This window comes from Lepidochelys kempii, chromosome 1, assembly GCF_965140285.1.
Source record: "Lepidochelys kempii isolate rLepKem1 chromosome 1, rLepKem1.hap1, whole genome shotgun sequence".
Lineage (NCBI taxonomy): Eukaryota > Metazoa > Chordata > Testudines > Cheloniidae > Lepidochelys > Lepidochelys kempii.
In genome coordinates this window covers 331,273,251-331,417,429 of record NC_136380.1, presented here as the reverse complement: position 1 = coordinate 331,417,429, position 144,179 = coordinate 331,273,251, and the positions used below count along the sequence as shown (strand labels likewise).

At 42.5% G+C, this 144,179-nt stretch overlaps 1 protein-coding gene and 1 long non-coding RNA gene across 3 annotated transcripts; one reads left to right on the top strand and one right to left on the bottom strand.

Moving 5' to 3' along the window:
- Window positions 1-34,530: 34,530 nt before the first annotated feature.
- Window positions 34,531-104,518, bottom strand: GNAI1 (G protein subunit alpha i1). Its single transcript, XM_073328619.2, has 9 exons — window positions 104,050-104,518; window positions 79,595-79,637; window positions 79,371-79,512; window positions 65,183-65,340; window positions 56,212-56,340; window positions 40,384-40,513; window positions 38,864-39,017; window positions 36,763-36,969; window positions 34,531-36,641 (listed from the first exon to the last, which is right to left on the bottom strand). The coding sequence occupies exons 1-8, from the start codon at window positions 104,165-104,167 to the stop codon at window positions 36,779-36,781; spliced, it is 1,065 nt and encodes a 354-aa protein (XP_073184720.1). The 5' UTR covers window positions 104,168-104,518; the 3' UTR covers window positions 34,531-36,641; window positions 36,763-36,778.
- Window positions 103,681-119,074, top strand: LOC140905382 (uncharacterized). Of its 2 annotated transcripts, none has more exons than XR_012156839.1 (3): window positions 103,681-104,178; window positions 107,136-107,237; window positions 117,324-119,074. It is a non-coding gene; the product is annotated as an uncharacterized LOC140905382 (long non-coding RNA). The 2 variants fall into 2 exon arrangements; XR_012156840.1 differs by lacking the exon at window positions 103,681-104,178 and adding an exon at window positions 104,602-104,827.
- The last annotated feature ends 25,105 nt before the right edge of the window (window positions 119,075-144,179 follow it).

The window sequence follows — 144,179 nt, the reverse complement described above, 5'->3', positions numbered from 1 at the left end:
GCTGCTGGATTAATACACTGAGAAGGTCCTACACATATTCATTCAGCTGTTTAAACAAACGTGCTTTTCACTCCTTTTTATGTTCACTTTCCAGGACTACTCTACAAACTAGCTGGCTAGCAAGAAGGTTGCCAGAAACAGTGAATTTTAAATGAATTCTGGAGAATATTCACTGAAAACAAATTTTGAATTCTTAAAGGTGAGTATTCTCATCCCAGCCCTGTGGCTGAGACCTACTCTCATCCAATCAGAGAGCAGAAACTGACCACATTACCTCTGTGACCAAAGCTAGCCAATGAAACTTGAATTTCAAATATCCAGTGTGCAATCAGTCAATGGATCGTGAACCACTTGAAGAAATTACTGAGAAAATAATTATAAAGAGTGAATAAACTTGCAAAAATTGCAATCATCATATGGACAATTTGTGAAAAGAAAAAGAGGCAAAATTTATTTAATAAATTATTCATTATGAACTAGTCACTGAACTCTACTCATAATAACTCTTACTTATTATTTGCATTGCAGTAATGTGTAACACTCCAAAAGGAGACTGGGGCCCCATCTTATAAGATTTTCTGCAAACACAGAGTGAGAGCCAATCCCTTCTCCAAACAACTCACAATCTAAAGAGACAAAGGATGGGAGGAGCAACACAAGTACTGTGAGGTGAAGGGACTTGCCCATGGTCACAGAGCAGGTCAGTGACAGAGCTGGGAAATGGGAATAATCCCCAAATGTCCTGACTCCCACTCCAGTGCCCTATTCACTGGACCACACTGATTCACTGGGCCAATACACTGATTGCTCAATCCTATAAAGTTCCAAATATATTCTGTGAGGTGCTGAGGGCCCTCAACTCCTGCTGTTGTTTTACCAATAAAATAAAAACCAGCAGGATCTTATTAAAGGGGAAAAGGCAAAATACCACATTTATTGTGAATATAGACAGAATCATAGTAAGCAGTTAATTATAGCTATAACATTCCATTCAATCTCATATTTATTCACACATTCATTCATACAAACACACACACACAGGTTCTGCAAGGTTGTTATCACAGTTACCAGCCTTAGAGTTGCTCATGCCAAGCCACTGGCCAGGTGGCCTGGACATGAGGAGGGAGCAGGGCCTTGTCAGATGCTCATCTGATGCTCCTGGAAGTTGGTTTGCAGAATCAGACCCCAAAGTTCTCACTTTCCAGAGTCCATTTTTATAGGAATTTCTTCCTATGTCAGTCTATGGGAATTGCTTCATCCTGCTGTTGCTGAATCAATCAGCAGATAGCACATTCCTGCCAGCTCCGTGCTGCCAGATGTTATCTTGTTCTTTGGTTCTCCCATTCTTGAGGCTGTTGGGTGAATTCCAGTCTGCCCTCTGGGGGTCCTCTGGTTATTTCCACTTGACGCTGTCTTCAGCCGATGGACACTGGAATCTTAGGCTGGCACCTCCCTGATCATTCAGTTATTATCCACAACAAGCATCCATCCACATACATCTTCTGTCTCTATTTTAATCACAATTGTTAACAAAGCGAGATGAATACAACAAAGGGCGGGGAGTCTCTGGGTGCTGTTTCTGTTGTTATAGAGTATTGCTTTGAGTCTCTCTCTGTGTGAGTAGTTGTTGTTACAAAGAATTGCTTTGAGAACAGACTCTGTCTTAGAATGTACTAACACAATTAGCAGCTTGCAAGTTTCACACATAGAGGGAGAGAAACAGTACCAAAAACCAAGAGACCTCTTAATTAGTAATACCCTGGAATTTAAACTATGGGGAATCAAACTCATTTGTGATTTTAATACAGAACTTCTTTAATATGATCCAACACTGTCAATGGCAGAAGAGGGTCTTCAGCACTTCTCAGCTGGTCAGAAAAATTAGAACTGGTCAGAAAAATTCCAGGGTTTTTTTTGTCAGAATTTGCCAATTTGTCAAAACCTGTCTGCTTTCCTGCCAGCTCGCCTGCCCAGCTCCTCATCAGCCTGTCTGGTGGACTAATGACGAGCCGAGAACCTGGAAGCCCTTGGAAGCTTCTGGTTTCCCCAGCAGCCCAGACATCTAGCTCCTCAGAGGCCTGGGCTTCCAGGGATCACAGCAGCTCACTATACAGACTGCCCCAGAGTCAGGGTCTTCAAGCTTCTGGGGTCCGTTGCTGAGGGCAGCCTGCCAGGTAGACTGCTGTGGAGTTGGAGCTCTGTTCCCTTTCTGAATCCCCTGTTCCAGATCAGACTAAAACAATATATCAAAATCTTCTGCAAAATGAAGTTACCATTCTCTGCCCAGCTCTAGGAAATGCAGTGGTAAATACATCACTCATGGAATATCCCTTTAGCCATGTTAATTTGCCTTCCCTCAAATGCTTATCTTCTTCAGCCTCTTCTTTTGTTTTCAGAGTTTTTATGAAAAAAATGAAAATTAAAAGCACCCCATCTTCAACACACATTGCCAATTTCAATTTTGGCTTAGAGACCAATTTAAGCTTTTATTATAAGTCCTTTAATATGCGGTTGTTTTTATCTTAACAGAATTGCTGATAGACCCTGAGGATCAAGTTGCAAACAGTGCTGTATAATGTTTACTACTTTGCAACTGGGTTTGACAAATGTACATAATGTTAAAATGTTGCCATGGAATATATTTCCAAGAAGTATTGTTAGAGCCTATTGGAAAACACGTGTTGTTCTAACAGGAGGGGAAAACATGATAAAATATGGATTAACACAAGATAAAATTCCTATAATAATACACCTGACAAGAGCAATAACCATGAATTTTCTGAGAAAAAGGATACATATTGAGCCACTTCCAAGAAAGAGTTTTAATCTGTTTCCCTGGAACAGCAACTTACGCCAGAGCTGACTGTTCAAAGATTGGGCTATTTTTCCACTGACTGTGTCTGGAGAAGAAGGCTGTTTCAGTGGAATGATAACCTGTGACTCAGTTAAATTCCTTGCTCCGCCCTAGACGTCTTGTGTAACATTGGGCAACTCACAGTCTCTTTGTGGCTCAATTTTCCATCTTTAAAATGGGGATGAGTACATTCAAGATTGTGACTTGTTCAGAAATTATATTGATGGAGGCCATATAGGTAACTAGAACTGAGCAAAAAGTTTTCCACACAACAGTGCAAGGAGTGGAAGTCCATTGGCAGGGGTGTTCTCAGCTGTCTGGTATTCTCTAGAAATAACTGACATGTGCATATATGTTCACACAGAATTCTGAGTTAAAATAATGTTAAGGTCTGTGTGCCTTAACGTTCCCTGCTAAACAACACAGGGCAGAAAATAGGTGATTTCATATACTGAACTGTATTGATGCTATGTATACACTCAAAGTTTAAATACATAAAATTGAGCTCAGATTAGGACTACTGATATTAAACCTTGTGGCCAAGATATAGTCTTACTGGAACATGATTTTATAATGTGAAGTCCGACATAACCTTAACTATTATTACGGTGTCACTGGACACAAGCATAGTCTGAAGGGAAATGATAGAACATGTCCTCTGTAACCCATGAAGGTCTGGTTCTAGATTTGGCAGGTTCAGGATCCTGTGTGAAGCATAATAGCTGGCATCCATAACTTACATTGTACATTTGGTCATGGGAGGGTTGGACAGCTCAGCGAGTCACAGACAATTGCTTAGCCCCTCAGAAGAAGAATCAAGGTGGTTTTCAATAGTGGGGAGGAGGTTTTCATTATCTAGAAGGAGGTTGAAACATTTTCAGCAACCCAGATAATAAAGCTTGGGCTCCATCGGTCCAACATACAAGGTGCACAGAGTGTGGGAGAGGAGGTAGAGTCCATTGGCTGGGGTGTACTCAGCTGCATTCTGAGAGCATGTGTTGACAAAGCAAAGTCCTGTGCAGTTGCATACTTGGCATATACTGCCCCTATCACCTGGATCGATCGGTCTTCAGCTGTCATTAAGACTGTGCCGATCACAATACATCTGCCATTCTTCTCGCATGCTTGCCTTTCTTCTCCACGTTCGTCAGAAACATTTAACAATGTCATCTTCCCATCTTCTTGGAGGCCAACCGGGTGGTCTTTTCTGTTCTCATGGGTTCCACTCAGCAATGATTGTGGTCCACCTATTGTCCATGAGCCATGCTGTGTGGCCTGCCCATCGCATCTTGTGATGTCTGCTTTCTACGACAATATTTTTCACACTGCTGAGTTTTCTGATCATTTCATTTGGGATGCGATACAGAAGGGAAATTCCCAACATAGCTCATTCCATTGCCCTTTCAGCTACCAACAGCCGCTGTTCTTCTCTCTTCGTCAGTGCCCACATTTCACTGCCATACAGCATGACTGGCAGCAAGGTTGAATTGAAGCTATTTGTACATGTGGTCTTGTCGATTTTTCCTTTGAGGACGTCCTTGATGGAATTAAATGCACACCATCCTGCCCGAATCCTTCACAAGAGTTCTCCATTCAGGTCTTGGTGCATATTAACTTCTTGGTCCAAATATATGTACTGTTCCACTTCTTCAATTTCTTCTCCTGTTACTGTTATTTTGTTTTGCAGCGGTTCATTTTCAGGCCAACCTGACTGCTTTTCTTGTTGAGTCTTCAGAGCATACTCTACAGTTGGTTGGTGCTTTCGGCAATTAGTACAATGTTGTCCGCGAATCTGAGATGGGATAATTGTTCTCCATTTTTGTTGACACCACTCCTCTAATTGTTCATAACCATTTTGAGGCAGGCAGTGAATAGTTTCGGTGAAATCGTATGTCCAATAGCCATCAGTATATTGGTTCCTTTTACACACATTCCAGACATTGTTTTATATTCATATAATAAAAATAATTTTACAAGTTAACAAGCCTTGCTAGAGCCTGACTGTGATGGCTGGCATTTGTATGGAAAGAGAGCTTGTTTAAATTTTTATCTTATAAACAAAAGTTAGCATTGGAAAAGGCCAAATATAGCATAGATAGGTGCTTTGCAAGGCACCATTAAAATATACCATTAAGCATCCAAGGGTATGTCTTCATTAGAAACGTTGTCCTGTGTGACTACTACTGTGAAAAGTTGAGTCAGCTGACACCACGGTGACCATGACTTTGTGGTCAGTGTGGACAAGTCATGCTCAGCATCACGACAATTAGTTCTGCTTATACCCTGTTCCCTAAAAAAAGAACAGGAGGACTTGTGGCGCCTTAGAGACTAACAAATTTATTTGAGCATAAGCTTTCATGAGCTACAGCTCACTTCATTGGATGCATTCAGTGGAAAATACAGTGGGGAGATTTTATATACACAGAGAACATGAAACAATGGGTGTTACCATACACTCTGTAACGAGAGTGATCAGGTAAGGTGAGCTATTACCAGCAGGAGAGGTGCGGGGGGAGAGGGGGGACCATTTTGTAGTGATAATCAAGGTGGGCTATTTCCAGCAGTTGACAAGACCCTGTTCTCTGTTCGGTTAGGCCATGACTATCTGACACAATGCTGAACACAGCCAGCCCTTTTCTAAACTGACTGCAAAGTCATACTCAGCATTGTATCAGCTTATTTGACACTTCTCCCACTGAGTTCGAACAGGGTAACATTTCCTCACCTATCCAAAGACACAGTGTCAGATATAGCTGCCTTGTCTCTCATATTGCAAGGAAGTACATATTTTAAAGTCTGGAAAACTTTTTAAGAGCGGGATAAATTGTGTCAAATGTTGTGATGTGTTCTAAAAAGTGGATTCATGTCCCACCAGGGACTAGAGTGAGGCTACCTGTCACGAAGTGTGATCCTCCAGTTACAGACCATGACAACACCAGATGACCGAGACTACCGCTCTCTTTGCAGAAAAAAACTTCCATATCTGGCATGAATGCCTTAGGAACTGAACCTGACATGATGTGACTAAACCCATTACTCCACCTCCCAGGTTGTCAAGTCCAAGAGAGGTTCTGCCACAGCATCCCAGGCTCTATTCTTCCTGGGCCCTTCCCTGCTTAAGAAGGTAAAAGTGCCCTTCGGAGACACTGGGTACATCTACACCAGTGGTTCCCAAACTTGTTCCGCCGCTTGTTCAGCGGCGAGTCGCTGAACAAACCTGGCGAGTCGGGCCGGTTTGTTTACCTGCCGCGTCCGCAGGTTCAGCCAATCGCAACTCCCAGTGGCCACGGTTCGCTGCTCCAGGCCAATGGGAGCCGCTGGAAGCGGCGGCCAGTACATCCCTCAGCCCGCGCCGCTTCCAGCGGCTCCCATTGGCCTGGAGCAGTGAACCGCGGCCACTGGGAGCCGCGATCGGCTGAACCTGCGGACGCGGCAAGCAAACAAACCGGCTCAGCCCAGCAGGGGCTTTCCCTGCACAAGCAGCGGAACAAGTTTGGGAACCACTGATCTACACCATAAAATGATGAGTGACTGTAGCGTGGGCAGGGATATATACCCACACTAGCTCTAATTGAGCTAGCATAGATAACCCTAGTGAAGACATGGCAGCATGGATTTCAGCACCAGCTAGCAGCCCGAATTCATACACAGGATCCCTCGCAGGCTTCTAATGGGGCACACAGCCCATGCTGAAGTGTGTGCTGCTGCACCTTCACTCCTATTATTAGCCATACTGGCTAGATTAATGCTAGCATGGGCATGCCTCCCATGCTACAATCACACCTTAATTTGTGATGTGGATGTATCCTGTGGTGTCAGAAGCCTACAGCTAAAGAGGATATAGCTTCCTGTGGGCCTCATTCTCAATCCAGCACTCAGAGGCTAATCTGGTTTAGAATGGAGTCCAGTCTGGATGACTGGTACTTAGTAGAGAAATGCCTTGACATGGACCTGAAGTCAAAACCAGACATATCTATGTGAAAGGACAGCTATTCTAGCTGGAAGCATCCTACTCTCCTATCAGAAACCTAAGATGCTCAGCTCTTCAGCAGATCACCTGACTTTCTCAGTAGCCCCTAATTCTTCATGGATAATCACAATATTGTGCCTGATTCTCTTTTCGCTTCCAGTTGTTTCACACCGCTGTGAGTTAATGGAGTTATTCCTGACTTACACTGCTTTAAGTAGGAGCACAATCAGCCCCTGTGGAGGAAACTGAAAGTGAATCAAGCATCCAGAGATGAAAGACTAGAGCGTATTATATCAAATTGTCACTTAATCAACTAAAAATCTTCCTTGACACAGCATTTAACCACTCTGCAAAGGAAATTTCTAGACTCAGGATGACAACTCAGGCAGATATTTTTGCATCAAATATTATCTTGTTTTGTATATCCCCTCTCATCTACCCCTCCTAAAAGAAAATCCAGAGAAATATTTTAAATACCTGCTTACTTACACTTATAAACAGGGGAATATTGAGTAGGATTACCAAGGTTATATATCACCTCTGGATTTGTCAATGGCGTAGCCGGTACTAGAGTACTGTGCCCTTGTTCTGGTGTCCACAATGCAAGAAGGATGTTGAAAAATTAGAGACGATGCAGAGAAGAGCCACAAAAATGATTAAATAATTGGAAAAAATATCCATTATAGTGATAGACTGAAGAAGTTCAATCTGTTTAAGGTTATCAAAGAGATGGTTAAGTCGTGGCTTCCTCAATCTATAAGAAGCTACATAGAGAACAGGAATTAGATAACAGAGGGCTGTTCAATCTAGCAGACAAAGACATAGCAACATTCAGTGTCTCGAATTTGGAGCTGGACAGTTTTAGTCTAGACATAAACTACAAATGTTTAACAGTGAGGGCAGAGGCAGATTGAGATTATTGTGGCCCTGGGCACAAAGAACTGTGGGGGGAGGCAAAGAGGGGCCACGCCCTCCCAGTTTTTAACATGGGCAGAGTAGCCTTGAGCAGGCACAGAGCAGCAGTGATAGGTGTTGTGCTTCATGGTGGAGGAACTGATACGGTGATCAGATCCCACACCGCAAAGCACAGCCCCTGCTAGAGGTGCGTGCCGCTTCCAAGTAGAGGGCTCAGGGGGCCCTGAGCCCCCCTTGCAATGGGGCTCTGTCCCCTGTTCTTCCCCTTCCCTCCAGGCCCCCACTTGCTGGCCAGGCCAGAAGCCGGAGCTGGGCCATGATAAGAGCCGCTCAGGGAGACTGGGCTGCTGTGGGGAGCCCAGTTCCTCCACTCACTCTGGCTGGTGCACCCCAGGGGGCAGGGAAATGGGCTGGCGGCTGCCTGTGGGCACCCTGCCAAGGGCAGGTGGAGGGTACGGGGCTCCCCACAGCAACCTGGGCTTCTTGGGCGGCTCTTACCACTGCCTAGTTATGGCTTCTGGCTTCGCCGGGGGGCGGGGCCTTGGGGGTATAAGAGGAGGAGGAGTGGGATCCAGGGGGGAAGAGGAAGAGCACCAGTCCCCCACACACTTCTATACAAGTTTTAGTGCCCCTGTGGGGGCCCCCAAATTGGCCAGGGCCCCTGGGCATGGGTTCTGTGGCCCCATGCATTAATCCACCACTGAGTGGGGGTAAATAATCTTTGGAACAATTTACCAAGGACTGTGGTGGATTTTCCATCTGGCAATTTTAAAATCAAGATTGGATGTTTTTCTAAAAGATATAGTCTAGTTTAACAGAAAATGATTCAAGGAATTGCTATGGCCTGTGTTATGCTAGAGGTCAGACTAGATGATCACATTGTACAACTGTCTGCCCTCCGCAGAAAGATCTGGCAGCTGCTGATCTTACAGCTGACTTGAGATTGCTGTTGCCTTGGCACTTCACCTCAGCCTTCTGCCATGGTCAGGACACAAGGGTGGGGCTTAGGGACACAAAAGATCCTGTAGGACTGAGTGTAGGTGGCACATTGGAAATATGTGTGGATGTACATTTTGAATGTTGCTTTATTCTTTCCAGTCTTCTTTCCACAAGCAAAACTTGCCGAAGATGGATGCTATAGTATCTTCCAATGAAGTTTTGACTGAGCAGTGTTACAAAATTTAGAACTAAAAGGAGCATTTTGCAAACCAATCTGTGGAACATTCTTGGGGGCATAAAGTTTCATGTCAAGCAAAATTCAGAGGGCTCAAAAGTGGGTGGGATTTTTCAAGTTTTTCCCACCATCTCACTCAGTCCTAATATTATTATCCCCCTTGCGGAAACCAAGCCAGAGAGGTTAAAGCTACCATTTTAAAAAATGATCTCTGAGTTTGGGTGCCTAAAGACACCTTGGCCCAGAGCCTCAAATGTATTTAGGCACCTAACTCCCAGTGGGCTTTATTTTCTGAAGTATCACAACTCCAACTGAAGTCAAGGGGAGGTCCAGGTGCTCAACATCTCTGAAAATCAGGCCCTTGAGATGTTTCAAGTTGTGCACCCAAAAACAGGCTATCAAAAGATAGAAAATCAGACACAAATCCCTTATTGCAAATTAAAGAATATCTAAACTGCAATAGCGTAAAGTTTAAATGATTCTAAGCAGTGTGATTTGCTACAGATGGCCAAATCGCTGACAGCAGTTCTTAACTTATACATTATGTTTTACATAGGAAAATTACCGTTAACAAACCCATACACATACTCATACTATACTAAAACTGTACTATGCTATAATATAACTATACAGTACATATAATTTAACATTATTTGATAAACTCACTCTTTCCACTGGCTATGTTAGTGATACTGTCTCTTTCTGTGTTTGCTCCTTCTGCTGTGTCTGCTGCTGCTTTTTCATTCTGTTACGGTTGTAGCTTTGGGTCTGTTGTTCTCTTTTCTCCAGCAGCTCTTCCTGCTGGCTCCTAACTGTCTAACTGCCTGTCAGCACACTGCCTTTTATACTGTCAGACCTTCATTGAGCATGTTCACTATTAAACATTACCTCATCCCTCTTTACTGGGCATGCTTACTACTACCAAAAAAAGCAGCCCCAAACCAGCCCAGACTGGAACTGTCTGACCTATCCCTACCCTTCTAAACATTATCTCTCAATTCTGCACATGCTCACGTACCTAGGACCAACATTCAATTTGGGCATCCCTGGACATGTCCAGACATGCTCAGACTTATTCAATACTAATAACCCAGAAACACTCTGTGGCCCTTCCTTATGTTACTCTACATTCTACTGGGCATGCTCAGTCCAGGAATCTCTCAGCTCTGATTATGTGACCCACGTTGTCCAATGGTAAGCGACCTGCAGTTTTCTGTTGTTGCAGTGACTTGTGCTTTTCAAAAGGGAAGTCAGAGCAGTGGCGGATTAGCCACTGGGTTGAGAGGGCCCGTGTTCAGGGGCCCCAACCAATTGGGGGCCCCCAGAAAAATGGGCACTCCCATGCCCCAACCCCGCTCCCCAACAGAAGTGCCAGGCAGCAGGGGAAGCCCCTGGGCCCAAGACTGGAGGAGCTCTAGCACCCTGACACAGCCTCAGGGCTGGGGGAGCTCTCACTCCCTGCTGCGGCCATGGGGCTGTGGCAGGGAGGGGGCACAGAGCTTCTCCAGACTTGGGGCCACAGTGGGGGAAGCAGAAAGGAGCAAATAGGGTGCAGGCCACAGTGGGGGTGGGGAGAGGTGTCAGAATGGGGCAAAAGCATGGGTGGAATGGGGTGGGGCTATGGGGGAAGGGGCAGAATGGGGTTGGATTGTGGGTGGGGCCACAGGCGGAAGGGGTTGAGAGGGGGCCCCCCTTGCTCTGACCCAGGGCCTCACAAAACCTTAATCTGCCTCTGAGCCAAAATGGAGGTTATGAACACAAAACGGAATTAGAGGAATTTCTTCCGTTTCACAGAGATTTTTCCTCACTAAGTATGCAATGGCACTTCTAACAGAACCATTCACTGTTCTCTTAAGTCCATTCATGCTGATGAAGCAGCAAACTCATAGTCAGAATGGAATAAGCTTTCATGTGGAAACCAGTTGAAGGAAATGTCATTTTAGGGGATGAGCCCTCTGCAGCCTTCTCAGCATAGGCTGATCTCAAGGGATAGTGACCTCACATAAGCACTGACACTGTTATCTTCAGAGTCACTTCTCAGGTCTATTGCTATAGTTCATCTTCCCTCTTCATCAAACTTGCAAACAGTCATATGTCTAGAGCAGCACAGCCTAATCAGGAAGTGCCACTGACTCTTACTGGCTCTTCCGTGGAAGTTATAAATCATAAAAATGTAGAGTTAGAAGGGACCTCAAGAGGTCACTTAGTCCAGCTGCCTGAGCTGAGGTAGATCCAAGTATATTTAGACCTTCCCTGACTGGTGTTTGTTTAACCTGTTCTTAAAAACCTCCAATGATGGGAATTCCACAACCTCCCTTGGAAACCTATTCCAGTGCTTAACTATCCTTATAGTTAGAAATCTATTAACAGTGTTAAAATACAGAAGTAGTGTTAATTATTTGATAGTGGTGTCTCCCACTATAAATGCTATTGAATGTTTCATTTCAAATGCAAACATACTTTTACAAAATTAACCCATTTCTAATCAACTTTCTTTGAAAATCTGAGATTATGAAAGACTTTATAATTTTTGGTTCAAACAAGCAGAAAATTAATCTGCAGCCACATCATCTTTTCAACCTTGGCTTGTAGCTTAAAGGGAAACACACATGAGGGGTTGGGATCAGGTTTGAAGGTCAAGTATGAGCATTCCCAGGGACATATATTCAACTGATCTTTGTCTTCTAGACCATAGCTAAATATGTATTTTCTTCTTGTGAATTTGTATTTACTGATTTTCACTGAGGTCTACGGTTAACTACAATACAACCATTAAAAGAGAAGGTTATGGACAATCTCTCATTTGACCTGATCCAACCTTAGGCTAAACATGCCCAACTCCCATGAAAGTCATGGGAGTTGTGTGTCTTCCCTGGAATAGCCTCCCTCTCTTGAATATTAAAAACAACCCCTTTCTCTTCCTTTATAGCCATACCCTTATGCAGTAGCACTTTACTCCTGGTGTAGACCCACTGACCTTTGCTATCATAGGGGTTGACAGGGCTGTAAGGGAGAGTACGGTCTCCTAAGTTCTGGCTGCAGTGGGGATAGCTGTCCAATTCCTTCCTGCATGCAAGTTGAAGGAGGTAGAGAGAAGTGGGACTACCACAGACTCTGTCCCTTGCCCCTGATAGCCAGAATAGCTGGCTAGCTGCACAACGAGACGTAAGTTTTTCCATGAAAAGGAAGAATTATCTTACTCCCTCCTTAGAGCGACAGTGAGCAGTAAAGGAATAGCACGTGATTCACAGTCTGATTTATTTTGGGGGCAGTGCGACCCCCTATTCCAGGCAGATTGTAAAGTTACAACCTCCAACCCAGCTGAATGGGACTATTCATGGAGTATGGTACTATTCAAGGTAAGTAATGGCAACAAAGTCTGGCCCTTAATTATTACTATTCAACCTTTATATTATGGCAGTGCCCAAATGCCCCAAATCAATATCGAGACCACCAAGCCTTCCTGCGATCATCAGCACCTCGCTAACAGCAACTCCACACTTCCACCATTGTCCCATGGGTTGTATTTGCCCAGTTTTCGCTACATGCTCTTCAGGATAGGGACTTTGCCTTATAAAAGCTCAATTACGGCACTACTGTCTGTAAGCAATTAAATCAGAGTAAAACCACTCATGACAAAAAGACCAGAAGATATTGGGGAAAGAAATTCAGATTAATTATTTACGAGTAACATTACAGTTATATTGCATTTAGTCAGTTGTCAGTTCAGTCCATTTACAGTACTTAGTTCAAACTGTCCTCAATAATGATGTCTTTCCTCTTAGCTGATACAGAACATGCTTTGGTGGCATGCAAATTGTGTTTCCCCTCTACTCCCGGTGTGTTTTATTATTTAAACTCAGCGGGAACTCTGACACACAGTTTCTTTCCCCAGATTTTAGAGCATAAACATGATATTTTATATGGTCTTGCCTCTAGGGAAAGGTCTTTGTCCTGGAGTGTTTGTATTCAAACAAATAGTTAACAAAGAGCAAAACTAATTTATTTTGAGAACCAAGTCTAATTGCAAACAAGTTAATTCTACAAAATTGGGACTCAAAACACATTACCATCACTGAGCAGGACTAAGTGATCTAGCCAGTCTAGGAAATAGGACAGACTATTTGGAAGTATTTAATCAAATGTGTCTAAAGAGTAAATGAGACTTTGTTTGATAAAACCATAGTTTGCTGATTCCGTTTCTCTCGACTCTAAACGTGTGTGTGCATACACACACATACACCCTACATAGACACATATATGCTGTCCCAGTTGTTCTGTCAGGTTCTTTCCTGTGTGTCACTCAGCCTTATTAAAAAAAAAAAATCACTTGGGGCCAAATTTTGCCAGCCTTACTCATGTTGAGCTGTATCTTACTCCATGATTAGTTTCGTTAAAATCAATGAATGTTCATAAAGCATTTTGACATCAAAGGCTCTATTTAAATACAACGCATTGGGTATGTTTTCACTTCACAATTAATCTGGGTGATTGGCACCTACCTCTGAGCACCTGGATTAGTCTAGCCTAGGTGTGAGAGTCCCCACAGCAAAGCCCTCCCTGCATTACTATGTTCTCTCTGTTTCTTCACTCACCTGTAGTGTAGATATGGCCTATGCTATGCTGGTATAAGAACATTCATACCAGGATAGCTGCATCCACACTAAGGGGTTGTACTTCTTTAACTATACTGGTGTATTTAAAGCTGTACAGCTCTTGCATGTAGACAAGCCCTTCCAAATGTGTTTGATCAATATTTTACCCTAATTTATGTCCCTCTCTCCATCTTCCTGTGGAATAATGGGTATGTCTTCACTGCAGAGATAACCCCACTTTACCCAGATTTTAGCCTAACCCCCCACCCCACCATCTGATCTGGATTTGGAGGTGCTTTAAGCCTGGGCTAGCTGGGAGCATGGGTTTAAGTCCAGGCTCCATTTTAATTTAGGTTGGAACACACCCACTTTGCAGTGAGGAGGCAGGTAAAATCACTTGAGTGCTGATAGTCCTCTAATGCCCTTCCCACAAGTCCCCCTGAAGGACAGACAAGTTCTCCCTCAGCTTACTGGGAAAGAATCCTAAAGTGTCTCAGCATGAAGAATCATGGGCTATGCCCCCAGACACGCACAGGTGAGCATTTTTGCCAGCGTGGCTGATTCCATCCTTGCCCCCAGGCAAAATAAGCTATACCAGCAAAGGCACAGTTTTGCCAGTATAACTGCATCTACACTAGGGACTTTTCGTAGCACATCAGCCATCAGTGCTGTCCCTTATTAGTGGTTTTCAAAAGTCTTTTAAAACTTTGGCCCAGATTCAATATATGAATTTAGAAAGGTCTATTCAAGTAAAACTTGTGCAACTCATTGCAATATATATTTCAGTTTTCTAGAGGTAATCAAAAGCAGAAATAACCAGCACTTTAAGTAAAAATTCACAGAACATGGTTCAAAGGAAGTCCCATCTAAAGTGAATCCTCTCTTTTCTCTCTTAGGAATACTGACCGTGTTAAATGAAAATAGGTGTGTACGGAGAATATGCATCTGGATTCAAAAAGAAACACTGCCTACATTCTTCACATGGGTATGCAATATGTATATAGTTAACTATTTTAGGTATTTAAAAGTTATGTATTTTCTTCAACTCTATTAAAAACAATAAAGAGTGGGGCAGCGTGGTCCAATGGATTGGGAACTAGAGTGGGAGTCAGGGGACCTAGGTTGTATTCCTAGCTCTGCCAGTGATGCATTTTTACCTTAGGCACCTTTGTCACCTCTGTTTCCCCATCTGTGAAGCAAGGAGAATGATAATTACCTTGAAAAACCATTTTGATGTCTACAGATTATCATTGCTTAATTATGTATAGATTGCTGTTGGAAATATAAGTGTTTGATATGAGACTCGATTCATAAAAAATTAAAGAAGGAAAATACAATTAATGCCACTCCACATGGGTCTATGGCAAATATAACCTATCGGACTAATTGGATATCTTTTTTTTTTTAAATGAGATTACACATTTTTTGATACAAGTAATCATGTTGAGTAATATACTTACACTTTCCTAAGGTGTTTGACTTGGTACCACATGACATTTTGATTAAAAAATCTAGAAAGATATAAAATTAACATGCCACACATTATGTGGATTAAAAGTTGGCTAACTGATAGGTCTAAAAATGTAATTCTAAACAGGGAATGATTACTGAGCAGGTGTATTTCTAGTAGAATCCCAGAGGGATTGGTTCTTGGCTCTACAATTCAACATTTTTATCGGTGACTAGGAATAAAACACAGAATTATCACTGAAAAAGTTTGCAGATGACACAATAATTGGAGGAGTGATAAATAATTTGGAGGACAGGTCACTGGTACAGAGCAATCAGGATCTCTCGGTAAGATGGGCTCAAGAAAACAATGTGTGTTTTAATACAGCTAAATGTAAATGTACACATCTGGGACAAAGAATGTAGGCCATACTTACATAATGGGGGACTCTACCCGGCAAGCAGTGACTTAAAAAAAGATATGGGGGTTGTGGTGAATATTCAGCTGAACATGAGCTCCCAGTGTGATGCTGTGGCCAAAAGGGCTAATGCTATCCTTGGATGCATGAACTGGGGAATCTCAAGTAAGAGTAGGGAGGTTATTTTACCTCTGTATTTGGCATTGGTGCAACTACGGCTGGAATATTGGGTCCAGTTCTCCTGCCCACAATTCAAGAAGGTTGTTGATAAATTGGAGATGGTTCAGAGAAGAGCCACAAGGTTGCCGTTTTAGTCTGTATCCACAAAAACAACGAGGGGTCTGGTGGCACCTTCAAGACTAACAGATTTATTTGGGCATAAGCTTTTGTGGGTGAAAAACCCACTTCTTCAGATGCATGGAGTGAAAATTACAGAGGCAGGCATAAATATATATTGGCACAAGAAGAGAAGGGAGCTACCTTATAAGTGGAGAATCAATGTTGAAGGCCAGTTTAGTCAGGGTGGATGTAGTTCACTCACAATAATTTATGAGGAAGTGTCAATACCAAGAGGGAGAATTGCTTTTGTAGTGAGCCAACCACTCCCAGTCCCTATTCAAGCCCAAACTGATGGTGTTAAGTTTGCAAATGAATTGTAGCTCAGCAGTTTCTCTTTGAAGTCTGTTTTTGAAGTTTTTTTTGTTGAAAGATGGCTACTTTTAAATCTGTTATTGAGTGTCCAGGGAGATTGAAGTGTTCTCCTGCTGGCTTTTGTATGTTACCATTCCTGATGTCTGATTTGTGTCCATTTATCCTTTTACGTAGAGACTGTCCAGTTTGGCCAGTGAACATGGCAGAGGGCATTGCTGGCACATGATGGCATATATTACATTGTTAAGCTTATAAGCACACAGGATATTTATAGGGAAGAAGGCAGCACGCCGCATTTATTGAGAATACAACAGTTAGCATATGCTTTTCAATCTCTCTCTCTCTCTCACACACACACACACACACACAGAGTCCTGCCAGTTGATATTTATAGTTACTGGTCCAGAGTCTGGATCAATCTAGTGGCCAGCCAGATTGGTCGCAGAGGGGAGCAGGGCTCTGTCGGTCGCGATCCGATGCTCCTGGAGTGTGGCAAGACGAACCCAAAGTCCCAGGGCCAAGCACCCTGTTCTTAGAGTCTTTTTTCTCTGTTGAAGTCTATGGATTTTGCTGTGTCAGTTTGTGACCGGTTACTTCTTAATTGGTGTATCTTTTGATGTAAACATTCCAGTACACCTCCAAGAGGGTTATCCTGTCCTGGTTCCGATTTAACCAATTGTCCTGTCTTTAGGGGTGCCAGCCTTCACCTCAGGGTCGTCAATTTGCCCTTCCTTCATTATGGATGCGCATGGATGATTTTCTGATGTCGTTAAGTCTCTTTACTCCTTTTTCCTTGACCATCTGGCTATAACAATGGCCTTCACACCTTATCTTTTCCTGATGCATAAATTCCTCATTCACACAGTCTTTTTACAGAGATCTTTGAGAATACAAACAGTGTCAGTTTATTTTGAATCTCCTTAACATAGACACAATACAAGATCCTGTCTTTTACTTACTAAACCTTAAAACAAAGAAATTTATATTTAACTAGAGTGCCTAATTTGTAATACATATAGGAAATCATACTAGACGTTATAATTTATCCTAAAACAAAAGGGTGACCATAATCAGCTATAATGATTGTTCTGGTCTGTCCCTGCCTTAAAATCAGTCCAGACACGGGCAGCCTGTCAGATGCATTCCTACCAATGTCCCAGAGGGTCATTTCTTTCTGCTGTTCAAAAAGGGTGGCTGGTAAAATGAAATCAAGACTTACATTAATACCTCTATTCTTATAGTACAATTATAAAATCCTGCTCCTACAACATTAGTAGATGTGCAAGTGAATGAGCCTCTGATTATGTGGCTGGATCCTATGATGGTGTTGCTAGAGTAGATATGGGGACAGAGAAGGCAACGGGGTTTGTTACAGGGATTGGTTCCTGAGTTAGTGTTTCTGTGGTGTGGTGTGTAGTTGCTGGTGAGTATTTGCTTCAGGTTAGGAGGCTGTCTGTAAGCGAGGACTGGCCTGCCTCCCAAGGCTTGTGAGAGTGGGGGATTGTTTTCCAGGATAGCTTGTAGATCATTGATGATGCGCTGGAGAGGTTTTAGCCGGGGACTGTATGTGATGGCCAGTGGTGTTCTGTTATTTTCCTTGTTGGTCCTGTCCTGTAGTAGGTGACTTCTGGGTACCCATCTTGCTCTGTCAATTTGTTTCCTCACTTCCCCAGCTAGGTATTATAGTTTTAAGAATGCTTAATAGAGATCTTGTAGGTGTTTGTCTCTGTCTGAGGGATTGGAGCAAAAGGATAAATGGACACAAATCAGACATCAGGAATGGTAACATACAAAAGCCAGTAGGAGAACACTTCAAACTCCCTGGACACTAAACAACAAATTTAAAAGTAGCCATACTTCAACACAAAAACCTTCAAAAACAAACTTCAAGGAGAAACTGCTGAGGTACAATTCATTTGCAAACTTAACACCATCAATTTGGGCTTGAATAGGGACTGGGAGTGGCTAGCTCACTACAAAAGCAATTTTCCCTCTCTTGGTATTGACACCTCCTCATCAATTATTGGGAGTGAACTACATCCACCATAACTAAATTGGCCTTCAACATTGGTTCTCCACTTGTAAGGTAACTCCATTCACTTCTTGTGCCAATATATATTTGTGCCTGCCTCTGTAATTTTCACTCCATGCATCTGAAGAAATGTTTTTTTTACCCATGAAAGCTTATACCCAAATAAGAATGATCAAAGGATTAGAAAGCATGCCTCATGGTGATATGTTCAAGGAGCTTTGTTCTAGTTAGGTTAAAGAAAAGATTAAGGGGTGACTTGATTACAGTCTGTAAGTACCTTTATGGGGAACAAATGTTTAATAATGGACTCTTTAGTCTAGCAGAGAAAGGTATAATACTATCCAATGGCTGGAAGTTGAAGCTAGACAAATTCAAACTGGAAATTCAGGCAAAAACTTTTAATGGAGAGAGTAATTAAGCATTGGAACAATTTACCAAGGGTTATAGTAGATTCACCAACAGTGACAATTTTTAAATCAAGAAGGGAAGTTTTTTTCTAAAAGATCTGCTCTCAGAATTATTTTGGGGAAGTTCTATGGCTTGTGTTATACAGGAGGTCAGACAAGATAATCACAATGGTCCCCTCTGCCCTTAGAGTCTATACTACTATTATTACCTATGCCAGGTAGATTAAAATTAGCAGGGGTATGCCAACCTGTCCTACAAGCACACCTTTACTTGAGTGTAGACATACCCTGACAGCTTCAGGCAACCATGGTGTTTGCCAACACACACATGCGCACATTACTGATTGTGGGTTTAGTGACCCTGCAGGTAATGGGAAGTGACATGGCTTTTTCCTCATCATGTGAATATGGTAAAGTCTCACAAAAAGTCACCGTCTTCTAACATTGGACAAGGAACACCATTAGGATAATCAACCAGTATTTTTTCTAAAGCTTCTCTCTCTCTCTGTTTCATTAGAATCTCTCCTCATTTGCGTCACCGGCACAAATCATCCTGGATTTTGTCCCTTTTGCCCCTCTAAATGAAGGCAAGTGAGTGAGCCAGAAAAGTGCAATAACTAGAAGAACTGTAAGAGCCACTAACACAGAATCTAGAAAATAATATTATCCTGTTAATGATTAAAAGCCGTGTACTTTTATTTAGGACTGTAATAAGCTGGGGAGATTTTCAGTGGGAGTTGGGTGCCTAACTAGCTGTGGTGCCTTTACAAATCTGTCCCGTGGAGATATTAAATATAGAGCAACAATAATTTATCACAAGATCTGTCTTGCAATAAATATGTTCTTTCATATGTAAATTATTGAACAAGATTTGTGAAATCTAGTTATTGCTGTTTATCAACCTTGCACACACTTTAAATGTTATACATTAAATTCATTTTAAAATAAATCCGGCGCTGAATATAAACTGAAATCACCTTCTAACTTTATTTCCACAAATTGAAAATTAATAGTGTATTTTCTTTAACTGCAAAATCATCCTGGATAATACTTTTTATTTAATCACAAAGCCCTTAAATGTTAGATGCGAGCATTCTCTTGTTTCAATTCGGTAGCAGCCACACATTTTAATTAGAATAGCTGTACTTTCATTTTAATCTATATAGAATATCCTGCAATACATTTTACTGGGTTGTTTCCTATTAAACTTTTATACAATGTAATACAATATTTATCGGTCCAAATTGCTGAGTAAATTTTGGCTTGTGTTTTTATGATTATGTTTTCCTGGGTAGAGGCACCATAAAATCCCAAAATACTTTTCACTTTTGTTCTGTTTTTAATCTATTGCTTTACAAAAGAATTGCCATCCTGGAACAGACTAGTGGTCACTCTGACTATGGCCAAAGGCACATGCTTCCCTGAAAGGCACTGAAACAAATGTGTTTCTGTGAACTCATCTGTTAATCATCTTAGGACCTGAACAGGGGTATCACTGGGCAGGAAGAAGGGCTCTGGATGCTATAGCCACCCCAAAATTTGCCTTAGACCCCTGTAGCAATGGCCGGTCTCTCGCCGCCCAGATCTGAAGGCAGAGTGGAGAGCAGCAACTGCTGGTTGGGTGCCCAGTTCTAAAGGCAGCTCCACAGCAAGCAGCAATGCAGGAGTACGCTCAGGGCAGGTGGGGGGTCCCCACATCAGCCCAGACTGACCCGCTCTAAGCTGGGTTCCTGGACCCTGCCGCCCCCCGTGGTCACTGCTCCCTGAGGGCTTTGCTGGCCCAGGTCCCCCTGCCCAAGTGGCTGTTACCAGCTGTGAACAGTTGAAGGGCGGCAGGGAGTTGAGGAGGAGCCACAGCCCTGGGGCCCCAGCCCCAGCAGGAGGAGATCAGGAGCACCGCTGCTGCCTGCACCGTGGCACCAGCCAGTGCAGCAGTCACCCCTCCAACCTGGCCAGGCACTTAAGGGGGAGGAAGAGGAGGTGACAGGGCCAGCACTTACCAGAGGAGAAGCAGAGGGCAGCCCCCCAGTTTTCTGTCGAGAACATCACAGCGCCCCCCTCCCAACAAGAGGTTAGTGAAGCCGCTGATCCTGAATGTGTTCAGCATAAAGCCTATTTGTATTTATGGAACCAGACAACATTCAGTTTCTACAAAAAATGAGGATTACTCAGCTGTAACCAGAGTTTTTCCAAGTGTTTGCTACACCTGAAAGGAATGTAAAGTTTCATCAGTCTTTTCTGAATACAAAAAGTGACAGTCAAAAGGTAAGTCCTCTGTCCTGCTGACCATCAGGGGCTATGCCAAAATTCTGCAGCCACGAGGCCCTCCTTATGGTCACAGCTGATGCCATCACTCTGGATGAAGCATCCACCATGTCCAGACTGCAATAAAGTCTTGGGTACCAGATGGCCTGCTGCAATGAAAGCTGTAAACTCCCTGGAAGCTTCTGGCATCTCTTTGTGAATTTGGACACTGCATCCCAATTCACAAAGTCATATTTGGATAATAACACCTGCTGATTTGCAGTGTGCATCTGCCATGATGAATTCAGATAAATTTTCCTCTTCATCAAGTCCAGGCCTGGACTCTTTGTCCTTGGGGTGGACTTATATCTCCCCTGTCAAGACCTGTCATTTACTGCAGTCACCACAAGCGAGTTAGGAGCTGGATGGGAGTAAAAACACTCCAAGTCCTGCATGGGGACATACTATGGCTTTTCAGAACACTTATCTGTAGGCGGTAATGAATTTGGAGTATTGCAAAGAGATTCAAGCAGGCTCCAAAAGGGATTCATTTATCAGGGGAGCTGCTCTCCCTGGAGGTCAGGACAGGAGGCTATCCAGCAACTTATGAACATTCTCCTTCACAATTTCAGCCTGAATTCCCAAGGAGGAAGGTATATGCCTAAGATCCCAGTATAACCTAAAGTCCTCAGGCACTGGAGAGGAAGAGTCTGCTATAGCACAGTCATCTGGAGAGGAAGAATAAGGGTGAGGGGCCAATGGAGGCTGCTGGGAGGGAAGGCGGGGGGAACATGTTCTTGTAGGAGACAGTCTGTCTGGACTGGCTCAGGAAGAATAACCTCAGACCGCACCTGTAATAGAGGTGGCTCAGGAATAGAAACCACATTGGGAATCTGTGATTTTGCCCCAGACTGCATCAAAGAATGGGATTTCCAAGACTGAGGCACATCCCAAGGATTCAAGGAAGCCACTGCAAATAGGAGTAAGGCATTTGTGGCCAGAGGCCCCTATCCCTACTGCAGGAATGGTGCTAATCCCAGTACCAATGGTAACCTGAGGATCAATAATAGTATTTCAAAGGCCAGGGGAAAAAGGGGAAATCCCTGAACCAGATCTCCAGGAGCCCTAGAAGTCATCTAGTGGGAATGGAGGAGTCACCCCAAAGGAGCAAACAAATGGTCAGCCTCATCCAGAACCCAATATGAAGAAGGCATCAGTGCTGAGGCTGAATGGGAGGTCAACACCATCCGTACCAGAAGATGCATCGCACGTCTAATCGTCATCTAAGCAAATGACTGAGGCAAGACTGATGTCGGTGCCTGTCAAGGTTCCTCCCCCACTTTGAACTCTAGGGTACAGACGTGGGGACCTGCATGAAAACCTCCTTAGCTTACTTTTACCAGCTTAGGTTAAAACTTCCCCAAGGTACAAATTAATTTTATCTTTCGTCCTTGGAATAACCACTGCCACCACCAAACTCTAACTGGGTTTACTGGGAAACATAGTTTGGACACGTCTTTCCCCCCAAAATCCTCCCAACCCTTGCACCCCACTTCCCGGGAAAGGTTTGGTAAAAATCCTCACCAATTTGCATAGGTGAACACAGACCCAAACCCTTGGATCTGAGAACAATGAAAAAGCATTCAGTTTTCTTACAAGAAGACTTTTAATAGAAATAGAAGAAAATAGGAGTAAAGGAATCACCCCTGTAAAATCAGGATGGTAGGTACCTTACAGGGTAATTAGATTCAAAACATAGAGAACCCCTCTAGGCAAAACCTTAAGTTACAAAAAAAGACACACAGACAGAAATAGTCATTCTATTCAGCACAATTCTTTTCTCAGCCATTTAAAGAAATCATAATCTAACACATACCTAGCTAGATTACTTACTAAAAGTTCTAAGACTCCATTCCTGTTCTATCCCCGGCAAAGCAGCGTATAGACAGACACACAGACCCTTTGTTTCTCTCCCTCCTCCCAGCTTTTGAAAGTATCTTGTCTCCTCATTGGTCATTTTGGTCACGTGCCAGCAAGGTTACCTTTAGCTTCTTAACCCTTTACAGGTGAGAGGAGTTTTCCTCTGGCCAGGAGGGATTTTAAAGGGGTTTCCCTTCCCTTTATATTTATGACAGTGCCAAACCTGATGAATGTGTCTATAGTAAGGACATAGTGACAAAGATTGCAGTACTAAGGAGTTCACTGACACAGATGCTAAGGAGGTCGACTGTGACTCTGCCCCAGATGGTGAGGAATGTAGTGCCGACAAGCGAGACAGCTCGGTAACCCAGTCAGACAGCACCAGTGCCACAGCAGAAGAAGATGAGGTAGAAGCCACAGCAGCTGACAGCCCCTGAACTACCAGGGAATCTTCATCAGAATGGCAAAGCAGGTCTGACATCATCCTAGTGGTGTGGAGAGAATCCATGCCAATGCTATAGTCATTAGTACTGGACTCTACGGACAGCCCATGGCCAGTACTGGAGTTGACAATAGAGTCCAATTGATCTCAGCATAGTACCGTGGAGTGATTAGGTGGGCCTGCTCCATCGTGTATACTGAAGGACTCAGTGCCACTCAGCAGTCCTCTTAGAGGATGAAGAAAAGTCCCTCTGAGTCCTGGAACAGTCCCAGTGGGTCTTATAGGAGGCTCTTCCTTGGAGGACCTCTAAGGATGAAGATTCCACCACTTCCCTAGGTAACCCTTCCAGTGCTTCACCACCCTCCTAGTGAAATAGTTTTTCCTAATATCCAACCTAGACCTCCTGCACTGCAACTTAAGACCATTGCTCCCTGTTCAGTCATCTGCCACCACTGAGAACAGCCGAGCTCCATCCTCTTTGGAACCCCCCTTGAGATAGTTGAAGATTGCTATCAAATCCCCCCCTCACTCTTCTCTTCTGCAGACTAAATAAACCCAGTTCCCTCAGCCTCTCCTCATAAGTCATGTGCCCCAGCCCTCTAATCATTTCCTTTGCCCTCCGCTGGACTCTCCAATTTGTCCCCATCCTTTCTGTAGTGGGGGGCCTAAAACTGGATGCAGTACTCCAGATGTGGCCTCACCAGTGCCAAATAGAGGGGAATAATCACTTCCCTCAATCTGCTGGCAATGCTCCTACTAATGCAACCCAATATGCCATTAGCCTTCTTGGCAACAAGGGCACACTGTTGACTCATATCCAGCTTCTCGTCCACTGTAATCCCCAGGTCCTTTTCTGCAGAACTGCCACTTAGCCAGTCGGTCCCCAGCCTGTAGCAGTGCATGGGATTCTTCCGTCTTAAGTGCAGGACTCTGCATTTGTCCTATTGAACCTGATCAGGTTTCTTTTGGCCCAATCCTCCAATTTGTCTTGGTCACTCTGGACCCTATCCCTACCCTCCAGTGTTTCTACCTCTCCCCCCATGTTAGTGTCATCCACAAACTTGCTGAGGGTGCAATTCATCCCATCATCCAGATCATTAATGAAGATGTTGAACAAAACTGGCCCCGGACAGCCCCCTGGGACACTCCACTTGATACTGGCTGCCAACTTGACATCGAGCCATTGATCACTACCCGTTGAGTCCGACAATCTAGCTAGCTTTCTATCCACTTTATAATCCATTCATCCAATCTATACTTGTTTAACTTGTTGGCAAAAATACTGTGGGAGACCATATCAAAAGCTATGCTAAAGTCAAGATATGTCACATCCACTGCTTTCCCCTATCCCAGGGCCAGTTATCTCATCATAGAAGGCAACCAAGTTGGTCACGCATGACTTGCCCTTGGTGAATCCATGTTGACTGTTCCTGATCACATTCCTCTCCTCCAAGTTCCTCAAAATGGATTCCTTGAGAACCTGCTACATGATTTTTCCAGGGACTGAGGTGAGGCTGACTGGTCTGTAGCTCCCCAGATTCTCCTTCTGCCCTTTTTTTAAAGATGGGCACTATATTTGCCTTTTTCCAATCATCTGGGACCTCTCCTGATCACCACGAGTTTTCAAAGATAATGGCCAATGGCTCTGCAATCACATCAGCCAACTCCCTCAGCACCCTCAGATTCATTAGGTCTGGCCCTGTGGACTCGTGCATGTCCAGCTTTTCTAAATAGTCCTTAACCTGTTCTTTCACCACTGAGGGCTACTCACTTTCTCCCCATACTTTGCTGACTAGTGCAGCAGTCTGGGAGCTGACCTTGTCTGTGAAGACTGAGGCAAAAGAAGCATTGAGTACTTCGGCTTTTTCCACATCATCTGTCCCTAGGTTGCCTTTCCCAATCAGTAAGGGTCCCACACTTTTGCTGACCTTCTTGTTGCTAACATACCTCTAGAAACCCTTCTTCTTACCCTTTATATCCCTTGCTAGCTGCAACTCAGGTCTTCCTGATTACACCCCTGCATGCTTGAGCAATATTTTTATACTCCTCCCTAGTCATCTGTCCAAGTTTCCACTTCTTGTAAGCTTCCTTTTTGTGTTTAAGCTCACCGAAGATTTCTCTGTTAAGCCAAGCTGGTCGCCTGCCGTATTTGCTATTCTTTCTTCACATTGGGATGGTTTGTTCCTGCGCCCTCAATGAGGCTTCTTTAAAATACAGCCAGCTCTCCTGGACTCCTTTCCCCCTCATATTAGCCTCCCAGGGGATCCTGCCTATCACTTCCCTGAAGGAGTCAAAGTCTGCTTTTCTGAAGTCCAGGGTCCATATTCTGCTGCTCTCCTTTCTTCCTTTTGCCAGGATCCTGAACTTGACCCATAGGCGCCGATTCTGTGGGTGCTCCAGGGCTGGAGCACCCACAGGGAAAAATTAGTGGATGCTCTGCATCCACCGGCAGCCAAGCTCCTCTCCCTGCCCCACCTCACCTCCACCTCCTCTCCTGACTGCGCCGTGGCCCCGCTCCTCCGCCTACCTCCCAGCACTTGCTGCTGCCAAACAGCTCTTTGGCTTCATAGCAAGCTCCGTGAGGGAGGTGGGAGGAGCAGGAACGAGGCACGCTGAGGGGAGGCAGTAGGGCTGGAGTGGGGATTTGGGGAAGGAGTCGGAATAGGGGCAGGGCAGTGATTGGAGGGGCAGGGCCAGGGCCAGAAGGGGGTCGATCACCCACCGGCATGAGTAGAAGTCAGCACCTATGACTCAACCATCTCATGGTCACTGCTTCCCAGGTTGCCACCCACTTCTACTTCCCCTACCAATTCTTCCCTGTTTGTGAGCAGCAGGTCAAGAGGAGCATGGTCCCTAGTTGGTTCCTCCAGCACTTGCACTAGGAAGTTGTCCCCAACGCTCTCCAAAAACTTCCTGGATTGTCTGTGCACCGCTGTATTGCTCTCCCAGCAGATGTCAGGGTGATTGAAGTCCCCCATGAGAACCAGGGCCTGTGATCTGGAAATTTCTGTTAGTTGTCCAAAGAAAGCCTCGTCTACCTCATCCTCCTGGTCTGGTGGTCTATAGCAGAAGCCCACCAGGACATCGCCCTTGTTGCTCTGACCTCTAAACTTAACCCAAAGACTCTCAACAGCTTTTCTCCAGATCCATACTGGAGCTCTGAGCAGTCATACTGCTCCCTGACACACAGTGCAACTCCTCCACTTTTCTCCCCCGCGTGTCCTTCCTGAACAGTTTATACCCATACATGACAGCGCTCCAGGCATGTGAGTTACCCCACCAAGTCTGTTATTCCTGTTCCTTCAAGGAACATCATAGTTCCTTGACTGTGCCAGAGCTTCTAATTCTTCCTGCTTGTTTCCCAGGCTTCTTAAGTTCGTGTAAGTTAATTAGCCGATTGCCCTACTTTCTCAGGCCTCCCCTGTTGCACCTCCTCCTTGTGTTTCCTTCCTGTATCCCTCTTCCTGTTAGGGAAAGCACTGGATATCGAGCCAGGAGCCACACTGTGTTAGCTCCAAAAGACAGCGCAGGACTAGACAACCTGAAGAGGTCCCCAGTGCTGAAATAGGCTTCGTGACCTGCTCAAAGAGGTGCTGATTCAGACACAAAAATCTCTCACCACCTGTATCCTCCTCTTAAATGACTTTTTTTAATGTGCCCTTCTTCCAGGTACAACAAACACTGTGTGTGGGTCACTACTGGGTTTAGCCACCCCACACAACAGACAATATTTAAACCCTAATGAGGGCGTCACCCAGGCCAACTAACTATCCATCCTAACTACTGTAACTAAACTAAGGGTTCTACTAAGCTACACTAACCATGAACTATATACAACAAATTTCCAGAGAAACTGAGAAAAACAGCATGAGGTAAATCATCACACAAAGAAAGCTCCAACTCTAGCCACGGGCAGTGAGGAGAGTCAGGGTGGCACTGCCTTTAAATAGCCAGGGAAGGGCTAGAGCCACGGGATGCGAGTGCTGCCCCTATGGTACTACCAGGCAAAAGTCTCCAGTTTTGATGCACAGGATGTGCACACACAGGAGTGTAACACACATCTGCACCCACTCAAAGAACACGACATACAGGATTCCTAAAGTTATGGGATTGCAACTTGGTTTTTTGCAGTGTAAATTTTGCAGTGCAAAAGCCTGTCAAAACTTGAAGCAATATAAATCAAAGAAACCATCGAGTGATAAGATGTCCACAATGCAAGGTGCACTCCTTTTTGCAAGTCATTTTAATTAGCTAATTGCTTCCAGATGAAGACCTCTTCCAGAAAGCACTGTTTCTGAAAGTGATATTTTAGCATAGGTGAATCGAAGTAGCTGTATTGAAACAGCATTGCTACTTTAGTGGGAGTACTGCCCTTTCGAATTGCCAGCACTATACTTTTAAAGTCACAGGTGACGGAAAATGCTGGCTATGTTCTATCTACATAGTAACTGCCTGCACTAGAAACACTGTATCAAAGAAATCAGTGTCATCACTACAACAGAAAGACTTTGGGTGTGTCTACACAGCAGCTGGGAGGTGTGATTCTCAGCTCAAGTAGAGATACACACACTAGATCTGCTTCCGCTAGTGTGTTAAAAATAGCAGTGTGCCTGCAGTGGCATGGGTGCAGCACAGGCTAGACATCCCAAAATTGTACTCGAGCGGCTGGCCTGAGCCACTGCCACCACACTGATATCTCTAACACTAGCTCATGCAGAGCTAGTACATATATGTCTGCACATGCTGGCAAGCACAACTCCCAGCTGCTCTGCAGACATACCCTTAATATTCAGCCTCTTAGAAGAGTTGTTGAGACATACAAGCAAATATAAGTGGCAACATGCATTTAAAAGTCCAAAACAATCTAGCAAGGTACAGTCTTCGTTCAAGATGAAGGGATGATGTGGATGAAGGCAAAGCGGCGGACGTGTTATTCCTTGACTTTAGCAAAGCTTTTGACATGGTCTCCCATAGTATTCTTGTCAGCAAGTTAAAGAAGTATGGGCTGGATGGATGCACTACAAAGGTGGGTAGAAAGTTGGCTAGATTGTCGGGCTCAACAGGTAGTGATCAATGGCTCCATGTCTAGTTGGCAGCTGATATCTAGCGGAGTGCCCCAAGGGTCGGTCCTGGGGCCAGTTTTGTTCAATATCTTCATAAATGATCTGGAGGATGGTGTGGATTGCACCCTCAGCAAGTTTGCAGATGACACTAAACTGGGAGGAGTGGTAGATACGCTGGAGGGTAGGGATAGAATACAGAGGGACCTAGACAAATTGGAGGATTGGGCCAAAAGAAATCTGATGAGGTTCAACAAGGACAAGTGCAGAGTCCTGCACTTAGGACGGAAGAATCCAATGCATCGCTACAGACTAGGGACCGAATGGCTAGGCAGCAGTTCTGCAGAGAAGGACCTAGGGGTGACAGTGGACGAGAAGCTGGATATGAGTCAACAGTGTGCCGTTGTTGCCAAGAAGGCCAATGACATTTTGGGGTGTATAAGTAGGGGCATTGCCAACAGATCGAGGGACGTGATCGTTCCCCTCTATTCGACATTGGTGAGGCCTCATCTGGAGTACTGTGTCCAGTTTTGGGCCCCACACTACAAGAAGGATGTGGAGAAATTGGAGAGAGTCCAGCGAAGGGCAACAAAAATGATTAGGGGTCTGGAACACATGACTTATGAGGAGAGGCTGAGGGAACTGGGATTGTTTAGTCTACGGAAGAGGAGAATGAGGGGGGATTTGATAGCTCCTTTTAACTACCTGAAAGGTGGATCCAAAGACGATGGATCTAGACTATTCTCAGTGATAGCAGATGACAGGACAAGGAGTAATGGTCTCAAGTTGCAATGGGGGAGATTTAGGTTGGATATTAGGAAAAAGTTTTTCACTAGGAGGGTGGTGAAACACTGGCATGCATTACCTAGGGAGGTGGTGGAATCCCCTTCCTTAGAAGTTTTTAAGGTCAGGCTTGACAAAGCCCTGGCTAGGATGATTTAGTTGGGGATTGGTCCTGCTCTAGGCAGGGGGTTGGACTAGATGACCTCCAGAGGTCCCTTCCAACTCTGATATTCTATGATTCTAAGATGGTTTCTCACAGTCTCCTTGCGAGCCTTTTACTGGCTGGTCTGGCCAGGACCCATCACAGAGATCAAATCACTTGGTTTCTTTGTCTCCTGAGGTGAAGGATGAAAACAGAGCCCCTCTCTGTTCCTTATATTCCCAAAAGGGTTGTTTTTTTCTTACAAGTCTCCTTTGTCTCTCTGAGGTGAAGGAGCCTTGTTAATTCACTGTTTCTCAAGTTAAGGATCAGGATAACCCCCACTGGTTTAGCTTAATGGCTTTGTTTACCGCTAATATGTAAAATGGGGAAAACCCACATTCCTTTGTCCAGGACAGACCTGTTTCTTACTTTTACCTGGACAAGTCTGTCTTGTCTTAAACATGTTCTAGTAACATCATGCAAAGGGAAGTCGTAACTTCACATACAAGGTCAATACATGCATTTTACAATATTAATAACCAGTGTGTTTTTAGCTTTCACATTATACCTCATAAGGCATATTTGATACAAATCTTATTACAGTAATATGTAGGGTGTGAATACAGAGGTGCCTAGGGTCACAACAACATTAAAGGTTTTGTTCAGAGGGGGGTGCAGATTGAAAAAAGAAGGCCCAGCCCATAGATTATGGATAAAAAAGGCACATTCAACTTTCACTTTCAATTTTGTCTCAACTTTATTTAATACCACCTGTTCCCACACTTCGTTCTAGTTGTGTCACTGTATTTGGACTAACACATTTGTTCTCCATACTTCAGTGTATTGGTCTGAATTCATATTTTTCAACTTAGTGTGAAGCTTTACAGTCCTGTTACAATATCTAGGGGGAGGGAGAAAATGGGCTGATATAATACAACAAATGAATGTTTTAATGCAAGCTATTTTAATAAGGAAAAGATTAAATATTTAGATCATACTACTGGCATGCACTGTGCTTCACAGGGAAAAATGGATTCCTATTCCACACTGTTTACAATCTAAGGGTTGAATTTTATTTTTATCATACATCCTAAGTACGGGTCAGGACATAATTGCTCTGCCCCAAGAGTGGACCAAGCAACAAGACTCATCTACATGGGAAAACTGACCAGAATTGTTATTGCGGAATAAGCTATTCTGGAATAGTTCCCTGTATGGACACACTAAAGGCTTGTCTACACTGGCACTTTACAGTACTGCAACTTTCTCGCTCAGGGGTGTGAAAAAACACCCCCCTGAGTGCAGCAAGTTTCAGCGCTGTAAAGCGCCAGTGTAGACAGTGCCCCAGCGCCGGGAGCCGTGCTCCCAGCGCCAGTAGCTATGCCCCTCGTGGAGGTGGGTTTTTTAGAGCGCTGGGAGAGCTCTCTCCCAGTGCTCTGCTGAGGCTACACAAGCCATGTTAAAGCGCTGCCACGGCAGCGCTTTAACATTGCCAATGTAGACAAGCCCTGATTCTGGAAAAAGAATATCCACAGAGAGCTATTGCAGAATAACTTATCCCGCAATAGCTATTCCAGTCAATTTCCCTATGTAGAACAAGCCCTAAATCACAATCTGGTGTCTGGTCACTTTTTGCATTTGGGAAAATAACTTATACCAGTCCTACACCTTGTGCAGATTACTTTCCTCTCTGCATTGGTTCAAATGTGCTGACCGCCACATCTTTGTAGGGAAGGTAGGGCAGAAGCCCTTTACAGGCTGCTCTCCACCCTGAACCGTGACATGGGTATAGACCACACAGAGAATTAAATTAGTGACTTACACATTTTTACTCCTCTGTGTTGGCACATCATGTGGGCCACAACTGTACCCTAAATTAGGTAGATAAACTTGTGTGTCTGGTACAAGAGTGCATACTAAATTTTGTACATTTAAAATTAAGTTTCTAGTAAAAAAGAAATATGGTGGGAGTATGGAAGGGGGAAACAGGTAAACATTTGTGATCCAAAGTCTGTGATTCAAATTTGTCTTCTCAAAAAACTTGATCCATTTCTACTCCTGGGACAAATTCTCTGTACCATCCATCGCAAAGGCAAGAGTACATTCCCAGCATGAACAAATATTAGAGGCCAATTCAAGACACTGCAGAAACAAATTCAGCAACTGAGTTGAATCTTAATCTACTGCAGGTTATCAGTGCACAGCTATGAACTTTTTTTTGTTTTCTGAATGATCTCAACATGACACCAAATTCTTGCAACATTTATACTGTGGGTACAAGTAAACAACCTGCAGAATGTGCTCCCATGATAACTTGAAAAGTGTCATGGCACTCAGTGGGTTTAAAGAAATAAACAAACCTGTACAGACATAGTTCAAGAACAATAATGCACAGAAGTGATTCTAAAATACTACTGTGTCAGAACAGGAAGAGAGAAGTATGTGGAACATTAGGAAAATGGTTCATGTCATTACACACATCAGGAATTCAGAATACACAGATTGTCAAGGAAGTTTTTCTGCTTAATTTGTTGACCTTTTCTATAGTTACAGATACAAATAATCCATATTAAATATCCATATTGAAAGATGGCAGGTCAATCTCTCTAATGAGCAAAGATATGTGGTTTGGTCTGTTCCAACCTGACAGATTACTTAATTTACAGGAACATTCTTTGAGATACGATCTTAACCTGGGTCCCACTGTAGAAGTGTGCACACCATGCACATAAGACCAAAATATTTTAACCAGCAGGGTCTTTTGGGGCTATGCATGTGCTCTTCACATCCTTGTGCCCCGGTCCTCGGTGAAGTTATAAAGGGCAGAGTAGCCCCACTGCCCCTCAGTTTCTTTACTAACATATAATCCAAGTAAAGGGCTCCATATCAGTAGAGGAGGAGCACAGGTTGTGGGATTGGTGCGATTTCAAAAGAATCTTGAAGAATTCCAGTTACTATAAGGTAAGTAACCTCACTTTCTTCTTTGAGCATTTGTCCACATGCGGTACCAATGCCAATGATGCCAAGGGAGTAATGTCAGTCACCGAAGATAGAAGACACTTTGAAGCGTTTTTTGAAGCAGGAGCAGACTGCTTTTGAGGGGGAACCTCAGAATCTACACTACAAAATGTACTTTCCATTAGAAACAGTTAATTGGCATGAGGAGCCCTTTGTGGGAGCTCAGAAAAAATTACAAATGGCACACTCAGAGATATGAGACTCGCCTAAACAAAACATTTTCTATGTGCATCATTGGCAAGCATAGGGATCCTGCAAGCAGGGCATATTTTAAAGCCCTGAAACCTATTTTCAGCCATCAGACCTACTCTCCAGTACAAAGGTGATACTCAAAAGAAAAATAAAAGAAAAATCTTATCAAAACTAATTCTAAATGTAAGAACTATGGGGAAGCTGGGGGACAACATGGGCTCTGACTCACTACCATGGGCAATGAAAAGGACCTGTGTGGTGGTTGAGGCTGCTCTCTCCTTTTTACCCTTGCTGTAGGGTGTGTGAAGGTAAGCAGGATGCATGCGTAGCCCCAATAGACACTTCTGGCTAAAAGATTCTTGGCTAACACACCTACAGTGATAGCTGTGTGGACAAACGCTCAAAGAAGATACTTCCAAGTCATATACAATAGGTTTTTACCTGGCTGTGGAGCCTAACAGATTCACACCTTGCAAGTTTCTCCATGATACTTTGTACTCTTATCAAAAGACTCTGAACATTTCAAAAGTACAAAGATCTTATTTTAGTATTCTTGTAGATTTTAAATTGGCTAGATTAATTCATTTCTAGGCGCTATAGCCATAACTGATAAATCATACACAGGCAAACTCTGAACATGCTCACATAAGAGGTAGTTAATGTTGGGATAGAGTACCCCAAAGTATCACTAGGTTTAAGCATGTCTCTGGTTCCATTAAAAATCTTAATAAATTGGTCATTTATGGTGAAATGTAAAACACACACAAGATGGACGGAAGGTGTGCTGTTTCTTTAAAACTGTTGCAGGGAGCTGGACAAGAGGTGGACTGAGGAAGATTCTAGACTGTAGCGTTACAGTGAAGCAGAGAGAAAAAGGAAGACAGATCCAGTAACTTCAGGAAAAAGAAAAGGAGTACTTGTGGCACCTTAGAGACTAACCAATTTATTTGAGCATGAGCTTTCGTGAGCTACAGCTCACTTCATCGGATGCGTACCGTGGAAACTGCAGCAGACTTTAACTTCAGGGGTACCACTTTTCTGATCTAATCAAGTTCTTTGTTCCATGTTAGAGGGAAACTACAATTTCAGTTGTCAAAGGTGTTGGCGTCACAAGCTGATGTCATTTTGGTGGCTCACACACATTTTGGTATCGTTTTGACTCTATTCTGGAAAGCAGCAACTCTGAAAGTGTCCCTAGCCTCTGTTTGCCAGAAGCTAGGAATGGGCCACTTGATGATTACCTGTTCTGTTCATTCCCTCTGGGGTACCTGGCATTGGCCACTGTTGGAAGACAGGATACTGGGCTAGATGGACTTTTGATCTGACCCAGCATGGCCGTTTTTATGTTCTTATAAAGTGACAGATGTCACGATAGTTATCTGCATACACGCTTCCTGCAGGATGCTATTGCTACGAGGGCTAACACTGTCTTTGGATGCATGAGTAGGGAAATACCAAGAAGTGAGGTGACATTACCTGTGTATACAGCATTAACGAGATTATTATTGGAATACTATGCCCAGTTATGGTATCTACAATTCAGAATGGATGTTGGAAAACTGGAAGAGGACTCAGAAGAGCTGTAAGAGTGATTTCAAGATCTGGAAAACCTGTCTTACAGTGAGAACCCTTAGACATGCATTTAGCGTATGGAAGAGAAGGTTAAGAGATAATTTGATTATGGTCCATCAGTATCTACATACAGGGAGACAATTTGTCAGCAGATATGTCTTTGTCAGATATAAAGAACTAACACCCTCCAATAGGCTGGAAGATAAAGCTCAAGGGATGGTGGGATTCTCCATCATTTGAAGTCTTTCCAATTGGATGACTTTCTAAAAGATATGCTCTAGATCAACCAGAAGTTATGGACTTGATGCAGTAATTAGTGGATGAAATACCATGGCTTGTGTTATACAGATCAGGCTAGATCGTCATAATAGCCCCTTTAGGCCTTAAAATGCATGAAAAAGAACAGCTTATTTTGTATACACCATTCCATAAATGTAAGACACAGACTTGTGAGATTCCCACCACAGAACCAGTATCAGTTCCGTGGGGGAGATGGGGGGGGGGGGGGGGGCGCGGAGAGGAGGAGAAGTCTTCATGGAAATTTGTCCAGCTGCCAACCCAGCAAGTCAAAAGAGGAAAGTCCATCTGTCTGGAGTGGAAAAACTCATGAGGAGATATATTTTCAATGCACTTGTTTAGTATAGGACAAAAAATTGTGTACATATTTCAGGAAAGAATTATACTTTTTTTAAAAAAAAAAAATCTCAATTTTATTAGGATGTTAGTAAATTATACAGGATAAAGTTCAGGTCATCAATGTGTGCTCATTTTTATTTTACTTACATACACTCTGATGTGAATTTACTCACAATTTCATTTCTTTTCATTTGTATTCACTATCTTCACAAAGTGGATGCAGCAGGTCTTCCATCAGTAAATTTAATGAAAAACATTTCTCTTAGGCAAGGCACAAAGAATTTAGACAAATTTTCAGTAATTTTTGATTAATCCAATTTTTTTTTTACATTAAGTACAAAGACAACAAGTTAAATAGTCACAAAATATTTCAGTGATACAGAAAATCAGTTGTGAATGCAGCATGATAATGCACAATTCAAAGCAGTCCAAGATGTAAACCGTTTACCATAATTACTTACTAAAAGAGCTTGTTCTGTGTGAACATTTTCAACACCTCCATTAATAAATTAACATTACTGCTCCTTTGTTTTACTCTCATTTGAAAACATTTAGAAATTCCATAGCAAATAATGAAAAATTACAAGAATGAAAAGAGCTGAGATAAGAACTATTTCAAGGCCATTTCACAGCCTTAAAGAATACACAATAAAAAATGAGTTAATGCTTTAAATAACTCTAGTTAGACATTTAGAATGAACACTTCTAAGCATATGCATCTGTAAGAAAAAATGGAAAACTAGCAACAGTTTCAGAGGTGTTCTTGTCTTGGACAAAGTAATATGGTATATGGTAGTTACATACAATGTTCTAACAAGTGTAGAAAGTAATATTTCTAAATTTGTTGTGATTACAATTCTTAGGTGACCAAAATGCTCAGGACAACCATCTAAGAACTTATTTACAAAATAAAAGCTTATTTCAGTTTCAAATGTATAAAAATCAGTTTTGGCACTACCCATAAGGCAATGCATAATATACCCCTTACATAGTAAATGATACAATGAAAAGTAAAGTTAACTGAAAAGAAATTCTATGTAATATTATTTAAAGGGACACTGTCAGTTTAAAAATCACACAAGTGCACATCATTAAAAGTCAACATTAGCAAATAATTACCTCATATGGATATCGGAGATACTGAAGATTTTCTTTATATTTGAAACAGAAAATATCTGTACTATATTTGATACCACTGTGCATTGTTTTTGGTAGTGTCTGATATTTTCATGACTACCAATAATTTGTAGAACTAGTTTCCTTACCTACAATTAATAGCAACACCTTAGGAGCCTGATTCTAATTCCACGGAATGAAAAGAAAAAAAGGCTTCTTCCTCTCAAGTTTTGCCACTGGCTTTTACGAGAGCAAGGAAAGTTTTGCCACTCACAGGAGAAAGAAGATAAATAGACAAGATACATTTTAAAAAATGTAATCTCTGTTACTGATCCTAATAATTTCTTTTTACATTTCCATCAGCTTGGGCAATGAAAATTAACTAATCCGGTTTCAGTTTCTCAGTGTTGTAATGTTTGTGCTGAAAAGACTGCAAGAAAAGTTTATTTGTAATCAATTGTTTCCACTAGAATTTTAATAAATCAAAGAAACCTTTCATTAGCCTTGAAATTTTTAAGAGCTTTTTCAAAACCTAAGGTTAGGGACAAATTTGAATTCACAGTGTCCCTTTAAATCTGAGCAAGTGTAAGATTATTTTAGACTACCAAGAAACCTGTAACACTTGGTTTTGCAAACAAAACCTAATAAGTCAGCATGCATATTTAAGATGAAACAAAAATTAACTTTTACAAGATGTTTAAATAATCCAAAGGCGGGGAAAAAGAAAAAGAAAAAGAAAAAAAAAGAAGGTTTACCCACCTTAAGAGCATTCTCATAAAACGTGGAAACTTTGGAACGCAAATCAAGTTATTAAAATATTCTGTTCAATGGTCATACAAATAACATTCCTACAATTACAAGTATACATACAATTCAGATACTTTTCATTGTTACCTAATATTTAATTAATTAAATTTACAAGACAAACATAAATAAAGCTGTTAAAACAGGCAAGTACAGTACTGGTCTGTCATTCAGCACAAATTGTTTTATACTTCTTTCTTCTTAAAACCCCATCAGGTTAGAAGTTTGTGAAGTCATTCTTCAAATCTAAAAATAAAGATCAAAAGAATTAGATTCCTATGTACATGTACAAATGCTCTATATTGCTGAGGCATATACAAATTGATGAAAAGTCCTATTACTCATTCTGGTCAAGGAACACAATTACCATTGAATGCAAAGTCTTAGAAGAGGCCACAGTCTTTTAGATTATTTTTTATGATGACGTCAGTTACAGCATCAAAAACAAACTGCACATTCTTGGTATCTGTGGCACATGTGAAGTGAGTATAGATTTCCTTTGTGTCCTTTCTCTTGTTCAGATCTTCAAATTGACACTGGATGTATGCAGCTGCCTCTTCATAAGTGTTGGATCCTGAAGGAAGGGAAAAAGTTGTTCAATAAACACTAAATTTCAGGCTAAGTGTCTACACTTACCGGGGATTCAACGCACGGCGATCAACGCATCGGCAATCAATTTAGCAGGTCTAATGAAGAGCCACTAAATCGACTGTCGATTGCTCTCCCATCAACTCCTGTACTCCACCAGAACAAGACGTGTAAGGGGAGTCGACAGGAAAGTGTCTCCAGTCGACATGGCGTAGTGTGGACCCCATGGTAACTACATTATTCACATAGCTGAAGTTGCGTAACTTAGATCGATCTCCCCCCGTAGCGTAGATAAGGCCTAAGCAGCAATGAATATTATACACTTTGAAGGAAGTCATGAACTTTTTTAAAAACTGCTGGACAGTTTCTTTAAAAATGGAAGAATGGTGTGCAGTTTTAAGTAACTGCACAACTACTGTTTTAAGTTACAGTATAAAACTCTTGCTGGTGGTAAAACATACTGGATTATTAATGTTTTAAGTTATATATACAGACGGCCAAGGACTCAAATGAACTCTCACTTACATGGGAGTTTTACCCTTGACTTCAATGGGAAGTTGATCAGGTTATTAAAGAGCTCTAACTGCTCTGCAAATAGAAGTGATGTTTTGTTTCCATGGAACTGTTTGTTCATGTTTTCAGATTAAACACTAAGGAAATTAAATACTGAGGGAACAAAAACTTCCCTCATTCCATTTATTTTTGTTTCCACTCACTTTTCTTTTTCATGTAGCTTTCTTCCATCCCCACCTGCCCAAATTTGTATTTGGCCTATTCCCTCTTTTCTCCCAGTTTTAATTATATTTTTTCAAGTAAGTATTCTCTGCACAAGAGAATGATAGAATTTTATATAATTATGAAAATAAAATAAATCTACCAATAGGTAGTAGAAAACTAAATGCAGACCACTGCTGAATTACATCATCGTCTCTTCCTAAAGAATTCTTGCATACCATATTTTCCCTTCCAATGTGTTTAAAAAAAACCTAAATGCCCTAAATCTCTTTAGGAGAAAATCCTATGATTGTAAAGGTTTTGGAGCAAAATGGAGTACAAGAAGAGCCTAATCAGAATAAATTGGAAAGAATCTCATCACGAAGAATGTTTAAACACTTTAAATACTGAACAAACCAAATATTTGTGTGGGTTCTCCCCCAATGTTTCCAAATATTCCATGTATTTGAAAAGATGTTTGACATCAGCTTTCAATAAACCATGAAAGTAACAATACTTCTGATTACAGTTAAATATTTTAAATTGTTGTTTAAAGTTAGTAATGATCCTACTATGCTCTCAAACCACCACCTTAGAATACATCTCTGTTGGGAAGACTATCATCATTGGCATCGAGAGTTGCCATTTTGTAAGCTGTTACAAGTTTGGGACAGTTTTCTCACCTTATATGTACAGTTTTTCATATCTCTGAGCTGCAGTTAACTGTATTTTGGGATATTTTTAGACCTGGTTGTGGCTTTTCAGGCAGTCAATGCTCGCAGCCCAGAGATAGTGAATACTGGTCTATCAGGAACATTCCTGCTCTACAATGAGCAGTTATAAGGCTAAATTCTCTTAGCCTTACTCATATTCATAGTTCTATTGACTCTGCTGGGACTACTCATATAAGTAAGAAGAGCAGGATTTGGCACATACTTTAAAGTGACTAAAAGTGGCACAGTGAAGTTTCATGTTTATGTTACTCAACTTTCATATCAAATTGGCTCAGTTTACAACTAAAGAACCGTCTCCCCTAACTACTAGCGGAGGACACAACTTTGATTCCAGATTAAACTGTTTCTTACTGGTGGTTCATGCATCATAAAACCAGGAATAAGATTCCATAACTGGAAGTGACTTGACTTCTCACACAAGTAGCAGAATACCTGCATATTCAGGGTAGCAAATAGTGAGGGGACTCCTTTTGATTTTTTCTTCAAAGAGATCCTTCTTGTTTAGGAAAAGAATAATAGAAGTGTCTGTAAACCATTTATTGTTGCAGATGCTGTCAAACAATTTCATGCTTTCATGCATCCGATTCTGCAATTGAAAAGAAGATATTTCAGCCTACCCTCCATTATCCTTTTCAATAGCAATGAAATCAGGAAATGTATACCTGTTTGATACAGTGAAACTCTACCAATGGAGTAATAAAATCTCCTTTAAAAGTGTTTTTGTATACTGAATCCCCGAATCCTACCCCATGATGTATAAAACGGAGAACAAGATCATCAAAGCACGATTTCCTGTAATAATTTTGGCGGCGTTCAGGTGAGTAAATTCTTTATTTTTGTTTTATTTTTCATTTACTTATGACTGTAGTTTTGAATGTCTAACAATTGCACAGTTTAGTGTCTCTTTTCCGTACATAACTGCAAATGTTATAAAGAAAAAAGAGTCCAGGGAAGACAGCGACCTTTACGTGGAAATTGATTACTGCACAAATCCTCTAAAAGAAGTTAGAAAATCAAATATGGCAGCCCTGCCTGATAGTCAACTACTCCAGTGTTACCAGGAGACCAAATGAATAGTGTTTTTCCCCAAAAGCGATTTACTCAAACATTTTCCAGTCATGCGAATAGCCTCTGCCATGCTTCTAACTGTTTATGCCAGTAGACAACTACCCACCTGGGACACAATTTGCCTAAGCTTGATTTGAAGGCTACTTCCTTACTCCTCAAATTACAGTCTACAGGAAAGTCAGCACACAGAAAGTACTTCACTTATTAAGCCAGCTAGAGAGCAACACAGACTAGGATCACTCTTGTCAGCTCCATGAATAAAGAGTGGTGCTAGTTTGTGTCTGTTTCCGCTAGGGGAGTCTGATCCTGAAAGAAGAGAAAAGAAGAGTAGCCGGAAAGAAAAACCAAAGAAACGAAGAAATAGCTAGAGAAGACCAGCAAATGCAGGGAAAATGATCAGAGAAAGAGACATATAGAAAGGAAGACTGAAGAACTGGAAACTAGGTTAAAAAAAAAAAAAAGAAAAAGAAAAAGAAAAACACACGCAGGGAAAAGAAAGTTGTGGCTAAATAAGCCATATGGTTTTCCACTAAAAATTGTTTGAACCACCAAAATTTGTCATCGTAAGCCCCTACTATGCAATTAAAAAAAAGCGTTCACCCCATTACCTAATTTAAAAATAGAACGTCTTTTGGAACATGGAAAAGAGCTACCTGTAAACAAAAGTATCTAGTAAGATTTCTTTCTAGATATTTTCTTATGCCAGTAATATTCAAAGAGATGGCATTTTCTTCACCATTTCTACTGTCCACTGGGACATTTGTAAGTGGAAATTATTTTCTTGTGAAAACAGAAGACACTTTTCATAAAGGGTTTAACTTCCTTCAAGATCATTTAGTTTCTACTTTCTCTTCTCCCCCTTCCTTCAAGATTAGTTTACTTGCCATTTCCTCATCTTCTGCTAGGACCAAATCATAATCACTGAGCGCGACACAAAAGATTATTGCTGTAACTCCCTCAAAGCAATGAATCCACTTCTTCCGTTCTGATCTCTGGCCTCCCACATCAAACATTCTGCAAAACAGAAAAATAAGGTAGTGTTGAAATTCCAGCCTTCTGAATACTATACAAAAATTTGGGAGCAGACTGTACTAGTCTGATCACACAATTTTATGGCAAAAGAGTATTCAAGTTTTAGAGTAACACCCTAGTGTTGAAAATTAATTTTAATAAAGCCTTAAAAATCTCTTCAATACAATAATTTGCATTACTTCCTAGCAAAAATTACTTTGAAACTAAAGCAAATAAAATGCCCTGCAGAAGTAAATGTGATCTGTACTACACAGTTTATCTGCAACTGTTTATGGCTGCAAGATATCAAAACCCACTGCAAAATATGTACCTGGATTTAGTTTTACTACACACGTACTTGAATAAAGAGCTTTTCAACTTCTTTGGCTTATTGAAAAAAAAAATGCTAGCACTAAAAATACAATGGACCATGAAAACATTTCTTTTCTTACACAAATGCTCTGAGCTAGGGTGCAAAATCCTGTACATTCAGAAGCACAGAATAATTATGTGTTTCACTGCTTTGGGGGAAGTTTTGTAAAAACACTTGGATTAGACTCTGAAAATTGAGTAAAAGTTACATTTCCAGTTTTTATTTTCACTGTTTCAACATTTCTAAATCAAATTTACACTGTCTATCACTCAAACTATAATTTTTCTAACTTTCAGCTTTTCAAATTCAGCCTAGAAGTTAAGTTGGGTTTTGACTGGTGTACAGACATACAGCTGGGGTTTGGTAAACACAACAGTTGCTAATGTTTAAAACAGAAAAACCCAGTTCGCTTTCCTATAGCTGATCAGGTTTATCTTTAAAGACCTCTAGTATATAAGCTGAAGTAAGCAGTTCAGTACCCAAGAGATGTTCTTCAAGATGTTTTAGTCAACATGGATCCCTCTGTTGGTGCGCATGCTCGTTATGGGTGTGAGATCTGAGTCTTTTGAATAGCACTGTCCTTTGAGGTCATGAATTGAGGCCTAGTGCCTCCTGATACCACTGTACAAGGCATAAAGGGCAAAGTGGTCACAACTCTCCCTCAGTTTTCTCACAATTCAAAGCTTGTGTTAGCTGAGGACTCCTAAAAGCAATTGAAGTTGCAGCTCAGGCTGGAGCTTGGGCTCTGAAGCCTAGTGAGTGGAGTGGACTTCAAAGCCCAAGCTGCAACTTCAAAGCGCTATCTACATAGCTATTTTTAGACCACTAGTGCAAGCCCCATTACCTAAGTCTATTGACCTAGTATGGAAGGCTCTCTACGCTGTGGGCTGTGTAAACATGCTCTAAAGCAGAGGTTCTCAACCTTTTTCTTTCCGAGGCCCACCAACATGCTATAAAAACTCCACGGCCCACCTGTCCCACAATATCTGGTTTTTTGCATATAAAAGCCAGGGCAGGAATTAGGGGGTAGCAAGCAGGGCAATTGCCTGGGGCTCCATGCCACAGGGGGCCCACAGCTACATTGCTCAGGCTTCAACTTCAGCCCTGGGTGGCAGGGCTCAGGGACTTGGGCTTCAGCCCCATGCAGTGGGGCTTTGGCTTTTTGCCCTGGGCCCCAGCGAGTCTAATGCTGGCCCTTCTTAGAGGCCCCCCTGAAACTGGCTTGTGGGCCCCTACGGGGCCCCGGTCCCGTGGTTAAGAACCACTGCTCTAAAGGTCCTGAAAGTATTCAACACTGCAATTTAAATATTTATCATCACAATTTAATCCTTACTTTGAAAATTGTCTTTGCCATGTTTGATATACATGGAGTTATTTGCACCAAAAACAAAGCTTTACAATCAAGTTTGTTGATAAATTATAAAAGACCAATCAAAAACTCCATAGAAAGAAAATTGCTTTGATGTATTTCTGCAAAACTAAAAGGTAAGGTTTTAAACAGATAGGATAAGTAATAACCAAAAAGGACCATCTTAACTTCTGAGATACAGCTTATCAAAATGGGATAAAAAACTTGCTGCTACTACTTTAGATTTATTCAGTGCTCAGAAGCATGTTAGGTACTTTACAGACAACAAAGAAATGTTGCCTTACTTCAGAGAACTTTTTTTTAAATGTAGACATGACAAAACCAGGATGGATGGAAGGATAGATAAAGCTTACGATAAGCTAGAAGTCTACAATGTTATGTGGTTATTTAAATTACTTATGTATCCTGATATATTAAAATTTGTCTCTTCAAAACTTGTCCCTGTCCATTTGCATCTGAAAAGATTCTGCTCAGAAGCGAGTTATTTTTAGTACTGATTCAACAAATCTATAAAACCGCTACTGCTTCCTTTAAAACAAAACTAAACAAAAAAAACTAAAATCCTCATGACTTTCCACACTCCTGTTTAACTACTACTGTTTAACCCTTGTGATGCTCCACCCAAAAACTCTAAATTTTATAAAAACAACAAGGAGTCTGGTGGTACCCTAAAGACTAACAGATTTATTTGGGCATAAGCTTTCGTGGGTAAAACACCACTTTTTCAGATGTATCTTATGGAGTTCTGCTTCCTTTTTAAAAAAAGGCTAATCAGGCAACCAATTAGGCACAGCCTAGCTGCATGAGACATTTACATCCAAAGTAAAGGTCAAGAAGAGGAAAAACAAGTTAAAAAAAAATCTACAAAATGTATGAATAAGTAATCTAACAAGATGTCAGAAATTTGATAGCCAGATCTTCAGCCTCCTGAGGAACAAACAGAACTGATAATTAGGGGTCAATAACTCACAATTTGTACTACTGTCACTCCCAGAGGTTTCAAATTCCCTGGCTTTGCTAATCAGTTTGCAGATCACTCTACACCTGAGGCTAGATATTCAATAGTGTGGCTTTTTAAATGTTACTGCTGGAAATGTATTTTTCACAGAGTTCGGAAGACAGAGTGGGGAGGATTCATTTCCACCTGCCACAACAGCTACATTTTTTCATGGTTGAACAAAAACAATTCAGTATACTTATAACCTTCTAAAGTATAGAAATGAAATACATTTCCAATGTAGTAAAAGTCTTAAAACTTGGATTTGTCAAATCATACCATGCATTTCCATCAATATAAATACTGAAGGTTTTTTTAAAATGTGGGAACAGACACAATGGACTAGATATTTAGAACAGAAGTGCAGCTGCTGCACAAGAATCACAATTATCCAGGAAATATATTTATGTAACGAATGCTACTTTATAGTGAATTAATACTAAGTTTGTTGCTCTTCTCATTACAAGCCATTTCATTGTACATAAAGCAAGAAAAACACTTATCTCCAGTTCCAAAACAACTTATAAGCTTTAAAGCAAACTTAAAGAACTAATCTATGATTTCTTTTTTCAAAGTTCAAAAAAATGGAAACTAAATAGAACATATTATTTTAAGAGGAAAGTCAACTTAGAAACAAAACTCCCACACTTCTGCCAACATATTGTATCTACGATTGCTTCAATTAACACCTAAGATCACATAGCAGATTTATTTATTTCATTACACTTTATTGTGTGCTTTTTACAGTAGTCTAGTGTCAAGGTTCCTCCCCCACTCTGAACTCTAGGGTACAGATGTGGGGACCTGCATGAAAAACCTCCTAAGCTTATCTTTACCAGCTTAGGTCAAAACTTCCCCAAGGTACAAAATATTCCCCCCGTTGTCCTTGGACTGGCCGCTACCACCACCAAACTAATACTGGTTACTGGGGAAGAGCTGTTTGGACGCGTCCTTCCCCCCAAAATACTTCCCAAAACCTTGCACCCCACTTCCTGGACAAGGTTTGGTAAAAAGCCTCACCAATTTGCCTAGGTGACTACAGACCCAGACCCTTGGATCTTAAGAACAATGAACAATCCTCTCAACACTTGCACCCCCCCTTTCCTGGGAAATGTTGGATAAAAAGCCTCACCAATTTGCATAGGTGACCACAGACCCAAACCCTTGGATCTGAGAACAATGAAAAAGCATTCAGTGTTTTACAAGAAGACTTTTAATAAAAAATAGAAGTAAATAGAAATAAAGAAATCCCCCCTGTAAAATCAGGATGGTAGATATCTTACAGGGTAATTAGATTCAAAAACATAGAGAACCCCTCTAGGCAAAACCTTAAGTTACAAAAAAGATACACAGACAGAAATAGTTATTCTATTCAGCACAATTCTTTTCTCAGCCATTTAAAGAAATCATAATCTAACACATACCTAGCTAGATTACTTACTAAAAGTTCTAAGGCTCCATTCCTGGTCTATCCCTGGCAGAAACCAGCATACAGACAGACACAGACCCTTTGTTTCTCTCCCTCCTCCCAGCTTTTGAAAGTATCTTATCTTGTCTCCTCATTGGTCCTTTTGGTCAGGTGCCAGCGAGGTTACCTTTAGCTTCTTAACCCTTTACAGGTGAGAGGAGCTTTCCCCTGGCCAGGAGGGATTTCAAAGGGGTTTACCCTTCCCTTTATATTTATGACATCTAGTTAGTTTGTTTCCTCTGCAGAGTCAGTTAGCTAGTCATATTTCCCCCTTGTTTGTGTGAGCCTTTAATATAGCAAGAGAGGAGAAAAACGCTTTAAAAAAAGGGTGACTGTAAAACCACAAGAGTTTACAGGCTGGAATTAGGGGCAAGGTTAGTAATCTACTTGTAAAACACATTTTAAAAATAGTTTAGATTTTAAGTTAAAATTGATCTAAGAACTCTCCCACGGATTTTAAATGAAAAGTTACAATGCTTTGGTAAGCCATCCAATGAATAAGATTTGCATGTGACCTTAGCAAAGTCACAATCATCCAGACCAATTGAAAATTGATGTTCAAGGTCTATTTCTATGTTCAGATACACGTAGAATAACTTCACTGAATTCAATGGAGGTTGCAATCATTTATCCAAGGGCAAATGTGGTCCATAATTGTTAGTGATCCTCATTTTCAAAAGATTGGCTGGCCTAGCAGGGATTAAAAAAATGTTGGTTAAGGTATTAAGTTAAAGTGCAGCTGGACTCCATTCTTTTAAAAATATTTTTTACTAACTCATCAAGAGTGAATAAGAGCCCAATTTTGGTCTTTAAAACTGTAATTCTGGATGGCTAAAGGCCTCTGATTTGACCATTTCTTTCTCCCTGCATTTATACTGGAAGGAAGCCACATATTCCTACTAAGGTATATTTGTATGTCATCAGGGAATGAAGCAGATGGAGCGGCCAAAGTGCCTATTTATTTGTATTACCATAGGAGCCTTAGCGCAGCAAAAGCAGCAGCTATTTCTTCAAAGAGCAGCAGAAGCTTCACGAGACCTAGGATTGGGAAGAGAGAAAGAGTAGGCAGGGAGAAGGGAGGGGGAAGAAAAAAAAAAGTGCATGTGGCCCTTCCCTCAATCCACCTAAAGAATATAGGAGGGAAAAGGAAAGAAGGGAAAGAGAAACCACATCAAGCACCTCAAAGCCAGGTGAGAAAACTGAAGAAGCAACTGTGTCTCCTCATAAGAAGAGATTCATTAAAACAAGAAGCAACCATTATAACCATCTAATCTGACCAAGCCAAGAATTTCATCCAGAAATTCCTCCACGTTAATACCCTGTGCTTGAGCTGAAGTATATTATTTTACAAAGACATCTAGTCCTGATTTAAGACTTCAGGTGATGGAAAAGCCACAACCCTTGATAAGCTGTTCCAATTGTTAAGTACCCAAAGTTAAAAATGTGTGGTTTATCTCCAGCCTGAATTAATCTATTTTAGGATTCTTAGGAAGCCTCTGGTCTTGTCTGCTAGAATAAATAGCCCTTTACAGGTACTAACAAGTGATCAAGTCACCTCTTAACCTTCCCTTTGAAAAATTAAATAGATTGAGCTTCCTAAATCTTTCACTGTAAGGTGAGTTTTCCAGACCTTGACTCATTTTTGCAGCTCTCTTCTGAACCCTTTCCAATTTTTCAACATCCTTTTTGAAGTGTGGACACCAGAACTGGACAGACATTCCAATAATGATTTCACCAGTGCTGTTTAGAGGTAATATTAGCTCTCTATTCCTGCTCAATGTTTCCCGGCTTATACATCCAGGTACCCACCAGGGCCCTTAAATCCTCTTCAGAATCACTGCTTTTGAGGATACAGTTTGCCAGTATGCAACAGTCTGGGTTGCAAATTCACCAAGCAATGGGAGAGGAAGTAAGGGAATAAAGCAGGGGTAGCAGACACCCCTACCCAAGAAATGGCAGTCCGGAAAGAAGTGCCAGAGAATTGCAAGGAAAAACGGCCCGAGTAAAATTCTCTGCTCCATTCATTGGTGACTGAAATTCTGCCAACAAGCCCAGCTGGTACTTCCTTCCCACTGGCACCTTTTATCTGCTGCTTCAGTGCAGGGTGCACAAAAGGCCCATTTCAGAGAAGGCAAGGGGGACACAGGTCACTTGTCTTGTCCTTCCTCCAAACAGACTAAGGCCATGTCTACACTAGAGAGCCTACAGCAGCACAAATGTATCCTTGCAGCTGTGCTGCTGTAAGATCTCCCATGTAACTGCTCTATGCCAACGGGAGAGAGCTCTCCTGTCAACATAAACAAACCACACCCAACGAGTGACAGTCTCCCACTGACAAAGCACTGTCCACATCAACACTTCTGTCGGTGCAACTTATGTCATTCAGAGGTATGCTTTTTTCACACCCCTGAGCAACATAAGTTATACCTACAAAAGTGCTAGTGTAGACATAGCCTAAAACGACACCAAGAGGAAAATACCAAGACTTTTACTGAGAGAGATAAGGTGGGTAAGGTAATATCTTTTATTGGACCTACTTCTGTTGGTGAAAGAGAAGCTTTAAAGCTACACAGAGCTCTTCTTCAGGTCTGGGAAAGGTAATCAGAGTATCTCAGCTAAATACAAGGTGGAACAAATTGCTAAGCAAAAAGAGCTAACACATGTTGCAAAGGATCATTCAAGTTAAGTAGGCAATTAACACCTCTGCAGTCATAAGACAAAGGAGGGTTAGTAGGTTAGACTGTTGTAATGAGATCTAAAACCAGTGTCCCTACTGAATCCATGATTTTTACTGTCTAGCAAAGTTATGAATTTAAGCTGTGAGGCTTTGCAAGAAGCCTAGTGGCAGATCTCCAGACAACAGTGGGCAGAACTGAAGATCAGGGCTGCATTTCTCAGCAATGGGTCTGCTGAAACCTTGTCTAATACATCCCATATCACTTCTACCCGCAAAGTTCAGTGCTAACTCAGAGCAGGGGGTTCCATCTTGTCATCCCTTGCCTGCCATATTCTTGTGTGAATAAGGGTGCTTCTTCCCTCAAAAAATTGGAGAGGTAGCAAGGTGGGAAAGAGTGGATGGTTCTCTCACTCCACTGTGCCACATAATCTTGTGAGAACTTGAGATCAGTCTTCTCAATCTTAGAACTTTTTTTTTTTTTGTTAAACACACACACGCCCACCAGCTGCCACCTCCTATACAAACAATTCTGAAGTGTGGTTCAGGTGGTCTTTTCTCCTTACTCTCACCTCAGAGTCTCTTTGACTGCTGCTCATTGAAGTAACAGCTGCAGCATCTCCTGCCACAAAAGCTGCTGCTGCAGCTGGCTCCTGTCTAATGGGAATGTATGAACTTACATACCCAAAAAACCTTTCATGTCAAAGATATATGCTGGCCATATGTTCACACTGATCTTCACTGTTATAAGTGATATCTGTGAACAGATTTATGATTAAAAAATTAAATTACTTGTGGAATTTCCTGTAAAGATTGCATCCTACTTAGTCACACTTCATTCTGGTGGACTCTTGAGTAGCATAAGGAATGCTCAGAATATTTTAAAATTTCTGCAACTCTGTTGGGAGTTACTCATACAAGTACCAAGAGAAGCAAGAATGTTACAGCCTTCCATTCACCAAACCCTCTAAAGTACAGTTCTATTTTAAAAGATAACTATAAGTAAATAAAGTTGCACTTACTCAACAAACCTGATCTGTGTGCACATGCATGCGCAATCATAACTGCTGAGTGACGAAAAATAAGATTTTACTACTATTTATTCCTGCTTTGTTTTGCAGAACAAGCCCAGGTCTTGGAGAGCTAACTAGAGTTTTTTCCAGCTCATGTGTCAACAACATGTGTAACCAAGATCCCTTTGCAGCGCCACCAGAGCCTCCCCATTGACTTCAAATTATGTGCTCAGTTACATTGGTGAAAGTCATTGATAGCCCCCAAATATATAAACAACTGACTGAATTATCATATTCCTTTCCTGCATGGGTGCAGAAGAGAAATTTGGGGAAGGGGGTCCAAAAGTGGCAATAATAAAGGAAGGTTACTTACCCTTAACTGGAGCTGTTTCAGATATGTGGTCGCTATGGGATTCACTGTGAGTGCCCACATGTGCCAGGGAGCAAAAAATTTTCAATAGTCTGCATTGGTCTGTGCCTGTACCCGTGCCCTTCGTCTCCTCATGCTCTCAACTGATGGCATAAGGGGCAGTGTCGACTGATTGCCTCTGTAGCGTCTACTCTACTTCAAATCAGAAGATAATGCAAACTAAGGGGAAGGAGGGAGGACATGAATACCCATAGGGACCATACATCTCAAAGAAGAAACAGTTACTAACCTTTCAGTAACTACTGTTCTTCGATATGTGTTGCTCATGTCCATTCCAATGTAGATGTACATGCGCCATGTGCAGTGTTGCTGGAAGTTTTCCCCCAGTGTTATCTGTCGGGTCAACTCTGGCGCCATCAGGGTGCGGTATATAGGCACTCAACAACATGCTGCCCCTTCAGTTTCTTCTTGCCGGCAATTCCGACAGAGGGATAGGTGGGCAGGTTTTGGAATGGACATGAGTAATACATCTCGAAGAACAACCGACACAGAAAGGTTAGTAACAGTTTTTTCTTCAAGTGCTTGCTCATGTTTATTCCCATATAGGTGATTCCCAATCAATCAATTAGGTGCTGGGATCGGAGTTTTGCTGAGACAGACTGGAGGACCACTTGACTGAAGGCTGCATCATCTCTGGATTGTTGAGTGATAGAAGAGTGCGTGATGAATGTGTGAATGTATGAGATCGCTGCCTTGCAAGCATCCAGGATTGGGACCTGTGCCACGAATACCACTGAAGCAGCTTGCGATCTTGTGGAGTATGCTGTCAAGCAAGGAGGTGGCACCTCTGCCAAGTCGTAGTGTGTGTGGATGCAGGATGTGATCCCCAGGATAGATTCAGCCGATGGCAACATGCCCCTTGCTCTAATGGGGCCCCCCCGTCTTGACAACAGCAGATTGAGGTCCCAAAACTTTAAGCAGTTCCTTGATGTGTTGATGGGGAAGCCTTTCAGAACGTTTATGATTGACATGATGACTCTGAAATGGTCTTCCAGAAGGGAGGTTCTGGCCTAGTTCAAGTTGAGAACTGCTCCTATGAATTCTATCTTCTGAACCAGCAAGAGAGTTGACCTTTTTGCATTTATCAGAAGACCCAGATCCTGGAAGGTGGACAGTATGAGTTCTGTGTGTGCTTTTACCAGGTCCCTGGACCAGCCTTTGCTCAGCCAGCCGTCCAGGTATGGGTAAACCTGCACACCTCCTCCGGAGGAAGGCCACCACGACTACCAGGCACTTCTTGAATACTCATGGGTTTTAGACAGTCCAACAAGTAACACCATGAACTGATAATCATAGTTATTTACCATGAATCGGAGGTAAGCCCTTTTTCAAGGAAACAGGAAAATGTGGAAATATGCGTCCTTCAAGTCGAGGGCAGCATACCAATCCCCTGGATCTAGAGAGTGGATGATAAAGGCCAGGGAGACCACGCGGAACTTCAGCTTCTTCATAAACTTGTTCAGGCTTCCGAGATCCCCATTGGCCTTCGGGATCAGGAAGTGATGTGAGTAAAACCCTTTGCCTCTTAATTTCATAGGAACCTCCTCCATGGCTCCTGTCCTGAGGAGCGATTGCACCTCCTGGGCCAGAAGTCTCTTGTGAGAAGGGTCCCTGAAGGTTGGGGAGGGAGGGTGGGACGGAGTGGAAAAAATTAATTGCAGGGTGTACCCCACTTCCACTGGGCAAACGGTTCACAAACATAGGGGCAAGATCCAGACTTTGGTCTGGTACGCCGTCCTCTGGTGTACCGTCAAAAGATCTGCTTAGAACCCATCAATTGTTTCCCAGGCGCAGATGTAGAGGCTGCTGAGGTGTGCGGCGTATGCCTCCTCCGGAAGCCCTTGCTCCTCCACTGGCTGATGTCCTGCCTCTGCTGGTGTTGCAGCGGGTAAAACTGGACCACAGGTTGGGACTTGTACTGTTTGCGCATTGGGGCTGAGGTGTGAAGGCCCAACAACTCTAGAGTGGCCCTTGAATTTTTTAGACAGTGAAGCCAAGTGTCTGTTTGTTTGGAAAAGAGGGAATTCCCCTCGAATGGAAGGTCCTGAATTGTTTGTTGTACCTCGTGGGGCAGTGCAGAGAACTGAAGCCAAGAGCTCCACCTCATGACCATCTGTGTGGCCATGGTTCTAGCTGCAGCATCCTAGGCCTCCTGAAGGGATGCTTTGGCCACAGTCTTACTCTCCTCTACTAGGGCCACAAATTCAGATAAGAGTTCCTTAAATGTTATCGCTGACCAGGAATTAAAATCATAGCAGCCTAGGCCCTGGTGGTTTGATATCCTAAGCTGGAGGCCCTGTCAAGAAGGCTCCTCACCACCTCATTTGCCTCTGGTGTCGATGGCAGGGCCAGGGCTGTATCCCCTCTGTGGCTCACCCTAGGCTGGTACTCCATGAGCACCAGACTTGAAGACCCCTCTCTGGGGCCAGAGTCACTGGTACCGATTGTTCTGTAGATGTTTGGAGAGTGGCCCAGCACAGGTCTCAGTCACTCCATGGCCCCCTGTCGAGTATAACTTCCTGCCCAATAAATCCAGTTTCCTGGCCTCTCGCTTTCAGCGATGGGCCTTGCTGCCCTGGTCTCTCCCATTCGTTCGCAGCAGCAACGACTAGAGATCCTGGAGGGGGATGAGTGTATAGATACTCACCCCTTGGAGGATTACAAAGTACTTTCTTTCCACATACTTTGCTGTGAGCTGGAAGGCTGCGGGGGGTTGCCACAGAGCCCTCATAGATTGCAAGATGGCTTCATTTGAGGGCAGGGCCACTCTTGCCGGTCACAACAGTGCTAATATGTCCACCAGGGCAGGAGCTGACTCTGCGATCTCTACCTGTATGTCCAGGTTCTGGGCCACATGATGCAAAAGCTCTTGGTGAGCCTTATAATCATCTTGAATGGGTGCTATGGTCATCCCTGCCACTGCCTTATCCAGGGAAGACGACAATGAGGCTTGGACTGACACCAGGTCTTGCATGTCCTCTGTTGTTGGTGAGTCCCCCACAGGGTATACTGTGCTTCAGCCACCTCGGCACCCAGAACCGAACCCCTTTCTGAAGGGAATAGCAGGGGAGCTCTCACTTTTGGGGGCACTGAGTGAGAACCTTGGAATAGTTGAACCGTCCAAGGGGTCCACATCAGCCACAGGAGTGGCATTTGCCATTGGGTCGGTGGTCATGCTGATGGGATGAGCCCTTGTGCCATGGTTGTGGAATGCCCATAGTCGACTCAATGTGTGCTCCCTCAGGAGGCGTACAATTCAGCCTCTGACTTGGAGCTAGAGGACCCACTCCTGGGTGACTATGGCAGCACGGTGCCCATCAGTGCCAGGTAGCGGTGCTGCAATGTGAGCAGTCGAGCCCTGCGAGGAGGGACGTGATGGCAGGGTGTCGCGCCATCATTGCTGGCTTGCCCAGTACTAGCACTTGTCTCTGAGGCACTGGGTCCTGCGGTGCTAGGACTGTTCCTGGTAGTCCCTGACTAGGGGGAGATGGCAGTGCTGGGAGGGCAAGAAGGCTCCTCACCACCTCACTTGAAGACCCCTCTCTGGGGCCAGAGTCACTGGTACCGATTGTTCTGTAGAGAGTGCCCCAGCACCGGTCTCAGTCGCTCCATGGCCTTAAGGCTTTGTTGAGAACGCCCCCAGTCCGACTTATTCAGCTTCTTTTTAGGTACCAGTGATGGGGAGCAGTACTGCACAGCTGGTGCTGCCTTCTTACTAGCCAGAGAGGTATGTCAGTACCAGGTAGTAGAAGGTGACAGGGAACCCATACCATGCTGAGTCCTCTTAAAGAGGTCAGGGCACTCCCAACCGAGGAAGTACTCGCTGTCAAATTGGGCTGCCCTAACCCTCCCTCTTAAGTCACGAAGAACCTCCTCCCTGGCTTCCACTCAGAGAAAGGCTTGCATCTCCTGAGCCAGAAGTTGCTCATGAGAAGGAAAGCATGGGGGAGAGGGGTGGAAATAAACAGAAGCATATAACCCCTTTCCACAGAGTTCATCACAAAGTGGTCTGTGGTGATAAGAGACCATGCCATGTTAATGAGGGGCAAGTGGCCCGAAAACTAAAGAGGGACATGATCTAATGACATGGGAATTGGTATAATGCCCAAGGAATCCCATCGAAAGATCTGTTTGGCTGGCCCCGACCTGGGCAGCCCCCGTAGGGATAATGAGGCAGATGGGGGCAGCTGCCTACATCTAAAATCCGTTTCATTTCTTTTGCAGTGACGGAGTGATGTTTCTGGAGTGACGGAACTAAGAAACAGGTGGAGTGCTGGGGCCTGAAGTGTTTCCTCAAAGACCCAGGGACTTGAGGGTGGCTGTGGAGTCTTTCAGACCATGGAGCTTTGCATTTGTTTGCTCTGAGAAGTGCCAAGTGCCTTCAAACAGAAGGTCCTGAATGGACTGCTGGACCTCCACTGGCACTCCTGAAGAGTGGAGCCAAGAACATTTGCGCATGACCACCGCAGAAGCCACAGATCTAGTCGCCAAGTCTTTTGCGTCCAGGGCAACCTGCAGGGAAGTCCTTGCTACAGACTTACACTCTTCTACCAGAGCAGAGAACTCCTGCCTGGACTCCTGGGGAATTGAGTCCTTGAATTTTAACATTGAGTCCCAGACGTTAAAGTCACACCTCCCCAGCAACACCTGCTGGTTGGAACTGCGGAGCTGCAGACCCTATAGAATAAACACCTTTGTCCTGAAAAGGTCTAGTCTCTGAGTCTTTCACTTTGGGGGTTGTTGCTTGTTGCCCTTGTCTCTCTCTCTCGTTGGCCGCCGAGACCACCAGAGGCCTGAGAGAGGAATGGGAGTACAAATAATCATACCCTGGAGCGGGAACAAAATACTTCTTTTCAGCTCTGAGGTGGGAGGCAGGGAGGATGGGGTTTGCCACGGGGCTTTAAAACCGTCTCTGATGGCCTCACTGAAAGAAAGAGCCTCCTTCGATGGGGCTGCTGCGCTCAAAATATCAGCCAGGTTGTGGGAGGACCTCTAGCTATCTGCACTTTCAGTGCAAGATCCAAGGCCACTCTTTTCAACAGCTCCTGGTGAGCTTTGAAGTCATCGTGGGGAGGTGACACGCTCACCCGACACTACCTCATCCAGGGAGGATGATGAGGACGCCTGCACTGGCAGGTGGTCCTCCTCTTCTCCTTCTGCACCGATCCAATCCTGAGGGTCTAGGTTCTGAGGATCGGTACTAAACTTGGTATCAGAGTCCAGATTGGGTGTTTCTCGATGGGATGGAAATGCTTTCTCTCTCAGACCACCGAGCATGAGCGCCTGGAATCAGGGGAAAATCCCCTGGGTTCGAAAATGGCCATTGCATCTGCATAGGCCAGTGCCCACTGTGCCAAGGACTTCGGGGTAGCCCTACATCTGGATCCACAACCTGATAAGCTGACTGGGGTGGTACTGGGAACAGTTCCTTGGCTGGGAATACAATTCCACTCTGAGTCAAATGACTAGCCTTCCTTCAGGGCCCACAGAGGGGCAGTACTATTTGGTGCCTGGGAACGGTGCTGAGGCGAGGAGACCTGCGCTGATACCAGCAGGGACGGTTTCCCTCTTGATGGTACCAAACGGGAGCTTGGGGCAACTTGCTGCCTTCTGCTCACTGGCACCAACGTTGCCAATTCTTGTACTGCCAGCGACAGTGGTACCGAAAGTACCAACAAGTCCCTGGCTGCAACAAATGCCTCCGGGGTTGACAGCAACACGACTCTGCTGGTGCCACAATGTCCCTCTGGTGCAGAAGGTTGATCCGGGACTGGACTCAACAGAGAGGACTGGCCAGACTTAAGTCACACTCCACTGTGCTCCCCGTGGTTGGCTCTCTTCAGAGTCGGGGAACACCCCCTCTCAGCCACCTGCTTATGTTTTTTCTTCAGCATCGGCGATGGGAAATGGTGTCGAGAGACTCCCACAGTGGGAGAAGCACTCCACACCAACACCGAAATACTCAGTGCTGAGTCGACTAGCTCGTCTCCAATGAGGGTCAGCACACCGCCTCCACCAAGATCTTTTGGCCACAGCATCACACTGGGAGCTCATGTTCAGCTGATTATCCATCACCAGCAACAAATCTTTTTCAGAGAGTCTCTGCTTTCCAGGTAAGAGTCCTCCATCCTGTAATTGAGGCCTTTATTCTGTGTTTACATTCAACCACATTAAAATGCATATTGTTTGCTTGTGCCCAGTTTACCAAATGATTCCAATTGCTCTGAGTGACGTGTCTTCTTCATTATTTAACACTCCTCCTATTTTTGTGTCATCTGCAAGCTTCATCAGTTATGAGTTTATGTTTTCTTCCAGGTCATTGATAAAAATGGTAAATAGTGTAGGAACAAGAACCGATTCCTGTAGGACCCCATTAGAGAGACCCACTCGAGGCAATTCCCCATTTACAACTACAGTTTGAGACCTATCAGTTAGCCCATTTTAAATCCATTTAATATGTGCCATGTTAATTTGACATTGCTCTAGTTTTTAAATCAAAATATAGCGCGGTACCAAATTAAACACTTCACAAAGCCTAAGCATATTACATCAACACTATTCCTTTCATCAACCAAACTTATAATCGCATCGAAAAATAAAGATCTATTTTCCATAAACCCATGTTGATTTACATACTACACAGACAGTACATGTAACTCTTCCCCGGTATCCCTTTCATGCATTTGCTTGCTGAGAGAAGTAGAAGAGATTCCAAAATGTTTAGTTGCAAAACACCTAATGCACAGAGAGATAACATCTCTTAATAAGACTTGATGCAGAAACGTCTGCTCCTTAGAAGTTTCCTGAACTCTCTTTACAAAGTCTCATTTTTTCTTCATGAAGAAAAAAAACAGATTTGCAAAATTAGTCAGTAAACAAAGCATCATGTTGCAAACTGGGATAGAAATCAGCATTTAGATGTACTATAAAAGATATTTTGGTGGTTTCACTTCACAAATAGTGAATGTTCATAGTCCGTCAGCTCTTCAACTGATTTTCAAGTAGAAGAAAAGCTGATTTTTCAATCACTAGTTCTTCAACATTACACAAAAAGGATTATTTGAAAGAAGTTTATATATGCACATTATTCATGTAAACATGTAAGTTTACATGGGAATTAAATAGGCTTTTCTGGTGCTACATTTTCAATGCTAAATATGCCTCCAAGTAGTTTATGTTATTTCATTGTATTTGGTCTCTCACTATGAAAGTCATTCCCCCAAGCCCTTCCCTCCGCGTGGACACCCCATCTTCTCTGAAAATAGTTCCAAATGCCAAGAAATAAGTTGTGATAAAAGTAAGTCACAGTTGTTAACGAATATTTAAAACTTTGAATAAAACATATCACAGGGTTATGTGTACAGCTTGAATACTCACTTAAAATGAAGATCTTTGAAAGTAAAATGAGTTTCCACTATTCCTGTAGTTTTCACTCTAGTCCTGAGAACATCCTGCTGAGTCGGGATGTAACTGGTTTGTGCTATCCTGTCCAGATCATTCAAGTAACTAAAGATAAAATAAACCGCTTTTAATTATTTTAAAAAAGATAAGAGATTTGCACAGATAACTTTTATAACAGATAAAATATCTAACATATCTAAAAATCCTCACAACTATTCAGCACACTCAGTTTAGCTTTCATCATAGACATACGCACGGACAGTATTCTTTGGAGTAAAACAGAGAACCTGCACACTACATTTAAGTCTTACAGGTTATTTACTTCTTTCCTGGATATCTGGCTGGTGAATCTTGCCCATATGCTCAGGGTTTAGCTGATCGCCATATTTGGGGTTTGGAAGGAATTTTCTTCCAGGGCAGATTGGAAGAGGCCCTGGAGGTTTTTCGCCTTCCTCTGTAGCATGGGGCACGGGTCACTTGCTGGAGGATTCTCTGCTCCTTGAAGTCTTTAAACCATGGTTTGCGGACTTCAATAGCTCAGACATAGGTGAGAGGTTTATCGCAGGAGTAGGTGGGTGAGATTCTGTGGCCTGCGTTGTGCAGGAGGTCAGACTAGATGATCATGATGGTCCCTTCTGACCTTAATATCTATGAATCTATGAATTTACAAGTTTAAAAATAGAATTTTAAAAAAGTTTGGCAAGCCTTTGCTAGTTAAAAAAATGCATACTGGAAAATATTATTCTAGAAAGAAGAAAATTTAAGCAATTCATTCCATCTTAAATAATTCTTCCTTCTAAGTCTCAGAACGCATATGTGGTTTTCTTCCAATTGGTGCAAGCAATTATAAAGTAGGAAAACATGTAAATAGATAATACATTTCATTATCTTTACACCTGTCTACAGAATTAAAATATTTTAATATGCTGTCCCTTAATGGGAAATAATAAATGTGTGAAGAATGTTCCAGCCAAAATACTGAATCAACAGATGTTCATGTGACTTAATGCTCTGTGATTCTGTTTATTGACTAGGTGGCTAGTTTGGCGCACTGTACCACAGTAACTTTCTTTCTAGTCAGATAGTCTTGAAAATAAAGCCTTGTGTTTTACTTTGTGAAATTCTTGAGATGCATGCCATCAATTCAGTGCTTTTAATATAGTACATATGGGATTTTTATTCACATTCACTTTGAAAAGGAACAGAAAAAAGGAACGGCTGCCTATATGATCAGAAATTATCAACTTCAGGGATATAATTAGGGGTGTTAAGTAAACTGTGCTGTCATTATGAAATTGCAGGAAAGAGAAGAGGAAGTTACTTACCTGTAACTGGAGGTTCTTCGAGATGTGTGCTCCCTATATGTATTCCACTGAGGGTTATGTACATGCGCCAGAGCTTTTCAAAGTAATATTGCTTGGTGGTCCGCACAGGCACCTTTGTATTGCCTTGTGGTTTCGCTCGATTGTGTTCCACTGAGGGTGATTGACAAGAGGGTGCAAGGAAGATGGTGGAACCATAGAACAGAGGTCCACTGCACCGAATGAGGCATCTGGCACCAAATGCACATACTAGAGCATAGTGAGAGGAAAAGGTGTGTACTGAACTCCACGTGGCTGCTACATATACCTGCAAGGGATCTATCATACATCATGGCTGTGGTTGATGCCTGTGCTCTCGTGGAATGGGCTTGTATGCCATCTGGTGGGGAGTTCCCTGACAATTGATAGCAACAGTTAATGCACCCTGAGACCCACAGAGATTTTCTGGGTGGAAATGGCATGTCGTCCTTTAATTCTCTCAGCTATGTAGACAAATGGGAATGGCTTCATCCTTTGTAGGTAAAAGGCCAGGGCCCTACACACATGGAGGGAATGAAGTCACTGTTGCTCATTAGAGGCATGTGGTTTTGGAAAGGGGGTAGGCGGAGTTTGGGTTGGTTGAGATGGAATTGGGAAACCACTTTTGGCAGAAACTTGGGATGCAGTCACAGTGAGACCTTGTCCTTATCTAATGTGGTGAAAGCAGGGTTTGCCAGCACGGCTCCCAGTTCACCAACCCTCCTCGCTGAGGTAATGCCAACAAGGAACATGACCTTTGTGGAGAGGAGAGAGAAAGAGAGCGAGGGCAGGAGGCCAGCGGTTCAAAGGAGAGTTCATTAAAGAGGTAAAGACTAGGTTGAGATCCAATCAGGGAGTGATAGGCTGAATTAGCAGATATTTACATAAAAGGCCCTTCCAGAATCGCACGGTCTAGGGGTGGGTAAAAATCAAATACCCTTCTACTGGAGGGTGGAAAGCACTAATGGTGACTGCATGCACTCTGACAGAGCTGAGATCGAGTCCTGAGGTTTTCAGGTAGAGGAAATAGTCAAAGCATAGGGATGTCCACAGCTTTGGGGGTAAGATCTTGCTGTTGGGCCCTGGAGGTGAAGCATGTCCATTTGGCCTAGCAGGATTGCCTTGTGGAGTCCTTCTGGCTATTGGAGAAGAGGTCTTGCACTGCCAATGAGCATTCTTGTGCTAATGGAGGTGTCCATTCAAAATCTATGCTGTCAAGTGTAGCTTCCGTGGATCTGGATGCCTGAGTCTGCCATTGTGTTGCCAGCAGTTCAGGAAATGTCTGGAGTTGGAGTGGAGGTTGTTTCGACATGTGGAGAAAAAGAAGGAACCAGAACTGACGACACCAGAATGGAGAGATCAGAATGGCTGTCCTGCTGGAGTTTATGGAGGACGCGGGGGAGGGAGGGGTCATAGTTTGTCCGGTCTGATCAGTCGACGACCGTAGCGTTGCTCAGTGAGCGAGCACAGGGTCCTTTCCTAGAGGAATACTGGGTGCACTTGGTGTTGGTGTGTTATGCAAAAAGATCTCTGATTTGTGTGCCCCAGCGACCAAGGTTGTCTGTGATTATCGTTTTGTGCAACTCCCATTTGTGGTCGGTTGCAAAGGTCTTGCTGAGAGAATCTATGATCACATTCTGGGTACCAGGCAGGTAGGCTGCTGACAAAAGGATATGATGTGCAATGCACCATTCCCAGAGGAATTGCCTTCATACACAGCGCTGGGGACCTTGTGCCACTTTGTTTATGTAGTATACTGTTGTGGTGTTGTCTGACATGACGAGGATGTGGCAATAACAGATAACTGGTAAGAACACGTGACATGCTTTGTGTACTGCTCAAAGTTTGAGTATGTTTATGTACATTCTGGACTCTCGCATGGATCCAGGTGCCTTGTGATCTCCAATGTAAGTGCCCCAGCCCAGCGGTTCTCAACCAGGGATACACGTACCTCTGGGGGTATGCAGAGGTCTTACAGGGGGTACATCAACTCCTCTAGGTATTTGCCTATTTTTACAACAGGCTACATAGAAAGCACTAGCGAAGTCAGTACAAACTAAAATTTCATACAATGACTTGTTTATACTGCTCTATATACAAAACACTGAAATGTAAGTACAATATTTATATTCCAGTAGATTTATTTTATAATTATATGGTAAAAATGAGAAAGTAAGCAATTTTTCAGTAACAGTGTGCTGCCACACTTGTATTTTTATGTCTGACTTTGCAAGCAAGTAGTTTTTAAGTGAGGTGAAACCTGGGGTACATAAGACAAATCAGACTCCTGAAAAGGATACAGTAGTCTGGAAAGGTTGAGACACTCTACCCCAGCCTGTGAGCAACGCGCCCATTATGAATATCACAGTTGGCAAGGATGGGAGGAAGGCATCCCGGAGCAGACTTGTAGCGAGTCTGTCCACCACCGAAGAGAAGAGATGACATTGGGTGGAACATTAAATAGGGTGTGCATAGATTGGTGCATAGGAGAATAGATTCTTTGCAGCCATAGCTGTAGACAGTGAAGATGCAGGCGGGTGAAGGGTGTGATGTATGTGCACACCGCCATGTGCCCTAGAATGGAAAGGCAGGTCTTGGCAGAGACCAGGCCGTTGAAGGTTATCAGGACTATTTGGTTCAGTAGGCTCTGGAATCTGTCCTGTGGTATATAAGCTCGTGCAGAGATCACATCAATGTGAGATCCTACGAATTGCAGGGACTAAGGGTGGCACAAAGTTGATTTTTCGACGTTGATGCTCTCTCTTAGGGAGGAGAGAAGTAGAAGAAGCTGGGACATCAATGCTTGAGCTTCCTCTTTGGACCACACTGCCAAAAGACAGTTATCCAGGTTGGGGAAGACAAGGATTCCCTGACATCATAGGTGAGAAGCTACAACAGAGAAAACCTTTGTAAAAACTTGTGGGGCAGCAGCAAATCTGCATGGGTCCCTGTATTGGAAGTGTCGATGCCCCACTTTGAACCTTAGGAACCTTCTGTAGGTCATATGTATGTTGAGAGCCACATGCCTTTTTCCAGCGAGGGAATGATGGCCACAAGTGTGACCATATGGAATTTCGACTTGCAAATCGAATGGTCTCCATCCCGCTATCTTCTTAGTTACCAGGAAATAGTTGGAATAGAACCCTGTGCCACAAAAGGCTGCCGAGACTGGCTCTCCTGCTCCTCTCTGCAGGAGGAAGTCCATCTGTAGGGTAAGAATACTGTCATGAAAGGGATCTCTGGGGCGGGAGGGGGATGTGGAGGAGGCCTCATCATAAACTCTGTGCTGTAGTCATGTTGAATGATGTCCAAGACCCACTTGCCCATTGTTATATAACTCTCAAGCTGGTAGAAAGAGTTTGAGATGACCCTCGAAAGGGGTGGAGGGTAAGAGCACTGGTGTGCAGAGTGACTGATGGCTCTCCAGGCGCACTAAAAGACCACTTTTGTGATGACAGTGTGTTGTGCAGAGGTCTGCATTACTGGAACAGGCAGACATGCTTGGAGTACCTTAGGGCAGTTCTGATGAGGTTCGTATGTCCACTGGTGGCAGAAGTGTGGAGTTCTATATTGTTGCGCTGATGGTGGGCGATAAAATTTTCTCTTTGGTTCCAGTGTATATATGCCCAAGGATCATAAGGTGACACTAGAGCAGTGGTGGGCCACCTGCGGCCCGTGGACTGCATACGGCCCATCAGTATAATCTGACTGCGGGCCGCGAGACATTTTGCTGACATTGATTGTCCGCGGGCACGGCCCCCCACAGCTCACAGTGGCTGCAGTTCACCATTCCGAGACAATGGGAGCTGCAAGAAGTGGTGGCCCGTCCCACCAGGCCACACGTTGCCCACCACTGCCCTAGAGTCTTTTAGTCAGTGTAAGGAATCATCAGTTTTCTGATAAAAGAGGTGTGATTCATTGAAGGAAAGGTCCTCAATAGTGTTTAGCACCTCTCTAGGGAAACCTAAGGATTGTAACCAGGATTCCTTCCTCATGACAATTCCAGTCACCAATACATGCAAGGATGTGTCCGCTGAACCAACTGCAGCCTGAAGTATGGACTTGGTGACAAACTTGTCTTCCTGTACAATTGCTTGGAATCAAGTACAATCCTGATGAGGTAACTTATCTGCAAATTCCTCCATCCAGTCATAGTTTATAAAGCCATTCTTGGCCATCAGTGCCAAGTAGTTAGAGATCTGGAACTGCAGTATAGTTGAGGAGAAGACCGTTCGACCCATGAGGTCAGGTCTCTTACCCTCCCTGTCTGCCGTGATGGAGTGTGAGTATTGTTGTTTGGTCTGCTCCAATACAGCCTGTATTACCAAGAAGTTACGTGGAGGGTGTGAAAATAAAAGTTCTGGTTGGGGGTGGGGGAGAAGAGGTGTAGTACCTTTTTGCAGCTCCCTTTGGGGTTGGTGCACAAGTGTCCAGGATGTGCCACACAGTGTGTGCTGGTTGAAGAACAGCATCGATTGGTAAGACCACCCTTACCAGTACCAATGTGTGCAGAATGTCTAGTAACCAGTGCTGACAGTCCCATACCTCTTCCAGTTGAATCTCAAAGACAATGGCTATCTCCATAGGAGTTCTTGAAACTGACGATAGTCATCTGGTGGAGAGGAAGGTGTTGATGACACAGCTGCGCCTGGAGATGACAAAAGGAATCTCTTCCGATCCGCCAGTACCGTTGGAGCTGGCCTGATCGGTGCCTCATCTAACCTCATTTCTGAACCTCTGCCGGACAAGGTGGGACGGTGAAACAGGGGAGTTCTCCTGAGCCAAATGAGACTATTCTGGAGGCATATAATGGGGCCATGAGCTCCAATATGGCCAACCCGGTTGATCCTGCTGCTGTTATACTTGTGCCCAAGGAGACAGATACCAGCTTCTTGGGTAAGGCAAAGGGGTAAACTGCCATGGAGCTGTTGGAACCCTCTGGTAGTTGTGTTTCCTGAATGGAAGCAGCAGACCATGCTGAACATCCAGATTGTCAGATTCAGGAGTCGTAGTCTTGCATGAATGCCAGTGTCAATAGAACAGGATGTGTTAGAGGGGTACGGCTAGCAGGTGGTAGATGTAACGCATAAGATGGAGCCCTCTGCAGAGGTGAGTGCATCAAAACACGTGGTGACCTCGCTCCCTCCAGGGTGAACAGTTCTTGAGGGCTGAGAGTGCTTCCGAGTTTCCCCAGAGTCAATAGTATCTGGTCCATTGATGGGACCAGAACCAGTAAAAGCATCTGGGACGCCACTGACAAAAGCAGGAGGGGTATGCAAATCTGGCGCTGGGACCGGCAGATCCGGCAAGTGGTGCAGCCTTTTATCAGTCAGGTGAAACCACAAGGCAATACAAGGGCACATACGCGGACCACTGAGCAAAACCACTCTGAAAAGCTTTGGCTTAGGGCACATGTGGAATATAATAGGGACCATCACTCGAAAAGGAATGACTACTTCCCCAATAAAGCTAGTTACCTAAAATACTGAAGGCATAGAGACTTTGAGGGATCTTATTAAAAGTAGGAAAATGACCCACGAAAGTGACTTTCCAGTTCTTTTTGTCATGGATGTGCTTTCTTCAGACTTATTTGCTACCTTAAGTTCATCCTGTTTGTCCCTATTCTCGATGACTTGAAGACTCTAGAAAGTTCAAGCTGTCCTCCAGGTTCAGAGCAGATAAAAGCAGGCTGGAGATATGTACAGCAGTGTTTTTCAACAACTGATCCGTAGACCAATGCCGGTCCCCAAGATCTCCCTGACACAGTTTAGGAAGGCAGCAAGCCAGTCCCTGGTATCAAAAAGTTTGAGAAATACTGATCTATAGTATCTCAATGCACTAACAGCATCATGTTTTAGTTCATTATATATGGATTTGAATCGGTCATTTTGTTATATTTTTTAAATTTAAACCAATCATTTAGCCTGTTGTCAAGGTTCCTTCCCCACTCTGAACTCTAGGGTACAGATGTGGGGACCTGCATAAAAGACCTCCTAAGCTTATTTTTACCAGCTTAGATTAAAAACTTCCCCAAGGTATAAACTTTGCCTTGTCCTTGAAACGTATATTGCCACCACCAAGCGTGTTAAACAAAGAACAGGGAAAGAGCCCACTTGGAGACGTCTTCCCGCAAAATAAACCCCCAAGCCCTACACCCCCTTTCCTGGGGAAGGCTTGATAAAAATCCTCACCAATTTGTACAGGTGAACACAGACCCAAATCCTTGGATCTTAAGGACAATGAAAAATCAATCAGGTTCTGAAAAGAAGAATTTTTAATTAAAGAAAAGATAAAAGAATCACCTCTGTAAAATCAGGATGGTAAATACCTTACAGGGTAATCAGAGTCAAAACATAGAGAATCCCTCTAGGCAAAACCCTAAGTTACAAAGAGACACAAAAACAGGAATATACATTCCATTCAGCACAGCGTATTTTACCAGCCATTAAACAAAAGGAAATCTAACACATTTCTAGCTAGATTACTTACTAACTTAACGGAAGTTTCTAAGGCTGCATTCCTGATCTGTTCCCGGCAAAAGCATCACAGACAGACAGACAGACCGACCCTTTGTTCCCCCCTCCCGACTCCAGCTTTGAAAGTATCTTGTCTCCTCATTGGTCATTTTGGTCAGGTGCCAGCGAGGTTATCTTAGCTTCTTAACCCTTTACAGGTGAAAGGGTTCTGCCTCTGGCCAGGAGGGATTTTATAGCACTGTATACAGAAAGGTGGTTACCCTTCCCTTTATTTTTATGACACTTGTGTACTGCTCAGTGTTGGTAATTCATGCTTTAGATATGCTAAAGCCACTCTGCGCCGATCCCTTTCCTTTGTACTGAAAAAAAACTAGTAGCAGCATATTTGAAGATCAATCAGGAACAGAAGATTTATTAAACTTAGAATATGTTCAGATGATTCAGAATCATGATTTACACATCACAAGCCTATAATTACATGATCTTATTACTATTATCCTCCTTCTACCCTATTTTCCATCTGTTTATCCTCTGTTGCTGCATCTAGTCTTAATTAGTTTTAAACTCATTAGGGCTTATCTATGCATCTGTACAGTGCCTAGCACAACAAAGACAAATCCTGATTGGTATTTTTGGGTGCTACCACAATATTAATGTAATGGAACAGAAGCAAAGTTCAATCGACAATGCTGATTCAGAGCCAACAGTCATGGAAGGTTTCAATGTACAGAACAAGTAGCTTTGAGACCACAACTCCTCCCTCGAGACCACAACTCCTCCCTCAACCCCACACCCCCAATATATGGGCAGAAATATAACAACTGGCCATATAAAGCAATTGAGAGTACCTGTTAGTTTTTATTTCTCCCATTAACTGCTCTGGGCACTGCTCACAGATTTGACCTGTTAATTCCAGCACAACATTTGGGTTCCCCACCCAATTCCTTTTCTTCGAGTTCAGACTTCTACTTCAGGACTGCTGCAGCTGTCTGATCCCAGAAAAGGGCAACTCTATCTAGGTACTTCTAAGACTCCCATCAGCATAGTATCAGACTGCCTCAAAGAATTTCATCTTACAATCTTTACCATTTTACAGGAGAGGGACAAGCTTGGTTACAGTTCTACACTTACTATGCTGCAGAGTCATTAAGCTGGTATTCTCTGGATCTATTGAAACAGGCTTGAACTCCACTATCTTTCCACAATCTCTTGATAACTCCTGCTAGTTCCGTGGTCATAAATCCTTCCTCTGCTGCTCCAGCTAGTACAAAGAGTTGTCGGGCATCATCCTGTAAGAAACAGGGAAACAGAAAATTTGAAAGGGAAAAAAACTAGAGCAGAAATCCATACCATTCCTTTAAGTCAACAGAAGGACGTAAAAGCAACAGCCCAGTCCACAGCAAATGTATGAATTAGTGGAGTAAGGAAATGAGTATGTCTACACAGCCCATCACAGTGACCTCCTGACCCAGGCTGGCAGACTATGTCTCACGGAACTCATGCTACGGTAACCCTCGTGCCTAATAGGGAGATCTCTTTAAAGAGGTCTATGGGGGTGGGGTAGGAATAAGTTGTGTCTGGGTCCTTTTTATTTATTTATTTTTTTTGTAAAGTTGAATTTTCATTTATTAGGCAGACAATACAAAGAGATTCACTTAGATTTCTGACTCTGTTGTGGAGGTGTTGAAGACACAAAGCACAATATTCTGCTCCTCAATAAGGAAAGCTCATTTGATTCTCTCACGGACACATGTAGCACATGTGGAACTGCCATAGGCTCTACTAACATGCTTCTTTGTTTTTGACAACCTCATAAGGACTTTAGGGTGCATAGCACGAACACCACAAAGTCTTTCTGGACACATACCACATGCAGACTTTGGTGCCTTGCCAACTTTCTTAGTGTAAAGGTAAACAATCCTGTTACCTAGTGTCCAGGACATCCTGGTCTTGTTAGAGGCTGTGTTGTAGGACAACCTAAGACGGTATGTCAGATGCTGAACCATTTTTTATATCTGGTCTGGGCAGATGCAATCAGATCTCCACACTCAGAAGTTTCTGGAATAGGGTGTGGCAGTTTTTGGAATGCTAAATAGGTTCCCTGTTGCTGAACTCAGACTTCATAAGGGCAAGTAGTCAGGGCAGCTATTTTGCAAAAGGCCATGCGCACTGTATGGTTTGGGAGAAGCTGAGCTCCTGGAGCAGAAAGCAGACTGTTTTCCCTAACTCTAAAGCATTTGGCAGCAGTTTTTTTTTTTTTTTTTTTAATCTATATACTGAACTAAGTGGTTGATTAATTGTGTAGCTAACTAGTTAACTGAGTTGATTTCAGCAGAGCAGGAGGAAGAGTCTTCATGGATTCCAACTAAAGATTTCTACAAGCAAGTGGTGGGAAGATGTTGCTTTTAACTCAGCAGACTATATACATTTCGTGATCAAAGACTAATAGAGACTCAAATAAACTAAACCTAAGCATTTGGGAGCTCAGTTTCTTTTAACTGGGTTTCTGTGGGGACTGACCTGTTTAGATTTAATTTGTTTTCTTTATTTACGCTTATGAATAAACTGTGAAGATAATGTATGTAGATTATAAAGTAGCCATGTTATGCTATAAATATAAATTTTAACTATGTTTCTTTATCATAAGATTTTATAAAATTGGTACTTAATTCATTCCTTTTGTTCTTTTTGAGACTTGAATGTGTGGAGGTTGACCCCGTGCAATCCTTGCTGAAAATCTTTAGAGACTGAATTCTGGGTCTCTTGCTGCTTTTCTATGGGAGCTTGGTTTTTTTAAGGCACTGGTAAAGGGCAATGAAGTGAACTCTAGCCCACCCACAGGTTACACTACCACACTAAAAATAGCAGTGTAGACAGCACTTTGAAGTTGCAACTTAGGCTGGAGCTTGGGCTCTAAACCCCACCCCCGTGCCTAGGCTTCAAAGCCCAAGCTGCAACAGCTACACATCTATTTTTAGCGCAGTAGCACAAGTCTGAGTCTGTCCATCCGACTGTAGAAAATAAAAGCCTATTGTTAATTTAAGTTTTTATATATTGACACACTGGTAGTAAACCAAATATTTGCGTGAAGACACTAAATTTTATTGATAAAGAAATTTTATTTCTCCTTCCATTTCTAGATATGGTGATAATGAAGAGCAGTTCTTGTTTTGAGGGGGTTAACCATTACATTATCATATTAGAACACCGTGGAATTCATAAGTCATATCATAGCATCACCAGTTAAAAATTTCTTATCTTACACTTATACGGCTCTGACCTTCAATGCACAAAAGTTTAATCACAAGAAAAAAACAAAACCCCTCCTTACATCTTAATTTTCAGATCTGTTTGAAATGACAGTACAGGAATGGCATGTCCCAACATCACAAGAATTGTATGTCCTTGTCTTTTTGCTCTGATTCTCTCACAGGCAAGGCTTGCTTGTTTGCCAGAAACTCAAATATGGGTCCCAGTTCTCCAGGAAACAGGTTGCAGTTCAAATTTTGCCTTCATTTACAAGAGCGAAACTTTCACCGAAGGACAATTAGACTGACAGGTGTAACTGAGGGCAGAATTTGACCACAGCTGTTCTACATTTACCAGTAAATACCAAGATGAAAAAACCCTACCCCAAGGAGCAGACAATTTCAACAGTGGATTACATAAACAACTGAAATAGTAACAGACACCAAGAAAAGGGAGAAGCAAGAAAGGACATTTGTTAAATACACAGATATTCTCTTCTTTATGAATCTATACATCTGAGTAGTTGAAATATTTGTTTTGTTTTGAAGTATACGCACATTTTTTTAAGAGTGGCAGAGGTGATTTCTCTGGAATGATCTGAATAAAACAGTGGAGCCTTGACAACAGAACTGAGAAAGGTACTATAAGCAAAGGGGAGCATGGCAAGAGACAAAGAGACTGCTTCTGCAACGGAAGATGGAAAGTAGGTCTCAATTAGACTGGTATCTTTGATGGAATAGAAAGGGATAGCAGACCTTGGATTCAAAAGGTGACCAGGTTAGAAACAAGAAAAGGAGTACTTGTGGCACCTTAGAGACTAACCAATTTATTTGAGCATGAGCTTTCGTGAGCTCATGCTCAAATAAACTGGTTAGTCTCTAAGGTGCCACAAGTACTCCTTTTCTTTTTGCAAATACAGACTAACACGGCTGTTACTCTGAAACCAGGTTAGAAACGTAGGCAGGGGCTGCATGATGCAGGGAACAATTTATGGAGCACGGAACTATTTATGAAGGTAGCAATCACATGCATCTCTTCATCCCACCTCCAATTCCATCAACAAATCTACTTTTTGTTTTATGACTTACCATGGCTTATCCTTCAGTGCCACGTTTCCCTTTAGAGAACAGTAGACACACCAAGTGTGGCTTTATTATGGGACATTAGGATCAACTCTTCTTTTTATGAAGTTAGGTAATGTGGGGTGTCTTCCCTCCCATCCTTAAACAGTCTGGAATAGAGGGGCTTCCCTTCAGGAAAAAAAAGTGGTTACTAACTTTTCCGTAAATACTGTTCTTTGTGATGTGTTGCTCATGTCCATTCCACATTAGGTGTGCGTGCACCATCACAGGAAATTTTTCCCTCAGTGGTACCAGAGGGCGCTAGAGCCAGCCTCACAGATACCGTGCACTCATGTGCTGGTATAAAGAGTCTGGCTGGCCCCTAACCCTCTCAGTTCCTTCTTGCTGACTAACTCTGACAGAGGGGTAGGAGGGTGGGTCGTGGAATGGACATGAACCACACATTTTGGAGAACAATAGTTACAGAAACGTTAATAACTATTTTTTCTTCTTCAAGAACTTGGTCATGTCCATTCCACTTTAGGTGACTTACAAGCGGTACCCAAGGAGGTGGGTTTGGAGTTCATAGACATGCAGATTGCAACAGTATTCTTCCGAACTTGGCATCATCTCTGGCCTGCTGGGTGATGGTGCAGTGGGGTGAGAGGGTATGTACTGACAACCAGATTGCAGCTCTGCAGATGTCTTGCATCAGGACCTGAGCCAGAAATGCCATTGATAAAGCCTGAGCTCTCGTTGAATGAGCAGTCAAGATGGCAGGAGGTGCAACACCTGCCTGCTTGTAACACATACGAATGCAGGAGGTGATCTAGGATGAAATTATCTGGGCTGAAACCGGGAGGCCTTTCATCTTGTCTGCAACTGCGACAAAGAGCTCCGTAAATTTACGGATTGGCTTGGTCTTCTAAATATAGACGGCCAGGGCGCATCTAACATCCAGCGAGTGGAGACACTGCTCCTCTGAATTCCTGCATGGCTTGAGAAAGAAAACTGTCAGGAAAATAGCCTGGTTACTATGAAACTGCGAGACCACCTTTGGAAGGAACACTAGGTGGGGGTTCAGTTGTACCTTGTCCTTAAAGAACATCAGATATGGGGGTTCTGATATAAGAGCCATAATTGCTGAGACCCTCCTGGCCGAGGTAATTGCTACCAGGAAGGTGACCTTCCAGGAAAGATATGACAGACAGCATGATGCCAGCGGCTCAAAGGGAGGGCCCATGAGTCTTGACAAGAACAGGTTTAAGTCCCATAGTGGAATCATTTTGAAAATATGAGGGTAAAGTCTCTCTAATCCCTTGAGGAAGTGGATGGATAATTCATGAGACAAGACCGACTTACTGTCCACCACAGGGTGGAAGGCTGATTGCCACAAATTGCAGATTAATTGATGAAAAGGCCAGACCCTTTGTTTCAGGTGAAGCAGGTATTCCAGCACAGACTGGAGGGGTGACGGAGTCGGAGAGAGACATCATAGGGAAGACCACACCAAGAAACTCTTTCATGTGGCTAGGTAACTTGCTCTAGTACACGGTTTCCTACTACCTAGCAAGACCTGGCAGACTTGTTCAACCATGGAGCTTCCCTGATGGTCAGGTGGAGGACCCTGAGGTTCAGGTAGAGTAAACAGACATGATTTTGTGAGATCAGGTCTGGGCGGGGCAGAAGCAGTAATACTATTGACAGGTTCAGCAGTGTGCTGAACCAGCATTGTCGCGGCCATGCAGGGGCTACAAGGATAACCCTTGTCTTTTCTCACTTGACTTTCAGAAGGACATTGTGTATCACAGGAACAGGAGGTAATGCATAGAATAGGAGCTCTGTCTGTGGAAGTAGGAAGGCGCCAGCAAGAGCCTGGGCTGTGACTGCATAGCAAGTAGAACTGCTGACATTTCCTTTTCAACCTGGTTGCAAACAGGTCTATCTGGGGAGATCCCCATCTCCAGAAGATGGATCTGATCACCTCCGGGTGAAGGGACCACTTACGGTGAGAAGAAGAGAAAGACCTGCTGAGGTGATCTACCACAGCGTTCCAGGCTCCCAGAAGATGGGAAACTTCAAGGTGGATGCAGTGTTTCACACAGAAGACCCACATGCAGATGGCCTCCTGGCACAGGGTAGAGGAACACACTCGTCCTGGTCTATTGATGTAAAACATGGCTGCTGTGTTGTCCATAAGCACTTGTACAACTTTGCCCATGATCTGGGGAAGGAACACTTGGCAAGTTAAGCAGACTGCTCTGAGCTTTCTGACATTTATATGCAGGGAAAGCTCTTCCTGGGACCACAGGCTGAGTTCTGAGGTGCTCGAGACGAGCCCCCCAACCTAGATAAGATGCATCCAAAATTAGGGATACTAAAGACTGGTAGTGACAAAGGGAACATGCTCATGACCACTAATCGGGGAATCCTTCTACCAGTCGAGGGAGGCAAGGACTGGGGCAGGAACTGTAATCACCGAGTCCAAAGGGTGTGGTTCAGTGAATACACAGAGGCCAGCCAGACTTGTAAGTGCACACAGCCATGTGGCTCAAAAGTCTGAGGCTGTCATGGTGGGGTGGGCATTGACCTTGGATATCAGAGCTGACATTATCTGGAATCAAGCCCCTGGGAGGAAGGCTCTGGCCCAGGTCAAGTCAAGCACTGCCCTGATACACGCTATTTGCTGGACAGGAACGAGAGTCAACTTTTGCTCATTTATCAACTGACCCAGAGCATGGAAGGTGGCTTGGACCAGGTGCAGTTTTTCACTTGAGCCTCTGATTGGCCACTGATCACCCAGTTGTTCTAGGTACAGACAGACTTGAACGCCTCGCCTTCTGAGGAAAGCGGCTACCACTGCCAAGCATTTTGTGAAGTTCTGTTTGGGGCCTCGCAGTACCTGTGTGACCCTGGTAGTGAAGCTGAGATGGAGGGGGGCAGTTGCCTGTGCTTGTAACCCCTGCTCCATTTTTTAAACAGGTCCTGGTAAGGCAGCAGAGCTGAGAAGCGGGCCTGCGCCTGAGGCTTGAAATGCTTCCTTGAAGGTTCCAAAGAGTAGAGATCCAGAGATCTGAGGGTAGTCCTGGAGTCGTTCAGACCATGGAGCTTTGAGTTGATCTATTCTGTACCTTCAAAGGGAATATCCTGGACTGACTAGTGGCCTCAGGTGGTAGCCCTGAGGATTGGAGCCAGGAGCACCTTCTCATGAGAACAGCCGAAGCCATTGTTCTGGCCACTGCATCAGCTGTGTCTAGGGCTGCTTGGAGGAAGGCTCTGACTATGGTCTTCCATTCCTCCGTCAGCGTGGAAAACTCTTGCCTGCAGTCATGTGGCATCAAGTCTTCAAAATTTGCCATAGAGTCCCAAATACTGTAATTGTACTTCCCAAGCAAAGGTTTGTTGGTTGGAAATGCAAAGCTGTAACCCACCCATCAAATAAATCTTCTTATGAAACAGCACTAGCTTCTTTAAGTCCTTTTGCTTGGGATTTGCACCTAACTGTTCTTGTCTGTCCCTCTCATTGGGCACATAGTACCTTTTTTCTGCCCAAATTGAGGTGGGGGAGAGAGAGAGAGGATAGGGGTCTGCCACAGGGACCTGACTGGACCCATAACAGCCTCATTGAGGGGTAGAGCCACCTTTGATGGGACTGCCGTGGCCAAAATATCAATGAGGCTATGTGAGGACTCTAAGAACCTCCATCTCTAGCCCCAGGTTAGAAGCCTTTTTAGAAGCTCCTGGTGAGGTCCAAAGTTATCCTGTGGCATCAAGCCACTTGGTCCTGAGACAGCTTTGTCTGGGGAGGAAGAAGAGGCCTGTACAGGTGTGTGTGGGGGGTCTTCCTCCTCTTCTTCAACCCCAACCACATCATCCAGGCCTAAGTCCTGCGTGTTGGTCCTGGGCTTGGTACTGGATTCCAACTTGGGTGCTGGATGGTGCAGTGGAGGAGCCCTCCTCTCAGACACCAGCAAGTAGGAATGGCTGGGCAGAGGCCCTGATACCAGGAGAAAACTGCAGGGATTCTAGAATGGCCACTAGACTTGCTTCAGAGTAACAGCCGTGTTAGTCTGTATTCGCAAAAAGAAAAGGAGTACTTGTGGCACCTTAGAGACTAACCAATTTATTTGAGCATAAGCTTACGTGAGCTACAGCTCACTTCATCGGATGCATACTGTGGAAAGTGTAGAAGATCTTTTTATACACACAAAGCATGAAAAAATACTTCCCCCCACCCCACTCTCCTGCTGGTAATAGCTTATCTAAAGTGATCACTCTTCTCACAATGACAGGTTTCAGAGTAACAGCCGTGTTAGTCTGTATTCGCAAAAAGAAAAGGAGTACTTGTGGCACCTTAGAGACTAACCAATTTATCTGAGCATGAGCTTTCGTGAGCTACAGCTCACTTCACGAAAGCTCATGCTCAAATAAATTGGTTAGTCTCTAAGGTGCCACAAGTACTCCTTTTCTCCTCACAATGTGTATGATAATCAAGTTGGGCCATTTCCAGCACAAATCCAGGTTCTCTCACCCCCCCCCCCCCACAAACCTGTAAAAAAAACTTCTACACTTTCCACAGTATGCATCCGATGAAGTGAGCTGTAGCTCACGAAAGCTTATGCTCAAATAAATTGGTTAGTCTCTAAGGTGCCACAAGTACTCCTTTTCTTTTCACTAGACTTGCATTATCCATTGTCCTTTGGGCCAGGTGCTGAGGACTGGGGAAGGAGGGAGCGCACCGAGATTTGGTGGAACGTAGGACTAGTATTGGTGGCAGCTCCTTGGTTGAGTGCAAGGCTTCACCCCAACTCTGAGGAAGAGTCCTCTTGAGACCATCTGGGAGTGGTACCCTTCTTTTCTGTTGACCGGTGCCAAGGGTCTGGGGATCGGTGCTGGCGCGGAGAAGTCTTCGCCAATGACAGAAGGGCCAGTTTTCCTCTGGTCGGTACTGAAGAACCCAGCACTGGGTACGAGTTCAGAGCAACATGCTCCCTTCTTCTCGACACACTCGCCAGAGCCAACAATTGTCCCATTGGGCTCAACAGAACCGGGAGTGTCATCAGGTCCCTGGCCGCTGCAAAGACCTCCAGGGTGGAAGACATTGAAATCCCGCTGGTGCCACAATGTCCCTCCGGTGTTGGTGAATGGTCCCGTACCAGGCTCAACAGCACCTGCAAGCAGGGCAGAGTCAACGCTATGGTAAAACAGGGGTGAAGAAGAGACATGACACAGGTCGCGCTCCGCTGCACACTCCTTGTTTGTCTTTTCTTTGTACCAGGGAGTGTCCCCTCTTGGACCATTGTTTCTTCTGCCTCTTTCTTGGTACCAGAGAGGGGGAATGGTGCCAAGAAACATGCAGTGCCAGAGGAGCGCTTTGCACTGAAGCCGAGGTGCTCGGTGCTGAGTCAGACTGGCTTGCCTCCAACGCCAGTCTAAGCGTGGCTTCCATTAGGATAGTTTAGCCTCCCTATTCTTTTTTGTACAAGGCTTGAAGTTGCAGCAGATTTGACAACACTCGTCAGTGAGCTTCTCCCAGACACTTCAGACAGCTAGAGTGTGGGTCGCTCATTGGCATAGGCTTGTCACAGGACGTGCAAGGTTTGAAGCCCAGAGACCAGGGCATGCCAGGCCCCAGAGACAAAAGAAGCCTCTTTAAACTAAGAGAGGGGAGTCTATCTATACAATAATACTATTTACACTACTATTAGAAATTAAAATGAAGATAACTAGAGAATAACATGAAAAAAACCCAACCCTGAATGATCACCTTGCCAAAGCAAGAGAAGCTGTTCCAGTGACTGTCACGGGAGGTAAGAGGGAACTGAGAGGGTGCGGGGCCAACTGAGCCCCTTATATCAGTGCATGAGTGCATGGCACCAAAGGATTCTAGAGCCGGCCTGGCGGGCACCACCAAGGGAAAAAATCTCCGGTGACAGTGCACGCAGCACTCACGTACCTAACGTGGAATGGACCTGAGCAAGCACTTGAAGAAGAACGTGCCATTTCTATCTCAGATTTCCTGAATAAGATGGCATGCAAGAAGTATTTCAGCCATCCTTATTGAACTGGTTACAACGAATCTCGTATCTTGGAGCCAGTCTAAAACCTTTTAACTTAAATGAAAAAGCCATTTGCCAGGTTACAGCCCCTCTCTTAAAAAGTGTTCTATCCAGTCTAGTATCACTTTGTCCTCCACGGATGATCAATAAAATCGAATAGATATTTAAATATATGCCAGTCTCCAAACTGGAGAATTTTAAGGCAAGATCACCTGATCGTCAGCTGCTCACACATTGAGTCAAATTAACACAGTTCTACTATAATCACTTCAAAGGGCTTATTCCAGTTAATGACTAGCCCTTGGTCTAGTCCCAGAAGTGACTGCATAGGACACATGCCCAAGTTCCATTTAAAATAAGTTTCTTTAAAATACCTTTCAGACCCATAGGGAAGAATGTCTGTGAATATTAGGATTCTACTCCACTTCTAAATTTTCTGAATTTTCCTTCATACACTTAAGAAGAAAGGTCTGAAAAAAGTCAATAAAGCAGAAAGAAAAAGCCTCAAAACACACTTCCCCCGATTTCTTATTTTCCATACCATGACTACACTGACCAATTTAGCTGGACCAAAGTCAAGTCATTTTCAGGAAATTATATATATATATATACCAAAATAAAAACACACACAGTCCTTCTCTGCTTTCTGAAGGGTTTAAACAAAGTGAACGTTGATACTACAGAGCTATATATGCTGAAGGTTTTGTCCTCCATCAAGCACGCCAATTAGTGAGAAGTCAAGTCCACAGAACTACTTAAATGACCTATTTTCTCAGAGAGTCAAAATACCAAAATGTAAATTTACACTGCAGCAAGAATTCAGAGCAATAGTATCAACTTAATTTCCATATATATAATTATATAGTGAAATTGTATATATTCACCCAGAACTCTGTACGTTTTTGTAATTTTTTACAAAACAAACAGCATTGGGTTTGTCCTGTTCCTACAGACAGGAAACAAGTGACCTGACTGTAAATTTATGCATTACACAAAGAAAAAAATGTCACAAAACTTAATCATCTCCTCCTGATGAGTCACAAATTTATCTCTTCATCGCCTTCTTGTTACCGATATTAATATAGTAATTACTTTTGAATGTCATCACAATAGAGAGTCTCCACAACTCAAAAGCTGGCAGTTCAATATTTACACCTGGGGGAATTCTCCGCCACTGCAAAATTCATGTCTGGAGCATAATTTTTTTTCCCCCTGCAGGAAATACATTCTTCCCAAGAATTGCTGCAGTTACACCTTTCACCCACCAGAGGACGCTGTGGTGCCAGAACAGCCAGCAACATGAACACAGCCAGCTGTTCTGGTGCCACAGAGGCCTCTGTTGGGCAAAAGGCAGAACTGCAGAATTACTGGGACAGAATGGTTTTCGTTTGGGAAAAAAAAATTCTGTGCAGTGGCGCAGAATTCCCCCAGGAGTAGAAGTTAATCACAGCACCCTGCCCACGGAGCCAGGTTAACTCAGAGTGGGGCACATGGTGTTGCTGGGGGGTGGGGGTCACAGACTGGGGTTCAGAATGGCTAGTGGGAGGTATGGGGGATAGAGTGAGGTGTGGGCTCAGGAGCTAGTGGGGTGACAGCATTGAGCCAGGGACTGAATGGGAGTGGGGGGTTGCAAGGCCACATGGGGATGGGGGGTGCCTGGACAGAGGCAGATGTGTGACTGAATGGGAGAGGCTTCAGGTCAGCCAGGGTCTCCATGGGGGAGGCTCACCAACTGCCTAACAATCCCGCCCCCGAGACCCAGTTCCATACTTCTCCCACCCACACCCAACAACTCTCCAGGTTCACGCCAGGCTCTTTCCCTCTCCCTCAGCTCCTCCGTTACCCCTGACTCCTCCAAGCCTTTGCCCTGCTTCAGATGGGTGCAGGAAATACAGTTCTGTAGTGTAATTTAAATGAATTACTCAAAGTTCTGTATTAATATGCCTAGTAAGGAATCTATTTATCAAAAAAATTACCAGAAATTTTTTTTTGGGGAGGGAGGGTGTCTAATATTGTTAGATACATACTTTCTGACAGGTATTTTGAAATAAAATACCAAAATAATTGAAACTGGCACGATTATATTTTGTTATTTTGACATATAAAATATGCAGAATATTAAAATATTGTGCCCAGAATTTTTAATTTTTTTGGTGCAGAATTCCCCCAGGAGTAAACACTGGTCTCTCTCTAATATTACAGAATTATTCTTTTTACTATATTACCACCTAGAAGCTCCAATCAAGCACACAATATGAGACAATCCCTGTCCTAGAGAGATTACAAAAAGGTAAGCCACAACCAGTTGGAGAACAAACTAAGCAACAGGTGAGGTAAATGAGGGTAACAGTGAGAGAAACAAGGCCATATAGATTAGTTGTGTGCATAATTAGCAGTTCTGAGCACATTATAATATATACACATTTTCTCGTTTCATATATAACAAGAAAATTAGTGATCTAGTAACCCCTATTAGCCAAATCATTATAATTTCTGTCTTACCCATCACCATAAACTCAATGTCAAAAGCAAAGCAGCATTATCTAGTAATCTGAACATAGGCCTGGAATCTGAAGATCTGGGTTCTACTCCCAGCTTTGCCACTGACTTGGTGGCCTTAGACAGCTGAAAATCTCTGTTCACACTCTTCCCTGAAAAATGATAATGGCTACTTCATGGGGGCATTGTGGCTATAGTCATTAATGTTAGTAAAAAGTGTTTTTGAGAAGTTCATATAAAAGAGGTATGCAAGTGCAAAGCGTCAACATATAAAATGGAGCTCCTTTCCTGATAAAACCATTTTTCTTCCCCTTGTTCTTTGTTCCCACCCACCCCCTTTCTGTCATACAACCTTGTAATCTTGACGTGTGAGGAAAAAGTAAATATGGCACAAGACCCTAAAGTACAAAATAATAAATGTCTGAATACTTGACAAATTTCTTTCAGTACATGATCTACAGAATCTCTCCCCTTCCTCTATGTGCTTCTGAGAAGACTAGCCCGTACCGGGACTATTTCCTGCTTCAGCTCTTGCAACCAATGAATACTCCACACACTGACCTTGACCTCCATTGAGTGCAATAACTTTTTATGCATTCCAGGGTAGGGACTGCCACTTTAGGTGCTAAATCCAACATCTGGGTGTTACTGAGATCCTCAAAACCCCTTCTCTAGTGTCTACAGAATTAGACAGGTGAAATCCCTGGGTGCTCGAGTATCCTCTGTTAAAAGTCTCTAGACGCCCACATTTCTTCAAGTATGTATGTACACAGATGCCTCAGATGCATGGGTACCTCTTTTATGCCTTAGTCTTCAAACTAGGCATTTCCCCACCAAACGCACCTGCAGGGCCTGATTGGGCAGGTGTGCTATGCCTAAACACACGCAAAAGGGCTGGGGAGGCCCGCCTTATAAGCTGTAGCCCAGTGGTCAGAGCACTCACCTAAGATGTGGGAGATGTGGGTACAATTCTGATGTGTAGAAGCAATCTGAACACAAACTTCCCATCTCTCAGGTGAGTGCCCAAAGCACTGTGGTATGGGATATCCTGGTGCAGAGTCTCAATTTTTCCTGTCGAAACTGTTCCTGTCAAGGTTCCTTCCCCACTCTGAACTCTAGGGTACAGATGTGGGGGCCTGCATGAAAAATCCCCTAAGCTTATTTTTACCAGCTTAGGTTAAAATTTCCCCAAGGTACAAACTATTTTACCTTTTGCCCTTGGACTTTATTGCTGCCACCACCAAGCGTTTAACAAATATAACGGGGAAAGAGCCCACTTGGAAACGTCTTTCCCCCAATAATCCCCCCAAGCCCTACACCCCCTTTCCTGGGGAAGGCTTGATAAAAATCCTCACCAATTTGCATAGGTGAACACAGACCCAAACCCTTGGATCTTAAGAACAATGAAAAATCAATCAGGTTCTTAAAAGAAGAATTTTAATTAAAGAAAAGTAAAAGAATCACTTCTGTAAAATCAGGGTGGTAAATACCTTACAGGGTAATCAGATATAAAACATAGAGAATCCCTCTAGGCTAAACCTTAAGTTACAAAAATACACAAAAAACAGTAATATACATTCCATTCGGCACAACTTATTTTATCAGCCATTTAAACAAAACAGAATCTAACGCATATCTAACTAGATTGCTTATTAACCCTTTACAGGAGTTCTGACCTGCATTCCTGCTCTGGTCCCGGCAAAAGCAGCACACAGACCGAGAGAACCCTTTGTTTCTCCCCCCTCCAGCTTTGAAAGTATCTTGTCTCCTCATTGGTCATATTGGTCAGGTGCCAGCAAGGTTATCTTTAGCTTCTTAACCCTTTACAGGTGAAAGGGTTTTTCCTCTGGCCAGGAGGGATTTAAAGGTGGTTAGCCTTCCCTTTATATTTATGACAGTTCCAATGTCTATAAATGAATAAATAATTATGCATGCGGACAGAGGAGCAGAATGACTGCAGAGTAGCAGTTAGAGCATTCACTTGGGAGGTAGGAAATAAGTTCAAATCCCTTCTCCACATGAAGCAGAAGGCAGCCATATACCATGTAAAGTGCAAATGCCATTTATGGTGCTCTATAAATCAAGCCTCCTGCAAAGGAAAATTGTCAGTCATTTATTTGAAATGTTAAAAGTGAACTATTAATATTTTTGTTTGTCTGCACCCATTAGGTAAGACAAGGTAGGTTTGTATAAATGTTGCCAAAGTTCTTTAGATTCTGTATTATTCTGAAAAGTATTTTTCTCACTCTAAGGAGTTTTGTTTTTTTATTCTCTTCTTTGTTGGAGTGTGGATGGGGGAAAAAGTTCTATTACCTTTACCATGCAACAACAATGGACAGGAAAAAAATTTTATTATCTTTACCATGCAACAACAATGGACAGGAAATTATGCTTGAATGACATATGGCATGTTAGCTGCACATCTACATTTGTATGTACTTCAATACTCACAGCCCTGGTTGGGTCACAAAAGTCTATCTTCAATCTCCCCATTGCTCTAATGATAGCAATAATGGATTGAATGGTATTACTGTAGACAACAGCTTTGTACTGTTTACATTCTTCTTCTGAATAACCAGCTTCATGGATAATCCTATGGAGGAAAATAATATTAAGTCTTCTATTCAAACGCAAGCAAGTAAATAATTTCAGTTATATCTTTTAACCATACTTACTTCATTTGTTTTACAATTGTGCTTTTCCCTGATTCACCAGCTCCTGAAAAATAGAAGTGTAAAGATTATTAAAATACATCCTTCTTGAGTTCCCTTCGTTTCCAAAGCTAACAGTTAAAAAGTCAGTTTTCACATTTCAAGAATTCCTTAACTGATATATTACTGAAGGATTTTAAAACACAATTGTTACAAGTTACCTTTTAACATCAGGCAGAATTCTTGCTTTTGACACTTACAATAGGAGGAGATTTAACTCTGAAATGCCTTTATATTCATAGCTATACTTCTTCAATCCACACAATCTTCTCATTTAAAAAAACTGCAGGAATGTCTAATGCAAACAAATGGTCAAATACATACCTGCAGAATCAACTAACTAAACCAGGGATGGGCAAACTATTGCCCGGGGGGCCACCTCCGGCCCTCCAGACATTTTAATCCAGCCCTCGAGGTCCCATCAGGGAGCAGGGTCCGGGGCTTGCCCCGCTCTAGCCAGGGAGCGGGGTCGGGGGCTTGTCCCATTCCGTGTGGCTCCCAGAAGCAGCAGCATGTCCCTTATCCGGCTCCCACGAATATGGGAAGCCAGGGAGCTCCACATGATGCTCCCGCCCCAAGCACTGCCCCCGCAGCTCCCATTGGCTGGGAACCACGGCCAATGAGAGCGGCAATGGTGGCACCTGTGGATGGGGCAGTGCACTGAGCTGCCTGGCTCTGCCTCTGCGTAGAAGCCAGAGGGGGAACATACCGCTGCTTCTAGGAGCTGCTTGAGGTAAGCGCCCCCCTGAGCCTGCACCCTTGACCTCCTCCTATGCCCCAACCCCCTGCCCCACCCCTGATCCCCCTACCACCCTCCGAACCTCTTGGTCCCAGCCCCACCCCAGAGCCTGCAACCCCAGCCGGAGCCCTCACTCCTCACCCCCTGCACCCTAACCCATTGCCCCAGCCTGGAGACCCCTCCCACACCCTGAACTCCTCATTTCTGGCCCCAGCCGGAGCCCTCACCCCCTCCTACACCCCAACCCCCAATTTCGTGAGCATTCATGGCCCGCCATACAATTTCCATACCCAGATGTGGCTCTCAGACCAAAAAGTTTGCCCACCCCTAAACTAAACCAACAAGTTGACAACCTTTTCCCTCACATGTTTTCACAATACCTCCCCTGAAAGACAGTGTAATCGAACAGTCATTCCTGCGACATCTAAAGGCTTGTCTTCAGGGCCCCGCAACGCAGGCTATGGGTGTGTGAGTTGCAAAGCACACTAAAGTGTTTACTGGAGCTGCCCCACATCAACACTGCTAGCATGAACTAAAAGGCACAATGGGACCACATTAACACAAACTAGGTACACCTTTTATTACACTATGTCAATCATTTCATTAGTCAGCTTTTGGCACTTAACACATCTTTCAGTTTGACTTGGGCTAAAAGTTGTATGAGATTCAGTCTAAGAACAATTTATACTTTTTTTAAAGGCTATGAAAATCGTGTGTGTAAGTAAGTTGTAATTCATATGAAATATACACCAATGAATGATTCCCTCTCCTCCATATGTAAGTAGTTTTGGGGTTTTTATTAATCACTTCATCATAGTAAAAAATGGACATAAATTCTGTGCCTGGGGTGGTACATTTTACCACAATCTGAAGAGTGTGTGTACACATACACATCCGCGCGCGCACACACTCACTCTCTCAGAGGTTCTTCTCAAGACTCATACGGGATGACCTTCATAACTCATTGTAGCTTCACTACTCATGAATAATACAGCCATCCCAAACTCCCATTGATAGAACCCTGATATGGTACCACATAATCACAGTCCGTACAGCCACAGATAGACATGATAGGTACTAGAGGAGGGTTCCCCAACACCACCGATGAGCTCTAGGAACAAATATTTCCCCATCTCAACTGCTAGGAAGGGAGAAAGGATTGACTAATGAGTCCTCCAACTTTAGTATCAACCTCTAGAAAGTATGTCTAAAAGTTGGTGCCTCCTGCCTACCGTACATTGGAAAGGAGAAGTACCTTTCTCCCCCTTCCCATGATTCCATCCTACCATCAGGGCTTGTCTACCCCAGCATAGCTGCACTTGTGCAATCCTCCCCTGTACTCATGTAAAAAGTGACAACTTTCCCCAGTATCAAATTGTGGCAAGTTGTACTAATGCAAGTAACACTAGAGGTCTGCATGCGTACAGCTACATCACTAAAAATAAATTAAAAAAAAAAACAACAAAACAAAAAATACACCCACTATGGCAGAACCAAGTGTGCCATGGAAACAGAGCTATGGAGGACTTGAAACCTTGCGTGAGGGAATTTTCAATCTACAAAATCATTCAGGCCACCAGCTCTATCTACTGAGATCAGGGTCTCCCTGTACCAAAAATGGATGAGGGGGAGAAGTTTTAGATACTGAATAGCAGCTTTGTCTTGTGGGGCTACTATATTTTAAAGGCAGCCTTGTTAATCCACCTCTCTCCCCCCAAATTAAACAATCCCCAAACCACAATTTTTTTCCAGGAATTCCAGATTGAGAATAAGATATTTGCCCTTTTTGCATCTGATTGTTAGCTTTTTTAAGGTGGTGAGCAAGAGCTTATTGTTGGCATGTGCTATATTCCAAGGTGGAAGGAACAATTTCTACCTAACATTCCATATCATCTGAATCATATTGATCTGAGACTGGGATGGGTTCTCCATCCTTACAAGGAGAAAGGGAGGTGGGCACTTAGCAATCCCCACAGGACTGCAGAGCTTCAGTGAACAATACTCTGATATCCATTTGGGATAGAAGGGGGTCACAAGGCACCATGCCCCAGCTTCTCTCTTTCTGCTTGCTCTCACTTTGGAAGGCACAGTTCAAGAACTCCATATACTGACTATATAGTTTCTGTAACTATCTACAGAGGGCACATACCTGCAAGAACAGGAGAAGCCCTGCCACTAGTGGCTGCTGGTTTGGTTTCTCCACTACTGTACTTTTTGCTACAAGAATAAGAAGAGGGGTCCAATGGAGCTTGAGCTAGTCTTTTATCAGTGGAGGAGGAAACCTTTCCTTTATTCTCCCTGTCCAGGATCTTTTCCCCCAATCGCCTTTCTGCCCCTCATCAAAACTAAGAGCTCTGTGTTGACAGCTTGGAGTGCATCTGCAGGCAGTAGAACTACAGCTTATAAGTTACTGCCCAAGTCCCTGGCAGTTTCCCCCAGACCACTTTCCTAGGACTGAGGTATGTGAAGGAGCCAATTTCTAAGGTTGCTAATGCTTGACCAGTTACTGTCTTTGATTCCTGCTCTCTGATGAGAAGGGTGAATCTTTCTGCAGGAGCCTCTACTGTTAGAGCTGCTCCTGCCTCCGGGGAAGCAGGAAGCGTGGCCCTCCTTGGCCTTGAGAGAGAGATTATACCAGAGGTATTTCCAGAAGCTTATAGCTGGCTTCTCCAGACCTCCCTGGGTTCTTTGCTAAAACCACTGTCCTTTCTCAGCATGGGAGCTCAGACTTTTTCCAAGTAAAGGCAGAACCCTTACTTTTCCTCCCAAACACAGGCCCATCTTTTTTCCTGGAGAAGTCTAAGGCCTGGTCTACATTAGGAAATTAGGTCAGTATAATGACATTGGAAAGGGATATGAAAAATCCACACCCCTGAGCAACACCGTTAAATCAACCTAACCCCAGGGGTAGACAGCACTAGGTCGAAGGGAAACTTCTCACACTGACTTAGTTACTGCCTCTCAGGGAGGGGAGTACCTACGCCAATGAGGGAAACTCTCCCATTGGTGTAGGCAGAGTGTTCACTGAAACGCTGCTGCTGTGCCGCTGCAGCATTTTAAGTGTAGTCAAGCCCTTAGACAGGGGCAGCACTAAGGCTAAGCATACACTGGACGTCTACCCTCTGTTCCTCAACTCTTCCTTACCCTGGGTGGCATAGCTGGTGTTGTGAAAGGGACTGCCTGAGTAAACGGTAGGCAGCTGGCTGAAGGGGTGTCTGAGCACACCTTGCCGCCTTAAAGGGACCAAGTCCTAAGGTATCGGGGTATTCTTAATAGGCCTTCCTAATTTCCTCCCCTCTTCATGAGGAGGGACGCTTCCCTGCTTAAACTAAATCTGAGCCATCTCTGCACTTCAGTCAGGTAAGGCATGCTAGGCTTAGCTGGTGCCTGGCACTGGACCTGGTTATAGTCAGTTACACTGGCCACCTATTAAGGGCAAGTTCAGAGTACATGAACTGTGGGCCACAGCCTGTCATAGAATCATAGAATATCAGGGTTGGAAGGGACCTCACAAGGTCATCTAGTCCAACCCCCTACTCAAAGCAGGACCAATCCCCAACTAAATCATCCCAGTCAGGGCTTTGTCAAGCCTGACTTTAAAAATATCTAAGGAAGGAGATTCCACCACCTCCCTAGGTAACGCGTTCCAGTGTTTCACCACCCTCCTAGTGAAAAAGTTTTTCCTAATATCCAACCTAAACCTCCCCCACTGCAACTTGAGACCATTACTCCTCGTTCTGTCATCTGCTACCACTGAGAACAGTCGAGATCCATCCTCTTTGGAACCCCCTTTCAGGTAGTTGAAAGCAGCTATCAAATCCCCCCTCATTCTTCTCTTCCGCAGACTAAACAATCCCAGTTCCCTTAGCCTCTCCTCAGAAGGCATGTGTTCCAGTCCCCTAATCATTTTTGTTGCCCTCCGCTGGACGTTTTCCAATTTTTCCACATCCTTCTTGTAAGTGTGTCAGTGTGTCAAGTGTGCTGTCAGTGTGTCAAGTGTGCTGCTAGGGCACATGGACACCGAAGTGGGTCACAGGAGCTGCTTAAGTCTTCAAAGGCCTATTTCTTACTTCCAGTAGGAACCTGGTAGGGACAATGTTCTCCACCTGCTCAACACACACAAACAACACTACCAGTCAAGTAAGCGATACTAGCAGTAGATTGACTGTACCTAATCAGGTGAGGAATCTGTACGAAGCCAAGCAGAAACAACTAAGATGTTTGTACACCAAATGCAAGGAGCCGGGGTAACAAAATGGAGGTACTAGAATAACTGGTGCAAGGGGAAACAGATATTATAGGTTTCAGAGTAGCAGCCATGTTAGTCTGTATTTGCAAAAAGAAAAGGAGTACTAGTGGCACCTTTATGCTCAAATAAATTGGTTAGTCTCTAAGGTGCCACTAGTACTCCTTTTCTTTTTAGTTATTATAGGGATAACAGAAACATGGTGGAACAGTAGTCATGACTGGAGTACAGGTATTGAAGGGTATGTGCTCTTCAGAAAAGACAGAAATAAAGGTAAAGATGATGGAGTAGCATTGCACATTAATGATGAGGTAGACTGTAAAGAAGTTAGAGATGATGCAATGGATAAAAACAGTCTGTTTGGGTCAAAATCCCAAACTACACAAGATTAGAGGGCTCTATTTTTATATCTTTCTATCTTCAGTTGCACTAATTTCTTCAAATTCAGTCGTTCACAAGTTAAAATAACTACATACATAACTGACATAGCTAACTAGGACTGGTAAAGCCTGATGAATAGTATTTCAGAATGATCAAATAAAATCACTCAAGAAGCAGATATAATTATCACCATAGTATCAAAGTATAGTATAATGGAGAAGTTGGTCATGATTTCATAGCTCATATTGGATTTAAACTTCCATTTTCAGACCCATTTTCAATATCCCTCTAACTTGACTGGAGAAATTAGTTTATATGCTTAAATTAGGTTTGAAGTAGAATTCTTCTACACATTTAGAAGTCTACAATTAAAAACTGAAATGGTAAGAGAGCAAAAGTTAAGACAGTTTCATGACTGTAGACACATACCACATTACTTAGAAATTGAGAATGCTAGAAAAAACACATTTGTTTGCAGCGTGGTTGTAGCCATGTTAGTCCCAGGATAGGAGAGGGAGATGTGGATGGAACCACTGTGGAATGGGCCACCTGAATATCCTGAGAAACTCTGCTTCCCCACACACACCTATGCACATGCCTAGCTATCACCTACCACCCCACATTAGAGCCCATATGGGGTTTCATGAAACAATTACCACCCATACTTCATGGAGACCACATCCTGAAAGAAATTTTTCCTGAATGCCCTCTTCTGGCCTTCAAACAACGCCCCAACCTTGTCATCATCAGAAACAAGTTCCCCACAGAATAGAACAGTCCAACTCAAAATGGCACCAGACCCTGGCAAAACAGACACAAAACATGCAGACAGATCTCCACTGGTATGATGATCAACACCCCCCACAACACACCCGTCAAGATCCCTGGGTCTTATACATGTCAAAACATGCATCAAATACCCCAAAACCAAATATGTGGGGTGAAACCAGACAATCACTACACTCTTGAATAAACTATCACAGACAAAAACACCCTATCACAGAAGCTCTCCCACTGACATAGTGCTGTCCATACTGGTGCTTATGTCGGTGTATCTTATGTAGTTCAGGCGAGTCGTTTACAGGACACATCTACACTAGCACCTATGTCGGCAAAATTTTTGTTGCTCAAGGATGTGAAAAAAATACATCCCAAGCAGCATACGTTTTGCTGGCATAAGCACTTGTGTGCACATTGCTATATCAGTGGGAGATGCTCTCCCAGCAACATAACGCAGCTACACGAGTGATTTTATAGCGGCTTGCCGTTCTAAGCTTGTAAGTGTAGCCATGGCCACAGCCTAACCCACTAACCCTCATTTGTCCTACGACAGCAGAGGTGTTAATTGCCCACCTTATAGCGAATAGTTTCTTGCAGTATGTGTTAACTCATGATGTTTAACAGTCTGTTCCACCTTGTATTTACTAGCTGTGACAGTGACTACCTTTCCCAGACCTGAAGAAGAGCTCTGTGTAGCTCAAAAGCTTGTCTTTCACCAATAGAAGTTGGTCCAATAAAAGATATTACCTCACCCACCATGTGTCTCAGGAACAAAAATTAACATTTCAGTCATTACGAAATAGATCTTCATCAGTTACTTACCAATTAAAGTTTCGAGTGCTAAGAACTTAACTGCATTCCAATCTGCCACGAGTTGGAGGGTGACAGATTTGAGTGGGTCATAAGGGAGCACAGAAGGGAAGCCCCAAACTATATTACGCTGGCACCTTAGGGATATGATTGGGATATACAAAGGTCTAAGCACAAAGATTTCCTTTTGCAAACATTAAAAGAGGAATGATTGTGAATTGAGGATGCGGTAAAGAAGAAGCCAGCTTGGCTGGAAGCTGGAGCTGCGAAACAGAGCTGGTTCTGGGCTTCCAATTCAATCTGGCTCAGGAATAGGGCCAGGGAGTTAATAAAACAATCGTATTTGCACCAGGAAAACGGGCTGCAAGTAGGGCAGAAAAAATTTTAACTGACACAAACTTTCAGACAGCGCTCAGCTTTTTGGGTGAAACAGTAATAGTCTATCACTGTATTAAATCTGAAACAAACAGACAGGAAATTCCAAAACAAAACTAAGTTACAGTTAAGGTTGCAAAGCACCGTTGTGAAGTATCAATGAACACATCTGTGTTAAAAGCCAAACACATTAAAAATTACGGAAATAGGCTAAATGCACATACAGACACATTCTCAATCACCAGCATCTAAATCACCTTAATTCTTCCCTTGCAAGTGTTGTTTGTTTGTTTTTTTTAAACAGGGGCAGGGTTAAGGTTATGTAGATGTTGATGACTAAGCCCTGGTCTACACAAGGAAATTTGGTCAGCATAACTACATCGCTTGGGGTGTAAAAAATCCACACTCCTGAATGCCACAATTAAACCCACCTAACTCTCGGTGTAGATAGCATCAGGGCAAAGGGAGAATTCTACTGTCAACCTAGTGACCACCTCTTGGAGAGGTGGATTACCTATGCTGACAGGAGAAGCCCTCTCATCAGCATAGGTAGAATCTTCGCTGCAGCATCTTAAGCGTAGACAAGGCCTGAGGGTTTTTTTGTTTTGTTTTATTTTAACACCAGAGTGGATAAAAATCAAGGATTTTTTTTTAAAAAAAGTTTATTTAAATTGGATTTTTTTTATAAAATGCTTTTTGAGGAAAAAACCTATCTAAAGTTTTAATTAGATACATTATAGCTCAAAGATATCTCATCATGGAATAGGGATTATAAATTCTAATTCTATAGTATGAGACAATATATTAATGTAATGTTTCAGAAAAGTTTTGTAAATGAGTTCCAATAGTTCATGGATTAGGGACCCAATCTTATGGTGTTCCAGGGGGTTCTGTATAGATTATTTAGATTAATCTTTCTATCTACCCAATGGAACTCAGTGCTCAGTCTAGACAATACCATCAGAGATGCTTAGTTTTGCAGTTCTCAAACTGTGGATTTGTGTCTCCAGAGATAGCTTGCTTGTTAACAGCAAAAATGTTTTTAAATAAATAATATATATAGGTGAGAAATAACAGACCACAACCCTATTTCCCTCTGCAAATTTGTGTACACAGTCAGTCCCTTACCTCTCTCTAAAAGTGAAAAGTTTCAAAAAGTTCAATGAATAGAAGATTGTTGGGGCCGGAATAGATCTGGACACGGAGAAGTCTGGAGATAAATGTGAGAAGGGAGGGACAAGAACTAGAAACAAAAGTGAAATTGCTTGAGCAGCGTATCCAAAAGTCTTGAGGTCTTTCTGAGTGTAGCCTTCATTGATTTGAGATCTACCATACCATTCTCTCACTACAAGGGAAAACCTATAATGGCAGCAGGCCATAAAAGAGACACAGTTTGGGAATATTTTAATGAAGTTCCTCTACCTATTGGTAAGACAGGCATGCATGCAAAATGCAAACAGTGCAACAAAGAAATGCAAGGCCTGGTTGCCCAAATGAAACAACATCATGAGAAGTGTTCCTTCTCAGGAGGAAGCTGCATTGAAGATGATGAAAGGAACATGTCTGAACATGCAGGATCTTCAGGTTGGTAAAGTTTTTTAATTCATACTTCTTTCTCAAGGACTGCCTGTCTTCTTTCTGGGTTATTCCTGAATTCTCACGTTTGAGCAAAAAATATAGTTGTTACTCTATGGTACTATCATTTTAGATGCAGTTTTGATAAAAAATAAATAGCTGAAATAAGCAGATTTTCCTTTTACAATTTCATCTTTAAAGTAGTATTGAGTGTCAGTGAATGCAATGAGTAATACTAAATGAGCAGTAAAGTAATAGTAATTAAATAACTACATAAATAAATAAAATAAGGACTTATTTTGTTTAGGAGAATCCATCCTCAACATACAGCATTCTGAAGACTATACACCTTCAAGATCACCATCATTTTCTATCGTTTCAGAGTTATCTGCCAATGATAGTGTTTCAGTCACATCATGTATGTCATATAGCCACAGAATATCACCTGTAGCAAAAAGAAAAAAAAAACTCCATCATCCAGAAACAACCACAGAGAAGTTTGTGCTAAGAACCAGCATATTACAAAAAGGTAATTGATGAAAAATCTGCCTGGTTTGTTTATGCAACAAACTCTCCTTTCCGTATGATTGACTGAACCATGTTAATGAAGTGTGGGTTCTCATTAAGACCAGGATACAGTCCACCCAACAGAGCAGATGTTGCAGGCAAATTGCTGGATAAAGTGTATGAAATAGAAATTGAGCAGTGTGCAAAAGGTCTAGAGGGTGAAATTGTTAACCTGAGTCTTGATGGGTGGAGCAATGTCCACAATGATCCTGTTGTATGTGCTTGTGTGACAACAGAAGAAGAGAATGTCTTCTTTACAGAAACAATTGATACACCAGGAAATGCACACATAGCAGAATATTTACAAGAAGCAGCACTAAAAGCTATAACAACCCGAAAAAAAATTCAAATGTCTGGTACACAGCTTGGTCACAGACAATGCTGCAAATGTATCCAAGAGGAGAAGAAGAAAGTGAAGTAAGTCCCAAGCTAATAACATACGGTTGCACTCATTTGATGCACTTCCTAGCCAAAGATTTCAGGCTAATGTTGAAATTGCAAAATTCTTCCATAACAATCACTTTGCAGCAGCTGCTCTGAAAAAAGTGGGAGGAACCAAGATAACTGTCCCACAAGACGTGCGGTGGAACTCAGTAATGGACTCTTTTGAGCACTATGTCAAGAACTGACCTAATCTGATGACAGTTTGTGAACAAAATGGTGAAAAAATATTTAGATGGCACTGTCACAGCCAAAATTCTCACACTAGGCTTACAAGAAATGTTGAACACATGCTGAGTACCCTGAAGCCTATTTCTGTAGCTTTGAACAAAACGCAGGGAAATAGCCCTTTTATTGCTGATGCTGTTGAAATTTGGAAGGAACTGAGTGACATCTTAAAAAGAGAAATATGCAATGATGAAGTTAAATTACAATAATTAAAAAAATGAATGGGACAAGCACTATCTCCAGCTCATTTTCTTGCAAATATTCTCAATACTCAGTACCAGGGTCAAACCTTAACCGCTGAAGAGGAGGAGTTGGCTATGACATGGACATCCAGCAATCATCCCTCCAAAATGCCAACTATAATAAACTTCAGAGCTAAGGGTGAACCATTCAAGAAATATATGTTTGCTGATGACGTTTTAAAGAAAGTCACACCAGTGAACTGGTGGAAGTCACTTAAACACTTGAATTCAGAGACTGTTGAAGGGATAATCTCACTTTTAACAGCAGTAGCTTCTTCTGCCGCTGTAGAAAGAATATTTTCTTCCTTTGGAAGAAGTCATTCCACATTGAGAAATCGTTTGGCACCTGAAAAAGGAGGAAAGCTTGTTTTTCTTTTCCAGATTATGAACAAACAGGAAAATGAAGGTGAAGATGACTGAGTTAGCTGCAGAAGCTGTAGCTCACGAAAGCTCATGCTCAAATAAATTGGTTAGTCTCTAAGGTGCCACAAGTACTCCTTTTCTTTTTGCCAATATTTTAAGTTTCTCATGTTGATCTGGCTGACATAGTTATTTAATTTTTTTTTGTTTTTAATATTTTATTTAACTATTTTAGTTAAAAATAATTTTAACAAAAACAAACCTGATTTTAAAAAACTTGAATGTTTAACTAAATTCAAAAATTCATATGCTTGTTGTGTTAAAACATTATGCATTTGCTGTTGAAGAAAAAAAAACAGAATACGTAACGTTGTTGTTTTAGTTAAATAAAACAATTTAAATGTCTGTCTGGTGATGTTCTCCTCCTAATACAGCATGGCAAGAAAATCCTACAAATATTAATGATTAACCTGTTGAACTGGAGATAGTTCACCTACCAAGGACTTCATAAATATCTGAGCTTCAATTATCTTTGGTAAATGAAATAACCAAACAATCATTCATTTTCTGATATAGCTGTAAAACTAATCTGAAAAGTTTTCAAAATAAATCATTTAAAAAAATATATCGGGAGTACCTTCTAAAAATGAAACCTACATCTATCTCTGAGTTGTGAAGAATATGTATTAAGGTTATAACAACCAACAAAAATGCACTTTTATGTAGAAATCCATGATTAAATCGAGTCTTCCCAACTAGTGATTTAAATCAATTTGATTTAAATCAAATCTACCCTGTTTAACACACTGATGTTTTTAATGTTATGTCTTCTCTTGAACTGCTCTTATCTTTTTTTGTTTTGGAATTTACAAGTTACTTGAAATGTAAACATTTGAGAGAAGCTTGAAGGACTTAAGAAGAAAGTTGTCTACATAGTACCTACAGACTACAGAAAATAAAATATTACAGTAACTCACCCAGGAAGTAATGAAGCATGAAATAAAGATCAGAACATCACTGTTAGAAGCCATAAAAATAACATGACAGACTTTGAAGTGATAATGACAGTGATTTGTTGGACAGAAGATTTGAGATAATTCAAGATCTAGAAATCAGCCAGTGTTTAGATATTAGGTAGAAACAGAAACCACGTGTATGGCAAACTTTCAATGCTCTCACTGTGGGTAAGCACTCCGGAAAACTAAGATGAAAGAGGAATTGCTGCTGCTTCATTTCTTCTTCGATAGGTCTTTATTGCTCTAGACAAATCCTGAGAGTCAGTCTCTCAACAATAACTCATTTAGCTGATTACATAGAATATGTACTACTTAAGGTTACTTCTTTTTTATTTACACCCCTATCACCTAGGGTAATTATGCAACAACTCATTTAAGTATATAGAATATAATGATTTACCACACATAGGCCACTGTTTGTTTAAAGTAATCAAATTACTTGAATACCTACATTATTATTATTATACCTAGATTCATCAGGCCTGAAGCAAGGAACAAAAAGTAAGAGAACGTAATTTAGGATTTTTCATTTACACCATTATTTCTACAAGAGTATGTTATAAGTAGTCCAATGTTTCACAAGAAAATTAGAATTTAAAAATAACCCTAAAAATGGTACAGTCTTCACCCTCCATAATTTCCACTTTTATCAAATTTTAAAAGACAAACCTTTAAAACCGTATTTATCTCTGGATTCCTGACCCAAAATTTAAGTTACATTTAACAGGATATCTTCAGATAATCCCCAATTCTTTCCATATTAAACACATTCACACATCACTAAGGCAAATAAAGTGCTTACCCATCAGTTTCCAAAGAACATTCCAAATATAAAATGATGCATTTTGTCTTCCTACATCTACTGACATCCTAAAACCAGAATGTAGCAAATTACCCAAGAGCCAAATCCTGGACCCAAAACACAGCCCAAACAAACAGATCATGCACTGAGGATAAGTATTTTCCCAGGTTTGAAGGTTTTTCCAATATGTGCACCATATATTAACAGTCACAGTCATATCTTAACAGGCCATCTTCCCTCCGATTTGCAAGTGCAAAAACCACCTCATTTCCCCTTTGGCACCTCCACCAAATAAAATCTCTGAACACAGTAACTGTTTATATAGGAAATATTAGTATTAACATTGTAATAGCATTCACCAGACCCATTATGTTGGGTGCTGTGCAAATACATATTAAAAACAAACACTCCAGCTCTGAAGAACATATCGTTCTATGGTCTGATCTTGCTCAGTTTCACATTACCAACTTTGCTCATATAAGCAGTCCTGCTGAAGCAGACTACGACAAACACACAAGTGACTTTAAGAAATTAAAGGAAATGGAAGGGAAGACAAGGATAGGAATGCACAACTATAGCCAGCCATATGACAAACCCAAATCCAAGACAGAAGTAATCTTTTTGTTTTAAACCAGCAATATTCATGATAACAGTATTTCCTATTGACCACCATTCCAGCTACTGTCTGTCAGAAAGCATAATGTTCTGTGTAACTGCAAGTCTACCTCTGTTCCAGAATCTCACTGTTCAACAGCTGACCTCCGCTGAATATGAGTGCCTAGACTTCTGCTGTGATAAATCCAGAACAAATTTACTCCATAGCTCTTCACTTCCCTGGGGAAGAGACTATGAAGGAAGACTCAGTAAGCAGGAGGTCTCAGGATCAACACCAGTGGTCCATGAAACCAGTACTATTTTACAGAAGGGGCCACCCGCTAACAAGTCTGTGACTGAGCAAAAACACCAAATGTCAAGTGCATTGCATAAAGGGGCATAGAAACAAAACCTCTTTCAGATTAACTTTCTGCTGGACTGGAGTCATCATCTCCTATAGGACTTCCCTTCCATTCCTGTGACTCAAGGTATGTCTACACAGCAATTAAACACCTGTGATTGGCCTGGGTCAGATGACTCTGGCTCCTGGGGTTTAAGCTGTGGGACTACAAATTGCTGTGCAGATGTTTCGGCTTGAACTAGAGCCCAAGCTCTCGGACCCCACGAGATTGGGTCAGCTGACCCAGGCAAGCCACAGCCATGTCATAGATCTTTTATTCCAGGTAAATGTATGGTCAGAGTCGTAAGAATGGCAGGGTGGACAGGACAATCTCATACTAACAGCTCCACTGTGGCCTCATCTGCACTGGTATCCAGATCTCCTGCAGGTAGCCAGAGAGCCACCATATCCACCGTTTTTGTTCCCAGATCTCCTGTCTCAACAGAAAAGGAGGATCCAGCATCCCAACCTAGACACACTCCAGTTTGCAGTGTTGAGGATAACATGCTGACTAATGTTGACAATTTCCATTCTCAGAGGCAGAAACCTCTCACACCATCCTCTTACAATCCAGGAAGGATTCCACCCTAAAATGTTGTCCACTCCCCTCCCCCCACCCCTCAAAAAGGAAACCGTTTACTATCTGTGCCACTGGTAAAGAACCTTCTCCATCTCGAGCTGGGGTCTCTGCAGTCCTAGAGTACTTTCTACAACTTTAGTCTGAAGGCATAACCTTCCAAAAGGTCTACATAGCAGCAATATCGGCTCATGACAATTATGTTAAGGACAAACCCATCTTGTCTCATCCTACAATCTTCAAGATCCTTAATGGCCTAGTGAAAATGTTTACCTCCATTAGGAAGCCCCTGGTTTCACGGGACCTAAATACTGTCCTATCAAAGCTGATGGGCCTCTCATTATAAGCCTCTGGCACAAACCTTTCTAACATCAAAATGGCATCCTCATACCAATTACATTTTCTAGGAGTGTGAGTGAGCTAGTACTTTGTAGCCCATTCCACTTTATACTGTGGTTCGTATGAGACTGCATCCATGCTTCACACCTCAAATGGATTCAGATTTCCACCTCTCTCAATATATTTCCCTCCCCATGTTCTTACCCAGATTCCATTCCCACTCAGGAAGCTCAACTCCATTTCTAGATGTAAAGAGGTTCCCTGTTTTACCTGGGAAAAAAAATCTTTAAAAAAATCGAATAGATTGTTTATAGCATATGGGGAGAGATGTCTGGGATAATCCATTATGAAACAGACTCTCACTGGATTAAATGTATAGAACATTATATTTTAGTATTGAAACCAGTAATCCATGGTTTAAACCTCGATGAGAACTCCCACATTATCAGTGGCATCTCTTAGGCAGGTTCATCTGGTGGAGATAAGCAAAGCAGAAACTTGGAGTTCAGTTCACCCTTTCACCAGATGCTTGCTATTCCTTGGATTTAGTACAGCACTACAATGACCAGTTTAGGAGAGTGGTGCTATAGTCCATATTTAGCTAAGAACTCCTTGCCCACCATCATCCTGGTGAGGTACTGCTTATGGGAGGCCCTCAAAGAAGAAAAGTCACTTATTAGTAACAGTTGCTCAGAGAAGGGCTGTGTGTATTCACCATATTGTCCCACCTTCACCTCTACTTCAAAGTTCTACATATCACCACAATTTGGCAATCAGGGAGAAGGAACTCTAAGATGATCGCAGGTGCACTCCCTTAGACAGAAAGCAATAACATCACCCTGACAAAAGATCCCTCAAGAACTCTTCAACTGATATGGCTTTTCAAGGCTGGTATCTGAGGAGCCATATCCTACAAGTGGAACTACACTGAGGCCCTGGAAGAAGAAAGCTGTGCTTGCCCTAGTGCTCTGCTTTACATTGAGCAGTGCATCAGCACTGGAAGTGTTGCATTGGCATAGTACCAGCAGTGCAAAAATCCCTAATGTAGCCAAAGCTTTAATCTTTAACCTTTCTGAATGAGGAGCCTAGGTAAGGGCCTAAAGTTCTAACCAATGTTCCAAAGCAAACCTTTAAGGAACTCGGATATAGGGCCCCATTTTCAAAACTCAGGTTCTAAGTTATATATGCAAAATGTATTTGCGCATGCAAATGCATGTTTCACATATATATTACCTAAAAGAATGTTTGTGATAAATTATACACATATCACAAAAAACACTGATTGTAATTATTTTCCCAACTTATTTTTAAACAGGTTAAATATAAAATATTTAATATCAACGTTTTGATAACTAGTCCCAAACTATTTCTGCTTGACAGAGCTTTGAAATACAGCAAAGATTCAAATTACCCAAGCAGAGGTTCATGTCCTCCAACAGGTTCAAATAATTTGCTCTATCAGTCTCCCCAGCTTGAGCAGATGAATGGTTCTCCTTTAAAACCAGGGCCAATCCTCCCCCCCACACCCTCCACTATGTCTTCATTAGGTCTTCAAAACATTAAAATTTACGTTTGTAGTGTGCAAAAATCAGCAGGCACCCATAAGTGTGAAAATGTTGGTTTAAATCCATAAAGGTAGATGCCTAAATAGAAGTGACTTGCTGGTTTTCTGAGGATATTATTAAGGCTAAAATCTAGTCTGATACACCAACAAAAACAAAAAAGCCACTGAACAGCACAGAAAGACAAAATTCAACTATTGTAGAATCCAGGGCAGAGGCAAAACACCAACCGCTACTAGCAAGGTCTGAGGTGTTAAATCATGTTAGTTGGGAATCCCACGCAATGACATTAAGAGCTTTAGCAGCAAATAACGGTTTTGCTATGAGTTTACTGGATTTGTCAGGGATCAGTAACTGAACTACAATATAGCTGAGAAATCCATTTCCAAGACAAATATATAACGTCAGGGAATAAAGAGGACATTGGTCCAAGCTTTGGGACTTTATATTCAGTCCATCACTAGTTGCAAGAAAGCAATGATGGATTCATCAGTGACTCTTTCAACATCAAACATCTCATTAACCATTAAAGCTGCATATGCCTAATCCTACTGACTTGTTTATATCCAGCTTCTCACTACTGTGGGGCGTTTCTAGTCCTAGCAGATCCTAAGTTCGGACCTCAAACTGGCAAAGAGTCCCGAGTCCTCCTTGATTGAACTAGCCTCGTTATTCATAGCCTGATTCTTGCTTGAATAGTTATACCTGCCTCTGGAAATTTCCACTACATGCATCTGAAGAAATGGGTATTCACCCACGAAAGCTTATGCTCCAATACATCTTTTAGTCTATAAGGTGCCACAGGACTCTGCTGCTTTTACAGATCCAGACTAACATGGCTACCCCCCCGATACTTGACCTCAAAACTGTACATCATTCAGTTACTATCTTGTTATCGGTCACAGAAATTTATATATAATTTTAATAGCTGCTATCTAAAAAGTGGCAGAGCTATCTAGACTGTAAAGTAAGAAAGACTCTCTTTAGTGCATGTTTATGCAGAAATTCACAATAAGACTCTATGTTAACATAAACAATAATATAGAGATTGAAAACCAGAATGAAGCATTCATCATCAGCAGTTCACAAACTATTTGCTGCTAAAGTCTTGTCATAACTGACATTTGGGGAAATTTAAGATAGTCATTTGCATGATCAGCAAGATTCAGAAGACCAGTTTCTCAAGACCAGTTTCTCAACTTTCTAGTGCTAGATGTTTCTGGGTTCCAATTTTTCTAATGTGGATGCAGACTGAGATGTAGAAATGTAGGGAATGTGGAATGTGGATCATTCAAATGCTTTCAAAATGGCTCGCTTCCTCAACACAAGCCCTGCTTTTTGACCAGAGATCAGAAATGTTTCATTCCATGTGTTAATACCCATTTTACTTCCTGTTCTATAAGACACCACAACATTTCTACATAAAACTCCTCCATCCTACGACTCAGACCACTTCTGGTGAAAGTATTGCAACATACAGGGATAGGAAGACTTTTACCACAAACAGGTTTATATAACAAACTAAGGCCTCGTCGACACAAGAAAAGTTAAGACCAGTTATTTATCGTGTGTACAGCTCCACCAGTAGTAACAAAAGTGGTTTATGGGTCCCATTTTGCCTAATGCAGGAATCCTAAAAAGTTATTTCAATTTCAAAACTGGATGCTCAGATACGAACCGTCTCAGAACTGTTACATTTATGAGATGCATCTCATTTGAAATAAGAGTTTGTAAAGCTCATTCTCATTAAAGGAACAAGTAATAGTTTATTAACAAGGAAGAAAAAGTAGTGAACAGTTCAGAAAGCTCCTGCAAGCTCTTATGTAAGTACTTAACTTTACTCATGTGAGCAGTCCCAATGACTCCAATGGAGTCACGCATCTGAAAAAAAAGTTAAGCATGTGCTAAGTGTATATAGGGCAAGGACCTAAGAATATTCAATTTTAAGTCTACATTTAGCCATTAGATTTCCAATAGCTACATCACACACAACCCCATGGAGGTTTAAAACAAAAAATAGACAAACTTTTCTTAATCATTGTTTCACCAATAATAAGCACATTTCAACAGTTCCATCATGTAATATCTTCATTACAACGTACTGTGTGCTTCTGTAAAGGCAGCCCATTTAGACCTGATTGCAGAGATTTTTTTCCACTGTTTTTCTGTTGCCTAGTTACTGTAAGCTCCTACTAAATATTTTATTGGGTGCCTTTGCTAGATAGATTGATGTCAAGTACAATACATTTTATGTAATGTCAAGTACATTACATAAAAATTATATAAAACAGGATTATTACACACTACCATTTTACTTCAAAAATCCATCTCTTATTCCAGTGAACTGCAATATTTGCTAGTAAAATTCTTTGAAAATATCAACTTTATAAAAAGTAGGTAGCTCGCATTTTCCCCATTACCACCTTATTTTAATATCCCTTTTTTAAGGAAAAAGATTGTACTTGTAGAACAATGTCAGCACAGACAAACTAGAAATTTCAGTTATTCGGAAGCTGCAATGTCCTGTCAGTTACCCCTGAATCTAGGGGAGAAAAGCAATCTGTTTTCCCACCACAGTTAACACTGTGGTTCTGAGAAGCATCTTCTGATCATTCTTAAGCCTGATAAGCCAATCAACTGATTAGATGGGAGAACTGTAAGGAACAGTATTAAGTTCTAAGAGGATGAGTACTTTAAACCATACAGCTAAACTAAAATAAATGCAATAGACATGTGAAAATGTGCTTTTCCTATCAGAAGCAGTATCAGTATCGGCTATTTAACAGACCTGACTTTATAAAAGTATGGTAAAAATAGCACTGCTATGTTGAGTCAATGATTCTCAATTATACTGGGTCTATGTCCCACAGAAATGGCCAAAATTGACCTCACAACTGACTATACCCATAATCCTTTGTGATTACAGAGATGTGGAAGCGGGATCACAGGATGGTTTTTAAGACCATTGTGTGTGTTGGGAGAGACAGCATGCTGGCTGAGATGCTTCTCTCCACCACTTACCCGGCACTCAACCTCAGGGAAGCAGTACCTCCAGAGATTTTGCAGATAAATCAACCACCTCCGGCATCCCACTTTCCATGCCCAGAGCTACATAGCAATGGGTTTGGGGCAGGAGACAGCAAGCTTAGGAAGGAGAAAACATGTAAATAAGCTGCTTCTTCCTTTTCCTCCCCAGGCTGTTACTAAGTCCTAGGAACAAAATGATTTTAACTTCACACAGGTTTCAGAGCCGTGTTAGTCTGTATTCGTAAAAAGAAAAGGAGTACTTGTGGCACCTTAGAGACTAACCAATTTATCTGAGCATAAGCTTTCGTGAGCTACAGCTCACTTCATCTGATGCACTTCACACACCATCCCAACCCCAATCAATGGGTGAGATGCATAAGACATCTCTTTGCAACTCAGAGACAAAGAACTGAGCCCAAATCTTCTTGTGTCAAGAGCACAGATTCCTGAGGCACAAGACTGGCTCAGCATGAAAAAAAATATTTTCTCTGTCCCACTAGTCAATTTGCTTGTCCATGCCCTAATTATATTTCAGCTCAACCATGTCACCCTTATTTTGAGTCATTTCACTGATTTCCCATTTGCCTGTGTAATAAATTCAAAATTCTTGTCCTCACTGTCAAGACCTTACATTATTCAACACTTGCTTACATTTCTGACAATCTCATCTACTGTTCCCCACCACCACAAGTGCTTATTCCTGGTCACAGTTCAACATAGGGTCAACTGCTATCTTCGATCATGTTGTAACAAGGTTAGTCTAAACAAAGCCTGACAATAAATACTGAAAAGTCCAGGGACAAAGCTTTCTTGATGACAACTTCAGGTCTCCAAGCTATCAATTAAGTTCTCTACTCCCTTCTGATGGGAACACATTACACCACTGTGTGCTAAACACTAAGATCGTATATAGTGTTGCCCCAGCTGTGTTGGTCCCAAGAGATTAGAGAGACAAAGTGGGTGAGGTAACATTAACATCAAACCAAGACCTGAAGAACAGTTCTGTGTAAGCTTGAAGTCTGTCTCTCACCAACAGAAGTTGGTTCAATAAAAGATTCTCACACACCTTGTCTCTCCAACAGTAAGATAAAGAAACTTAAATTAAGGTTAAAAGAAAGTTAGAAGTGTACTACAGTTAACATCCAACCCAGCTAAACAACAAATTCATACGCTGCAGTCACATATTTAAAAAAAAAATCCGATAAAGTTCTGAATATTAGAAAGTTTGGGAAAAAAAAACACCTTAGGTTATGTCTACACTAGAGACCTAAGTTGCGCCATTGTAAGGTATCCCATGCAACCGCTCTGTGTTGATTCACTCGGCTTTTTTGTTGGAAAAAGTTTTTTGATCAAAATGAATGTCTGTTTTTTCAACCAAAAAGTAGATAACAAAAAAACTTTGTTAGAAGTTTTCAATTGTCAGAAACTGAATGTTTTTCACCTCTTGTATGAAAAACAAAAAATTTCATAGTAATTTTTTTTTAATTTTCAAGTTTCCTCAAGAAAACTATGGGCATTTGCCAGCTTTATTTACTAAAATTCAGTAATAAATTTTACAAAATGTACATCAGAGATTGTATACCCTAAAGATCTCTAATTGTTGAAAGATCACCCCTAAGACGGTGGGACAACAACACTATATAGGATACAAAATTATCCAAGTAAAACAATACTTTAAGACGAATATATTTTGACTCGAAAAGATAAAAAAATCAAGAATAAATTACCACAACCTACAGTCTCTAAGGCACACCCTTAAGGGGGTGTGCCCCGAACGTTCCTCCGCACAGCAAAGCCCGGAGCACCACCACAAACCCAACTCCGTTCCCAGACCCTCCCCCAACCACAGCACGGTCCTGCACCCAGTCCCAGCTCTGCTCCCCGACACAGTCCTAGCCTCAGCTCCGGCCCTGGCCAAGCAGCAGCTTTTCTCCCAGCCCCCTGGCGTGGACAGATTCCATTACAGATAAGGGGTGGGGCACAACATAAAAGTTTGGGGACCACTTTCTAAGACCTAGCTTAGTTGCACTGGCTTGACTAAAAGGTGTGATGTTAAACTGATTTAGCTAAACCAGTGCAACTTTGTGTTTAGACAACATTTAAACTCAGTTGTTATTTAACATTGGGAAGATAAATCAGGTTCAAACCCAATGAGAGACAGTCCACACAAAAAGTTACCTTAAATCAGTTTAACATCACACTTTTAGTTTAACCGGTGCAATTTCTGCTCTTATATAATGAAAAAAAGATGGAAATACTACTATTTTCAATATGTATAACACCTAGCATTTGAATATGTGTTAGCACAAGACCCAACAAGAAACACTCAAGTCACGGTACTAAAACAAAAATAGTTTTTGTAGACTCTAGTCATTTTGTCTCAACAACTAATCATTTGGGGTAGACAGATAGGTCTATATAGTAGCAAAGTACCGCACATTGGAAAACATAGTCCCAACTATACATATAAAATGATGGCATCTAAATTAGCTGTTATCACTCAAGAAAGAAATCTTGGAGTCATTGTGGATTGTTCTCTGTAAACATCCACTCAGTGTGCAGCGGCAGTCAAAAAAGTGAACAGAATGTTGGGAATCATTAAGAAGGGGATAGATAAGAAAACAAAATATTATATTGCTTCTATATAAATCCATGGTACACCCACATCTTGAATACTGTATGCAGATGTGGTCATCCCATCTCCAAAAACGTATACTGGAATGGCAGAAGGTTCAGAAAAGGAAAACAAAAATGATTAGAGGTATGGAATGGCTTCCTTATGAGGAGAGATTAATAAGACTGGGACTTTTCAGCTTGGAAAAGAGATGACTAAGGGGGGGGGGAATCTGATAGAGGTCTATAAAATCATGACTGGTATAGAGAAAGTAAATAAGGAAGCACTATTTACTCCTTCTCATTACATAAGAACTAGGGGTCACTGAATGAAATTAATAGGCAGCAGGTTTAAAACAAACAAAAGGAAGTATTTCGTCACCCAACGCACAGTCAACCTGTGGAACTCCTTGCCAGAGGATGCTGTGAAGGCCAAGACTATAACATGGTTCAAAAAAGAACTAGATAAGTTCATGGATGAGCCATCAATAGCTATTAGGCAGGATCGGCAGGGATGGTGTCCCTAACCTCTGTTTGCCAGAACCTGGGAATGCATGACAGGAGATAGATCACTCGATCATTACCTGATCTGTTCATTCCCTTTGGGGCACCTAACATTAGCCACTGTCAGAAGACAGGATACTGGGCTAGATGGACCTTTGGTCTAACCCAGTATGGCCATTCTTATGTAGCAAGAAAAAACACCAGGAGAAACAAACCAACTTTGGTGCAGTATGAGCCACACAAATAGGTCAAGAGGTATTCTCTGAATTATGGGCCTGTTCATGCTGTCCTTAATTATGTAAAATCTTAGTCCAATTATTTTCAATGGGTTCTTCCTGCACAACTACTTTAGGATCCAGCCCCAATAAAAATTCTCTCTCTGATTTTCACAGCCCATTTTAACTGAAGCAAGCTTTCAACTCCTGGGTTATGCTATTCTCAAAATGTATTGGTATGAGCAGATAAGCTATATACACTGGGACTGCATGAAAACTGTACAGAAGTCTATGTATTTTCCTATATTACAAACCCTGAATTTGTGAAACTTTTAATTAAGGAGAAACAGTTGCGGAGAGGACTTTATTAATTGTGAAATACAAAAGTGAAAATACAATTATCTAAAAATCATGCTTTTAAAAGGGTATGTTCAAAGTGTGCGTCTATGGATGTCATGCAAATATTTGTGCATACTAGAACTGCACAAATTAAAACTTCACAGAAAATAGTAAAATGCTTAAAAAAATTATTTCGGTTGGAGTTTGTAGGCACTACCATAATAATAAAATGATCAGTTTCTATCACCTTCAGGAACAGAAACACTAGAATGTCTACACTTTTAACACTGACATACTTTTAACCTTTCATGCTACAATCAATCAATGGCTGAGGAAGCATTGCACTAACCAGACAGGCCTGATATTCTGAAAAAAAAAATCAGTTGTTTCCTTCATAAGAAAAATGTCAAGTGCATGAATGCAGTGTAGGACTACATTTGTTTTTCTCCATACAAAGCTTGTTTCACCTCTACACCTATCCAGGAGAGAACTTAAGTTTCCTGTGCAACAGATATCCAATGTGCCATTTTAGACGTTAGAATAGAAAAGAAGAAGAATTGTTTCCTGTGCAAAAATATATATCAGAGTATTATTCTGGCAGTTAACATTTCCTGGGAAAAATCAGAAAACTTTTCCTTTTGAAATTACCATCAACTACTAGTGCAGCTTCTAAAAGGCAGAAAAACCATGCAGTTCACTGAGTTTGCATATGTGGGTTAATATATCCCTGTTCAGTTTGTACTTTTAAAATATATAATACAAGATACCTCACAATAATAGTGTGGTGCAAATCTCACTTCCCTCATTAATTTTAAAAGTATCTTCTGCTGGTAACTAAGGATTATGTAACATTTACTTAAGTGAAGGATTTTAAATGTTCACTTCCGATTTTTTAAAACCTCTTAAACTTCCTGATTTATACATCCCCACATTCCCCAAACACTGTTAAAAATATGTCAAAAAAAACCCCAACCCCAAATCATCATGGAAAGGACTAACAAACTACTGCCACAACTGTATGAATGCAGAAGACAAATATATAGTGATTCATTTAATTACGCATTGCAAAAAAACCCAATCACAAAAGGTGATTTTAAGATAGATATTTAAAGTATAGTCAAAATAAGTGTTCCTCCTGGAAGCAGAACATAGGGAGTGTAAAAGTAGTACCCTTTTGTGTGTTCCTTTAACGTGTGCTGTTTCAAAAGGCGAGTGTGAAACGTGTGGGCATGTCTACAGGGGGCAAGCGTTAAAGTAAAAATCGTCCAACCCCAGGGTGCTGGCTACATTACAACACTGATCATTCCAATTTCCGTAAATTCTTCCACGAGCCAGTAGAGGCCAAGCGCGCCGCTCTTCGGGAGAGGCTGCCTTCCCCATCCCCACTCCCCGAGAACTTATGAGGCATGGCGGCCACAAGAACATCCACGGTCCCGTTCGTGAGGGATCCCCACACGGGGCAGTGACATCTCCAAGGTGCCACACGCCACGTCTCGCCCTCGGCAGCGGGCGCTCAGGAGTGTTACCCGGAACCGTGCCAGGCCCCGGGGAGGGAGTCACCGGCTGCCACCAGCGCACAGGCGAAGCAGGATCCCTGCCCCGAGGAGCCCAGGGCGGGCAGGCACAGAGCAGCGGCCCGGGGGCACCGGGCCCACGGGCCGGGAAGTGCAGCAGCCCGGTCCCTTACCTAGGAGGAGCAGCTTGACCTCCCTGGCCGCCTTCTCGCCATCCTCCCGCAGGTTCCTGTCGATCATCTTGCTCCGCTCCACCGCCGCCTTGTCCTCCGCGCTCAGCGTGCAGCCCATCTTGGGGGGCGGTAGGTGCTTAACGATCCCCGCCCAGAAGCCCCCCTGTGGAGGCGCTCAGGTGACAGAGTTCACCCCCACACGCGCGCACCGGGATGTGGGGGGGACGACGCTGACCAGACAAGGCTCAGAGCCGTTTCTGTCTGGGCGTGAGTTGAGCCAACGGTCCCGAGAGCAGGGACCCGCTTCCCTCTCCCCGAGCTCCCTCAGCCCAGTGATGCTGCTCAGCTCCCGAGGCGCCGCCTGTCTCTCGCGCTCCCCACCAGCGCGCGCGCGCCAAACACCTCGCGTGAGGGAGCGCGAGCCGCTCGCTCGCGTTCAGTCTTGCTCGCTCTAGGGGAAGGCAGTGCGCGTGCGCACGGCTGCTCGGGATAAAGAAAGCTTGTGGCGAAACAGGGGTGAGGGGGATGGAAAAGAAGGGGGGGTAAGAAACCCAGATGAAAAATGGGGGGAGGGTGGAAAAGGGCAAACCACCTCTCCCAGTCCACGCTGCGTCTGCGTGACGTCACCGGGCCGACCGTTTTTAATAAAAATTCTGTTAACGGGGAAACCAGAGACCAGAGTTGAGGGAGTTTCGAATTTCAACGGTTGTAGTACCAGACTGTACCAGTCTTACTGAAGGGAGGAGTCACCCATTCAAGACTGTACCAACAGGAGCGGGTGAGTCCGCCCGTTGGCTGGGGAAAGTAAGCCCGGCCCACCCGTTCAGTGCGGCTAGGCCGGTCAGGGGAGTGCATCAGCCAACCGCGACCGAGCGCCTTGCGGGGGGCGCGCAGGAGTTCTACAGTAATCCCCAGGGGCTCAAAAGTCATGAAACTCGTTTAAAAGGGAGCGAGGAGGCGCCAGGAACCGCCCTGTCGCCCCCTTGCTGAGAGAAGGAGAGGAGGGAGGGCGGGCCCCGTAGCTGCCGCTTCTCTCCTGTGACAAAGAGGGGACAGGGAGCTCTGGCTGCAGCAGCTCTGATTGGTTAGTCTGCCCCAGAAACGGGGGCGTTAGCCAATCAGAGGGCTCAAATTCGCTAGGGGGTGGAACTTCTCTCATGATGAGGCTGGCTCCCGTGGTTGCAGCGCCATGGCAGGAGTTGGCCCGGGGGGTGACTGGGCGCAGGACTGACCTACCCGGCATACGGCTGCCGCGCAGCCCGTCTGGGTTTCACCCAGACAATTCGTTCTGGGGGCTCTGGCTGCCATTTAAGGTTGCCTGGTGCCCAGTTTTGGAACGGAAAGTCCGGTCAAAAAGGGGACTTGGCCGTCTCTGGTCACATGTGCTGAAGGGCATCAGAAGTCCAGTTACCACAGGGCATGGGGAGGTGCTGGGTCATTAACCCTTTCCAGCCCCTGCTCAGCCAGGGCTGCCTCCTACCAGCAGGCAGGCTCCTTGTCAAGCTGCAGCAGCTCCAGTCCCAGCCCTGGAGCAGAGGGTCCCGGGGGAGTCCAAGGGGTGAAGGGATATCTAGATGATTCAGAGACCGGAGGGGGAAGAGGCATGAGCAACAGGGACAGGCCTCGGCGGAAAGACGCGGAGCAGAGGTGGGGCCTTGGGAATCCAGTTACTAGCCATTAGAAAGATGGCAACCCTAAGCAGTAACTGTGGTTCACGGTACCTGGACTGCACTCCTCCTGCTTCCTTGCCACCATGGCACCCTCTCCCAGTTGCAGCCATTCTGGGGCCCCTGCTATTTAGGCCCTGGGGTGCAGGGGAGGGCAGATGGGGTGCAAGGGCGTGGGCCCAGTTGAGCTTGCCCAAAAGAACCTGGGCTCCTGTATGCGGGGTGCACATGCACCAGAAACAGAACTGATTTGGACAACACAGCTCAAAGAACCACTGTTACTGAAGAAGATGTCACGTTCTCTCTTGGGAACAGTGAACACTATTGTATAGTTAAAGATGAGAAACTTGCAGTTCCTTCCGATATTCACAGACTAAAAAAATCCCCTCTGTGAAAATGTCCACAACTGACTTCAATTGAAGGGTATTTGTTTGTTTTTTTTTTTTTAAGTTTAGCTGGTATCAAATTATGGTTGAAAAAATTTCATTTTTTAGTGAAGAAATTATTCCCCATTAAAATACCTTAAACTCTCAAACTGAACGTAACATTTCAAATTTGGCATGATTTAAGTCATCACTCAGCAAAGAAAATGAAGCCAAATTTGAAGAAAAATGGTTCGGTTAACCAGCAGCAGGAAACAGCTTCCTGGGCCAGAAGTCATAAATCTCAAGTGTATAATTAGCAGCATAAAGGGAAGATGCAGCTCTCCTCATCCTCCTTCATCACAAGAATCTGCTTCCTGCCCTGCTCCTCCCACCCCAATCAGTTGCCACCTCTTCCAGCCACATGTGCTTTCCATGCTCAGTTTTGGTTCACTTCTGGCACCTTCCCCCAACCACCATCTCCCCAAAGCTATTTTTCATTTAAAAAATGAACAACTTTTTACTAGCTCTGCTATTTATTAGTGTTATTACGTATCAAAATAAACAATGGTCTACTGTGGCTTCTGCACTGCCATCTGGGAGACCTAGTGTCAGTCTCATTTCTCAAACCAGAGAGTTTTGGGAGCAGCTGCATAATTTACTCATTTCCAAGAATGAAGCGGGTGAATAATGCTACAACAGTGATCCTTAAAGTAGATTAAAATAGATGGAGGAATGGTGGCCATGAAATAAAATCAGGGGGATTTGGGTCACTAGGTTGGCTATTTGAGGGATTGCAAAAATGATGTGTATGAAATTCCAGATGAGCTTTTGTAAAATAACCCAGTTCCTTTGTACATATCTACTAATTTAAGAAAAGTAATTCTGAATTCAATCACTTTTAACTTACTCCTTTTGAGCTGAGAATCGCAGCATGTTTGTAGTGTTCTTCATCGCAGTGGTTCAAATTTTGACAGTAGGACAGGTCATTCCCCTTGGGACAGGGATTTGTTATAAAATTTAGAGTATACAGAAATGAAGAATTTCATCTCCACAGCATCATCCCCCCCCTTTTCCCACATGTGCAAAAGCCTGGGTTTTGCAAGTGAGATGGAGCAAAGGACTGGAGGAAGCAGATAGAGGACAGCTACTCTCTTTGGTATGTGGAGCTATTTTACCACTTTCTCCTCTCCCTGAGGGAGGGACTGGGGCAGCAGACAATAGGGAATAAGATGGAATCATGGAAGCCAGTGGGCCTGAGGTACATAGGATGTAGTACAGGAATTCTGTGGCTTTCAGAGGTTTAACCCCCTTCCTTGGGGCCCAGGGAGGATGGAGCTGAGTGAACTCCAATATGGCCCCTCCTATCAAGCTACTGAATAAAGCTGAAACTACTATAGCTGGGTTAGATGATGGAATTGCAGGACACAACCAGGCAGACCTGAGGGATTTGGGACAGGCCTGATCAAGTGCATCTCAGGACTCTGGAGCCATGCTACCCACTTACACCGAACAGAAAGTGGGGTTCAGTGATGGGAAAGTGAGAAGTGATGTGGTAAAGGGACATTTGCCTCTTGGATGTTGACACCAGCAGGCAGGGAACAGAATTAATGGACTACTGCCATGGGAAAGTGTTTTATTATTGATATAGTGTAGTTGTGTTTTCCTTAGTTGATGCTGTTTCCTTTTCCCCAACTAAGCTTTTAAATGTTTATTACATCGATTCACTGCCTGTGAGTGGAGGATTATTGCCTATTAAGAACCCCCAAGGAAAGTATGTAGTGACCCCAGAAATTCTGGTTGAGGGTTTGAGCTGGTGGGGTTTGTTAGTTGTAAGAGACATCCCTAGCTATTTGAATCCAGACATTGTTGCTGTCGATGACACATAGGAGAAGGGTCACATTATGATCCATGTATCTTATATATAGGGCTAAACTGTGCAACCCTTGTTGGTGACCACTCAGCCAAATAGTCTCATTGAATTTCATGGGAAAACCCACGGAAGTGTTTCCAACATGCGTAATGGTTGCAGTATCTAACCTTTAGGTGAGCAGGGAAATGGTCCCGCTATTGTGGGGAACTTTCCTGGCTTATACAGTACGGCGGTGAAGTGGGCTAGCAAAAGGATCTGAGTCCTCACTCCCACTTCCTTTACCCAGAGCCCTGCCTGACCTCAAGGGCTCCCCTTCCACTCTCCTGTGTGGCAGAGTCCTCGTAATCCAAACAAGACTGGACTCGGATTCCCGGAGAGCTTGACCCCCAACCTTGTTGTGGTCACTTAGGGCAGGGGCTAGGGTGTTCCCACTCCGGGGTGCTCTCTCCACACTGGACACTTCCCTGACCCACTGATCATTACATACAGTTCAAAGCAAATACAATTTATTAAACAGCAATCGATTTAAAAAAATAAGGAAAAAATGGAAAAGGTTAAAGGAAAACACATAATCCCGCTCTGTGGCACAGGGACATCACAAACAGCATCTCTGGAATGCAAAGAAAGTTCAGTCTGTTCCTCACAAGTTTCAGGCCCCTTCTCAGGGCCTGGCTGTGCTGCAGGGATGCTGCAGGTCAGACACTTGCTCTGGCGATAACCACACACCCTCAGGCTCTAGGTGGCAGGACCCTTCTTCCCAGCGTTGACCCCGCCCTGTCAGGGTTATGATCCCCCTTCAAGTCTGGCCTGCAAGGCCTCATGGCTGAGGGCATCTCCCTGCGCTGGGCCCACTGCCCCGGGTCCCCCTTACTCTCCCCAGCTGCTCACTGCACTCAGCTCTGGACTGCTCCAGCTCCATCTCTAGTTCTACTCTGCCTCAGCATGGCTGCTGCTGCTCCCTGGGCTGCTTCTCTGGCCCCTCTGGCTCTGGTTGCTGCAGCTCTGCTCCCAGGACAGGTCTGGTCTGTGGGCTGCTTCTGTGACTCTGCTCCCAGTTTGGACCTGCTTCCTGGGCTTCTTTTCTGGCCCCTCTGGATCTGGCACGGCTCTTCTCCCCAGCTCAGCTTGGGCCCTTGCTTTCTCCTTAGCTCGGCCCCACTCTGTCTGACCCAGGCAATTCCAGCTCACAGGGAGGACGGGAACCCCCCAACCTCCTGACTCTCTGATCAGCCTGATTGACAGGGAGGCCAGGCTAACCTGGAGCATTGGCCTCTCCCCATTGTTCCTGGGGTTTGTCAGCCTCAGAGTCCTGATTTCCCGCTGACCCTTCCCCTTTCTTTTGGTACTGGGAGCTAACCAACCAAAACACCCCCACCGAGTTTTAGTAAGGGGACAATAGTCCCCTTATGTAACGATGCTGGTTTTCATGGGACCCAACTGAGAATACCAGTTCAGGACAAATTGCTTATAGCTGGGCAGTTACAGCCCAAGGCTGAGGTTCCTTTGCACCCCGACGCAAACCAAACCAGCGAAACAGAGAAGACTTTGGTTTTACCCCACTGGCTAACCATAAGTCACACAAGCAATTCCCTTAGACACTCCAGTTTCCCAGTATCACCACCAGTGCCACTCATTATGGGGATGAATGGTTATGAAAACGAATACGCCAGTAAAAGAAAAAAGGTTCTCTCGATCCGAAAGGACCAAGTCCCAGACTCAGGTCAATATACAAGTTAGATTTTACCCACTAATCACACAGTTGCCAATTCTTTAGAATCTAAAAATCTAAGGGTTTAATCATAGAAGGAAAAAGATATAGATGAGAGCTAGAATTGGTTAAATGGAATTAATTACATACAGTAATGGCAAAGTTCTTGGTTTAGGCTTGTAGCAGTGGTTAGAATAAACTGCAGGTTCAAATCAAGTCTCTGGAGTACATCCACAGCTGGGAAGGGTCATTCAGTCCTTTGTTCAGAGCTTCAGTTTGTAGCAAAGTCCCTCCAGAGGCAAGAAGTAGGATTGAAGACAAGGTGGAGGAGATGCATCAGCCTTTTATAGTCTCTTGCCATGTGGTCTCTGCTTTCTTTGTTCCAAAGACATGCTATCCTGCACATGGCATAGAAAAACCTTAGAGTTCTGTCCATAGGCAGGTCCCTGCATACCTTGCTGAGTCACAAGGTGTATCTACCTTCGCTCAGTGGGTCAGTTGTGTAGCTGATGGTCCTTAATGGGCCATCAAGCAGGCTAGATAGTGCTGATGCCAAATTGTCTGGGGTGTCACCCAGAAGCACAGCACAGGTTTGAAATACAGACAGTATAGAGCTGATACTTATCACTTTAAATACAAAAATGATACATGCATACTGATAGAATAATCATAACCAGCAAACCATAACTTTGTCCTAGACACCTTATTTGACCCCCTTTATACAAGATTTGGTGCCATTAAAGGACCTTGGTTCCACCAATGATCTATACAGTCACAGGTTATGTTAGTAACATCACACTTTACACTTAGCAAGTATGCAATTAGTTTGATTGGATGAGACTTTTGATCCCAGTTCTCCATTGCCTGGCATTTTTGTAGCTGTAACACTCCATTATTATTTATCATTTGAACCACAGTGCCTAGGGATCCGAATCGTAGGCTAGAACCACATACTGCTATGCCCTGTACAAACACCTAACACAAAGATAATCCCTGCCTGGAGAACTGAGGCCCCAGTTCAGTTTCCATTGACTCCAATGGATGCATAATTGGGCCTCATTCTAGACCCCAAACTACCACATATAAATGATGGATTTTGTTTTTCTTTAATTGGCATTTTCCATATTGACTTTAACTCACTTTTAGGTAGACTTGTGGCATTTGTTATATATAACAGATGTACCAGGCCTGACAGAATGAGTTGTCCTCAGTTCTCAATAGCTTATATGGGTGGGAAGTACAAGGTACGTAGGGGCCTAAGTCCCATTTTTAGACACGACTGCAATCCATAAAATTGCTGCTCGGCTGCCGCCTAACCCCATAGGTGCTTAAAGTCACTCAGCACCTATCTTTGCAGTAAAAATTCCTTGGCGCCTGTGTTTCTACCTCTGAGCGTGTGCACTGCTATCTCCCACTAGGTGCCCAGACCCCTGTCTCCCACCTAGGCCCTAGAGTAATTCATGAACCAGGGGAAAGACCAGTGTTCATCTGCTTAACTTGTGTGTGGGATCCTCTCCAATAGGCATGCACTGAGGCTACTTAACTCTACCCAAGACAGGGGAGAAGAGAGGAAGGGAGTCATTCCTTCTAACCTTTAGCCCAGTAGTTAGGTTAATCACCTGGGAAGTGGGAGACCCCTGATGCAAATCCCTCTGCCTGATGCGAAGGGATTTGAACAAGAGTTTGCTACGTCTAAGGTAAGTTCCCTAACCCCGGGGCTACAGAGTAATTCTAACTCTCTCTGACCCAATTAATATTTAGTCATTCAATTATTTAATTAAACTGGAAAAAACTTCAATAGGAGAGACTGAGGGAGACCCACATTAGTATATTTCATAGGGTAGTCAGTAGCAGCAGCAGCATGTGAAGTTAGACAGCCTCTGATTGGGCCCCAGACAAAATTTAGGCAGCCAAATGCTTATCTTTCCCTGGTTCATGAATCACACGCAGAGATAGATGCCTCCCTGCAACCCAGACTTAGGCACCAAACTCCATGAGAAGGATGTGGCTTATCATCCCCCTCTCACCAGCATCCCCTACTGACTAGTTTAGGTGGCTCCCTGCCTAGTGTGCTGGCTTAGTGCATGGCATTCTAAGGTGCCTATCTCTCCCCTTTCATTGTATAGGAGCATGGGTTCCTAACTCAGGCTTTGTGGATAGCCGTGCTCTTCCTGTGATTGTATAGGTACCTAAAAGTTAGGTATTGTGACACTTGTCCAACACCTAGCTCCCATTTGTGGATCTGGGCCCAAGAAGCCACTATTTAACTGTGAGCACACCACCTAGTAATATATTTGTAGTTGGACTCCCACCAAGAGATGGTAAATTAAAATGGTCTTGAAGGTCTTTGTAAATAATTTACTCTCCTATTTAAGTAGACACAATAAGTCATTGCATGCCTTAGAAAATTATACTACTGTTGGAAATTAAAATTCATGCCAACATTTGTAACATAACCAGTGCAGGAATGTAGCTAATAAAAACATAAAATAGTCAGGAGTTGCTTCAGATGATAATAAACCAGTTGAGAGTCCTGTCCCAGTACATTAATTTCATTGGTGAAAAAAAGCATCCAGATGTTAAATGTAACACCTCTGTAGGGATGGCTTTTCCACTACAGACTTCATCAAATCGATATCATCAACTTGCCCATCTACATTTAATGCAAACCAGAATTTTTGTTGCAGCCAAAAGCACTAAACAACATGTGGTTTGTAAATTTTATAGTATCATAGCTGGATAATGTTAGTAGACTGAGCAGGCAACTGGACAGTATAATAATTTGAATATACTGATAAGAATGCAATGGATGCAAGTAATTACTATCAGTGCCGTGGAGATTTCAGTGAAAATAAAATTTAATGTGTTGCAGAAGAGTAACAGTGTTAGATAGAAGAGCTGGGTGAATGCCTTATAATGTAGGGCTTGATTCTGCCCTCAGATACATAGTGCAGCTTCTGTTTACTTCTGTGGAATTAATTCTAATTACACTAATGGAGAGGAGAATCAGTTTTGTGTGAGCATACTATGCAATCCAGTAATCCTTACAGATAATTTCTGGCAAAATATTTGCAGTTAAAGTATTTTTAAATGCCAGAAATAAGAGATAGAGGGGCAATTTGATGCTTAACTTATTTTAAATTAACCTTTCAGAAAAAACGTCCGGTTCCCCACAAGTCACACTGGTCATCTCTCAGTTATTGAGACTCCAGGGAGCAATGGTCTGAGATGTCATAGATATGAGGACTCTAGAAGAGTTATGGTATCAGGCCATAGCTGCTCCAGTAAATGGATTTCTTGTAGTATAATGCATATGTTTTGAAAAGGCTTTTTATTATGATATAATATGAAAAATCATACCAAAGAAGGCCCCATTCCCCAACATTCCCATACAACCTGAACTGAAAATGAAATAATCATGATTTGGTGTGCTGAATGCCCCAAGTAAGCAAGAGGGATAAGATATTTCTTAGCCCCTACAAAATAAATAATTATTAAATTAATAAGTATGCTTCTCAAAAACTTGTAATTATCTAAAAATATTAACCTGAGCTTCTGCAGGGCTATAATGGCAGTCTTGATGTCACATAATTATGCGTTTAGGTTTGTCACAGCAGAACAGGAATGAGATGCCACTGCTAGGAGAATTAGACATTTTTTTAAAAAAGTTTATAGTTAAGTGTTAAGTCAAATCATGATTATTTCACTTTTAGTCACATTTGAATTTCTCCTTTGGGCATGGTCCTTCACAGTAAACATCACATTCATAAATGTCACTAGATTTGAATACCTAGTAGACACACATCTGATGTGAATTTGACAACTCATGAACAATTTTTCTTGTTAGCAAAAACGTTGCCAAAGTTGAGTAAAACATTCTTTTCTGTGTCTGAAATTTTCAGTGCAACTTTTTGGTGGTGCACTTTCAGATATTGAATTACAATGACATTTTTTCAGGTTTCCTGATTGGCAGAGTCTGCTCAATATGTTCAAGATGGTCCACAGAAACCATTTTGCCTTGTTTCTCCAGGCATATGTAGAGTGAAGGGGATATTCCCCACAAAAGACATTAGAAGGGAGAGAAATCCTGAAATCCAAAAAGACACAATGGTTGAGCCTCTCACACCCTGCTCTGGCCTATTTACACATGGTAAAAGGGCCAGAGCTGTATAAAGGGCCCTAAATGTGCCAGTTCTAGCTGGGGGAGGATTCCTGCGACATAGGCACTGCAGAAGACAGCAAAAAGACTTCCCTTTGAGACCCCCTTTTAAGCCCTGGCATAGGGGTGAGTTGGGAGCATGTTGCAGAAATTCCAGGCATTCCAGGCATATTACAGATCATAAGACAACCAAGGGAGGCTGCCATAACTCAGTTACACTTGGGGTCACTTCAGTCCCCAACACAGCCCAGGATCAAGAGGATACAAAGGTATCTTAAGGGTAGCTTGGGACCTCTCCCTGCTCTCTGCAAGTTCTGTGCTACAGCTGTAAGAGGTGCAGCACAGAATCCCATCTCAGATGGAAAACAGTGGTGACTTGTTAACCTCACCAAAATGTCCAAGGGAGGATGCACTAAACTGTGCATATTCTGTTTATTAATCTTAAAATTATAGAAATGTAGGGCTGGAAGGGACCTTGAGAGGTCATCTAAGCCAGTGGTTCTCAAAGCTCGTCTGCCGCTTGTTCAGGGAAAGCCCCTGGTGGGCCAGACCGGTTTGTTTACCTGCCACGTCCGCAGGTTCGGCCAATTGCGGCTCCCACTGACTGAGGTTCGCTGCTCCAAGTCAATGGGGGCTGCGGGAAGCGGCGCAGGCCAAGGGGCGCGGTCCAGCCCGCCAGGGGCTTTCCCTGAACAAGCAGTGGACTGGCTTTGAGAACCACTGATCTAAACTAATCCCCCCATGCTGAGGCAGGACAAAGTATACTTAGGCCATCCCTATTAAGTGGTTATTTAATCTGTCCATAAAAATCTCCAGTGGTGGGGATTGCACAACCTCCCTTTGTAACCATTTCTAGTCCCTAAGTATCCTTATAGTTAGAAAGTTCGTCCAAATACCTAAGTCTCCTGTGCTGCAGATTAAGTCTATTACTTCTTGTACTGCCTTCAGTGCACATGGAGAACAGTTGATCACAATCTTCTTTATAACAGCCCTTAACATATTAGAAGCCTGTTACTAGGTCCCCCCTCAGTCTTCTTTTCTCAAGACTAAACATGCCCAGTTTGTATAACCTTTACTCAGAGGTCAGGTTTTCTATTGAAATTTAAAAACACTGAAATTTGCATATTATGTTTATTAATATTAAATATAGATTGTGCCATTTGAACCTGTTGGTGACACTGGGCACTACACTAGGTAACTCGGGAGAGTGGAAGACCATGAGTGTCAATGAAGCCCTCTTGCTCTAGGTCCAGATAAACTAAGGCCCCTTTGCTCCTTGAACTTTCTGTGACCCTGCATAACTCTAAGGATCACAAGCCGGACTGGGACAACTGTAATATCCTCCTGAGAACCCTGTTGTCTGAGGTGGAGCGGAATCAGGTTACAGCTAAGGCAAGGGGAGCGTCAGCTTTCAAGCGAAAGAAAGGAAGCTATCTGTCAAGTCTCTACCCCAAGCACTTGTAAACGGCTCAGGGCTTTTCTGGGTATGGTGGGCTTCTGCAGGATCTGGATCCCAGAGTTTGGACTATGGTCTAAACCGTTATATGACTGTGTCAAGGGAACAGATCACAACCCCTTTCACTGGTCCCCAGAAGCCGACAGGGCATTTAAAATCCTAAAAAGGAAGCTGATGGAAGCTCCAGCCCTGGGTCTGCCGGATCTCTCAAAGCCATTTCAATTGTATATACATGAACGAAAAGGGGTGGCCCTGGGAGTGCTAACCCAGTTGTTGGGGACCTGGAAATGTCCCGTGGCTTATTTTTCTAAGTAACTGGATCAGGTTGCAAAGGGTTGGTCAGCATGTTTACGGGCGCTCGCAGCTACTGCCCTAGTACTTGAGGAAGCCGAGAAGCTAACATTGGGAGGGGTTATGCAAATCTATACTCCCCATATGGTCCGAGCCCTGCTAGACACCAAGGGTGGGCTCTGGCTCACCCAGGCTCGGATTGCTCGGTATCAGGCTAAGCTGTTAGAGAACCCCGAGGTCACCTTGCAGTCTTGCCCCACCCTTAACCCAGCCACCCTCTTGCCAGAAACAGAGGAACAGGAACACGACTGTTTAGAGATCATAGATGCCCAATGCTCCAGCCGCCAGGACTTGAAGGATCAGCTGCTCCCAAATGCAGATTATGAGTGTTACACTGATGGTAGCAGCATTGTCATGGAGGGGCAAAGGAGGGCGGGTTATGCTGTCGTGACCCTCCATGATACCGTAGAGGCCAAGAGGTTGCCCACCGGGACCTCTGCCCAGCTGGCTGAGCTAGTAGCCCTGACCCGTGCACTCGAATTGTCAAAGGGAAAGCGGGTCAACATTTTCACTTATTCAAAGTATGGTTTTGGGGTGCTGCATGCTCATGCTGGCCTGTGGAAGCAAAGGGGAATGCTAACAGCCCAAGGCTCCCCAGTCAAGTATGGGCCCCAAATTTTCCGGCTCCTAGAAGCTGTACAACTCCCCTCAGAACTAGCTGTGGTGCACTGTAGAGCCCATCAAAGGGAAAATCAAGATGTGGCCAGGGGCAATGCCAGGGCAAACAGAGAAGCCAAGCATGCCGCCACCTCGACTCCACCGGCAGCTGAGGATGCCCACATGCATACCCTTATCCCATCAATGGGGGAGCTTCCAACCCCTCAGTACTCTGGGGAAGAGAGGAAACTAGCTGACAAACTCAGTCTTCAGGACAAAGAGGGATGGCTTCATTCCCCGGAAGGGAAGATCCTCTGACCGAAGGGCCTGATCCGGCCAGTACTGCAGCAGCTACACCAAACCACTCACGCCGGCAGAGAGGCCCTTATCCAGCTAATGGGAAAATACTTCTTAACTTCTGGACTCCGACCGCTGGCTACCCAGATACAAGCTGACTGTTTAGTCTGCCAAAAGAATAACCCTTGGCCAGTACATCCAGTAACACCAGCTACCCTGGAACCCACTCCAGGCCCCGGACTGGTGTGGCAAATAGATTTCACTGAGTTTCCCCGAACTCAAGGGTTCAGATATCTCCTCGTCTTGGTGGACCAATTCAGCGGATGGCCTGAAGCCTTCCCGTGCCGTAATTGCACTGCCAAAACAGTGGCCCTCAAGCTCGTTAGGGAAATTATTCACCGCTTCGGACTCCCCCAGTGGATGGAATCTGACAATGAGACGCACATCACATCAAAGATCGTTCAAAACATCTCAGATGCCTTACAGATCCCTTGGAAACTCCATATGCCATGGAGACCGCAGGCCAGTGGTGTAGTGGAACGCACCAATCAAACCCTTAAGCGACACCTCTCAAAAGTGTGCCAAGAAGCCTCCCTGCGATGGCCCAATGCTCTACCCCTTGTCCTGTTCCGCGTCCGCGCTCTCCCGAAGGGTAGATTAGGGCTTAGTCCCTTTGAAATTTATGTTTGGAAGGGCATGGCCTATGAATGGGACACCGGTTCTGGCAGGGGAGTGGGAAATAGGATGTGGTTTTTTATCTCAGTTTATGTGCTCTCTGTCTCCTGTTCTCTCTTCTCTCCACAGGTATACCAAAGACTTCCAGCCTCTTCCATTGGATTCCCCTGTCCACTCCTTGCAGCCAGGTGACTCCGTGCTGGTTCGTACCTGGAAGGATGAGCCCCTCCAAGAGAAGTGGAAGGGACCCCACACCGTCCTGCTGGTTTCCCACACGGCGGCAAAGGTCGAGGGACACAAAAACTGGATCCATCACTCTCGCCTGAAGGTGGTGCCTGCTCCTCCACCAGCAGAACAGTGGACCGTGCAGCCCGTCACCATGTCACCCTCCGACAATCTTGGACTCAAATTATTGTTTAAAAAGACATAAGCACGGGGGGGAGGGCTACAAGGGCATATATATCATGAGGTCCCTCATAGTGGGTGTCATTTGCCTGGTATTCCCCATCTCTCTCTCTAAAGAAGGGATGGATGGGAACCGTTAATTTGAATGTAAATACCTATGAGGCCCTCAAAACCGCCTTTTCCCGGGAATTTAATCTTTCCAACTGCTGGATATGTTCCCAGATCCCCTATCATGCAGCCAGCTTCCCTTGGAGGGCAACCCCACAACTGGTCAGACCTCTGTGATGGGTGGATAAAAGCAAACGCCACTCCCTTCGGGTCATGGCCCACCTCCCATCGGGCCGGCGCTGGCACCAGCAGTCCCTGTATGCCCCCGAACCCATTAGTGAGAAAGATAGATTCGGTATGATCCTTCTCCCAGCATATGGTGTGGGTAGATTGGCCAAGCTCTATCACCAGCTCTCTGTATTCCTCACCAAGTTCACCAATGATACCTTGGCCATAGAGAGGAGCCTCAGCAAGGAACTTTATCAACTCCGGTTGTTGTCCCTGCAAAACCGCCAAGCCCTAGATTACCTTTTGGCTGCACAGGGCTGGGTGTGTGCCCTGATTGGGAATGAATGCTGTACGTATGTCCCAGAAAATTCACAGGATATTAACAAGCACATCCTGTCAGCCGAACAGGCCCTTAACCAGTGGAAAGCCCAGGAAAGAGAGCCCACTATCTTTGACTCACTCTGGGGATGGCTGCCCGACCTGGGGGGAGGCATTGTTCGTCTTCTGGTCACAGGTGCCGTGTTGTGTATTATCATTCTCCCCTTTCTTGCCTGTTGTAAAGCACTCATATACAAGATATGTGCCTCCCGCTCCACAGAAACCCCATTATATCCTCTTGTTGAGGATTCTAACTCCTCAGCACTTAATCACTTATTGTCCAGGGAATATGAGAAAACTCAGTTGCAAGCTTGTTGAGTAGTCTCAAAGGAGGGAGTTGTTGGTGACAGTGAGCAGTACACTAGGTAACTCGGGAGGGTGGAAGACCACGAATGTCAATGAAGCCCTCTTGCTCTAGGCCAGATAAACTAAGGCCCCTTTGCTCCTTGAACTTTCTGTGACCCTGCATAACTCTAAGGAAGCTAGCACGCAAACAGACAGGTTTGCACACGGCTCACCAGCCAAGACCAGCTTCGGCCTGGGAAACAGATAGATAAGGCAGAAATGTTTAGCAAAAACCAGTAACAAATAGGACCAAATAAGGCAAGACTCGGGCAATGCTACTGAGGAAAAACACAACTGGCTGCTTTAACTGATTGGCTACGGTATTGTATGGGGCAACAGGTAATTGGTTGCATAAGCTTGTGTAGTGAAGTAGGCAAAGGTATAAAATGTATACTGGAATTTTCTGCACGGCTGCAGGATTTGAGACAGCTTAGTCTCCCTGCGCCCTCTTTGACGCTTCAAATAAATCACTCTGCGTCTCCACTCCATTGTGGTCATTGGCGCGACGCATACCGGGCAACGAACCCAGCTGTTGCTTGCCTCGGGCACTCTGTGCCGGCAACAAACCTTTTCATTCAATTATGTTAGTAATTAATCAGTAAGGGCCAGATTGTGCAAGCTTTACTCATGTTGGATAACACTTATTCATGCAAGCAGTTTAATTTAACTGGTGTAAGTAAATGTTCATCAACCTAAGGGTTGCACAGTTGGACCTTAAGGTAAGGTATGTTTGAGAGTAAAAACCTGAATTCAGCCTTGGTTAGCAGTCTTGGTCTGGTAAAAGGGTGAAGTGTTGAAAAGATGAAGAAAAAAAGTTCAGAAGAGGAAAAGAAAATGAAAAAGAATGATCAAGGGTCTATATAAAGAAAAAGAGTATGAATCATATTCTTTGCTGGGTATCTGGCTGGTGAATCTTGCCCATATGCTCAGGGTTCAGCTGATTGCCATATTTGGGGTCGGGAAGGAATTTTCCTCCAGGGCAGATTGGAAGAGGCCCTGGAGGTTTTTCGCCTTCCCCTGTGGCATGGGGCACAGGTCACTTGCTGGAGGATTCTCTGCTCCTTGAAGTCTTTAAACCACAATTTGAGAACTTAATAGCTCAGACATAGGTGAGAGGTTTTTTGCAGGAGTGGGTGGGTGAGATTCTGTGGCCTGCATTGTGCAGGAGGTTGGACTAGATGATCATAATGGTCCCTTCTGACCTTAGTATCTATGAATCTATATTTCATACAGATCTTGTCTTTATTTCTACATAGTCTTCAGAATATATGGAAGGCAAAGACTGCTCTGAATCAGAATTACAGAATCATAGGACTGGAAGGAACTTTAAGAGGTCATCTAGTCCAGTTCCCTGCACTCATGGCAGGACTAAGTATTATCTAGATCAGTGGTTCCCAAACTTGTTCAGCCGCTTGTGCAGGGAAAGCCCCTGGCGAGCCAGGCCAGGCCGGTTTGTTTACCTGCTGCATCCGCAGGTTCGGCCGATCGCGGCTCCCAGTGGCCGCGGTTCGCTGCTCCAGGCCAATGGGAGCTGCTGGAAGCGGAACAAGTTTGGGAACCATTGATCTAGATGATCCCTGACAGGTGTTTGTCTAACCTGCTCTTCAAAATCTCCAATGATGTAGATTCTACAACCTCTCTAGGTCATTTATTCCAGTGCTTAACCACCCTGACAGGAAGTTTTTCCTAATGTCCAACCTAAACTGCCCTTGCCACAATTTAAGCCCATTCCTTCTTGTCCTATCCTCACAGGTTAAGGAGAACATTTTTTCTCCCTCCTCCTTGTAACAACCTTTTATGTACTGGAAAACTGTTGTCATGTCCCCTCTCAGTCGTCTCTTCGCCAGATTAAACAAACCCAATTTTTTCAGTCTTCCCTTATGCATAATGTTTTCTAGACCTTTAATCATTTTTGTTGCTCTTCTTTGAGCTTTCTCCCATTTATCCAGATCTTTCCTGAAATGTGGCACCCTGAACTGGACATAATACTCCAGTTGAGGCCTAATCAGTATGGAGTAGAGCAGAAGAATTATCTTGTGTTTTGCTTACAACACTCTTGATAATACATCCCACAATGATATTTGCTTTTTTTGCAACAGAGTTACACTGTTGTAAGTTTCCAGCCCTCCAGGATTGTCCTGGAGTCTCCAGGAATTAAAGATTAATCTTTAATTAAAGATTGTGTCCTGTGATGAAATCTCCAGGTATACATCCAAGCAAAATTGGCAACCCTACACTGTTGACTCATATTTAGCTTGTGATCCACTATGACCCTCAGATCTCTTTCTGCAGTACTCCTTAGTCAGTCATTTCCAATTGTGTAGGTGTGCAACTGATTATTCCTTCCTAATTGAACTACTTTGTATTTGTCCTTATTGAATTTCATCCTATTTACTTCAGACCATTTCTCCAGTTTGTCCAGATCATTTTGAATTTTAATCCTATCCTCCAAAGCACTTGCAACCACTCCCAGCTTGGTATCATTCACAAACTTTATATGTGTATTTTCTAAGCCATTATCTAAATCATTGATGAAGATATTGAACAGAACCAGAACCAGAGTTGATCCCTGTGGGACCCCACTTGATATGCCCTTCCAGCTTGACTTTGAACCACTGATAAGTACTCTCTGGGAATGGTTTTCTAACCAGTTATGCACCCACCTTATAGTAGCTCCCTCTAGGTATTTCCCTAGTTTGTTTTTGAGACAGTCATGCAAGACTGTATCAAAAGCCTTACTAAGATCAAGATATACCACATCTATTGCTTCCCCCATTCACAAGGCTTGTTACCCTGTCAAAGAAGTTATCAAAAGTTAAATTGTCATAAAATTATTACAAGTGATGTCCCCTATTAGTTAACAAACATTGACACTACGCACATATAATTAATAAAAAAATCATTCAAATATCATATCTAAAATATCTGAAAATATAAAATTAAAAATTACATACTAGTATTAATACACAAGAATACCAGAAAGATTCTTGGAGTTAAATTTTCTGCTCTTGAATCTTTGCAAATTTAAGAACTTCAGGCTTTTTAAACAAAGGTTTCTGTTCCTTTAAAAATCTTAATTATTGCTGGGTGAATGGTAAAGTATATGTTATACCCTGATCTCTCAATAGTTTTCTTGCAAGATTGAATGCAGTTTTCTGCTACAATAAATGGAGAGAAAAATCTTGGAAAATGACAGATTTTCCTGTTTGAGTCAGTAAAGATCTCTCTACCATAGCAACCTGTAAAATTCTGTCTTTAAAGTTATGAAGGCAGATAACTACAGTTAAGGGTGAAAGCTGTCTCTTACAGCCATGTTTTGTACTCCTGGAGACTTTAGGTAAAATCCTGGCCCACTTAACTTGTACAGGTTTCAGTGGGGCCAGGACTTCACTCTTTTTCCAGGTGTTGCATAATGGTGTCTATTGTTTGAGTTCATTCAGACAACGTTATCACTTTGTTGCACTGCTGTTAGTTGATTTTAAAATTTGTCTTTCCTTCCAGGTGATCAGTCTAAAGAGCATTGCAGAGTCATTTGGATTTCTGAAGACTTACAGTCCATTATTATGGTCACCTCTAAGGTAGTTTTTTTGTTAGTTGCCAAAAAGCTATATTTTTCAGTGTGAATGGATCCACCATCTCAAACGTCTTCCTGATCCATTCCAATTTCTTCTAAGCCTGCAAGTTGTGATATCAATGCAACTTTAACGCCTTCGTGGCCAAGATGGAGTCTGCTCTGCAGGCAGCTCTGGCCAAGAGATGGCGTGCTCAGGAATGCAGCAGGAAATTTTTTTTCCACCCCAGGGGCACCTGTTTCAAACCCTTCCAGAGTGAACACCCACACCCACAGGAAAAGTACAATGGATATAACAAAGGGAGATATTTATTTATAGAGGAATGAGAGGAGAAAAAAAGGGGAAATGTAGAGGGAGCAGTAGAACAGGGTTGCATTCAACCAAGGCCCCACAGGCCCAGTGGTAACACAGTCTGAAAGGGCAGGCACTGAGCAATGTGTCTGCACACAGAGTTCAGGAATCCTGAGCAGAGTTCCAGTTTAAGGGTGAGTCTTGGGTGCTCCTGGTCGTCTTCAGCGCCAGTGAACTTTTCCCAACAAATCCCTCTGGTGCCCTCTTCTGCCGCTCTCTGCAAAGCCACACAGAGAGACAACTGCCCCACTTAACTAGCTACAGCCTCCCTCCTTATTCTCAATGCAAAGTCACAAGCCCCGGTACTCACAGGCCCATCCAGCTTTGGGCAGCAGTGATACTGGTTCCAGCTTCGGCCTGTCCTTCTCGGGCAATTTCTCCCTGGCACGGTGCTCCTCCTGGCTCCTATCCTGGGGTGTTCCCGATCGGCTGCCCTGTCCTTCCCAGGCTTCAGGAAGGTTTTTTCTCCTTTACTTTGTTCAGGGTCTCCCAGCTGCAGCCCTTCTCTCCCTGGGCTCCAGAGCCATACCCCTAAGTTTCCCTCCTTTTTCTCACTGCTCCCCCTCCCCAATAGGAAAAAGATTTACAGGGGCCATGCTCTCTAAACCCCAAGGGATTACATCAAGTTGAGCAGGTTAATCTTTGAGTAGTTTCCACAGATGTTTAGAAAGTTATTTCTGTGGTTTGATCAGCTGGGGAGCCAAAAATTAGAGTTTTGGAAGAGGACCTTAAAAGAATTCAACAAGGAGCTCTTAGGGACACAGCTTAGCTGTTGTACTGTATCATGTCATACAATTTAAGGCCAGAATGGACCACCAGATCATCCTATCTAGGCCTCCACATCACAGGCCACTAAACTCCACGCTGCTACCCCCCACATCGAGGGCAATAACCTGGATTAATCTAAAGTTTTAGTGCCCTCAGGAGTCTAAACTATTGTGTGCCACAGGCAGAGAATAGGAGGGACTGAGATGTACCAATGCCCACGACCCTAGCAAGCAGCCCATGCTGTAGAGGAAGGCAAAAACCCCTAAGGTCCCTGCTAATCTGTCCTAGGGGGAAATTCCTTCCAGATCCTGAAAATGGCAATCTATTTGACCTTGAGCCTGTGAGCCAAGCCACCACCAGCCAAGCATCTGAGAAGGAATTCTCTGTACTGCTCCCGAGCACCAGCTACCACCATCCAGTGTCTTATCTCCAGCCAGCTCCATCTCTGCTTCAGAGGAAGGATAAAAAACAGCCCAGAATACATTGGGGAGAAAAAAAATCCCTCCTGATCCTTCCAGGAGATCAGTTGAAATAGCCATTACAGAATATTTTTTGTTATTTTTAAGTCGGAAGTGATAATCTGAATGCTATTGATATTGACACATAAATACTAACACTCTGAAATAGCAAGATAATAAAGGTACATCATCAACTCGAATCTTTTTTAACTAACTTAAAAACATACAATTTTCAGACAAAGTCCCCTTTTAAATAAATAGTGTGTGACCTTTCCTTGCCTTTAGTTAATGCAAATAATTTTTGGAATCATCTCTCCAGTTATAGGTGTAAAAGGAAATGCATATGAAGCTTTGAGTCTTTAAAGAGACATTAAAATTAACATACTATCATGGCAAGTCTGCAATAAACCACAATGAAGAGCGTGCTGCCAAATAAATCTAAAAACTGAATCTGTATAATAACAGTATAGAAAAATGGAGGCTTGAGCGATTTAAATGGCAGAGAGATAGGAAAACAAATTAATTAAGCCAATAAGGGACCATTTCATTAATCTGATAAATTTTTGCACTGTCGATTAATCACAATTAACTGACGTAATTAACTCAAAAAAATTAATTGCGATTACAAAAATTAATCGTGATTAATTGCAGTTTTAATCGCACTGTTAAACAATAGAATACCAGTTAAAAGTTGTTAAATATTTTTGGATATTTTTCTATATTTTCAAATATATCGATTTCAATTACAACATAGAATACAAGGTGTACAGTGCTCACTTTACATTATTATTTTTATTACAAATATTTGCACTATAAATAAATACAAAGAAATAGTATTTTTCAGTTCACCTCATGCAAGTACTGTATTGCAATCTCTTTATCGTGAAAGTGCAACTTACAAATGTAGATTTTTTTGTTACATAAGTGCACTCAAAAACAAACCAATGCAAAACTTTAGAGTCTAAAAGTCCACTCAGTCCTACCTCTTGTTCAACCAATGTAAACAAGTTTGTTTACATTTACAGGAGATAATGCTGCCCACTTCTTATTTACAGTGTCAGCAGAAAGTGAGAACAGGCGTTCGCATAGGACTTTTATAGCTGGCATTGCAAGGTATTTACATGCCAGATAGGCTACCATTCTTATGCCCCTTCATGCTTCAGCCACAATTCCAGAAGACATGCTTCCATGCTGATGACACTCATTAAAAAAATAATGTGTTAATTAAATTTGTGACTGAACTCCTTGGGGGAGAATTGTATGTCTCCGGCTCTGTTTCACCTGGATTCTGCCATATATTTCATGTTATAGTAGTCTTGGATGATGTCTCAGCACATGTTGTTCATTTTAAGAACACTTACTCTGCAGATTTGACAAAAGGCAAAGAAGGTACTTGTGACGTTCCCCTCTGGTGTTATCTGGACCAGTGATCTGCTAGGTCTCTCCAATCGTTGACTCTGGGAGCCAGCCTTACCCTGCTCTGCTGTGAGAACCCCCACTCGTGGGCTGTTCATGCACAGCCTCTAGTATGTAAACTGTTCCCAACTATGTGAGGGAGCACTTTTGGCCAGCCACTGCTTGGATAGTGCAACCGAATGACACTAGCCAATATTTCTGGTCCCGGACACAACCCTAAGAACCTCCATCTTGCAGTGTCCAGCTATACCTACTGGACGCTGCAAACTTATATGAGTTCGTCAATTTTACAAATAAATTGATATGTACCAGGCTTGTTATCCCAAGGGGAGTCTCTGACATGCTTCAAACCAAATGCGCTGCTTCAGATAGAATAAACAAATTGATTAACTACAGAATATAGATTTAAAGTGATTATAAGTCAAAGCACAACAAGTCAGATTTGGTCAAATGAATAAAAGCAAAATGCATTCTAAGGTGATCTTAACACTTTCAGTGCCCCTACAAACTTAGATGCTTCTCACCACAGGCTGGCAGATTGCTCTTCAGCCAGGCTCTCCCCTTTGATCAGCGCTTCAGTCGCTTGGTGGTGGTGTCTGTAGATGGAGGTGGAAGAAAGAGAGAGCATGGCAAACTTCTCTCCCTTTTATCATGTCCTTTCTTCCCTCTTGGCTTTGCCCTCCACCCCCACCCCTTCAGAGTCAGGTGAGCATTACCTTATTGTTGTCCCAAACTGATCAAGGGAAGGGGGGGTGACCCTGATGAGGTGTGAACTGCCCCTCTGCTCCTGCAAAGTTTTGCCTGGGCCTCTGCTCCTCGAAAGTTTTTGCCTGAACTTGTTTTAATCCATGAACTTGTTTTAATCCATATTTTCAGCCTCATAACTATATACATGAAATTACAACCTATAACAGTACTATAACAACAATGCTCAGTGCATCATGAGCCTTCCGAAGACACCCAACATGAGAAACTTTGCATTGGATACCACACGATCATATTATAAGGATGAACATGGGAATGCAGGGTGTTCCCCCGAGGTACAGAGTGTCACAGTACTAAATTGAGATAGCTGCAGCACTTGATCCAAGGTTTAACTATCTGAAGTGCCTTCCAAAATCTGAGAGGGATGAGGTGTGGAGCATGCTTTCCGAAGTCTTAAAAGAGCAACACTCTGATGCAGAAACTACAAAACTCGAATCACCAAAAAAGAAAATCAACCATTTGCTGTGGCAGCTGACTCAGATGATAAAAATGAACATGCGTCAGTCCACATGGCTTTGGATTGTTATTGAGCAGAACCTATCATCAGCATGGACGCATGTCCTCTGGAATGGTGGATGAAGCATGAAGGCACATAGGAATCTTTAGCACATTTGGCATGTAAATATCTTGCAACACTGGCTACAAGAGTGCCATGCGAACTCCTGTTCTCACTTTCAGGAGACATTATAAACAGGAAGCAGGCAGCATTATCTCCTGCAAATGTAAACAAGCTTGTTTGTCTGAGTCATTGGCTGAACAAGAAATAGGACTGAGTGGACTTGTAGGCTCTAAAGTTTTACATTATTTTATTTTTGAATGCAGTTATTTTTTGTACATAATTCTACATTTGTAAGTACAACTTTCATCATAAAGAGATTGCACTACAGTACTTGTATTAGGTGAACTGAAAAATACTATTTCTTTTGTTTTTTACAGCGCAAATATTTGTAATCAAAACTAAATATAAAGTGAGCACTGTACACTTTGTATTCTGTGTTGTAATTGAAATCATTATATTTGAAAATGTAGAAAACATCCAAAATATTTAAATAAATGGTATTCTATTATTCTTTAATGGGGCGATTAATCAAAATTAATTTTTAATTGCTTAACAGCTCTAAAAAATTTATAATCCAACCAATAAGGGATTTTATTTAATGGATTAGATTGTGAATTGCATATCCAGTAAAAGACTATGGATTTCATGTATACCTGCAAGCTAGAAAATAATACAATTTCCGAAATATATATTATTTATTTTTACAAAGATTTTAAATGTGGTTGAAGATGACCAAAATTCTCACAGTAACACTCATCTTCTAGGTGCAGTTATTCATTGCTTCACAACAGTTTGCTACTGTTTGGTGTTTGGTGCACAATGCAGAATGATTTGTGCCCTGATCTAATATGCATATATTGTTTTGAAACCTGATCCTGCACCACTGAATTAAATTGGCATTGTGTCATTGGTTTCAGTCCAACTAGGATCAAACCTATAGTTCTGTGTGTCTCTTGTAAATAAATACCAGCGAGTGAGTAAGCATACAGCAGACCTAAGGAAGGCTTTTGCCATAGTTATAATGCTTACTCACATTCTCATATTGCTAATATATTCTCTCATCATAGGCTTGATTCTGCAAGGTGCTCAACACTGTGGCCCTAATCCAGTAAAGCACTTAGGGCTAGATTTACAAAGGAGACTTACACATTAACTAATAGTTGCCCTGCCACCCAGTGGGATTCACTGCCTCAAGTTAGGTGCCCAGATTCTCCACATCATGCACAGGGAGAGTGAGGCACCTAAGAAAGGAATTTGCAGAAGCCAGGAAGCTGAGCAGGGAGTTGCCTGAACTAGTCAGTAGGAAATGCCAAGGAGAGGGATGGGGCCTAAGTACTGCCCCTCAATGGTAATTAGGTGCCTTACTCCAGTGCCAGAGGAAGGTTCTACCCTCCACTTGGGATTCTCAACAGTCAACCCTCTCCTGGAGGTCGGCACCTAAGCCAGGTCAGCCCTTTCTCATTAAAAAAGAGAGACTCCCCTGCTCTATTATACACAATAGCCCATTAGTTAGGGCCTCACCTGGGATACAGGAGACCTGTTTTCAAATCCCGACTCTGCCTGATTTGAAGTAGAAATGTGATCTCCCGCTCACTAGGAGAGTGCCCTGACCACTAGGCAATGGCTGTATTCTTATGGGGTCTCTCAGTCTTTCCTGTTGAAATTTGTATAAATAAATACTCATTGGGCCAGAGAGAGAGAGAGAGAGAGACTATAGACCCGTGGGTAGGACACCCACCAGGGATGTGGGGGAGTGAGGTTTAAGTCCCTGCTCCAATGAATAGTATACACAGTAGAATATCTTCAACAGGAGAAGTTGAGATAGTCCCACCCCACCATGCACAACAGGCAGGTGGCCAGGGCAGCTGGGATGTCAGAGACCTGGGTTCAAGCCTCTGCTCCAAATCTGGCAGAGCACAGATCTGAAAACAGTTCTCATCTATCCCAGGTGAGTGTCCTAACCACTGAGCATAACAAGACATGAAGAGCCAGCTAAATTCTTGCTCTCACCTGCATTTTGTGAGGGCCAGATGTGCTCCGAGCATGCCTACTGGATCAGGCCCTACAGGTGAGGGAATGCAAAGGTAGAGAATCCCACCAGCCTCTGAGGGCCAAGCAGCTTGGCATCAGCAGCAGAACTTAAGTGGTTTTGCGCATGCCTGCCAGAGGCATCTACATGTTGGATTCAAGCAACTAAAGAGGCAGTTAGGAACATACGGCCTTTTGCAAATCTCACCCTTAAACTCATGCTTCTTTGTAAGCATTTCAATCATCCCACTGAAGTCAATGGAAATTTTGCATTGATTTAATGGGGCCAGGATTTGACTGAATGAGAGCTGTTAAGCATGTGGTGGGTTGGGTGCTATTCTGGACTGGGGTCAGGGTGCTCAGCACCTTTCATGATCAAGCCTCATGTCACTAACAAATTGTTGAGTAAGCTGACACTTGTATATATTGCACAGTTGTTATTGTTACTGCTCAGCTGATACGTCTTAAGTCATGATGATGATCCTGTATCCACAGTCTGACACCAAAGTACTTGGGAAGAAGGATATTCTTTTGGTTTAGGTGCTGAAATCTAAGGATATGGATTCAATTCTCATGCTCAGTGTAACTTTTGACTAACCGATTAGTCTCTATGTTCCTCAATTCACCTCTGTAAAATGGGGGAATAATATTTCCCTACCTCAGAGGGATGAGGATATATAGGAGGAATTTTCTCAGATACTCGCTGATAAGAGCTATCGTAGTAGATAAATACTGTTTTATTTATTTATTATTTTTTAATTTATTAAGGAAAACAAAAAATATTAGACTCATTAAAGGAAATATGGGTTACTTTTAATACATTAATTTTCAACTTACAAACAGGAATGAGTAAACTAGCCCTTCAGTCAGTTTAACTTGAGTGTTCCTTGTTTGAGCAGGCAGTCCTTTCCCTTCTATATTGAAATAAAACTGCCCCAGGTTGATAGGGTAATGCTATCTGTACTATTTTAATGCTTATATGTTAAATATACATAGTGTGTGTACTAGGTTGTATTTTGAGTTTAGAGACTTATTTTTCTTATACAGTACATTGTTCTCCATAACTGCTACAGAAAGTCAAAATGGTTTGCAAAGTTCATAATTTTTAGTTTCCACAATAAATTGAATACCATTAGGGTGTTTAGCTAAATAATAAATTTATATTTAATGGGGTCAGGGAATTATAAATTACCTTTCTAAGGATAATCTTTTCTTTCATAGCTAGAAAGTTCCACCTTAGTGTACTCAATTGATTTGTTTAGGCCTCATAGAAAAATTAACCCATAACTAGGGAGTTTTTCTTGCTCTTTTACTAATGCAATGTAGTTGTAAAACGACTACCAAGACTGTCAGTACTCCTGGACAGGAGACCTTCTTTGTTATTACTAATACACAGTTGGGTCTGCTCTTTCAACCTTAACTGTCAGAAGCCCTGTTGAAGTCAATTAAACCCACTGCATATGAGTGTAATATGAGTAAGGGTTGCAGGATTAAGTTAAGTCCTTTAAGATATTAAAACTCCAACTAATGAAAATTTAGTGTATTCCTAAAAATGCAACTACTTAGAAAAAAGCTTTCACTAATAATCTATAGATGTTGTGGTTAGCAACAGAATTAATGCTTATTAGACAAAATAGTCTCAAAAACTTAGAGGGTAGGAATCTAATTAATGCCGGTCAACATGGTTTTATGGAAAATAGATCATGTCAAACAAACCTGATTTTATTCTTTGAGATTATAAGATTGGTTGATGAAAGTAACTACATAGATGTAATATATTTAGGCTATGTCTGCACTACAAAGTTAAGTCGACTTAAGTTATATCAAAGTACAGCCACTGCTGTAATTAAACCACTGTTGCATGTCCACACTACGCTTCATGTGTCAGCAGAGCGCATCCACTGTAGCAGCTTTGCATCAACACAGAGAGCCATGCACTGTGGGGTAGCTATTCCACTGTTCAACTGGCTGCAGAGTGTTTTGGGAAGGATTTGCAATGTCTCAAGGGGGCAGGTTCAGTACCACATGATGCAGGTTTCTCAATTCCATCATTCCATGGGCATCCTACTAGCTTTCCAGTCACTTTTCAACTGCCCTGGTAACCTGCGAGCCAGCCATCTGTGTCAGAAAGCAGGATCCTGCACTGCTCTTCAGTATTGTGTTGTGCATTATGAACACAAAACTATCAGAGGAGCTCAATGGGGGAGGGTATTCACCACCACACTGAACCCAGCCGCTTTCTTGTAGAAGCAGCATGTCTCTGGCTCCATACCAGAGGCAACTATTTGCATCCCTTGCCTTCTCCTATGCCTGCCACAGCTCTTGGAGTTTTACACAGCACTGCTGAATGTCCCTATCCCTTCCATGACCCAAGCAAGTTCCTGTACAGCCCGTCCTTCCCAGAGACTGAGGAGATCCATCATCTCTCGTGTACTCCAGGCAGTAGCACATTTATTGTGTGGAGCCGGCATGCTTAGCTGGGCAGTTGCTATGTGACCACTCCAGACTGGGTAAACAGGAAGAGCAAATTCAAAATTTTCCTGAGGTTTAACAGTGGACAGCTGTTCATCTATGAACCTGGCTGTAGGGAAGCGGAGTTCAAAACGGTGACCAGAGCGGTCATGGTGGGCATTGTGGGATAGCTCCTGAAGGCCACTTAGTGCAATGTAAACAATATAGTGTTTACACTGACACTGCATTGGTCTAACTACATCACCCTAAGCTCTACTCCTCTTGTCGAAGTGGTTTTATTATGTTGGTGTAGAAGGTGAGTTAAAGCGGTGTGAGGAGCATTGCAGTGTGTACATCTGCAGAGTTAAGTCAAAATAAGGTATAAACTGTGTTGTGTCAACGTGGCCTTAGACTTCTGAATAACAAATTAGAACTATACAATATCAACAAATCTCATGTTAAATGGATTAAGAACTGGAAAATGGACAGATCTCCAAAAAATATTCCTCAAAGGGGAATCATCATGGAATAAGGGTGTTTCTTGTGGGATTCTACAGGGATTGGTACTATGCCTGATGTTGTTCAATATTTTCATCTGATCTAGAAGAAAACATAAAATCACTACTGATCAAATTTGTGGCTTTCACAAAGATTGGTGGAATGGTAAGGGAAGTCATTCAGGGCAACCTGGAACACTTGATAAACTGGGCCTGTTCCAACCAAATGCATTTTAATAAAATCAAATGCATAGTTATGCATGTATGAACAAGGAAAGTAGGCCATACATGCAGACTGTGCCCTGGACAGCCGAGACTCTAAAAGGATTTAGGAACCCTAGTTGATAAGCAACTCTGAGCTCTCAGTGTGCTGCTGTGGCAAAAACAGCTAGTAGGATCCTTAGAGGCAGGGGAGTAATGAGTAGCAGGGGAGGTGATTTTACCTCTGAAAAATACATTGGTGAGAATGATACTGGAATTCTATGTACAGTTCTGGTGCCCACATTTTAAAAACAATGTTGAAAAATTGGAGATGGTGCAGAAAAGAGCCACAAAAATTATTTGTGGGCTGGAGAAAATACCTTACAATGAGAGACTTGAAGAGCCAATCTTATTTAGTTTTATCAAAAAGGAGACTGAAGGGTGACTTGATCACAATATATTATTATTACCTTCAAAGGGAGAAAAGACTGGGTACTAGAGGGATCTTTAATCTAGCAGAGAAAGGCATAACAAGAAACAATGGCTGGAAGCTGAAGCCAGACAAATTAAATAAAATATATTAAATTAATAACACATTAAATAAAAAAGGCACCCACTTAGAAGTGAGGGCAATTAACCATTGGAACAAACTACCAAGGGAAGTGATGGATTCTTCATCTCTTGAACTCTTCAAATCAAGACTGGCTACCTTTCTGGGAGATATGTTATAGCTGAAACACAAGTTATGCTTTAATCAAACACAAGTGATTGGGCTCAATATAAGGGTAAATGAGTGAAATTTAATAGCCTGTGTTATACAGGGGAGTCAGACTAGAAAGTCTAATGTAGCTCAATCTATGAATTGTATACTGATTACTTAAGAATTCCCAGTTATCACTCTGAAGTTTGACAGGTTCTTGTCTCAAGATCAGGCCCAGTATTATTAAAATTACTGTTTAGTTGGGAAGCACGATGTGCACAGTTGCAACACTCACACTTTAGGAACCCTTCTATATTTGTAATAATTTATTAATACATTTAGCAAAGTTACAAACACTTTAACCCAGCAAGGTAGATCTAGATCATACAGAATGTGCATCTGAAGTCACACCTTCCCTTGCAGAACAACCTGAAATGTTAGCATTTTCCTCCTCCTCATCATCATCTTCCTCATCATCACCAGTGGCCATCATCCTGGCACCTCCTAAGGGCTACATCTCACTTTCCTCCTGCCCACAGGCTGGGATACAACTTTTATATGTTATGCTGATGCCATCATGTCTAATGCATATTCAATAGGAGTTTCTCCCCTCTTCCTTAGTTGTATTTCCTCACCGTACTAATGTTGGGTTGCCCTTCTCCTATAGGTTAGTATATTAATGATCTCAATTTATTATCATATACATCAATTTGTTGCCAGGGAACTCTTGTGGTCAGACACCTAGAGATGTTCCCATCCTAAAATATCCAAAAGCTGGGGTTAGCTCATTTTCCTGTGGTTGGCTGGTGTTGTTATGGACAAACTTCACCCTTAAACACTCTATTCCCAATTCTCCAAAACTTAGGGGTGACCATTAGGGCATTTCTATGAACTTTGGTTCAGATGCCTCAAGCCTTATGCTAACTGCTGAAGCCAGTGTGTTACAGGATACAGGCCTGTAGGTTCCTTGCATTACGGCTGAATAAAATAAATGCTAAAGCTAGCTCTATTGGCTACACTGTCCCTTCTGGCCTTAAATTCTATGAATCTATGAAAAAATAAGTAATGAATACTCATTTATAAATTTCTTCTGTTTAGTTTAGACATGATACTGGGAGATATCCCATCATTTAATTTCTCTTTGTAAAATAGCTGGCTTTCAATAAAGCATGATGATCTAGTGGTTATCTGACTTTTGTTCATCAGTTAACAATGAGCTTGGGAAATTATCATTTGTTGGAGTCATATTTGTAAATCAATGTGTTTTCACTTTTCCACATTTACCATTTTCTCCACTGATGATCAAATCAATAACTGGCATGTACATATATTTTTCTGCATATCTTACAGTATATAAAAACATTATTAACTGATTACAAACTACTTATGACAGAAATCACTTCACCCACAACTAAAATGCATCCACCTTTCAGATGAAATGGGAGAATTCTTTGACATTACATATAATCATGTCTGGACAGACAGTGAACAATAGTTTTACCCAACTGAAACTAGATGGAACATTTTACGTAATCACAATATAATATCCAACTGAAATTTAGCCATGACACTTATGCTAGCACCCTTATTCTTGTGCAAAGTACTTTGGGAGTTTTAATGATCACAAATGGTCAGAGCTTCAATATTACATCTCATCTGAAAGGTGTGTATTCTCATTCAGTTCATATAATGGCAAAGAAAGAATTTGACTTCTACCCAAATCTTTTCTGGGACCTTTAAACAATTGGAAAAAAAGAGAACATAACAGCAACATAAGCTGTTGTAACAGAATGGCAACAATAGTGACCACACGCTGTTTTAGTCAACACTAATTCATGCTCATCAGTAGGGCAAACTATGCTGCTTTCATTCTACTGAAGAACTAGATAGCTGCTTCATAAAACAGTGAACAGGTAGTATTATCACTTAAATAACACTGAGTTCAAATAATTGTGAGAATGATATGTCTGCAAATTATTCTATTAATTTACATAATGTGGCTATAATTTTTAGGTGCAATTTAATTTTTTTCAGCATTTTGGCATGAGACAAAACAGTTATATTGATATAAAATATATCTTCCTATCAATTTCCTCTGAATACAGAATTTCCAACAGTTTTTACCTTAGTTATAGATTGGTTCTGAGGGAGAAACACTTTCAAAGTGGTGAGCTGTTATTCCTGTCTAAATGAGCTATGGCATGGAGCACACGCCTGTTCCTTTAGAAATTCACTCTGTTTAAAGTGTCATCCACGCTAGCACTTTTAAACCACGGGAAGTAGCTTAATATTATTTAAAATAGGTATCTATATTTGCAATTTTTAAACTGTGCTACAGCTGTTTTCAGAGACATAATCCCTCTAGGGTAATTTAACTATAAAGCTCGGCAAATACTGGGAGGAGGGGAAATTTCCAGACAATTTCATTTGAAATTTAAAATAACTTACTTTTGATTCCGTTAACATCTCTTTTGTGTTCACTTTCTGAGACTAGCCCAGCAAACTGGCAGGAATGTTCATTGTAAACTTGAAGAGACTATTGCAAAATATTGAAAGAAAGAGAATTTGAAATTCGTATTGGGAAGCATTTGCACGGTAATATGACTAATTGCGCTGCTCATCCAATCAGAAACCATGACGATATTGTATGTCTAGTGAATCTAATCATGGCAAATATTTGCAATAAGCTGCTTATGAATGAACTAAGGACCAAGAATTATTATTAGTAATTATTTAGTGAATAATTTTAAAGAACAAATACCGTTGAGAACAACATAGTCTGTTCACAGACATTTTATGAACACAAAGAAGTGAAATTCATCACATAAGTTATATAAGAATTATTATTCTTATTTCAAACATGGTTTGGTGAAGAAAGTTGTTGCTGTGAACTAGTCTTAAAAAGAGTTAAAGCTCGTTAGCAAAACTAGGTAGAGTTTTTGGTAGCATGGAGAGGGCTTTTTGTATAATAGTTGTAATTTCTGCTACAAGTAGACATGATAAAGGGTTTTGTAACTTGGATAATAAAGATTTTATTTATTTAAAATGAAAGATGATCAATGCACCTTGAAACATTGGTTTTCCTTTTAACCCATTCTTATTTGACTCTAAGCTTAACCGCAGCTAGTCTTTGTAGTTAAAATTTCAAAGTCTGATTCATATCATTGCTGAAAATCCACCAGTAAACTGGCAAAGACAATTATAGGTATATGAGTATATACTAAAAGTGTCTTGTCAAGACACTCTCAGACACTTGTGGAATATGTAACTGACACTGATGAACATTTTGCTTATTTTCACTACAGAAAATTTGAATGGCAGTAACAGATACAAAGCAGGTAAGAATAAAAAATTGCAGCAATTATTTTCATGTGCATCTCATGAGATGTCTGATACCCTGGGCATCCCATCAGATACTCAAAGGGAATGGTGTACAGAAATGATGCATGCATTTGTGGAACGAATTAGGGAAAGAGTTGATGGAAGTTCCCGATTAAACAGGAGTTGTGGAGTGAATATGTGATCTGTTCCAGCAAAAATCATACTAAAAGGGCAGATATCCTGACCCGCATGGGTACTGGAGCCTATGCAGTAAGTATCACACTAGCATTTCTGCCCATTCCTGGTGTCGTAGGACCCCACAACCTTGGAACAATGTGATTGTACGTATGGCAGCACTAACTGAACCAGGCCAGACTAGACTGCACCAAAATAAAAAATGATTCTATTTTGAATACTGAAGTTGTTCATTTTAACTTCCACCTACATAACTCTTAATAAATGTATATATTTTGTTTATTCAGAAGAATTTTGTGGGCTGAAGCAGGCGGTGGGTATTTTACTATTCATACATCTCTGCTTCTTAGGAAGGAGTGCCTATTCAGGGCTAGACAAAAGCCCGATTGAACAGCTAGGAGAAATTTTGTATTATACAGTCATGTAAATGAGCAGCTAGGACATTCTCTGGACAATTACATAAAAATGGCAAGTGACCTGCTGTACAATAGTTGCTTTCAACGCGATCCAAGGCCAAGACAGGCTTTTGACAGTTGCATAATACAGATGGATCATAATCGGCCAACACAGAAATATTCCTCATTCATGCAATAAATGGAATCACATTTAGCAGAAGTTGAAAAAAAATAGTAATGTCAGATAAGAAAATTGAGCATCATCCATTGAAGGTGAAAGCTTTTCTGATGTTATTAATGACAATAAAGCTTAGAATTCAGTATTAGGTCATGAAAGCCAGATAAAAATCAGAAGTCTAGAAAAAACTGCAGTATCAGGAAATTTGGGAGCTACTCAGCCTGTGAATGGAAATGGTTTTGCAAAGACCTCTGAAATGCTGCAGCACATTGTAAATGTTTTATTAAATTAATAACTGGAATTAACATGTGTTGTCAATATATGTAAAATACACAAAAGTATATTTAGATAATTTGGCAACACTTAAAAATATAGTTTCTAAATTAATTTAATTCTTGTACAATGAAAGGTAATAGATAAACAACAGTGGCCAGTGAAGTTTTCTATCCAAAGAAAAGGTATAAAACTTAAAGAGCAGCAGCACATTCTTCCTTGCACTGCTTGCTGTTATATTTTCACTATGATCTGGAAGAACGCCTGCTAGTATTAAAGGATAATTCAATCTCCCTGTACATTCTCTCCTTGACTTCCAAGATGACAACAAGGGTGCCAGTCAATGGAACACAGGAAGTACAATACTATTTCAAACCGATGGCCCATTTTTATGGTGTCCTTTGGCTGAGAATAGCCAGCATGAACTATTCCACAGGAAGGTGCATAATATATTGTAAGGGACAATCATGCAACAGCATTCTCAGGAGGAAAGCTTTTTTCTAGTCCCAGGCAGGAAGTGATTGGCTCATGGCCTGATGCATGAAAGTTGATGCCTCTGAAATATTTTTTTATTCTAGTTAGTGTGACTGAAGATGCTATTATTATTATTCATATGTCTAATCTCTTCAGACCCTTCTGATTTTTTTGCCTCAATAATACTTTATAGTAGGGGGTTCCACAGTTGTGGGGTTTTTTAAGTATTTCCTTTTGATCAGTTTTAAATATGTTTACTTTTTAGTTTTCTTTGTTCATTATGTACAAATTATGTATTTTTGTTGAGTGCAAAATTCTGGTGATGTTTTTCTTGTTAGGTCTGTGTCTCCGCTAGACTTGGACTGAGACCCCCTATCTCGTGTCATGTACACCATCAAACTCCAGCAGATGGCAACACTTTTTGGCTGCTAACTACCTTTGTGCTGGATTTAAGTTGTCAATCTTGTGTTGAACGATTTTATAGCTTTGCAAAAGATTCAGTTTCACTCTAGAGTACAGTAAAAACTAGCCTTGATTCAAAGTTACCCACATCTGAGACCAAGCAGCACTTAATTAGAAATGTTTTTTTTGTGTGTCTGCAAACTCCATCAAAGACATATACCAACTTTCTTCCCACAAACTGGATATTGGCTAACTTCCTGAAGCTGTTTTTTATCAATGGATTTCAAAAATGTTTGCTAGGAACAGTCACCTGGGACAAATCAATATGGCCATTAGTCCAGCTTCTGGTTCTAGTGAACCAGAAAAACCTGTGTGAACTGGAACCTACCATATAGAAACCAGATTTGATTAAATTCAATCCATTTAGAACTTGACAGCCTCCAAAACCGTGCAAACCTTTTCAGAGACAAAAAATAACATACCCATTACTATTGATCAGGTCTCTAGTCTGTATCCTATTACTAATCATTTGATCCATTGAGGCACCCATAGAAATATGTTTTAGAAATGTGGGCAATAGATGTGGTCTACACTAATGTGTACACGTGCATGAGTTCATCCATCTTGAGGCATGATTAAACTGAACTGGATAAAGTGAGAACCATTCTATATGTCTCATAATGCAGTTCAAATACACTAGGTGTGAACTCAACTTTTACCCCCTGCCTGGGGTTTCCTTTACTGTTTATTTAAATAATAGTAAACTTAAGCCTCAATCTCATCTTCTTGCTTTTAGGATGGTTGTTTTCCTAAGGTTTCTCTCTCTGTTCCTTCCTTTAGTTCATTCTCTCTTCTGAAAGACCCTTAAATTTGATCTGGCAGCTAAGGAGAGTCAGCAAAGTAGCTCTACACCATTATGAAGGGTCCTAGAGCCTGACTTCAGGGTGAATTAGCAGATTAGCTCTACTTCTCAACACGGAGTTCAGAATGACAAGTTCTTCATAATAAGAAATGGGTGCTCCTATGAAAATGGTATTGATGCACTTCATTGTCAGAAATGCATTCAGAAAAGTCAAGGAAAAATAAAAACCTGTGCACTCTAAAAAACCTCAGGAAGACTAATCAGTATTTATTTATTTTTCTATTTAATTTATTCATTATTATTATTCAAGATAGTTCCAAGACACAAGTCTCATTCTGATCCTCTCCCCACCCCCACACTTATAAAATTCAGTGTGTCTGGATCTGAGCTTTTCTTGTGCAGAGGCAAGCTTGGACAAAGCATAGAGGAAGGCAAGATTTCTTCCCAAAGACTTTATATTCCAAAGCAGACAATACAAAACAGATATTAAGAGCCCATTGAAGTTAAAGTGAGTCTTTCTACTGACTGCAATGGGATTTGGATCATGCCCATAGTGCCCAAAGTGACCAGATGAAGGGTTTGTATCTTAAAGCATAGAAAAAAATAAATTTTAAATGAATATTTAGCACTTATTTTATGAGTGGATTAACCTAGGTAGGATTTGTGGAGGAAGTGGAGTGTTTAATTGTCATTGCATCATTGGCTGTGTTTTGTAAGAAGTGGTCTCAGTGTCCTAGCCAGATTCCAATTAGGGTAATTAAATTTGCCTATTTAAAATCTCCTCTGTAGTTCCAGTTGAAAAAAGTTATATTCCACTTATTTTTTGCTTAGGAATTTCTTTTTTTTTCTGTGCACAAAGCAACCACCTTTAAACATCTTTAAACCACCCTTCTTTGGCTTAGTCTACCACCACTGCTATCCTACAAATCTGTCTGCTTCCACTCTCATGATTCTTCAAGTAATTGTTTGTATTGTAACAAGACAGATTAGATGTAACTACTCAGGACACACACCACATCTCACTGTATTTGTAAAGTATCATGCACACTTAATGCACTCTATAAATATTAATAAATAATAACAATAAAGTGGATTGTGTGCAATATGCTAGCACAGAATGACTGCCGCGTTCCACCTCAGATATAGCTGCATTGCAGTGATGTATAAATGCATACATTATGCACCTATGAAGTGCTGTGGGAATCTTTAGGGAGAGAGGCACTACAAATACATAAATGTAAGTTGTTATTGTTGCACAAAATCTTTCTCAACATGAACTCAAAAACAATTACTCCCTAGATGAAATCCATATCACATATATCTCAGATATATTCTTTTTCATAGTCCCAGGATAAGCTGTGAATTATTCAAGGAAGAGGTGTGTACTAACTCCTCTCAGTTTTGGAGAGAAAAATCTCCCAGTGAGATTTTTCCTATTAACAATAACAGATTGGTTGTAAAAGGGCCAACTTGTCAAAAAGGATATTGTCAAGACTTGTGGGAGGAAGAGTCCTTGATATGCAGAGGAGTTTGCTTTTGTAAGTTCTCTCTGCACTGTGGGGAGGATAATTCACTAAGGAATCTTAAAACTTGTACTGTAGATGTAAAGTACATGAGGAAAGCAACTTAAATAAAACAGGCTATGTTGTTGATTTTGTATGCAAAAGAGATATCAAAACAAGTCAAATAAAAAGACAGTTGGAGAATGCCTGATGAATTTGAGCCTAACGGAAAATATAATGTTCATAGTGATGCAATCCCAAAGTGTCATCAATGCCATAAAACACCTGCTGTTTGCATCCTTTAAAGAATCCTAATGAAGACGTGCAGTCCAAAAGCATGATTGCCAACCAGCTCCAAGAGCTGCTGTGATTGAGGAAAGAAATGGATTGCTATGGAGACAATAGATAGCTAATAGGCAGTGTGGTAGGAGGAATAAAAGGGGAGGAGGAGTAAACAGATACATTTTTTTAAAAAAAGATAGATAATAACAGTGCCTAACACAAAGAGTTTCTGATTTTATGTTGAAATTTGTAGAGAGTAAATTTAGATTCTGTCAATAAAAACTGATGAAGCCATTAAAGCATTGGTGGAGAAAATTCCTTCCAGAGAATGGTCAAATGGTTAAAGCAGGGAAATAAGATGTAACTTCTGGGTCCTATTCTTAACTTTGCCACTGATTCTATGGCCTTAGGCAAGTCACTGCACTAATTTACTGTAGAGTTCCATAAGGGTTACTAACTCCTAGGAGTGCTGTGGATACCTTTCCCCTAATTAGCCAATTCATTTATTTCCTGACAGCAGCCAGGAACCTGACTAGGCATGACAAGCCAAGACCAATAGATATGATCCCTTTATTTTATGAAACACCAGTTTGTCTGTAAAAGACATACATATACATGAGAAGGATAATTAAATAATGTACTCTAGGGAAGTTGCACCAGATTTATGTTCACTGAAACAATCATTTCATAGTGACCATCAGAAGTGTAGAGAAACTACACAAAAAAGTGGCTATTGCTGTAACATTATTGGATGTCACCAGATAGTTCTATTATTGATAGTTTTACTAGTGCTATTTATTCAGAATGTTGGGAGATCTTAGACAAATGCCTATTGTGAGCTGTGGTGCAGTTCTTTTTAGAAGGTGAAAAATAATAAATGTGAAGTCCTTTTCTACATGAATCTCTATAATTAGGAATGAAGTCATACAGTTTAAGGACGAAAGAGACAACTAGATCATTGTTTCACCGCCTGTATATCACTGGCCATTTGCACCACCTAGCACCTGCACACTAACCCCAATAACTGAAATTATACCAAACCATTCTAGCCCAAGGGAGGCTACATTATCATGTATTCACAGGCAGAGAACAAGAGGGACCGAGATACACCAGTCGCTTCCCCCCTTCCCCTCACCCCCCACCCCAATGGCAGAGAAATGATTAAGTGAGATATTTCCAGATTATCCTGACAAGTGACCTGCATGCACACATTGCAGAGAAAGGCAAAAACCCACCAAGGTCACCGTCAATCTGACCTGGGGAAAAATTCCTTCCCAACCCCACATATGGCAATCAGTTAGACCCTGAGCACATGAGAAAGAGGCAGCCAAGCATCTGAGAGAGAGAGAGAGAAAGTGCTTGATGCCACCTCAGATCTCTGGCCCACCCTACCCAATGTCCCATCGCAGGCCATGGTCAACCTGGGACTGATGCTTCAAGGAAGGAGTTAAAAAATACCCAGAATACATTGGGGGAGAATACCTTCCTGACCCCTGCAGGTAGCTGGTTGAAACCCGGAAGCATGAACCATTAGGAACACAAGTCATAAACTAGAAGTGAGCTCCAGGACTGCTGACCTCTGACAGCATAAGCAACCTAGCGATACAATAATTTCCTTAAGTGTAGGTGCTGCTTACAAAATATCACATAACATTGAAACATTACAAATATCATAATGGGATGGGGAAATTCCAGCACCAACCTTCATCTTCAGACTTAATACTTGTCCAAACTTGACTCCTTCTGTTTCAGGACCAGATTACAAATGCTGTTCCTTTGCTAACTCTCCTGTTCCCTGATTTCCCCTCTTTTCACTCAGATGGCTGTGTATAGTTCCCTTTGTCTATCCATACTTTCTCTTCGTTTCCTGGATTCTTGCTTTGTTTCTGTCATTAGTCATGTCTCAATCCTTGAAGACAGGAAGGAGAGAGAGATTAAATCTCTTTCTAGACTCCAGAATCTATCAGTCATTCAAGTTATAGCTAATCAGCATAGGAATTTCCTAAAGTAGGATTTTCCCCAGGAATTGAAATTGGGTTTTTCCTCCCCCGAATTTACAGGGGGGTGAGGGCTGAGGGATGATATTGTGAGGGCAAATGTGGACTGTATGGCACTATAGTAACACTGAAAAATATTTCATGACCACTTTATTAGATTTAACTCATGTTAAATCATTACACAAATTAAAGTGGGCTACTCAAGTCTTCTGTGAAGTACTACATCTACATCTTTCTCGGTTTCTTGTAATTTTGCACAACTCTGTTAATGAACTTCTTGAATGCAGTGTGTTCATCTTTGGAGGTTTCTCGAGCATCTGGTACTCCAGTCCTTCAACTGATATGCTCATTAGTTCATTCATATGATCAGGCAGAAGGCAACTTCTTTAAGAACATAAAATTCTATTCAATGACAAAAAAGAACTCTCAACTGTAGCTTTTGTGACTGAGAGTAGCAAGAGATGAATTCCTACTTCTTTCAGCTCAGAAAACACGGCACAAAGATCAAGTCACTAGTAACGATAAAAAAGATGTTGAAGTCAAATCTTCATTCATTCGTTGTATGACATTCCACTCTGTGTTCAAATTCTCTATTCCCTCCAGATCATATGGAAGCCCCATTGCTGGTAGTGCCTCACTCCACGGAACTGTCAGTGTTTTATAAGATAGGCATCTGTAAAAGCTACATAGAGGTTGAGTAGAATCCAAAAGTTGCTGTTGTAGATTAGTAAGAATCAAGTCTGTATTTTTTCAGCTGTCTTAAACACTTCTTATCCTCTTCACTTAAGGCACATAAGTGTCTTCATTAGTCAACTTCTGGACTAAAGTCTTTGCTTCTTCTAGTATGTTTTCAATGGATATCTCTGATTGATCCAAGTGTAGCATCTACTGCAGGATAAAGATCTACTACTGTTGTAGCAGATGCTTGGATGGCATTGTTTAATGACCCAAGTGATTTCAACAGTAGACTTACAAGAGAGAGAATGGCAATTGTCTTTTCCTTACGTAGTAGCAAAAGTAGTCCACCAGCCTCACTACTTAGATCCGTCCCATCTTGGCAGATACTTTCCGAAGTCAGTAATAACGGTTGCTGTAATTTTAAGACAATAGCCAAGGATAGCTCATGAGAAAGCCAGCGGGTTTTCCCAGGTTGGACTAATTTGAACTTCAGTCCCAGCACATCTTCTATTTTTTCCAAGATGTTCAGTCTTTTTGAACTCTTGTTGAAAAATACACTATAACGAAGACATTAAATGTATGGCTAATGTTTGTTGAAGATTCTGCAGCTCATACTCTTGCTATTTGAGAAGATAATGAAATCATAGAATCATAGGACTGAAAGGGACCTTGAAAGGTCTTTTAATCCAGTCCCCTGCTTTCAAGATAGAACTAAATATTATCTAGACCATCCCTGAGAGGTGATTGTCTAAACTGTTCTTAAAAACCTCCAATGACGGAGATTCCACATCCTCCCTCGGCAATTTATTCCAGTGCTTAACTACCCTGATAGATAGGAAGTTTTTCCTAATGCCCAAACTAAACCTCCCTTGCTGCAGTTTAGGCCCATTGCTTCCTGTCCTATCCTCAGAGGCTAAGGAGAACAATTTTTCTCCCTCTTCCTTGTAACAACCTTTTATGTACTTGAAAACTATTCTCATATCCCCACTCAATCTTCTTTTCTCCAGACTAAACCAATTGATTGATTATTTGCTCTATTATCTTTCTGGGTACTGAAGTTAAGATGGCCTCTACAGTGTGTATAGGTGTGGTGGGGCGGCTGCCCCACACAAGGAGGAGACAGGGTTAAAAGCAGCACCAGGGAGGCTGTGCAGAACCCACGAATCAGGAAAGGGCTTATTGACCCCACCAATAGGGGGAAGGCTTGCTGGAGCAGCCAATTAGCATCGGCGAGGGCCAAATATAAAGGGCTACTC

Bases quoted from the DNA above. Each gene is read 5' to 3' on its own strand.
- GNAI1 (XM_073328619.2), bottom strand. From the start codon at position 104,167: ATGGGCTGCACGCTGAGCGCGGAGGACAAGGCGGCGGTGGAGCGGAGC. The intron at 79,638-104,049 runs GTAAGGGACCGG...TCTATTTTTCAG, and splicing joins GGTCAAGCTGCTCCTCCTAG to GAGCTGGTGAATCAGGGAAA. The intron at 56,341-65,182 runs GTAAGTGTAGAA...TTTTATCTTTAG, and splicing joins CTTAATGACTCTGCAGCATA to TTACTTGAATGATCTGGACA.